A 112,905-nucleotide genomic window follows, 5' to 3' on the forward strand; every position below is an offset into this window, starting at 1 on the left:
TTTTTTTTTTTTTTTTTTTTTTTCATAGTAAGAGTTTTGAGTTGATAGTATTTAGTATTATTATTTTCTCAATAATCACGAAGTCAAATTTATTTGACGGCACGTCTATGACCTCATTAAACAATTTTTTAAAAAAATGGCACGTTGGTGCATATAGGTTCGCCACCCCTGGTATAGGGTAAACAGGGCCTGGCTTGCGCCTATGTAGACACACAGGAAATGCATATACACAAACGCAACGAATTTTCCTAAATTTTAGTGAATAGCTCAGAAAATCTAAATTGACCTATATATATATATATATATATATTTAAAAAAAGCATCCTTTCAGATTCAAAAAGAACTCAAAAAAACCTGTCATCCACATTCTATTCGAAAATGAAAAGTACAGTAAAGAAACTTCAGAAAAAGTGCCTGCATCAGTTACCTACAGCAACAATACCAATAGCCATGACCTAACATCACCGCAAGAAATAGTAATGGAAAATGTTGAGGATGTAAACAAAACTTTAAGTGACAACCTTGATAGTTCCACCGATATTACATCAGGAGAACCGGACATAGATTGGAATGAGATAAGGGAGAGATTTTTCAAGTTGATTCCCAGCAAGAGAGCTTTGTATGAGGAAGATGAAGGTTAAAAAGAAGAAAAATCCAACAATAGCACAGTAAATAAACCTGAGCGAACAATCCTTCAAGAAATAGAATCAGTTGCCTACAGTCACAATACCAATAGCCATGAACTAACATCATCACAAGAAATAGTAATGGAAAGTGTTAAGGATGTAGACAAAACTTCAAGTGACAACCTTAATAGTTCCCCCAATATTCCATCAGAAGAGTTAAACTTTGACAGGAAAGAGATCAGAGAGAAATTGTTTAAGTTAATTCTCCACAAGAACTTTATATGAGGAAGATGAAGATTAAGAAGAAAAAATTCCAACAATAGCACTGTAAATAAGCCTGAGCTAACAATTCTTCAAGAAATAGAATCAGTTGCCTACAGTCACAATACCAATAGCCATGAACTAGCATCATCACAAGAAATAGTAATGGAAAGTGTTAAGGATGTAGACAAAACTTCAAGTGACAACCTTAATAGTTCCCCCAATATTCCATCAGAAGAGTTAAACATTGATAGAAAAAAGATCAGAGAGAGATTTCTTAAATTAATTCTCAACAAGAGAGGTTATACCAGTTAGCATACCAGCATACCAGTTAAGCCTGCCTTAGTTGAAGACCACAACAACGAAACAAAAATAAATGAAACCAAACATAAGAACAAAAAGTCTTTGAGAAAAATATTCATTTCCTCAAAAAAGCATTTTGAATTCAAGAAGAAGCAAAATTAGTGATTGAGAGCCGAACTACAATTCCATTTTTTTTTCATCCTTAACTTTGTGTGATTGAAATTAAAAAAAAACTGTGTGTACACAACAAATGTTTGAGCCTATCACTGAGATGAATCCAGTTTTGAAAAAAATGTATTGTTATTAGAACGACAAGAAAGAATATAGATATTTGTAGAGAAAGCAGGTGTTTGAGAAAAAAGAAGAAAATACAGAAGGATTAGGAAGAAGAGAAAAGTCGGGAAGAAGAGAAAGAAAGTAAAGTAAAGAGAGAAAATAATGAAAAGAGAGAAAAGAATAGATGAAAATATTGGAGAGAACGGAACTGAAAGGAGAAAGATCGAGGTTCAAGAAAATAGGAGAAGAAAGCAAAGAAGATAAGTAAGAAATAGATGATCAAAAGTAAATTGAATTAAAAAGAGCCTAGGGTTATTAGAAAAATGGAAAAGAATTAGAGGAAAAATGAGGAAGGAAAAAGGAAGGAAAGAGGAGAAACTAAGGGAAGAAGATTTTAAATGAGAAGCTGTTAAGTCAAGACCTAAGAATTGAAGTATAAAATATAGAGAAGATCAGAATTGTAATGTAACAGCCAATCAGCAATTGCCAGGTTTTTTCCAATTGATAATTTATGCGGAAATTTAAGTCACCATAAAAAATCTCAGAGCCAATAAAAACTACTTTTTATAGGTAATTATTACCTAGCTTAATGCATCAGGTAGACCAGTACCTAACTTTCGGAGTGTTTTCATATAGCAGAATTTCTATAGCTTTAGGTATATTTTTACCTAGGCTGGAAAGGTATATTAATACCTTGTAATAAGAAATTTTGTAAGTTAGAAACATTTGGTGAACAAAGTATCAGGTTTGATAAAAGCAACATCTGGATTAGTTAAAAAATTGTCTGGTTTGGTGAAAGTAACATCTGTTTGGAGTAAATAACGTCAGGTTTAGAGGAACATAACATCAATTTTTGAGAAAGAACCATCAAGTTTTGTGAAATTACCATCAAGTTTTGAGAAAGAAACCATCAAGTTTTGAGAAGTAAACCATCAAGTTGTGAGAAAGTACCATCAATTTTTGTGAAAGAACCATTAAGTTGTGAGAAAGTACCATCAATTTTGTGAAAGAACCATCAAGTTTTGAGAAATAACCCTTAAGTTTAGAGAATGTACCATCAAGTATTGAGATAGAAACGTCAAGTTTTGAGAAAGAGCCATCACGATTTGCGAAATAACCATCAAGTTTTGTGAAAGAAACCATCAAGCTTTGAGAAAGAACCGTCAAGTATTGAGAAAGTACCATCACGTTTTGAGAAAGAACCATGAAGTTTTGAGAAAGAACCATCAAGTTTAGAGAAGTGACATGAGTTTTAGAGAAAGTAACAACAGTTTCGGTTTGACAAACATCAGGTTTGGAGGGTGAAACACCAGAGTTGGAGGAAGAAACACCAGGTTTGGAGGGAGAAACACCAGAGTAGGAGGAAGAAACACCTGGTTTGGAGGGAGAAACACCAGAGTTGGAGAAAGAAACACCAGGTTTGGAGGGAGAAACACCAGAGTTGGAGGAAGAAACACCAGGTTTGGAGGGAGAAACACCAGAATTGGAGGAAGAAACTACAGTTTAGGAGAACGAAACATCCAGAGAAGTATTGATTGATGCCATTATGAAAGATATCGAAAGTTTAGAAGTTGGTCGCTAAAGCGAAGTGAAAGACAACGAAAGATATATGATGAAGAAAATTTGTTCAGTGCACTCAGTGAAAAAAAAAATCCATAAGATGAAAAAGCTGCAAAAAAAAAGTTACAAAAAATAATTGTCCCTTGTGTTGAAAATTATCTTGCGTCTCTAGAAAAAAAAGCAAATAAGAGTTAAAATTAAAAAAAAAATTGAAAAAATACGGAATTCTACAAAAAAAGAAAAACTTATTGATTTTCGGCTCAGATCAGATATTACCTTATACTTATTTATGTAAGATTAGATTTCACTTAAATTCTGTATCTTAACATTTCGGCATAAATAAAATATTCAAAATTCTCTTGTGTATAATTTTCATTAAATATTGTTTTAGTCATGGAATTACGCACTGCATTATTATTTTCTAATTGGGATAAAATAAGTTATTAATGTTTGATTGAAGTTAGCTTCCTGTTGAGTTTAAATGCAGAGATGGTCAAAGTGCATCGCATCTGTGGCACAGCAGTCAGTTTTGATAGCGAAAGAAGCTGCTGTTTTTCTTCATGTTTTATTAATTTTATTTTATTTCTTTTTCTATATTATAGCGTAACATTAATTTTACCGATCAAGGACATTGTGTAAAAATGTAGTTAGGGACATTTATTAAGAAAGTAGTTGGTAAGTATTTACATTAGACAATGAAAAATTAAATGGTAGCAAAATATATATAACACAATCTTATATTCTTTTGAAGAAATTTTATATCATATTTATGATTGTTAAAATGAGATACTGTGCTCGAAATTTCGTTAAGAAATAGTAAGCAATTTTTTTTTAATCTTCCGTTTTGTGAGCTTCTACCATCATACAATAATCCCTTCTCATCTTAAATCTGTTGATTTTATCCTTTATATCTTAATTTTGCTTCGTAATCAATTCTTAGAAAACAAAAACAAATTAATAAAATAACAGCTTATAGAAATTGTAATAGCCGTAACTAACAAATAACTAAATAATATGTTGCTACACTATATAAAACTGTAAATTATAATGGCCATGAATTCTCTTCCGAAAATTCTATCGACATTAAAAATAGTCTTTCGTACTCAGAAGTTTAATATACACAAAAAAAATCTGCCTCAAAAGACTTCATGCACAAAAAAATTCATCTTAGGCCCTAAGTTTGCTCGGACCAGTTCTACATGCGACAAAAAAAAAATGAAACAGAAAAAAAGGTTTAAAAATTAATATGCTTCATGGTTGCTTCATTCGCTGTAAGGATCGAACTTAGAATTCCTAGATTTTTATCAAAGTAAGAAATCTCTATTTGTAATGATCTGCAGCCTTTCTCAAAATTGAATTGGGCCAGAGAAGAAAATTCTACCCTTGAAAACAAACTGTAGTAGAATCGATAAGATAAATAGTTAAGAAATTATAAGGATTTTGTGTACAAAAGTGCAATCTTGGACTTATATATGCATCTCACGTTGCTGTACGGAAGAGAGTGGTATTATTTACTATGCGTTTTTTTCCCCGTTTACTCTAATGAAAACAAAAACAAATCAAAAGGACTAATATTTATAAAATTGCAAGGATTTTTTTAATAAAAAGTATCATTTCTCGAATGGTACTTATAAAAAATAAATTCTCGATAATTCCAAAGCTATTCCTCCTATGGAGCTAAATTTTATCGCATTTTATTTAACAGGAAAAATTATATCGAAAAACGTAGCTTACATGTTCAGATAGACCACTAAATAGCAATGTAAAAGTTTTTATATAAGTACATGTCAATAGAAGTGCTAATAATAATAATTAATATAATAATAAGCATTTTTAACTTAATAAGCATTTTTTAACTTAAAAACAGCTCAGTCTATTTACTTTTGTATAATCTCATTCCTCCAACTTCTCCAATATCTTCATTGGAAACAATGTTTCATTTGTTTAGATAGCTAAGTCCGATGCGTAAATAGGTACAAATAAAATTTTTCTTGTCTTTTTGTAACTAAAACCCATATAACTTCTAAACTATTAATCCAACTATCTCGAGATTGGTTTCATTCAATTCTGTTTTTAAAAAACACAGTTCCTGACTTGCCTGATTGGAAGGAATTCAAACCTCCCCATCAAATCCCCACAATTTACCCTCAAAAAAGGGTAGAAGCGTACAGAGGAGGGGGGGTATTTTTGAGGTATCATTTATAATGAAAAAAAGAGCTTTCTGGCAAAAAGAATACTTTTGCTATCAATTTTTCCAAGGAAATACCCTTTTTATTGCTAAAACTACTGGACTAAGATGTATCTCATCGAAATCTCAAGAATTTGTTCTCACCTATCTCTGCGAAGAATTACAATTGAGTTCACGAAATTACAATTGCAACGAAATGTGTCCACTACGAAGTGTCTCCGCAACGAATTGTGCTCGTGACAAATTTTCTTTACGAAGAGAGGGGTTCACGAGGACTAATCGCTGCAATGAATTGTGATCGCGACAGATTGTGTTAGAACCATATTATAGTTGTTGTTGTAATTCATTTACGTCGCACTATGGGCTATTGGTGATGGTCTGGTAAACATCTCTGAGGATGATCGGAGGACATGCCATCACAATTTTGATCCTCTGCAGAGGGTATGGCACCCCTGCCTCGGTAGCCTAACGACCTGCACGCGAAGTCGAGCACTTTACGGTAGAACAGTTTAACGAGGGCCAATATCGCACACCCTCGGCCCCTATGCAGACTGATCGAAGTGGTCACCCACCCGCACACTGACCGCAGTCAGCGATGCTTGACTTCGGTGATCTGCTGGGAACCGTGTCTTAACGATCAGTCCACTGCGGGACCCCATATTATAGTAATTGGTGCAGTTTTAATAATGAATTCTAAAAAATAGAATTTCCGTTATTTCAGAAAATATTTTGTCCAAGATGCATTAAAATTCATTAATACATCATAGAACTAATTTGCCTCAGTTGAACCATGCCTTCTCCATCCAATGTCTGTGTAGTATGGAACTAGTATCAGCATTCAAAACAAATATGAGTTGCGAAGTATCGTGCTGATTGAATTTGGAGAAGCAATCTTCCTTAAGAAATATTATACTTTTTGAAGGAGAAATACGTTCACGATAAACTTAATCCCAAATGATCCCTAATAGGATAAAATAGTTTAACTCCGATAATTTCTTCTGGTCAATTTGTATTATTCCAAATAAAGGTCATTTGAACTTTAAAATGGTGTTTAAACGTTGCCAGGTGGATCAACCACTTGCACCTGAAACATAAATTTCACCTGGCTGTTACGAAAAGAGGCTCCTGACAACCTTGAAAGAAAGGAACAGTACGTGCTGTCCTACTGGAATCTTCAACTCTATCTCCAGCTATCTCTATCTCCATATACACTACTATGTCTGAAATCCTTAAAACTATTTAAGGTGCCTTGTAAAGGTTGCACGTAATATATATGCATCTTAAAATATCTTAAAAAATGAAATTAAAAGCGCATACTTATTTAGGCCGTCATAAATTAATATTTATTGAGCAAGAAAAAAAATTGTGCTATTGTGCTAACGTCATTAAGAGCTCTGTGTCTGACAACATGAAAACACAAATTGCAGTCGTTTTCAGACAACTTCAAAAAGAGTTTATAGCCACATTATCGCCAAATAGATTCTGACATCAAACAAATTTTACCCTAGTTCTGATTAGCTAGGGTTGTTACAATTGCGACTTGACATCCATGCCAGATGTCAATACAAATTTTATTTATTTTCTAAATATTACAAACTCAATTTAAATCCATATTATTTTCGAGAGAAATTTCAACTCTTTTCTGACATAAACTAAAACACAATTAAGAAAGAAGTAAATAATAAAATAATTAAACATTTCAAAAGCCATGATTTTTTAGTAGACTTATTCCTTTAGCGCAGGTGGGACACCGGTGTCAATTTTATGCATTTCTTTTTGACCCTTTAATTACGAGTAAAAATAAAATTTTTAACTTTTTATTTGTAAAGCAATCAGTCAAATAAGTACTTAAAAAATCTGCTAGATTATCGGAATATATTTGTACTAAAATAAAAAAATCTGAAAAAGGTAGTTTGAGAAATATTTTTTATTCATATTTAAACATTTATCGATAATTAATTTTGTAAATTAGAGAAATTTCAATTATAAATTACTGTTTCTCTTAGAACTAAGAACTTAGAAATAATTGAAAATTTTAAAAATTATTGTTTAGGAAGCTGTGTATGAAAGATTTAATCTTAAATGTAAGAGGTTGCACCGGTGTCCATATTTGGATTTCATAACCAAAAATTATTAACAATATGAATAATATTTTTCATCTAATTTGACCTAAATTAATGCAAATAAGGAAAAAAGTCTGAAGAATATGTTTAATAAAATTTATGCGTCATTGGATTAAAAGAAAAGAACATTTAATTTTTTTCCCATGCCATAATCGTAGAGATGGTGCTTCACTTTCGCTAGCACCATCGAAAGTTCTATCCTCTTCTTTCAAAAGCAACGTTTTAAGTCTGACAAAAAAAAAGGAGTTAGATAGATTTTGCTTTGTTTTTTTTATGGTAACTATAACAACATGTTTTCTGCCTCCCCCTTAGCGAAATCCTTTAGCGAATTTTAGCTTATGCGTTGTCAAGCTCTAACAGTGAAAACTTTTGGGTTAAGGTAAACCGCAACGCTTAGCGAAATCTCTCTACTGGTTTTCTCCTTTTTACTCAAATTTATAAATAAACTACAATTTATAAATAAACTACAATTTATAAATAAACAATACTACTTTTGTAGTTTATTTAAAAATTTATAAATAAACTACAAAAATTTATTTATACATTTTTTTTTCTGTTTTTTTTTTTTTTTTTGCCTCATTTAGAACTGGCCCGAACAAAAGTAGGGCCAAGGATGAATATTTTTGCGTATGAAATTTTTTTTGAGGGAGATTTTTTTGTGTAACTTCTGCTTATAAAACACAATTTTTTAATGTCGGTGGAATTTACAGAAGAAAATTCAAAGCCATTGTAGTTTACAGTTTTATATAGTGTAACAACATATTTTTTTAGTTATTTGCTAGTTACGGCTATTACAATTTTTGAAAGCTGTTATTTTAAAATTTTCCTTTTTATTTTGGATTTTAAGAATTGATTACAAAACAAAATTAAGATATAAAGGATGAAATCAACAGATTTAAGATGAGCAGGAATTGCTGTGTGTTGGTAGTAGTCCACAAAATAAAAGATTGAAAAAAAAATTGGTTACGATTTCTTAATGAAATTTCGAGCACAGTATCTCATTTTAACAATCATAAATTTGATCTAAAATCCCTTCAAAAGAATATAAGATTATGTTATATTTATTTTGCTACCATTTAATTTTTCATTGTCTAATGTCTAATTTACCAACTACTTTCTTAATAAATTTCCCTAACTACATTTTTATGCTATTTTCTTGATCGGTAAAATTACTGTTACGCAATAATGTAGAAAAAGAAATAAAATAAAATTAATAAAACATGAAGAAAAACAGCAGCTTCTTTTGCTATCAAAACTGACTGTTGTGCCACAGATGCGATGTACTTTGACCATCTCTGCATTTAAACTCAACAGGGAGCTAACTTCAATCAAACATTAATAACTTATTTTATCCCAATTAGAAAATATTAATGCAGTGCGTAATTCTATGACTGAAACAATATTTAATGAAAATTATACACAAGAGAATTTTGAATTTTTTATTTATGCCGAAATGTTAAGTTACAGAATTTAAGTGAAATCTAATCTTACATAAATAAGCATAAGGTAATATCTGATCTGAGCCGAAAATCAAGATGTTTTTCTTTTTTTGTAGAATTCCTTATTTTTTAATTTTTTTTTTTAAATTTTAACTCTTATTTGCTTTTTTTTCTAGAGACGCAAGATAATTTTCAACACAAGGGACAATTATTTTTTGTAACTTTTTTTTTGCAGCTTTTTCATCTTATGGATTTTTTTTTTCACTGAGTGCACTGAACAAATTTTCTTCATCATATATCCCTCGTTGTCTTTCACTTCGCTTTAGCGACCAAAACTTTAAACGTTCGATATCTTTCATGTTTCTGGATGTTTCGTTCTCCTAAACTGCAGTTTCTTCCTCAAAATCTGGTGTTTCTTCCTCCAAACCTGGTGTTTGTCAAACCGAACCTGTTGTTACCTTCTCTGAAACTCATATCACTTCTCTAAACTTGATGGTTCTTTCTGAAAACGTCATGGGGTTCTTTCTCAAATCGTGATGGTACTTTCTCGAAATTCGATGATTCTATCTCAAAACTTGATGGTTCATTCTCTAAACTTGATGGTTATATCTCAAAACGTGATGGTTCTTTCTCAAATCGTGATGGTATTTTCTCAAAACTTGATGACTCTATCTCAAAACTTGATGGTTCATTCTCTAAACTTGATGGTTATTTCTCAAAACGTGATGATACTTTCTCAGAACTTGATGATTCTATTTCAAAACTTGATGTTTCATTCTCAAAACTTGATGGTACATTCTCGAAACTTGATGGTTATATCTCAAAACGTGATGGTTCTTTCTCAAATCGTGATGGTACTTTCTCAAAACTTGTTGATTCTATCTCAAAACTTGATGTTTCATTCTCAAAACTTGATGGTGCATTCTCGAAACTTGATGGTTCTTTCTCAAAACGTGATGGTACTTCCTCAAAACCTGATGATTCTATCTCAAAACTTTATGGTTCATTCTCGAAACTTGATGGTTCTCTTTTAAAACTTGATGTTATGTTCCAACAAACAAGCCATTTTTTACTCCAAGCGAGATGTTACTTTCAACAAACCAGGCAATTCTTTAACCTAACCAGATGTTACTTTTATCAATCCTGATGTTTCGTTCTCCAAATGCTTATCATTTAAAAAATCTCTTATTACAAGGTATTAATATACCTTTTTAGCATAGGTAAAAATATACCTAAATCTATAAAAGTTCTGCTGTATGAATACACTCCAAAAGTCAGGTACTGGACTACCTGATGCATTAAGCTAGGTAATAATTACCTATAAAAAAGTATTTTATTTTGGCTCTGAGATTTTTTGTGGTGACTTAAATTTCCGTATAAATTTCAATCGAAAAAAAACCTGGCTGTTATAGGATGGCTGTTACATCAGAATTTTGATCTTCTCTTAATTTAATACTTTAATTTACAGATCTTGACTTGTCTCTCATTAAAAATCTTCTTCCTTTTGCTTCTCCTCTTTCCTTCCTCATTTCTCCTCTAATTCTCTTCCATTTTTATATTAACCCTAGACTCTTTTTAATTCAATTTCTTTCGAATCATCCGTTTCTTACTTCTTCTGTTCTTACTTCTTCTAACTTCTTCTTCTTTCTTCTCTGTTACCTTTCCCTATTTTCTTAAACTCCCATCGTTCTTCTTTCAGTTTCTTTCTCTCCAAGATTTTTATCCATTCTATCTCTCTTTTCCTTATTTTCTCCCTTACCTTTATTCTCTTTCTCTTCTTCACGACTTTTTTCTTCTTCATAATATTTTTGTATTCTTTCCTTTTCTCTTTTTCTCAAACACCTGCTTTCTCTACAAATATCTTTATTCCTTCTTGTCGCTCTGATAACAATACATTTTTATCAAAACTGGATTCATCTCAGTGATAGGCTCAAATATTTGTTGTGTACACACAGTTTTTTTTAATTTCAATCACACAAAGTTAAGGATGAAAAAAAAATATTGAACATTATTTTTTCTTACAATCATTAATTTTGCTTTTTCTTAAATTGAAAACGTTTTTTTAAGTGAACGAACTTTTGTCTCAAAGACTTTCTGTTCTTACACTTGGTCTCATTTATTTTTTCTATGGTGTTGGTGTCTTCAACTAGGACAGGCTTAACGGATATGCTTGATGGATTTTCTCTTTTCTTTTTTTCTAATTCCGCATCAACCTGTCTAGCTTTGGCAACAATTTCGAAATAGAAGGTAAGATTTTCGGTTGATCCAAAGTCTCTATAAATGGCATTGTTATAATAAGAACTATTGGGTATTTTGTGCAATGTTTCCGTGTAAATTGTGGGACAATTAAGAATGTCAGTTGCTGATTGGTTTGGTGATTTGATTTCTATCTCTTGAGGGGATGTTAGCTCAGGTTCTTTTATAGTGTGACTGTCGAAACTGTCTTCTTTTGAATCTTCCTCATATAATATTCGCTTGCTGGGAATTAGCTTGAAAAATCTCTCTCTGATCTCTTTCCAATCAATGTTTAACTCTTCTGGTGGAATATCGGGGGAACTATTAAGGTTGTCACTTGAGGTTTTGTCTACATCCTTAACATTTTCCATTTCTATTTCCTGTGATGTTATTTCGTGGCTATTGGTATTGTGACTATTGGCAAGTGATTTTATTTCTGGAGGGGATGTTAACTCAAGTTTATTAACAGTGCTATTGTTGGAATTTTCTCCTTTTAAATCTTCATCTTCCTCATAGAAAGTCCTCTTGCTGGGAATTAATCTGAAAAATCTCTCTCTTATCTCCTTCCAATCTATGTCCGGCTCTTCTGATGGAATATCGGTGGAACTATTGAGGTTGTCACTTGAAGTTTGGTTTACATCCTCAACATTTTCCATTACTATTTCTTGCGATGATGATAGGTCAAGGCTATTGGTATTGTGGTTGTAGGTAACTGATTCAGGCACTTTTTCTGAAGATTCTTTATTGTACTTTTCATTTTCGAATAGAATGTGGATGACAGGCTTTTTTGAGTTCTTTTTGAATCTGAAAGGTTTTTTTTTAAATAAATAAATATATATATATATATATATATATATAAGTGNTATATATATATATATATATATATTAATGTCTATTATATATAACACTTATTGTTGTACATAACTCTTCATTTAAGCATTTAAGCGTAATTCGGAATGTGCTGCCTTTTTTTAAATTTATGAATATAATTATTCTTTTTAATGTATGTATTTTTCATCATTCTTTTTTACACTTACATTTTGATCATATTTAAAAAACAAAATTATTTTTAGATGTGTGTTAGTGGTAAAAAATACAGTTTTTAAGAATTTTCTCAATTGCGAAATGAACAAAACTGAAGGCAACGCTTATCAGGTGTAAACTTCCTGGACCCGTCGTATTCTGCTACATGTCGCTTGTTTAGCTTATATTTCAATGTTTCAATGATCTCCGGTAGAGCAAAGGTGTATTTAAGTGAAAACAACCAGTTAGTACTAACTGTATATTTGCATTTTGTTACTTTGTGACTTTTCGAATATATATGCTATTGCATTGACTTTTCATCAAGCATTCTTAAGCCATAAAGTTAAAGAAGTAAGAACAAGATGATTTTTTACCAAAAGAAGATATCCTTTTTAGCTCGAAGTCTCATAACTTCAAGGAATTAAGTTAAGTTTTGTGGGTGTTTTTCAAAAGTTAAATTTTATTTGCCTGACATTTTTAATCTGTGAGAATGTACCATATTAGTGCAACGATACGAGGAAACAAGGACGTGACACATGAAATTACTATGGATGCGGGAGCCGTTGTCAAAGTTGTAGAACTTAAATTAATACTACTGTAAAATCTAGGATATAAAATTTTCTGGTAGAAATGAATTTTATATTGAAATGTATTCTGCGGATGTTACACTCAAGAAGTCAATATATTTTATCGTGATTTTATGCGTGAAAAGCAACAATCAATGGATTTTGGAAGTGGATTTTGCTGTCATGACTTTGAAAGTCAGCGAACAGAGGGCTTAATACCCTAATATTTAAAAGAAAAACAATTTGAACTTTAAAGTTGTTATTTTAAATTAAAACAAAAGCAAGAATCTGCATTTCATGGAAGATTTTGCTTTTTAAACTATAGCAGTCTCTCCGACGACAGATTTATTATCACAACACGTATAAAAATTAATTAAGAGTTGAAATTTTAATAAAATTAAACATAGTTAATAAAACTCACCAAATTTTATTGACAATTATTAAAAATAACAGGATACTGTGGCTATTGTGAAGAATTTATCACATTTGCCAAAACCTTGTTAATTAATATTCATCACCGGTCATTATTAATAATAGCCAGATATTTTACTTTTACTTTAACATATGCATCCTCAACTGTGCCACCGAGCAAAAAGTTAGATAAGTTAAAAATGTAAAATAATGACGGTTAAAATAAATGAAATGTTTCTTACACTTTTGTCCAGATGTATTTTAGAATGTTTATCATATTTGAGATTATTTTACGTTAGTTTTTAAAGTAATAAATCAAAAAACTGGAAGTTGAAGATTCGACGAAAAGGCAATCAAATTGAAAAAAGGGTCTTTTGTAATAAAAAAAAATACATTGTTGTATTTGATAACAATGGATTCTTCTTGTGCTAAACTTTACTTAAAACACATTACATTTAGATTGTTGCTAAATACTTAATTCAAACAATGCCTTTTTAATCTCTGTTCAATTCTTTTTTGATTTTCAATACCGTAAGGTGTTTACCATGAACCTTAAAAGCAGTAACAGATACAGGGATGCTAACAACTAAGCTTTTTGCAAAATATTAAAGCATTCAGAATTTTTTGTGGTTTCGCTAACATTTTAAAAGCCACGGGAAAGTTAGTACAAATTGACCTTTGATATTTACCTTTTAATCCCTTACGTGTGGAAAATGGCTTCAAATAAAGTTCACAAAACATAGAGTAATACATTAAAACATTAAACTTTTCTACAACTCGAAGAAATTTTCCCAAAAAATGCAGAAACTTGGAAGCTCTGCAAATATGAAATAAATATAGAAGCTTCAGCTTCATATTTGTAACCGCGGCTACTTGTCATTTTTGCTTGGTTAATTAACCCTTTTCTTTAATAAACGATAATGAACTTAAATGAAAAAATGACTTCATGGACTAATGTGGTCAACACATGAATAGACCGTGGACTTTCAACTTACAAGATTCCCATTTGTTTTAGAAAAAATTAATAACAGCTGTAAATTCATGTTGTGGCTTGCTGAGACTTGCAACTATGTTTTTGAGATACTACTGTAACTTCTTATAAAAGTCTGAATGGGTTCAAGTCTGATATATATATATATCTTCTGTTCTTACTTCTTCTAACTTCTTCTTCTTTCTTCTCTGTTACCTTTCCCTATTTNTAGATAGATAGATAGATAGATAGATAGATAGATAGATAGATAGATAGATAGATATTGATATATATCGCGGTTTGCCTCATTTATTCGCTAAAACGTTTCCATTTTTCTGCTACAACATCCTGAAAAATCTTACAGTATTAATAAACTAGATTGTTGTCTTATTAAAAAATCCGCTATCGGAAATTTACTTTAAATTGTAAAAGTTATTTCGCTCTTTATTCACTATAATGTATATAAGAGGTATGCTGAATAAAAAATATTGTAAGAACGGAATTTAAATTTGAGAGTAATTTTCTGTATTTAGCTCAGAGCTGACCGGAGAAGTCATTTGGTCTCCTTCGATAATCGAACGTAATTGAGGAGCTATTATGAATTCAAACTGTGATTATTATAATTAATTTCCTTCTCTGATTTGTGTTCTGTTCTCCTCAATTTGACAATCATGTATTATTTGTATTTATAAGTTTTAAAGTACTTACGTGAAAGCAAGGAACAGTTTGGTGAAAAATATGTGCCACTTGGAAAACATGCGATTAAAAGCATCCCTATAAACTATCATAGTGGAAATTTATCGATATTACTACTTTCATTAACATAATTCTCAAAGTTTAGGTCAGTTTTGAATAACCTATGGTGAAATAATGTTTCGAGCCAGTTTAAAATGGAAAATATTCTACAAGTAATAAGTGTGATATAAAGTTAAAAAAATGTTTCAACTTATTAAACTGTAATTAACATAATAGAAAATTCTCGATTTAACCACTTACATTAATATTATACTTACATTATAGGTTTATATCAGTTATTAGGTACATATGGGAAAGTAAAATTTAATATGGAAAATATCAGTTTAATATGGTATCAGTATGGATTAATAACAATTTAACGTGGAAAAGTACATTAAAATATGCCGATCACTAGTCCAGCGGATCACTGCCTTCGGTGATACCTGGATTTCATAAATAAAGTTTATTAAGGTAATTGTTAAAGTTATAACCTGTAGATAGCTATTTTTAAAATATTTAATTAGAGGGAGAAAGATTTTTCCTTGTTTTATCATTAACAATCTTAAATTAAGTTTTATGACCGAAAGTTAAATTAGATGCCCTTGTGCTGCATCTTGTCTAGTTATGGATTTGCTTTTGTTGCATATACTTAAGCTGAGTATAACTAAAATAAGCCGAATTATGGTGTACTAAGAGATGAAAACTTAATTACCATTTTCACATTTATAGCAGTTCTTTTAAGGAAACATACTTCTTTATTGAGGAATTTAGTTATTTTAATTTGATTTTAAAAGCGCGATTGGAAATACTAATGCAATATTATATAAACGATTGTTCTTTCAATAATTTATTCAATGTACAGTAAAGTCCCGCTTATCCGAGCCCCCATTATCCGAGTTTCCGCTTAAACCGAGCTATCAAATATTTCAAGGATTTCTTTTTACACTAGTTTACTTTTTATTTTTAAAACTACCGCCAAAAGAAAATCTGAATTTTATCTTCAAAACATTGAGGAAAGCAAGCTGATGGACAACACAAGACTACTGGTGAAATGATTGTTAATATCGTCAATTATGAAAATGAATCTAGTGAAGATAATGAAGGCAGTGACGATGAAAATCAACATATAAAGATCTCTCATTAAAATGGACTAAAAGCTATCGAAAGTTCTATTGAATATATAGAATAACAAGAAGAGGCGACACCAGCCTTCCTGTTATCCCAAAAAAAAATGACGAAACATTGCTGCAGAAAAGCGCCAAAATAATGTAGGAAAAAAAAGAAGAAGAAAAAAAAATTAAGGACCTTTTTAAGTAAAAGCTCTATAATTCTCGTAAAGTATGCTTTTTAATTATATTATGAATTGTACGTCTTGTACTCGTATATATTTTGTATTTTTTAAATATAATGCATTTGTGCCTACTATTTTCTTTCCTTTTTCAAACTCTTCGCTTTAACCGAGTTTTTCAGTTATCCGAGTTGGTAGTGGTCCACATTAACTCAGATAATCGAGACTCTACTGTATTTTTAATAGAAATATCATATTTCCTTATAAAAAATTCCAGTTCAATTTTATTGGCATTTTATTTAAAATAATTTCATAAAGATATTTTATTGTTTAGTTGAATATATTTTATAGCACAAAAGGAGCAAAATTCGAATTTTGTGATCTTCTTTACACTATTAGAATTTAAATTCTAAAATTACGGTAAAATAACCGGCAGCAGTTCTTCCATTCAATTAACCATAAAGTTTACCGTAAAGAATTTTTTTACCTTTAAGGTTTTGAAATCGTAACTAGTATAAACAAAAAACAATGAATACAAGGCTATCCAGTTTTTTAGCCACTTACTAGCAATGTTTCAAAACAGTAAAAAGGAAATTTAATTAGACATAAAAGCTAGGCTTTTCGTTAGGTAATATGGGCACTGGAGCTAGGCTGTGGTTGAGTTGTGCTTATGAAAAAAACCATGGAATGTGGATTAATTAACTTTTCTGGTTGTTTCAACTGTTTTGTAAGACTTATATTGGACTTTGCTGTGTAAAGAAGATTTATGAGGCTGTCATCTATACGTGAATAAAAATTTCGCATTCTACTAGTTAAAAAATGTCATTAAAAAACTGCAGCTTTTGGAGCAAAACTAATTTCAAATTTGAAATCCTCACATCCGAATTAGATAAGCAGAAGTATTTGTATGAATGCAACAAAACCTTTGTTTCCCAATGTTATTTATTGGCTAAAAAATTCATTGTGAAATCGAATTAATTTCAATGTACTTTTGAGCAACTTTGATTTATTGACCTTCCATATTAAGGTTGTTAATTTTATTACAAGCTTTATTTGTTTGAAATCATAACTTATAAATGCTTTTTTTTAGTTAGGTAGTTTCACCAAGTTTGATAAATTGGCGATAATAGCCTACTGCAAGTTTAATCATAGTTCTTACTACTCTACCTACCACTCCAGATGATAATTATGATGCCGCTGATGATGCATACCTCCTCTTCCATAATAAGTTACTTTTTATTCTTTTTAAATTTTTTCAATCAGTAGAACTGTATAGGAAGCGTTTGTAGATTTGAATGACATACAGTTTGTTATTTTGAGTTATTTTAACATTAATTTCTACAATATATCGGCAAATTGTTGACCAAAGCGTCTATCTTCCTAATAATCATGTTGCAATGCACGGTATTTGATTTTTTGTTAAAGATAGAAGAGAAGAGCTAATTTTTTAACTTATATTGTTTAATGTTACCTACAATTTATTCTAAATGCCAATTTTTAAAAATACGCTTTTGAAAGTCACATTTTGAGAACAGAATCGTGTTAAATTTTAACTTTCGATTTTTTAATGTTTCTAAATACTTACTGGTTTAATATATGCACATTTTCTAATGAAATTGAATTATTAAGTCTCGGGGTTCCGTCTGAAGAAGAACGATCATTTGGGGAACCCAAATGATCGTTGTCTAAAAAAATTGAGAACCCGTGAGGTTGACGATTTATCTAGAACTGAGTTTCGCCGAAAGTACTCTACTCAATGTAGGGACGTCTACCCGTGTCAGTAAACAAGTGTAAATCGAAAATTTCATAACTGCTGGTGAGTGTGAGAAATAAAATGAAAGTATTTCTTGTCGTGTTTCACACTCTTTTACCCCTTCTCGATTCACTCTTGAAAAGTTTTGCATTGGAACTGCATCCTAGTAGTTTGCAGAAAAATTACTTTAATCTTTGTTTATGAAATTTTTTGATTAGACTATACGATAATTCCCTTCCTCATTTAAGTTTAATGATCAACATTACTGTGATGGCTGGCTACATCACCAAACTAGTATTCCTTAAGTTATCTGAAACGAAGTGTTTATTTTGTTTATAATATTTTCTAAACGTGTTTCTTTGAAATTAAATCATTTAAAATCAACGGTAATTGAAATGGAAAAAAAAAATGAGTTACGTATTGAAAGGCAAAATCCATTTGAAAGTGGCATATCCTAACACTAATTCGCTTAGGAGAAACAAAAAGAAATCTATATACAATTACTGGCACCAATGACGCTTAATTAATTTAGGTATTGGGTGCATATTGAAAGAAAAGAAAAAATCTGTGTACTAAAAAGCCAAATTAATTAAAACACTCACAAGTTTGAGATAGACTTTAAAATCAACGTTAGAGGAAAATTGCTTCCGATGTCGTTCCGAAAGATTAAAAATATTCCAATTTTAAATATATTCAGCTGTTTTCATGACACTTAAGCAGTACCTACTATAAAGATTTTTCTAACATTATATTTTATAAAATTTTATCAACGCAAATATCATACCTGGCAAATCAAATTTTTTAAAATGTTGAAGATTTATTAGAAAGTTGTAGAAGAAATTACACACTACAGTAACTAAAAGAAAAAGATCCATAATTATTTCACAACATAATAATTTTATTTAAGAACAAAACACACTGTGAAATAAACTTCATCCAATTGTAAATGCAATACATTACCTTCATTGTTTGAAATTAACGTCGATAACCTTTTGGTAAAACACAATTTAAAAATACATAATTGTTATTAAAAAAAATTTCATGTCTTTATAACTATTTGATACAATTTGAGTTTATTCTACCAATTGTAAGTCTTTATTTACTTGAAATTATATTTCCAAGTAGTCATTAAATGCTTTTATGAAACGTTCAGCAACAGGTAATCGGTAGCGCTTCGCGCTGTCGTGCCACAGGTCCCTGGTTCGATCCTCGGGCCGGGCAAGGTTGACTCAGCCTTTCATCCCAGTGGGTCGATAAATGAGTACCAAGCATGCTTGGGAACTAAACACTGGGGGTTCCGCTTTCGGCTGACCACCTAACCGGAACATCTACTCCTGCACCCCAGAGCCCAAAGGTCAAGAAAACTGAGATGGTCACAGCAGGCCTTGGCCCTCTATGGGCTGTCGCACCGCTGAGTTTAGTTTAGTTTTAGCAACAGGTAATAATGTGTGTACCACACAAAACAGGGATGAATCTCATAGGTTTCTCTCTTTTTTAAAACTTTAATACCACAATCAACTTGAGGACTTTCCGCCATGGCATATTTAAATGGTCCTTGCTGAATATTCACACTGGTAGCTTCATTCGGTGTAAGAATCGAACTTAGAACTCCCAGCTTTACATCAGAGTGTGCAATTGCCATTTTGTAATATCCAACAGTCCTTCTCAAAATGGAAACGGCCCAGAGAAGTTTCATTTGAAGAGACATTTAAAAACAAACAGTTTCTTCACAGTAGATTTGCTTGAAGATGAAGAGCTATAGCTGAAATTATACGAGAAAGAAATTAAACTTTACATTGAAAAAATTAAGTTTCAAACTATTAAACGTAAAATACTTATTAGAAAATTAAATTATTTTATTGGAAAATGCTTTTTTCAAAATTCTTATATCCCTTGCAATAAAATTCAGTGAGTAAATTCCCATAGTAATACCTGCGTCAAAAAAACCCTGGCAATTAAATACCAATTTACTAGTATATAAGACATGTTAACTTGTTTCTATCAGGAGGTACCTTTTGATAGATGAAGGTTGACATAGTCGAGTTATAATTCCCCTCAAATCTACCAATAAGTTTTTTTTTTCATTTTCTTACCTTTTCTTTTGGTTTTTATTCAGTTTGAAGCTTATATTAGAATAAAAAAACAATGAGTTTATGTAAAAAATAAGAGCAACATGTAAGCAAATATGTAAGTAATCGGAAAATCATATTGCATATTAATTGAGCTTGTTCTTAAATCAAAGCTCTTACAATAAGCACATGTTATGTATTTGTAGAACTTCATTTTGAAAAGAGTATCAGCATATATACAGAGCTAGACTAATATATAAGTTTCCAATGAATGAACAAAACAAGTTCAAATTGCAAAGCAATCCGAAGTGGATAAGCGTTCTCGTGGGTTGATGAGTACAGCAAGCAACGGATTGCAACCAGTTTTTTCATTTTTACTCAAAAGTTACTGCCCTGATAAACCTACGATGATTTTTATAAATGTTAACTAACAGAAAAAAAATTCTATCTAATTTAAGCATTAATGTAATAGGAATTTTTTCCTTGAGTTAAAGTTCTATGGAGAGCATAATAATCTAATAATAGTATTAAGTAAATCAATACCTCTGCGGTACTGGATTGGAGATCGATCATTCTCTGATTCAGGTCAAAATTACGATCTGTGGATGAATGAATGGATATATGAATGAGTTCGCCTTATAAACGGGTGTGAGTATGGGCGAGGCAGAGGTCGAATTCTTGGCCATAGATGGCGCCATTGGAAAACAAGAACAATCGCACCCCCTCTGCCTTAATGGCATACGTCAACAACAATAGTATAATAAGTAACATAATAATAATAAGTAACATGAGAATAATAATAAGTTACATAATAATAATAATAAGTAATATAACATAATAAGTAAAACAGAAGAAAACAAAAAAATCTAGTATAAACAATAGTATTAGATATGTAGATAAAAGAAACGCAGATATGTGATGCGTAGAACTTAAAATAAGGTTATTTTCATTATTGGATCACCCCCGCATTGTTGGTGCACTAAATAGATCTTTGGAATTTTACTATAGAATAGAATAACTTAAATAATATCAACAAAAAAAATTAGAATACCTTCGTGCTTATCAAAACGCTCCAGAAAAGTTTAAGATTAAGAATCATTTCGCTGTTACGCAGTATCGTGCGATAAGCTATTCACTCTTAATCTTAACCAGGTTATCTACTTATGATTTGGTTATTACTTTATAATAACAAAAAGAAAACTTAAAATTATTTTCTTGATATGAATAATCAGATACACCTTTGAACAATTAAAAAAGTGTTATCATTTCAAAGGAAATGCTGCAGATGCCGTCTTTTATCATAATAAGTTGAACAAGGTATTAACAAGTTAGCAATTGTAATTTGAAAGACAAATATAAATATCTACAACAATGTTATCAATATATATTCTCTGAAATACAACTCGTTGAGTTGTTATCATAGTTGTTGAAAAATTTAAAAATAATCCGATACAGCTGGGGCTAGAAAAAAAACTGTTGGCAAAAAAAAAGAGGAGGACCTAATTAGATAAACACACTTTCTTATGCACTTAAAAACTGGTTCGACTTGTTTTTCAAGATTAAGAATATCTAAGCATGTCACAATCACGATAAAATAAATGTCATATTTAAAATACTAAAAATGTTCTTTTTCATTTGCAAATGTTCTTCATTTGCAAATGTTCTTCGTTTGCATGCTCTTTTCGTTTGCATGCTCTTTTTATTTGAAAAATTCGTTTTCATTTGCAAGCTTTTTTCATTTTCTAATGCACTTTTTAAAAAATTCAATTTTCACCAGCAAATGCTCTTTCTTAAAAATGCTCTTTTCCTTTGCAAATGCTCTTTCTAAAAATTCCTCTTCATTTACATGCACTTTTTGTAAACGCTCTGTTAAAAATGTTACTTTTCAGTTGCAATTATTCTGTTTCAAAATGCTCTTTTTAATTTGCCTGCTCTTTTCTTTTGCAAATGCTCTTTTAAATAAATCGCTTTTATTTGCAAATGCTTTTTTTCATTTGCAACTCTATCGTTTCTCATACTAGAGGTATGTATTTTACTTACTAGAAGTTGAAAATAAGAAAAAAAATAATATTTTCAGACGCATTTTCTTTGCAGATCTCTTAAAAAATTCATTGTTTAATAGTTTTCACTTATTTTTCTTAAACGATTCTAAATGGTTTTCAACCTCATTATGCTGTATTTTTAAAAACAATGTTAGGTCTTTTTTTGAGCTATGTTCATAGATGATTTTTTCTGATTTATGACTAGTGATTCCCCGCTAAAAAAGATTAAACAGCAGAAAGCAAATAGTATTATCGTTTCAACCATGAAATGTTTAAAGGGGCAATGAAAGTGAAATTCACACTTATTCGATTTAAATTATTTTCAAAAACTAATGAAAATGGCTTTTCGAAACATAAAATAAGAAACAATATGCTTTTTTTATAAAATTGAACAAACTAATGATAATACTATGATAATCACAGCGAAGCATACAATTGCCTAGATTTGAAAAATAAGTAGTTGTTTTTGATAAAACTTAAACTAAAGGAATACCGATCGTGTGACTTAACAAAAAGAAATACATGAGAAGTAATTTAACTCGCTGACAAGAATTATGAAAATTCGAATAGGGAACTATTTTTATAACTCTTTATTAAGTTTTCATTTATTTTTGAAAACTCCACTATACATATTAAGATTTGTTTTTTTATACAAAGGCATTTAATTTTGTAATAATTTTCGAATAAATTGGAATTTCAAAGCAAAATTTGCTTTAAGTTTGCAAATAAAAATAGCTTTTTCAGCAAATCAAATTTTCACTCCGTGTATTTCATCGGGCTGTAGATAAACCAAGCATTGCATTTCTTCTTTACAATTTTAGCAGTTAATAATTCTAGAACTTATATTCAAATCTTCTTTTTTTTTAATTTGGCCTCACTTTCTATTTATTTTTTTAAATACCTTCACAGTTTTTAAATGTTACAGATTTTGAGCAGCGATTTGCTTTGCTGATCAAAATAACGCAATTAAATAATACTAATTAGCGTAACGCAAAATAAGTGAACAAATTTTCAATAAAAAACCCAACTTATAATTGTAATAACTTTCAAACAAACTAGAATTTCGAAAAAATTCTGTTTGGTTTATAAACAAATATGGCTCTTTCAACATAAATAATTTAAACTCAGTTGTTGATTCCTGCAGCCTGTTCAGCGGTCCGTATGGCATTTTTTTCTACAAGTTTAACAGTTAATAATTTTTTAATATTAATTTTTTTTCGTTGTACTCCCTGTACAGTTATAAAACACACACAATTATGAAATTCGCTTACCCAAATGTAATTCGATACAAAAAGTAACTTTTAATAAATATTTATTATTTTTTATTATTCTATTTGATAATGATCAAAAAAAGAATTCCAGATTTGGTTCCTAGGTGGCACACAAGGCGTATTTAATAAATCTACATGTAGACCCCTGCTGGCAACCATTTTTATGTACTTTTCAAAGAGTTACATCACAAAAGATATTTTCACGCTACGTAAGTACTTTTTTTGGTATTAGAATATTACATTGCAACAAAGTAATTTTGTTTAAACAAATAGGAATTATTAACCGAATATGTAAGTGGACACCTTAATGAACATTTCAAAAAAAAAGATTAGTTTTGTTAATTAACTAGCATTGTTTTTAACAAATGACGCTGAAATGGCGTCTTGGGGACGATTGTAGCAATAAGTAAAGGGACAATTGTAACAGCTGAAAATAAATAATCTTATGTTTACAAACCATTACTTAACTCCTTAAGAACCACCAATAGTTTCCTTTTTCATTTATATTATGCTGCATGTGCATTACTTTATTTGTCACCTTTCACTGCATAAATTAAAATTTCTAACCCCTTAAAGTCAAAAGTTTAACCCTTTAGGTCTCTGCTCATTATTATTTTTACACCTAAAATATCACTACTACTTTGATCAATAAAAAAATATATCACAACTATGATAATATGTATAATTAACTATGTTTTAGTTGAATTTATGAACTGTTACAATTGACCCCGTAAGTGGGGACAATTGTAACAAGTACATGACTGTCAAAAATTGTTAATAACTAATATAATAACATTTAAAATAAGGTATTTATTTTTTTTTCTAGTAGAGGATAGTCTACTTTACTCGTCTGTCAATTAATGCTAATAATATATTGGATTTTTTGTTAGTTAAAAATAGTTAAGTAAAAAATTTTACAATTGACCCCACTCTCCCCTATACTTATACATGCACTCAAATTATAATTTCAGTGTAATACTTCTTTTGATATGAATAAACTGTGCTCGTATTTTGATAACAGCAATTCTATATGGAAAATATTATTTATATTTTTCATACTCAAACAAATTCATAGCTATTAGAAGTTAAAGTAAATATCAAATTGATTATAATAATAATAATAATTAAAACGCTACAAGTATTTTGTACCAGAGTATGGCTTCTTGTTTTAAGCAATATAAAAGGGAAAACATGGAGAACGTCTTAACTTTTAAAATAATATCGGACAAATTCTGTACTTATAACCGAATAAAAAATATTATTGAAATTAAACTAAGTAAATTGTATAATTAAAATAAATATAATTTATAATTTTAAAATAATGAAAATATATCTGGTTTTTTATGGAACTAGTGCAATTAGATAAATATAATGTTAAAAAAAAACAATAAAATTATTCTTTCATTGAATCAAACATTTGTTGTAATATCTCGCGATTCATTTCTAATTGTCATCAATACATTACTTAAAATTCGCTTTCCGTGTCCATGTTTTTAGTTCAGAGATAGGCTTAAACAGCTATAAACAGCGTGCTTGTAGCTTCGTCTCTGTAGCATTAATCACGCTAGGAGGAACGTAAATATACGTAGCATCTAAAATGAACGCGAGCATGCGCAGTTGCTTCAAATCTTACGAAAGGGAGAGTACGGAAACTAAAGTAAAAGTGCGAAATCTCCCTATTGCCAAAATGCACTCCGACACTTTATGGGTTAAAAACAAATTTTGTTCAGTTAATGCTTGAATTTTGATGATTAAATTTTAAGTGGTCTTTTAAGGTAGAACTTATGACAGAACTTTATATAAGATCACACTTTTTCTTTAAAATTTTTATTTTATTTCCAATGCCCATCTGTGTTATCATTTCGTCAATTCTGGAATTTGCATGACAGATTTGTTGGCCACTCTTTAACGGGCACCATATTAGGTTGGCCAACGTTGCTCCCCCAGTAAGGACAGATAGTACAGGGAATGGAAGAACGTCCATGCCTTGCCCGGGATTCGAACCTGGAACCTTTCTGATGCAAGGCTAGTTCCCTGACGGTCGGTAGATCACACTTTTTAAAATCTTTGAAAATTAGAAGTGGCAAATGTATGATATAAATAATAATTGGTAGGTTTTCCGTCTAAAAGTAAAAATAAACTAATTCCTAACAATTATTCTACGTCACAAAAATGCAATTCAATTGTGTTTTTTTTCTTTTTGTTTTTGGTTATTATTATTATTTTTTTACAATTCTAGAAAAAGGGGAAAATAAAATAAGCTTTACAATGTTATCTTCCATGTACCCATTTTCTCATAAGGTCATGAAATATCACAATTTACACTAAGTAAAAGGAAGAAATGAACTTTGAACTTAAAAGATTTTTTTTCTTGATTATAATAGAAAATCGCACCGTAACAATGGTGATCGTTATACATTTTTCGTATCCTTATCATAAATGCAGTCAAAATGTATGAACATTAGGGTTTGCAAACTTACATTTAAGCGATGAGAAAACGAAAATTGCGAACAGTAACTGAAACATGACTATTGATGAAAGTGGCTATACGAAACATTTAAACCCGTTTGATTGTCGAAAAAAAATTGAGTGGAGACGAAAGTTCTTTTTTTTTCCAAACGCATGCAAATTTCATTTAACAATCACAAATACATTTGCGTGTAATATTTGTCGGTAACTGTTTTTTAAATAACAAATAAAATGGCTGGTTTTATAATGACATATGAGTAATAGTAAATAAATAAGATTTCTAAATATGACTACAGAAATATTTTTTCCAAATATAATAAATTTTAACAATTTTAAGAAATGGGCATTTCATAGATTGTCAAAAGTTTCAGAACTTTTTAGAAAAGCATTTGAAAATATTTCAACAGTTAGCTTAGTTGAACATTTTAAGTTATGAAACTGCTTTCTAATATATTATATTTTATTTTATAAACAGCTGACCAATATTTGATTTAAGACTACTAATGTTCAACTCCGTATCCTTGTACTTTTGAACCCAATTCAGAAGACAAGGGAACTCCTGGATCAAGTATTGGGAGAAATTTGCCTTCGTGGAAGTCTTTTTGATTGAACTAACCTGCATTTGCGTTACATGGGGAAGAAAACCACGTAAACCTTGCACGGTTAGCCTGACGGCAAGGGGACTCATGGGTTACCATGATCCGTTTATTACTGAGAATATTTTACGTCAGCATTGCGGTCGGTGCGTGCCAGGTGCGGAATTTGTATCGACCAGTCATGGCTGGAATTCGAAACCAATTCACCTCATTGGTAGGCGAGAGCTCTACCCCCTGATATACCGCGGCTTTTTCTAATACATTGAAAGAATTAATTGAATTTATGTGAATGTTAATTTTATAAATTCATTGATTGCTTACCAATGTACGTTTTGTGTATTACCAATTAGTGATCTTGATATTGACTTTCTTTTTCTTTCCAAAAATCTATTTTTAATTTTTTAATGGTTTACCCTAAGAGTTCTCACCATTGAGTATATGTATAAGCCAGCAGAGGAAAGTGAATATTGTAATGTAAGAAAAAAATTTTGTTTCAAAAATTATAAAGTATTCAAACTTATTATTCGTGATTAAATTATCTACAAAAACTTATTTTATTTCTAACTAGTAATCACTTAAAAGCTTTTTTCCTAGAAAAATTTACATCCTTACATTTTATTAATATGTTATTTCATCATGAGATGAAATAACATTAATGACTAATATGTAATAGATGAACGCATATTTTGGCGAAATGATTTTTCCCATTAATATATCATCCGTTAATTTTAAAAGTGGAATAAGTCCTTTTTTCATGCATGGAGATTTTTAACGGTTAGTGTTTGAAGGAATTTAAAACTATTGGCAAAAGTTAATCAATTTGGATGATATGTTTAGTACTATTATATGATTAAACTTAAAAATCAATAATGATTCTTAAATTAGTAGAAAAATGAATGATTTAGTTCCAAATGGACTTATAAATGGAATTTCTAAAAAGAGAATTTCCGTTCCGATGAATGGGTTAAACATTAAGAAAACATTTATATTATAAAGTGACCAAAAACGAAACAAAAAAACTGGCTAAATTGCCAGAATGGAAGTAAAAAAACAGAAATATTAAATTAAAATTTCCGTTTTAATAAAAAATATAAATTATTAAAAAAAAACATTCACATATTCACATGATACTGAAAGCTCTGCTGATATTTGGATTCAAATATCTTATCCGGAATGTGGTTTTAATTAGTAAAACAGCTAAAACTTCAGAAAACTCAATTAGCTATAAATTTTTCAATTTAGCGTTTCATAAAATAAATATTTAAGTTTATTTGTTCAATATTTTTCATATGCAGCAATCACTAAAAAATTTGAAACTTCTTCCGAAAATCACTAGCCTGACGAAATTTTAAAAAAAAAGTTTATATCAAAAACTTTTTAAAAAAAAACATCTAAACTTACCTCTGTTTGAGTGCGAAATATAGTTTTATTTCCAATCCCGATTAATTATTGATTCCTAATTAAAAGATTCAATTCTTAATCGCTTTTAAATATTTAGTGTAAAACGTAAATTCTTGAGTTCGTACTATAAAAGCATGTTCTTTAAATTTCAGATAAGCAAAAATTTAAAAAACAAAGCAAAACATTAGACAAGAAGGGAAAATTTAACAACACATGTGCATTTTATCACTTATCGCAGAAAGTTATTAATACTGTTGAAATATGATTAATCATAATCGCAAAGCAATATTCTGTTTGTGTACAATTTTATTTCCCCCCAATTGCTCACTTTTCATTTGCAGAACCATCTTACCAAAGTTCCAACACTCCATACATGGTGACAAACGTAAATTTCTGTTATCAGAAGATGTGAAAGTAGTCTTGATCATTGATCATTACAATCTAATCATTTTCCCGCCCTTTTTTGTCAATCATTGTTAAACACAAAAATTATTTTCTTCTGATATATATATATATATATATATATATTATCGAATAGAAGATACTTACTCAGTTTACTAAATACATAAACTGCTTAATTAATATTTTATTTTGCAATAGTTAGAACTCAATAAGGATCACATTTAGTAAAGTACCGTTTATCATATCTTTCACTTCAATTAATAATCGTACGTTTTAATATATTAGTTTTAAATAAATCAAAACTGTAATTGAATTACAGCTTTTATGAAAATCCCTAACAAAAATAAAAGTAAAAAATTAAACATGAAAATCGAAAGTTCTTTGATTAAATTTAAGAAACAAANTTCTTGGTTAGTCTTGCTAATGGTCTGTCAGTTTTATCTTTTCAAAGAACCAACTTTTTGGCTCATTTATCATATATATATATATATATATATATATATATATATACACATTTCGAGATATTTCTCTCAATTTACAGAATTAAAAAAAATCCAGCCAAATATTCAAAAATTATAAGGGAATCTTTTTGTGCCGATTTTCATGTACTAAAATGATGTTTTTAAAATCTTCACACGTCTAATATATTGCTAATGCTATAGTAAATATGCACCTACCTGTTTAAATTAGTCTTATAATCTTTGCATGCTTTTTATTATTAATGCAATAAACGTAGACCCACTTACATGCGTATTGTAAGGTTGAGATTGAAACTTGCACTATTCAATAATGCTAATTAAAAAAAGAAATATCATAGATAAATCTCATTAAAAAAAGGAAGAAAAAACACTCATTTTACTTACAATTAGTTAGATAAATTGTTTCCAAATTTCGCTTTGTCTAGGGAAATAATTTTAGCTTTAAAATGTAATAAGAAAATTATTTTTTACAATTGTTTGCATTTTCCTCGTTGTCACCAAGGAGTAAAATTTTAATCACCGCAAAAAAAACTAGCTGTTATTTCGTTTGAAATGTAATTAGATTCATTTTTATAAACTCGTGACTTTAAAATTGTATACTTCAAAATTAGAAATTTTAAAGCATTTAAAATCTGTAAGAAAATTAAAAACTCTTAACCTTGAAGTAATTACATTTTTAACAATCTTTTCAAACAGAATGACACATCTTCAAATTAGAGACAATCATAAATCTCAAGAAAATATAACTTTGAATCAGAAGTCTTAGTATCTGAGTAAATAAACGGTTGCATTAGGCATTAAAACCAAAAGGCTTTTGACAGCTGCATAAAACATTTCCTTTCCTTCCAACATCCTGCAAGAAATGTCAACATTGCCACGTTATTTCTTGTATATGGAAGTTTTTTCCATTCATAAAAATAATTTTTTTTACTCGCTTTCACTTTCGGATTTTACATTTTCAAAATTTATATTCTAGCATGTGAGTTTTTCTGGAATTACCGTTTCTGGAAATACTCTCATAAAAAAGGAAAAACGTCAAATTGTTTACTATTTATCTAAGATCATATGCATAGATAAATAAAAAGGAGAGAATTTCTCATCCGTTTGTATTTTAAAGATGATGACGAATATCGAATTGATAATAACTTTTTAGGGATTTATCAAATTACCAAATTTTTAGCATTTGTATTTATTTTTGCCACTTTCTTAGTCATTTTTACAACTGTACAACTGTGAGCCACGGTGGTTCAGGGGATAGAACGTTCGCCTACCAATGAGGGGAACCGGAGTTCGATCCCGGCGGTGGCTGGTTGATACGAATTCCGCATCCGGCTTGTACCGACCACAGTGCTAACGTGAAATATCCTCAATGGTAAAGGGATCATGGGTTAGAGTCCCCCTGCCGTCAGGCTAACCGTGGGAGGTTCTCGTTGTCTTCCTCTCCATGTAACGCAAATGCTGGTTAGTTCCATCAAAAACTCCTCCACCAGGAGTTCCCTTGTCTTCTGGATTGGGTTCAAAATTAAAAGGCTACGTACTTGAACATTAGTAGTCGTAAACCCAAAGATTGGGTCGGCTGTTCAACGACGGTTATAAAATAAAATAAAATAAAACTGTACAACTGTATTCAAATCGAAGATCACTAAATATTAGTTCAACTTCAATGAATTTCGAAAAACGATTTTCAATAACAAACGGCTTTCTTTAATTAAAATTTAAATTAAATATTAACGAAAAGATGTTATTTTATATTTCAAGAAAGCAAATAGTTGATTTTTATCATAAATTATTTTTTTGTACACAGCGTAAAAATAAATTATAAGTATTGATAGGGGAAATATTCTAATTTAATATATTTATTTGAGAACCAAAAATTAGTTAATAAATTCAGCATTTGAATTCTTTTTCGTCAGCCATAGTTATAATATTTAATGAAATGTAAATGTAAAATGTAAAACACACATCAGTAGATAACTTTTTTTAGCTTTAATACCAGTAATTTTGATATTATTCTATAGGATTTCAATATTTATATTAAATGCAAAATTCCTTCATGCAAAATTCCATTCCAAAAAGTGGAAAGGAAGTTGATAACTTTTTTTTTGGCTTTATAGCCAGTAACTTTGATATCGCTTTATAGGATTGTAGTATTTATATTAGAATGCTTTTTTTCATTGACATTTGTATTTAAAATGAAAAAAGCTTTGGACTTCCTGCTCTCAGTTTGGTCAATGACAATTTCGGATTGGTAAAAACAACATCAATTTTAAAAGCTTGCAGAGAATTAGTATAAAAGTGTTTTTATAATTTTGTCCAACTCATATATATGCAATATAAAAAAATTAATTGTAATAAAATATTTAAAAGTGGGTCAAGGCTTTTAGCTTTATTTTATTTGCATTGTAGCAATCTTTATTTTATTTATATTTTAATTAGTTTATTGTGGAGCCGCTATCAGCTTTCAAAGTTTACTTCTTATATAAGAGACTACATAAATTAAAAATAATGGAAAAGAAATATAAATAAATAAATATAGCATTTTAGGAAAAATTGCACATAAAAAAATGAATATAGCTGTTTAATGTGTACAGAATAATTTGACAATTATTTCTCACGACTATTTTGTCGTGGACAATTTTTAAGCAAACTAGTTTTGATGGGTATTTTAAATCATATTACCTGTTTAAAAGCTTTTCTCATATAGAAAACAACTGTGGGAAATTTTGTAATTTCACTAAAATAAGGCTCAGAATTATAATTTAATGTTTTCATTAAGAAAAAGGAAATGCTAGAGCACTTTGGAATAACAAAATTATAATCTTCACTATAATACCAAATACTTTCATAAAAATCCCAAAGAAATAATTTCAAGGAACTTCTCCAATAGTTTAAACTTTTTTGTTAAATATGGAAAACATTCTCTCATATTCATTTAAACTAAAGAGAGCAATCAGATAACTTCACAGTTATAACCTCAAACCTGTTTTCTATAGTTGTGTTATAGACATTATGTCAACTGATTATGTCCCTGAACATTATGACTTGTACAAAACGTGACACACCCGATTGCCATCTTTAAAATTTATCTTTGCATTTCGTAAATGTTTGTTTAAGTAATTTTCGTTCTAATGCATGTAATTTTCGTTCTATACCTGTCTTTTTTTTTTTTAAATAATTAAATGTGATTAATTTTGCAATCACTAGCATGAACCTAGAAATCCAAAAGTGGCTCATTTATCTAAGCTCTGTGTCTGTTTCGCTCAGTTGTATTTAAATATTTTTTAAATAATTTTGTACAATTATTAGTAAGCTCTTCCTCCTGCTTGCTTCGTACATCAACCACTATGATTGCCTCGCATTAAATCTCTTTTTTCTTTAAAAGTCAATATTTTTTTCAATATCATTCTAATTTTATGCATTACGTCAAATTTCATCTCTTTTAGTAGCATTTCAGAGGGCACTAGATTACCCTACATGGTATTTTTCATAACAAATTTAACATTTGATAATTCTGGAATAATATTTTTTTTTATTCTGACCTACATCCTGTATGTTTTCTTCCACTTTCGTGATTTCAAGTTTCTAAGTTTTCTCAAGTTTGGTGCAGCAAAACAAAATGTAACATAAAACAAAAAGAGTGAGAAAAATTTCGCAAGAAATAAAAAATCATTTAAACGCAATAATTTTCAAGCAAATTACAATCGAGCTCGCGTTAAGTTTATAAACAAATTTGTTCTTTTTAGTACGACAAATTTCAAGCCTGTAATTGTATTCCTGCTGCCTTCAAAACAATCTATTTTTCGTTAACATTTTAAATGTTAATAATTCTCGAACTATTTATCGAATGTTGTTCTTATTGCTTCATCGTGCTCATTGTATATTTTTCAACACACAGTAATTTCACGTATATTAAGTCATATTTTAAGTTCACATATAAAGTCACTTTAAGGTCACGTATGCTAAGGCATAGTCACAATAATATTTTAAGTCATTGTTAAGACGCAACATGTAAAGTTAAATTGAACACCCAAAAGAGAGGCAGCTCTTGCCATTTTTAATCATTGATAGATTATGTTATCTATTGAAATGCAAAACAAAACGAAATTTTAGTTTTTCCAATGACATTCTTAAGCTTGACTTGCGCATCCTTGAGCTTTAACAATGAAATCATGTAAATAAAAACCGTGATTAACTATTACAACATAGCGTTATCAAGAAATTTACGTCCTTGAAAACAAAGGTGTCCTTCTGTAAAAATTACTCAAGTCAAAATCGAAAAAAATTAAATTGGTAATTATTTGTAGTAAAATTTTAAAAAAAACTGCACCAATGGTATTTTTAGCTCTAATTTGAATTTAAATTGCAGTTTGTGCACATTATAAAATAACACAAACTTTTAATAAATCTGCTTATTCTTTGAAAGCAGATGTTTAATCGTAAAATGTAAACATAATATCTTGTAATCACTTCTGTTAATATATGCTTTTTTACTGTCAAAAATGTATGATTTTTAATATTTAATATTTTTTTAAGTGTAATAAAAAAAAATTCAAAATCTGACGAATCCTTCTTGGGAAAAACAGGATTAAAAAAATAAAGAAACTAGTTAAATTTCTGAATTCACCATAAAGATTGTGTTGATAAATTATTTTATTTCCTCTGTTTTTCACTCAACGCAACAATCAAACAGGACTTGAAGTTGTTTGTATCACCTTTTTTGATAACATAATACTTTTTTTTTCTCTTAATTGTTAATTTGAAACACCCAGTGTGAATATTTGTATAGTTCAGTTTCTAACAGAAGTTGTAAAAATATATATCAAGAGGATTTGTTCTGGAACAATTAGGAAACATTTTTTTAAAAAAAATCAAATTATTTGACGTTTTGCTTTTACTGAATATCAATAATCTTCTCTTGTAAAACTTTAAACAAATCTAACGCTTCGACCGATGTTGATACTTTAACAAAAGTTATAATTCTAAGCTTGTATAAAAAAAAATTTCCTTCAGTTTTAAAATTCCTTTTATATAAAAAGCAAAAAATCATGCAATGTATAATCAAAATCATGTAATGTATAATCTTATATGCGTAAAATTAAAAACATTTATTTCATGTATCTGATATCACTAAATTTAAAAATATTTGAAACATTAAAACAGTCAAAAAAAAGTTTAGAAACCCATTCAAATATCACTTAATGTTGTACATAAGTTCCCTAAAAATAAGAACAGCTTTTTGACTTCTAGAACATTCATTTTATACACATGCCAAGTATAAATACATTAAAAAGATTTGTCTAAATGTGAATGGCAACAATCACAACATGCAAAATGTTCTGCCCCCCCCCCCCCCNCCCCCCCCCCCGGCGAAAATGTTTTCTATAATTTGGACACTGATATTTCTCTAAATCATTTTTTAGTCCTTATTTTTGAATCTTCGCTTTTTATGTCCACGCGGTAAGAAATCATTCTTCTTACAGATTTTCTCTGTATATTTGACGGTTTAAAGCTATTTTGTTGACTAAATGGCTGTTCTCTGTTTTACATCCTAATCATTTTTTTCCAATGCCCACCTGTGTTAACATCCGTCAATTCAGGCATATACAGGGCGATTTTGTTGGCCTCTCTTTCAGGGGCACCATATTAGGTGGACCAACATCGCTCCCACAGTGAGGACAAATAGTACAGAGAAGGAAAGGACATCCATGCCTTGCCCGGGATTCGAACCCAGAACCTTTCTGATGCAATGACAGTTCCTTACACATCCTAATCATAAGCGGATTAAAACAGTTAGTTCAAATCTTCTTCCCAAGCAGTTTTGCTTACTGCCCGATAACTATACTTTTTTTCAAATCATTTTGCGACTATTTTCTAAACTTTATTTTATTTTTCAGCAATTTTATAGTTTTGAACATGGTATAAAGAAAAGCGCGTGTCGGCTTTATTGTTAAATTGATACTTTACCTGATTATTATATTTCTTTAGATATAATTCTTTGGTAAATTAAGTTGCCATACATTTTTATACCACACTACAGATTTAAACTTTTTTGAACTTAAATATTATTTAAATAAGTAAGACTTTTACAATTTAAGATTTTTCTTCATACTGTATCTCCGGGGAAAGAGTCCTAACCTGCTAGGTGATTAAGGTTCGAGTCCCGCGTCGCCATTTCGATCGAGTGCTGCTCTCGACTCGCACCGACCTCGTAGCTATTTAATCGAGTTTTTTGTTCAAATAACAGGTTTTGTTTCCTGAAGTAAGGCAATTTGTTTATTAAAATATCCGTATTTATTTGCTTAAAAAATAGGCGTTTTTAAATAATAGTATTTTTCTGTGAAATAAGCGGTTTTGAACTGGTACACCAGATGCGAGTTCTTTTCCAGTAAATTAAACAGTTACTTTTTACAGTACATAATTCTACATTTTTTTTAATTCAGAGTTTTTTCGCAAAATAAGCTATTAAAATTGTGTAGTTATCTAATCTATTACATGATTCCTTACATCAAGGTGATAATCAAAACAAACTTTATTATTAGCTAAATTTTGTTGTCAAGTTGACAAAGTCAGCACTATCAAACATAGCGCTTATTTATTAAACCCCCGTGACTACTACACATGGCGTCTGCTAAACTTTGATCAAAAGTAAAATTCTTAGATGAATGAATGTTTAATAAAAATAAATGAATATCTAAAGGTTAAGAGCATCCTGTCTTTCTTAATCTAATCGTGCTGTATTGTTTGTTGTTTATTAAGTAACTCAAATCATAATAATATCTCTCTCTACAGGATTCAACCGCCTCGAACACGTTTTTCAATCTCATTGAGAAGATTTTTTTCCTTATCAAAATATTTTTAAAAAATTTTCCAACATTTTAATTTTACTTCTTTCATCTTATTTGGGAAGTGATTTTTTTTTAACATTGATTAGAAGGTGGGGACACCTACTTGATACTGACGCCAACCCCACAAATCTGCTTTTACTGCTTCTTATACTCATGGGAGACTAACAAATTTTAGTCTAGATTTGTATTAATAGCAATACTCTTTTTAAAATAAAGCTAAAAAAATACGATATCTATGCATCCTGTAAAACATACAATTTATTCAATTTTTTTACATTGAAATTTGATTTACGGACATCCTGCTTAGGACGAATAATTCATTCACACAGAAAAAAAAATTTCTTTCTTTTTTCGTCTTAGAACAGTCGATCCATCCTTATGTTTACGCTTACCAATGTTCAACTCTACAGTCTTGTAATTTTAAGCCTAATTCAGAAGACAAGGGTACTCCTAGATCAAGCATAGGGAGAAATTTGCCTCCATGGAGGAGTTTTTTATGGAACTAACACGCATTTGCGTCACGTGGAAAGGAAAACCACGTAAACCTACCACACTTAGCCTGACGGCAAGGGGACTGTAACCAATTATTCGTCTACCACTAAGGATATTTTAGGTCAGCACTGAGGCCAGTGCTATCCAGGTGCGGAATTCGTATCGACCAACCATCGCTGAGATTCGAACCCGTTTCACCTCATTGGGAGGCGAATGCTCTATCCCCTGATATAACCGCAACTCAGAAAAAAGTATTATCAAAACTATTGATAATTAGCAAAATCTTCTGCCTTTCTTACTCCTTGGGAATAGTAAAAAACGCGGTAATTTTTACTGAAATGTTTCAGCAGTGATTTTTGTAAAATTAACTCTAAAATATAGTTTTAATAACTGTTAAAATTTCGTAAATGTGATAAAATTTTATAATTTATAGCATGGCAGAAAAAGCATTTATTCGCTTAAATTTACTTTTCATTTTTGCATTTTTATTATTTTTATTAAAAATGTGGTAATAAGAACTATTATTTTGAAACTCAAAGTTTTTGTTAAAAACATTACCATATGAACAAAAAATCTACCAAATAAATTATTTAAATAACATATGTTTTGGTTTCATCATAAGAACTAACCTACCAGAAATCTCTTTACCATACAGAACGGTAATTCAGTCCTTTTATTCATCGTTCTAAAGTACGGTATTTGGTGACTTTAAAGTCCTTTGTTCTAACCTGATTTTTTATATTATATGAAACAAAAGAATAAGGTGGAGATTGAAAAGAAAAACGTTATAACACAGTAAGTGAAAAAATGAAAATAGTATTCCTAAGTTAAAACAAACATTTAGGTTTGATCGATGTGCAACGTCTTTCAACGTAAGTTGAACGCAACACTTAATAAGTTTTATCCAGTAATCCTGTAATGCGAATAGTCCAAATATTTACTTTTTACTTAATACCTTTTCAAGTTTGATAACATAGAAATTGCCCTAAAGATATAATGAAGTCTGACAAAGACTCTGAAATCACTTAAGCAAATCACTGTAAAGCAAATATGAGCCCGTTTCATTATGAAGTAAGTCACGAGAAATTTTTTGGCCGAGTGCATTTTGCTTAATATAATCCTTTCCTAGAATAATTTTTAATTAAAAAATTATAAATTTTCGTATTTAAGATTCTTCGGTTCTTAGCTAATCAAAAATAAGACATAAAAATTTTAACATTAGTTACCTATAATGAAATATAATTATCTCTCCGAATTCGATATTAAACAACCCTAAAAGTTGTGTGAAGGGACACTTTTTTTGAAGTTATCACTAAATCGAGCGTTCATACACAGTTTAAAGGGTCTATGAACGCTCAAAACACAAAACATACAAGAAGTTTACATCGAGATCACTCGCATCCGCACCATACGTTAAACAGTTTTGCTTTCGAAAACTCCAATCTTGGCGAATTTTGATTTCATCTGGAACAATCGATAATGAGTTGGCGAGTATTTTCGACTGTTGCCAATATTGCTTTTCATCTGTAGAAACTTAAGTACTCCGCTAAAAAAATTGCATATATGTTTTTAGTTGTGTTATAAAAATATGAATATTTTAATTTTCAAGTCTGTAAATTATATTAAATAATTTTATAATGTATAATTTCTATACGCTCCTACTCTGTCAAGCCTATGTCAAATTCATTTTAATATCACTTTAATGTTCTCTCTTCTACGCGTATGTTTGATTTACAATCTCATTTTATTTTAAGATAGGTAGGTATTTTATTTACGTCTCACTAGAGCTGCCCAATGGGCTATTGGCGACGATCTGAGAAATATCTCTGAGGATGCTCCGAAGACATGCCATCACAATTTTGATACTCTGCAGTAGGAATGGCACCTCCGCTTTGGTAGTCCAACAATGTGCGTGCGCAGTCGAGCACTTTACGGTTCAACAGTTTAACGAGGACCGATACCGAGCAGCCTCGGTTCTTACGTTGGCTGATCAAAGTGGTCACTCCCCCTTGCTTAGTGATGTTTAAATTCGGTGTTCTACTGGGAACCGCGTCTTAACGATCAATCCACTGAGGGACCATTTTATTTTACTAATTAGTGTATGTATGCAACCTAAATTTCTTATTTTTATTTTATATTGTCTCATATAAAAAAATTTACTGATTCTTATGTGCATCATATCTTACTGTAATTATAAATTTTGGTGTTACTAAATAACAAACATGGCGGATGGAGGCGGATACTTCATACCAAGTTGTGTAAAAGAACATTCTAGGTATTTCACAGCACCAGAAATATTCTTGGATTTTGGTGCAGTTAAATACTTAGTTGAATTCCACTTTGGTGTGAAGTAATTGCCATCATTTTTGGTAATTTTGTGATCACTTAAAAGGCAATTATAAATTATTTACAAGAGTAATTTATATTAAAAACTAATAAAAATTACTTAAAAACTAATAAAAATTATTTAAAAAATAATTCGAAATAATATCGATATCAATAAGAAACAGAGTAATTAACACAGTTTTTTGTAGCTTGTTTCTGGTATAGTTAAATATTCTTGGGTTCTGGTGCAGTTAAGCACTTAGTTGAACACCACTTTGGTGTGAAGTAAGTGTCACCATTTTTGGTGATTTTGTAATCACTTAAAGGGCAATAGAAATTATTTACAAACTACTAAATTATGACTATTTTATTTAGAGAAAAATTTATTTTAAAAACTAATGAAAAATTGTTTAAAAAATAACTCTAAATAGTATCGATATCAATACGAAACATAGTAATTAATATAGTTTTATGTAGCTATAAAAAGCTATCTTTTTGAATCAATGTCGATTTTAAAGATCGTGCTTTATTGTTCATGGGGTTTAAAATCCCGGATTCAGAGGTAAAAACATTCAAAAGTCATGCATCCTCTATGTGGATCTGTTGCTATAGCTGAAAAAATAAATAAATAAACTTGCTTTAATTACTTTTACTAGGAAGATTAGTTTAAATAGAAAACACTTGAAGTTTTGATGCAAATAGATAAAAAGCATTAAATTGAGAATATTACATTTGGATTTAAAACCAATGAAAACCGTTTAAAAATAATTCAAAATGCAGAGATATGAAATATCCTGTTATGCATAATAATTATGCAATATTTTATAAGTATAAAATAACCTATCTGAAATATAAAGCTCTTATGTAGAACGCACTGATAATTTCGAATGCTTCAAACATCGTTAAGTAATCATGTAAGTGTTTTAAAACATAAATACTGGGAAATGAAACAAAGTTTAGTTACACTAGTAATAAAGAAAAGACAACTTTTATCTTAGTCGAAAAAGCAACCAATAGAAGAAACAAATGATAGTCTCATTTGAAGCCCCGCCCATTTTACACAGTAGGGAAATATTATAGGGATAAAAATTCCCCTCATAAAAGCGGGATTTTACGCTTTTGGTAATATTGAAGTTTGATTCTTTATCATTAAATGACATTGATAACTATAAAGAGAAAAAAAAAATTAGATAACAATTTTTTTTTTCATTTATTTGTTACTAAAATATCGTTATTAATGGGGAAATTTCCCCCTAACTATCTATAAATTTCATTTACAAAAAATACACATATATAAAAGCTAGACTACCGGTAAAAATTTAATCTTTTAAGTTCTAACCAGAATTCCTTAAAGATTTTAATATTTGGCAATGAAGGAAAAGTTGGGAGTAATGTTGGATAAACTAAAATCAGATCTTAACTTGAATGGGTCGATTAATAAGCCACTTCCCGATAAAGTTGAATCAAGATGCCCTTTTATTCAAAGTGAATCGGAGGTTAAATTGACCAATTTTGTAACTGGTAAAAAAATTTCTGATTCCCTTCATACTCGCTCGAAGGTAAGTTAAAATTTTATTTGTTTGTTGATGCATTTTTTTTAAAGACAAAGTTCATTTTCTTTAATGTAAACAAGGAATATTCTTTCAAAAGACTAATTTCCTATTATTTTAAAGAACATTTAAGTAAAAAATTTGTATAAAAAAATTATGAAAGTAATATAATTTTATAAAAGAAAATTTTATAATCTGAACGATTTATTGTAAAATCATACGCTGATGAACAAATTCTGGTAAAATTACCTTAATCGTTTGACGCAAAATTTTTATTAAACGTGGTTTTCAAAAACTTTTCATTATTTTTCATTAATTTAGGTCAAAATAAGTAAAAAATATTTAAGATTTTAATAATTTATGATTACGAAACATAGCGTGAAACACTATGTTTCGTATGCCTTTTTCTGCGTTAAATCTAAAATCTTTCAAACACGGTTCATTTCCAAATTATACATTTTCAACTTTGCACTTGCTATTATTTAGATTGAAGAGAAACAGATGTTCATCATTTAAAATTTTTAATTTATGAAATTAATTACTGGTAAATGTTTGAATATGAATGAAACAAAAATCAAAATTGTTTTTAATATTATATTATAGTACAAATATAATTCCGATAAATAATCTAACAGATATTTCTAGTAAATAAAAGCTGTTTTTTATAATTAAAAAATACCAAAATATATTTTTGCTTGTAGTTAGAATATCAGAAAATAATGATATCAGAATATAATATAATATAATATAATATAATATATATATATATATTGTCTGATGTGTATTTTATGTATTTTATGTTTGTACTGTTTTCTGGATTTTTTTATTTTAATAAACATTTACCCGNTGGACACCGGTGTCACTTCTGCGTCAAAGGATCTTTTTGTAGTTTTTTCGTTCAAGGGTACGGTTTCACCGGAAATTCTAGTTTTCAAAATTCTAGTTTTTATTACCACACATTTAGAAAAAAATACAAAATTGCAAAGTTAATTTAAACGAATAAAAGGTTCGTATGCCCAAATACATCATAATAAAATTACCAAATCTACCAAATTTTAGCAATTATTCTGAAATTTATATATTTTATTGTACATTACAATCGAGTAATAATTTATATATTAATTTTATATTTTACTGTTAATTTTAACAAAATTATTACCAAAGTCGTTTTGGTAAAACTTACCGTGCGTTTTGGTGTTCTTTATAGAGACAGAAACACGGTAAATTTTACAGCGTTTTAATTTTACCGAGTATTTACCGGTAAATTTTACCGTATGTCTGGAAGTTTTAACGATACTTTTTTCTCAACAGGTATTTACTGAAAAGGAGTCGCGACTTTTATTTTATTATAAAATTCATTTTTGAATCAGAAAAATAACACAATACATGATTGTTCGCAAGAAAGTAGGAATTTCTTTCTCTCCAGTATAATGAATTGCGAAATAATGTATTATTGTTAGATTTCTGAAAAGATTTGCATTAAAATTTACCTTGTTGCTGAATAACTGCAATTTGTTAAAATACAGTAACATTATCACGTTTTTATTATCGAAATACACAACTGTCAAGACTATAGGACCTTGAATGACTGCATCTATTAGACTAAAATGACTCAGGAAAGACATATATATTAGAACCATTTTATGTTAATGAAAAATACAAAATATGGTTATATATGTTGGATTAGGCAATATTTTAGCTCATTTGCATAATTACATCACTAAACAATATTAATTATTATAATATATGCCTCCCGAAACAAAATTTACGGTTTGCCAAATTTACACAACTGTTGTTCTATGTGATTAAGGATTTTTACAAAAAGTCACAAATATTTAACCCTTTGTCCCAACAAATGTTTAAGAATTACTAATGGACATATGTATCCCAAAATTAAGTACGGTCGGGACTTATATGTCCCAGCCTCAAAATTGATCACTGCTTGTCAGAAAAATCCCTAATATGTACTAAATTTGCCTTATTTGTGACCTATTTTGTCCTTTTGAATAATAAACTGGACAAAAAAAATCATTTTTTAAAATTCGTAGTCAAAGGGTTAAGATCAATAATTTATGCTCAAAGTGTATCGATACATTCGTTACCAAAAAACCATAACATTCCCTCCTATTTGAATGAAAACTGTGAAAATCAGTGAACAAAAAATTAAAATATTGAATTTTTATGACCCTTTTTAATAATTTTCTATTTTTGTTGTTCAGAACAAATACGTTAATATATTTGTAGGAAAATCATAACCTGACAAATTTTGAAATTATTTCTTAATCATTTATATTACCAACAAAAGAAACAATTAATCTCTGCTTCAAGATTCAGTTATGTATTATTTGCAATTAGTTTTGCATTAATTATGCATTTATTTAACATTATCTACGTAATAAGTTTTGCATTAATTATGCATATATTTAACATTATCAACGTAATAAGTTTTGCATCAATTATGCATTTATTTAACATTATCCACATAATAAGTTTTGTATTTTTATTGAACATGTTGTGATAACTTGTTGATAACTTTCCTTGAAGTGATCAGTGCAAAACATATCGATTTAAAGCAAAAATTAAAATTTAAAATTTTCATCAATAACTCTTTTAATTTTTAGTTCTCCTTGTGGCAATATTTAAAATACAGATAATGCATTTTATTTAAATTGTTTGCATTTTAAATTTTTTATAACTTTATTTTAACTTGCGTTAAAGTATTCCTTACCAATTGGAAAAAGTTGTGCGCTTTAGTACATTGTACACTTTTCAAAAAAATTCAGTGAGCTCTTAAAAACACATGTTTCAGTTTTCTTAAGGCAAGATTAGCATATCTCTAATCGTGTTATTTATCATTTAAATATCGAACAATATGTGTTACATGAAACGTAAGTCTTTATTATGTGCATTGTTACAAATTGTTCATTTAAGTTATCAGTTACTTTTTCCGTTTTTGATTATAGTAAGTGGTTTTTATCAAGCTATCTTGTAAAAAACATGTAATTTGAAATCGAATGTGATTTTTATCTTTTACGAGAGTAGTTCTACAGAACTGACTAATGTTTTTGTTTCTTTGTTAAAGATATTCAATACTAAAGTTCATAAAACAGGGAAACTTTGCATTGATATTTGTCAGAAATATGTTAAAATTAGCTATCAAATATATCTGTAGAGCTATTTAAAAAGCATTTTAATGTGTAGTATTGAATTCAAAAACGGAAAATAGTATGACTGATTAAAAAAAACGATTTGGAAACTGTTAATTGTCAAATTGTTTGCGAAAATTAATTTCTTTCCTCATTTCAAAGATTTTTTTTATCAAAAATGACATACCATGTCATTTTAATGTTACAAATTATTTTACTTCAAAAATTAATAAGTTGTACAAAATTTGAGGACTTAATTTATCACGTAATAGGAAATATACTAAAAACTGGATTAATTTCTTTTCTCATCCTAAAGATTTTTTTATCAAAAATAACATATCATGTCAATTCTATGATACAGATTATTCGACATCAGAAATTTATAAGTAGTGCAAAATTTGAAAACTTAATTTATCATGTAATAGGAAATGTACTAAAAAATGAATTGGTTAATTAATTTCTTTTCTCATGTCAGAGATTTTTTTTATAAAAAATAACATACCATGTCTTTTTTAAGTTACAAATTATTCTACATCAAAAATTAATAAGTTGTACCAAATTTGAGGACTTAAGAACTTAATTTATCACATAATAGGAAATATACTAAAAACTAAATTAATTTCTTCTCTCATTTCAGAGATTTTTTTTAATCAAAAATAACATACAATGTCTTTTTTAAGTTACAAATTATTCTACATCAAAAATTATTAAGTTGTACAAAATTTGAGGACTTAATTTATTACGTAATAGGAAATATGCTAAAAACTAAGTTATTTTATATTTTAACTGTAGCCGAAAGTTTTCATTTGAAAACTATAAATGCATATTAGTTTAAAATGGATCTAATGTGTGTGTGTTTTTTTAGGAATTTAATTGTAATACAAATAAATGCGTTTAAATCATTATTCTTTTTTTTGTTTAAAACTGTTAAGTTGTTTTCGCATCAAACTGGTAAAAAAACTGATAGTTAATAAATATTAGGTGTAAATTCAAGGTATATGTTTCACGGGAAAATTACATTAAAACACAACGAATAAAATATAGATAATTCACTTGGCACAACTCTTGATGTTATAATCAATCTTTCCTTTGCGAATATTACCGTTCTATCACTACAAATTGCTATATACTACTAACAAGTTAAAATTTCTTTGCATTCAGAAAATTAAAACTTATTGACTTAAGAACAATAGTTATACTGAATAAACAGAGTTCCGTTATTTTTTTCCACTGAGTAAACTTTATCATAATTTATCTGAATTTAATAAAATCATAACCATGAAATAAATGAAATCAAAAACTGCGATATCTGAGCTGAAATAAAATCCTAATTTCAACAGTTATGAATGATTGCTTATTCTATAATAAACAAAATTAATTATAAGAATGCAAAATAACTAATTTTGTGAAAATTAAAAATATTAAACACTGTAAAATAATGCGTATTAGTACAAGAAAATCTCTAGAAAAATTGGATTCCATAATTTTTTCTTGTAGCATTACAACATCAAACTTAGTAAACTTGCTATGTTTAATGTTTACTACACTGTAAAAAAAATTCCGCAAACTTACGGTTGGTTGATGAGTTAATTGTGCAAAACTTTAAAATTTAAAAAGTAAATCAGTAGTCTCAATGGTTTTTTAGTACGCAAGAACAAGTTTTTTATTTCCGTAAAAATTACGAAAGAAATCCGTTATCAGACTAATTTTTACCATTATAAAACAAGTTTTTACAACAAAAATAAATATGTTGTTCAAGCAAACTCTTACCAGAAGGGACCAAGTTTTTTCAGTGAAAGCTACGATGTAATCTGTACTCGCTCCAGATGAGAATGTTTAATGTCGGCAGAATTTGTATCACCCAGTCATCGCTGGGATTCGAGCCTGAATCACTTAATCATAAGAAGCGTGCTCTGTCCCTTGAGCCAATGCAGCTCAAGTTTCTTCTGAAGAAGAAATTGTGATAATGAGAATTTCGCTTCGATATTATATTAATTTTACAATAAAATTTTTATTTATACGATGTTCAAAACCATAAATCTATAGCTAAAAAGTAAGAAAATAAGTATAGGAAATAAGTATAGAAAGTATAGAAAATAAAGAAAAGTAAGAAAATAAGTATAGAAAATAATCGTAAAATTATTGGAGTAAACGTAAAGTTATATAATGGAACCCAAAACTGCATGGCAATAACTCGAATTTCAAATGGCTGTCTTACTCCATTTGGGATTAACACTAGAAAGACTGAAATTTAGTACATACCTACATTGCTAAAAATGACTGGATTGTAAAAGAATAAATAATGTGTAAAAAAATTTGCTTAAAATTATTTTTTAATATTTTTTATATTATTTACAGTTATATAGCAAGTTATTAGTAAATATTAACAATAAAAAATTATATGTTGTACAAAATTCTAAGAATTTGTGTCATTATTTACATCATTGTTTTGAAATTAAAAGCAGTCAAAATGACTTCCTCACCCAATCTAGTGTTAAGATGATAAACGGAGAAGAAACGTTTTTTCAACAAAACTATTAAATATACGGAGAAATTCTGAAAAAACAGCGGATCAATGTAAATAATGCTACTAGAAGCGCTAATCGAATCCGAGTTTCTCGGAAATTTTCTGTCACTGCTACAGATGTTTTTTTATGGTATAGTAAATTATGATGAATTATATTATAATAATGAAATATTTTATAATATAGCCAATTACGTGCTCTTCATCATCATGCAAAGGAGCTTTGATGAGTGGGCAGTCTTCCGTAACAGTATGCGATTCCAAGAAAGACATCTTAAAAGAAGCTCTGCAGTTCCAAGAAGAATACTTCGCGTCTTTGAAAAAGTAAGAACTTAACTTCAGTCAAACTGTTTTGTCTGTTTTTATTGACATACACTATCTGGCCAAAAAAGTATCCGGACACCGAGTGGTATGGTAATGGACTTAAAGCTCCATGAGTCACATATTAATGTGATGTCAGTCACCCTTTTGCATCGATGATAGCCTGCACACGTCTTTGAAGACTTTCCGCCAGATTTTGATAGGTGGCCATAGGAATTGACTTCCAAACTTCCATCACAGCTGAAGTGAGTGCTTGCAGTGAGGATGGTCGATTTGGCTGGCTACGTAATCTGCTCTCTAATTCGTTCCAAAGATGTTCTATGGGATTTAGATCGGGTTTCTGAGAAAGCCAGTCCAGTTTTTGAACACCCATTTCGTCAAACCACGTCTGTGAGCCGCGATGGCTCAGGGGATAGAGCGTTCGCCTTCCAATGAGACGAACCGGGTTCGAATCCCAGTCGAAACAAATTCCGCATCCGGCTTACACCCACCACAGTGCTGACGTGAAATATCCTCAGTGGTAGACGGATTATGGGTAAAAGTCCCCTCGCCCTCAGGCTAACCGTGGGAGGTTCTCGTGGTCTTCCTCGCCATGTAACGCAAATGTGGGTTAGCTCCATCAAAAAGACCTCAACGAAGGCAAATTTCTCCCAATACTCGATTCAGGAGTTCCCTTGTCTTCTGGATTGGGTTCAAAATTACAAGGCTACGGAGTTGAACATTAGTAGTCGTAAACCCATAAAATTGGGTCTGTTGCTCAACGACGGTTATAAAATAAACCACGTCTGTGGAATCTTCGATGTGTGAATGGAGCAGTTATCCTTCTGGCATAGGAATAGGCCTTCTCCGAAATATTGCCGTAGAGTTGGGAGTGCAGCATTGTCCAGATTATCCACATACATATCAGAGTTCATGTCTCCACCCACAGGAACTAGTGGACACAGGTCAAACCACGAGAAACACCCCCACACCATTATACTTCCGACCCCATAACAACTGTGTGTCCGGATACTTTTGGCCGGATAGTGTAGCGTAGAAGTATTTAAAGAATTTCCATTCTAGCTTAGAAATAAACTGTAATCTCTCATCTACGGTAATCAAATATTCCTTCAAGATTTTCCTCTTTGACACATTAAAATTTTACATGTTCGAAATAATAAGACAGCAATAATTAGATCAAAAGTTAATAAAGTGTTCCGTTTTATTATTTTGGAATCGTACATAATACACGGAGGAAAAAATTCTATTAAAATTATCGTACTGTATAATAATAATATTTCTAATTAAAAAAACATCTTTCTGTTAATAAAAACGAAAATATACGGTATTTGAACCATTCATTAGGAAATTATTCCGCGTATAGAATTATTCCGTTCATATGGTTTACCGAAAATTCTGGTTCTCAAAATTACAGATCATCTAACCACACAATTAGAGAAAAATTCAAAACTGAGAAAGCAAATCTAACCGAAAGAATTGTTTGATGCCATGCTCTTAGGTTTCATGATAAAATTATTAAATTTTACCACACTTTATTATTAATTTAACCAAAATCATTATTAAAGCGCTTTGATGAAAATAACTGAGCTTTTTGACATACCATTTTTTGTTGCCATACAGCCAGAAACAAACTAAGTTTGACCATATTTTGGGAGACCTGACCATGTTTTTATCTGTGATAATTTTTTTTAAAAACTGTTTGAAATTCGCAAGTATGTCAAAATATAATGAATATAAAGGAATAACAATCCTTTACTAAGACATTATTACTATTTCATGCAATATTCATTATTCGGTTAAAAAATTGCATCATGTCATATTTTGAGTTAACGTAAATTAAGTATATATATATGTAATTTTCGTTAACTCAAAAAGTTGACATGATGCAAGTTTTTAACCGAATAATGAATAATGCATTAAATAGTAATAATGTCGATTTCCTAGGAAATCTAGCATTTAAATAAAAACACTATTTATATTCCTAGCCCCTTAAAAATGCTAAGATTATTTCCAAGGGTACAAGTTTATCTTATTTTCATCTTATTATATTTGCAAGTTTTATTTCATTAAATTCTGATTTATTACGTGTGATTATGTGTATTGTCGTTATCTAATATATTTTTTGTTTTATTGATGTTGTCGTTTTTATGACAATAACGTTTGTTATCATTGAATATAGAAAAGCGTGATTAATCCAGAATGATCTTGATTCAATGACAAAAATCAATTGATTGTATTGTTGTGATATATTTATCTTAAAAACAACTTTGACCTTTGACGAAAGCGTGAATGAAGGGTGAAGGGTTTCGAAATAATAAAACTAATGAAGATTATTGATGCTATTTTAAGGAAAAATGTATTTTAAATATTAAGTTGATCAAAAATTCCAATTATCTCTTTTGCCACTTCAATAGGTTTTTTTTATTCTTCATTTTTATTTTATAACCGTCTTTGAACAACCGACCCAATTTTTGTGTTTAAAACTACCAATGTTCAACTCCTTAGCCTTGTAAATTTTGAACATAATCCAGAAGATAAGAGAATTCAGGTTTTAGGGAACAATAGGTTTGAAAAAATTTCTAAATTATACAGAGCTTAATCAACCTCCAAAATACACTAAATAAATATTCCAGTGCAATTTAAAATAAATTGGACGCATTAAAATAAATTTTCTTAAATTATAATTTGAATACTTTTTAAAACTGCATGCTATATAAAGCTTTTAATCAATGGAGGCATTTTTTATTGTGCCTGAAAGAAAATTAAATAAGCAATTTTTGTTGTGTATCGAAACGAAACATTATTTACAAATAATCATTTAAGTCGAATCATGTATGTTTTAATAGAAAATTCGCATCATAAATTAGAAATTAGATGCTTCACTTAACACAAATATAATCTCTCACAATTTTTTATCGTAATTTCAAAACGGAAATTCTTTTAACCAACGTTATACAAGTATATTTGAATTCTTGTAATAAAAAGAAATTCTTAAATATTACATTTTATCAAACGAAAAAGGTTTTGTATCGGAGAAATAATTGGAAAAAAAATTAGTAATATGCATACTTATTAATAGCAAGAAGTGAATTAGTAATAAAACTCTATTCTTACGTTTTAAATGTATAATATATCACAATATGAAAACCAAATATTGTGTATTGACCAATTTTAGAATCAGTCAATAACATTAAACATACAGTATGCTTTTTTTTATAGCTATCAATCTCATGCCATCGCATTTTTTTTATAACTACATTTTAATCCATAAATTTTCGATGCACATGGACAAAATATTTGAATATATATACTCTCCAAATATAGGGTATCCGAAATGAGACTGGTAGTATTCAAAAATCTATAACAGCAAAACCAACAAAATTAAAAAACAATTGTTGCAGAAAAATCGTGTGATAGGATAATGTTTTCCTCTCAAAATTCCTGGTTTAGGTTTTAACTTTTTTTTCAACAGACGAGGATACAGATAGTTAGAAGTCGAAATCAAATTCAAATAATTGAAAAATCACAATTTTGAAAATTTTGATAGTTTTCAATGAATGAAAATCCCTTTATAAAATTTTTGAACTGTCCAACAAACATTCCGCAAACAAAATATCCGAAGTAAAAGTATAATGACAAACAAATACTCGAACTCATTATCATAAGCACTGCATTCATGAAAACGACGAAAGGGAGTTGCAGTGCCATCTGTCGGAAACTTTTAGACTCAAAATAAATAGTTTTTAAAGGAACGGTATGGTCTGACACATGAATTTGTTATAACAAAACTTTTCTTATTTATCATTCCTCAAATGTAAATTATTGAGAAAACGTCAGTCAAATTTAAGACAATCTGCACATTCGTCATATCTTAACACAACATTAGAAAAACTTTTGTTAACTTTTAATTCATTTCCTGTCTAATATTTTTATGAAAAGACATTTCATCATTTTTTTATTTATATTTGTAAACAATTTCAAATGCAGGGTAATGATTACAATTGAAGTTTTTATTCAATTCTACGTGTTTGAACATCAAGACGAAACGTGAGCTTGCTCGTGAGTTTACTCAAATGTCTGGATAACTTCCATGGTTATAATGCACAAGGGGTAACAAAAGCATGCCAATAACCAGAATTAATTTCGATTCTTTTCAGCACTTCCCCTGAAGACTTCCGGTTACGTGTGAAAGAGATAGAAGAAGAAATATATGAAAAAGGAACTTACACATTGACATCCGATGAACTATCGTTTGGTGCCAAATTAGCATGGAGGAATGCATCCAGATGTATTGGAAGAATTCAATGGAGCAAATTGGAACTTTTTGACAGGAGAGATGTGACGTCAACCAGAGAAATGTACTCTGCATTGTGTACTCATCTTGAATATGCAACAAATGGCGGAAACATAAGGTAATTTTTACACGGAACTAAAAAAAATTTAACAAACACTGCATAGTTCTACTTGTGGAGTTTTACTATGACAATGTAGGAATCCACTTCGTTGATGAGATTAAATAAATAGCGTTTCGATTCTAATTATAGTGAAATACACAAATTCGAACCTGTGCCGCTTGCGGTTGTTGTTCCCATTTCTAAAATGTTCCAAGTATCTTCGACAGAATAAGCTGCAAACCTATTTTAATACCATGTTCAAAAAAAAATTTTCCGAAATTTTTTTGTATCAACTAGTTTTTGTCAAAAATTAGAAAAACGCAAGCTTTCAAATTGATAAATGATATATATAAGTATAATAAAAACACCATTAGATATAACTAGAAATAACTATAAAATCACCATTAGATATAACACATTTAATAATACTACATAAAGATAATGTTAATCAAAACTCTCAGCTTAGTGACCTCGCTTTAACTATAAAGATTATAACTCTCGAAATCTATTAAAGTCTCTAATGGCTCCCAAAAGTAGTTGTAATTCATCCTAACAGATTAGTTGGTTACGGCGCAGTTTTTGTTGTTGTTGCTGTGGTTCATTTACGTCGCACTAGAACTGCACAATGGACTATTGGCGACGGTCTGGGAAACATCCCTGAGGATGATCCGAAGACATACCATCACAATTTTGATCCTCTGCAGAGGGGATGGCACCCCCGCTTCGGTAGCCCGACGACCTGCACGTGAAGTCGAGCACTTTACGGTAGAACAGTTTAACGAGGACCAATACCGCACACCCTCAGTCCCATCGTAGGCTGATCAAATTGGTCACCCATCCACACACTGACCATTAACGCCTGACTTTGATGATATACAGGAAACCATGCCTTGCAATCTGTCCACTGGTAGGATTCAGTCTCATTTTTCAAATCTGTGACTTCAGTCCATTGTAGATTATGGATTAGAAAAATTATATTACAAATTAGAAAGATTTGGGAAGTAACATTTATTTAAACATTTTTTTAGCTAAATGATAAGGAGGAACGACAAAGCGTGATATTTTAAGGCCCACTATTATTGTTAAATAAAGTATAAAAATTTTAACAATAGTATGAAACTGGAAAGAAAAAATAGAAAAAAAAAACTGTCTTCATATTTATTCCAAATATGTAGGTAAAAATCAGGGATTTTAAGCGTCGAAAGATAATATTTAAAGGGATCCACGAAATTTATGATTCATAAATGGTTATAAATTATTCTAGATTACTCAGAAAGGAAAAAACCTAAATTTGCAAGACATTATATTTTGATTCGACATTAAGTCTTCACGCGAATGTACTATCACTCCCGCATACATGCATATATTAGTGCAAATTATAAAAAAGAAAAATATTAAATAAATTCTATCACCAAGTAGCAAGGATTTCTATTTTGTTTAGGTTTTTGTTTTGTTTAACAAGAATTGCTATTTTGTCAAGGATTAAGTTTTGTTCTTTTTTTTATTATTCATTTTTCAATTTATTCTATCACCATTAATTTCTGCATTCTAAGTGAACATCAATATTTTTTCAGTGATTTTATTTACCTTATAATAAAAAATACAAAATGCGTTTAAAGAATAGTTATTCAAGTGGCCGTTTTCAAAAAGTTATTAATAAGCTAAAGTCCTTAGACTCATTTGCTGAAATTAAACGTTGATTATGCTGAATATTGAGCAATTATAATTCAAATCTCAAGTTACAGGTTCTGCGTTTGTTATATTTAAAAAAAATGCTACTGAATTTGTCATATTAAAACACCTACTAATCAAGTGTTTAAACTTTGCAGTAATAATATGATTGTGCTGTTATTTTTTCAAAGGTCAGCGATCACACTCTTTCCACCGAGAGTAGAAGGAAGAGAAGACTTTCGAGTGTGGAATCCCCAACTCATCAACTACGCTGGATATCTCCAACCCGATGGGAGTGTCATAGGAGATCCTGGAAGAGTTCAGCTAACAAGGGTAAGAAAAAACGGAAAAAATATTTTTAGAAATGCCACTTGGCAAAAATTGGTGAACTTTTTTGTTGTTGTTGCTCAAATTGCGTTTTATTTACTTGTTGCCAAATTAAAAGGCGCTTATCATGTCTTCATATTCGTGTATTACCCGAAATTGTAAAATTCTCTTGCTTGTTTGCTTGCTTTCGTATGCCTGTTAAGGCAGAGGGGTGCGATTGTTCGTATTTTCCAGTGGCGCCATCTATGGCCAAGAATTCGACTTATGCCACACCCATTACATCATGCTCGTTTATAGGGTATATTATTATTCATACATCCATTCATTCATCCACAAATCGTAATTTTGACCTAAATCAGAGAACGATCAATCTCCAATTCAGTACCCCCAGAGGTTTGGATTTGTTATGGGAACATGGAGGACTTTGCTACTTGACAGATTTAACTTGCATCAGTCACCATTTTACTACACGGGGAGTCTTCGGCCGGCGGGGTTCGAACTCACGAACCCTTGGACATGGGCCCAGCACCCTACCGACCAGGCTTAAAGTTGGATAAACAGCTGCCTCGATCATGTGTATTCTCATGCCCATTTCAAGTTTGTATAAGCCAACATTATGTGAGGACACTGTTTCTGTCCTTTTTACAACTATGATTGGTGAAAGCTCGTTCAATAACTGCTCAGCAGTATTGGCCGCTGCTAATAAACGAAATAGCTAGCGATAAACGAGATGAGGATGTTTATCAGTAGAACTCGAATGCGTCTGATACAATCAATAGGTGAGGTAACAAAATTGATGCCATGTGCTAAATCTACGCAATTAATGCAATATGCTAAATCTACACAAATTCTAAATCTATTGAAGTGATGCAATGTACTAAATCTACCTGAATTCTAAATTGATGCAATGTGCTAAAATATCCAAAAAAGCTACTGATCTATAATTTTACCCACGATTGTAAATAATAGAACATCTTTTTTTTTATAATCTTTATCCGTTTGAAATAATGTATCATAAAATTTCCTCAAAATAAAATTACTTGATCGAAGTGCTTGGCAAAGCTGAAAATACTAGCTTTATTTCTTACTTTTACCGACCGGCCTGTGTAGGGGGCAGGGAACTGTCTTTGCATCAGAAAGGTTCTGGGTTCGAATCCCGGGCAAGGCATGGATGATTTTTCCTTCTCTGTACTATCTGTCTGCACTGTGGGAGTGATGTTGACCCACCTAATATGGTGCCCCTGAAAGAGAGGTCAACAAAATCGCCCTGAAAATGCCTGAATTGACGGATGATAACACAGGTGGGCATTGGGAAAAAAAAATTTTTTACTTCCTTTCAGGGAAGAATTTTAATTCTGTTATTCGAATTGTTTTTCTTCTTGCAGATTTGCCAAAGATTAGGATGGAGAGGTAAAGGAGGAAGATTCGATATCTTGCCGTGGGTTGTGTCAGCACCAAATGAAGGTGTAAAGTATTATGAAGTACCAGAGGAATTGATTTTAATGGTGAAACTGGAGCATCCTAAATATAAGTGGTTTGAAGAACTTGACATAAAATGGTACGCTGTTCCAGCAGTGGCAGATATGATGCTGGACATTGGAGGTATACAGTTTACGGCAGCTCCTTTTAATGGCTGGTACATGGCAACAGAAATTGGAGCCAGAAACTTGTGTGATCCGTACAGATTTAACATGATGGAGGTAAAATTATTCTTTTTTATAAATTTTGGCCTTTTTGTCATACTGTAATTGGCAAATTGTACAAATGAGGATTCTAAAGACATTTTGGTAAATTCGAGTTAGTTTTAAAATGATAAGGTTAATTTTTTTTGTTTTGAATCTCTGAATTCTTCATTTCATTATGGAGGTATTAGATATGCAAATTTGGAGACATATTGATTTTCTAATTTTTTTAGAGAGAAGTTTTTTTTCTTTAAATCTTTCTATATAGCAATCTGCATTCACTTTGATTTACGTTTAACTTTAAACGTAATCATTTTTTGAATGGGCGAAAGTTAGCAATTCAGCGTTTGGTATTCAAATTTCTACAATTAGCGAAATAAAAAATGAAACAGTTCGAATTACTTTCGTTATGATAATACGATTTTCATGTATTGTATACGTATGCACAATACATGATACGTGATGGAGGCAATTCGATGTTTCAACAACGAAATTCAGCCACATTTATGCAAATTGTTACTGAAAAATTTTAAGAAAAAAAGTGCGTATCTGCCAGCAAAGCCATGAAAGGCATTTCCTTGATCTGTTATTCTATATCTTACCCTATCATACGTATTTTATGTTTCAATAAAAAAATAGATATCATTGAAAATACAGGGTTATTCCTAATTCCCTCCACCTGTAAACGCCATTTTTCTTTACTACAACTGTCTTCAGTGGTGCATGTTACTGCCATCTACCGGCAACTGCTTAAATTAAAACTTGAATACTTTCGGAATAATTTCATATGTTCTTTTTTGCCATATTCTTCTTCGTTTTTTTACTATAACGCTTCGAAACCCCGGAGGGTATTATGAATAACACTGTAGTTATAATCTCATCAACTCATGAAATCGATATAATCTTGTGTAAAATATGGGACACACTTTAGTTGCATTGAACATTTTTGATGTCATCCCGTTGCGTGACTAAGAATACAATATGACCGTAATCTGATGAGGTATTACATGCTATCGAACGTATTTCCAGCAAGTATGTAGATAAAGGAGAGACTTTTTAAGATTTTTGTCAACACTTTATTCCCTAATGTCCTTGAAACCTCTTCCGCTTCGAAAAACAGTAAAACAAATGTTGCTTTAAACTTTTATCTACTGTGATCTGCTTTAAGAATTTATAAAAATAATTGAATATCGTAAATTTAAATATAATTAAAATGAGATCATTCCCCCAAGAAATCTTATCAAAAACGTCTTTTTAAACCCTTACACCATTAAGCTCCTAAATTTTACTATTCTTTTGATAATTATTTGAAATTAAGCGTACCATGAAATATAATGATAAGTGGAATCTTGTTAACTTCAAATATTTTGACAGAATTATTTTTGTGTGTTATATCTATAGCAAAACATTTTCAACAAATTGGAATGTTTATTTACATATGAAGCGAATAGCTTTAAAGCCATCTCGGTTTGTATTTTTTGTTTTTTAAATTTCTTTAAGTATAAATCGAAATTACTTTCTTTTTATTTTTTTTTAATTCTGCTATGTCTATCTTAAACATTCCAGAGAGATTCCGTTTTGGAAATTGCTAATCATGACCTATTTCGTAATATTTTCTTAACATTTAGCTTTTTTTCTTTGTTTTTTTTACACTATTAAAAAAGGTTCTTATGTTCTATTAATTTGGCGGAATTGATTGACCTAGTTTACTCCATAACTCAAAGGCAATTAATTGACTTTTGATAACGGCTCTTTATAAAGCATCTGAATCTTTCGAGCGAAAGTAATCCTTTTAATCTTTAATTGGCGTCTCCGTATCTCTGCACAAAATTACGAATCGCTCAACATAATAAGCATTTGTTTTTTGTGATATATATATCAACAATACATAAGTTTCTTTACATCTAATTGATTAACAGCAAAATTTACACTGAAAGAAATTTACACTTGTTAACTATATAAATAATTTTCAGGAAGTGGCAGAGAAATTAGGTTTGGACACAAGAACACCGACAACTCTGTGGAAAGATATGGCTTTGCTTGAAACGACGCTGGCAGTATTATATTCTTTTCAAGTAAGCAAAACTTTTTTGAATTATTCGTTTTACTTTCAACATTTCGTCTTAAACATAATTTTACAAGTGCAAATAGCAATTATTAGTCGATATAGATTATGCATTATAAAAATACTAGAGTTTGAATTACTTGAAATAATAATTTACTTTTCAGTACAAATAGCAATTTTTAGTAGATATAGATCACTATGAAAGAACCAAAGTTTGAATTATTTTAATATTTTACTATTCAGTACAAATAGCAATTATTAGTAGATATCGGTAGGGCGCTGGGTCCATGTCCGGGAGTTCGTGGGTTCGAAACCCGCCGGCCGAAGACGTGACTGATGCACGTTAAATCTGTCGAGTCGCAAAAGTCCTCCATGTTCCCATAACAAATCAATACCTCTGGGGGTACTGGATTGGAGATCGATCGTTCTCTGATTCAGGTCAAAATTACAATCTGTGGATGAATGAATGGATGCATGAATGGGTCCGCCCTATGAACGGGTGCGACGTATGGAAGTCGAATTCTTGGACATAGATGGCGCCACTGAAAAACAAGAATCGCACACTCTGCCTTAAATTTGCTCGGTTTCACCAAGTAGACTTGCCCGTGTGGCAAGTGGCATTAGAAACAACAACAAAAACATTAGTGGGTATGGGTTATGCATTACAAAGATGCAAAAGTTTGAATTAAATAATATTTTACTATTCAGTACAAATAGTAATTATTAGTAGATACAAGATTATGCATTATAAAAAGACCAAAGTTTGAATTATTCGAAACAATATTTTACTATTCAGTACAAATAGCAATTATAAGTAGATATAGATTATACTTTGCAAAAAATGCAATATATTGGATTGCTTAAAATATTTCATATTATAGTTTTAATAACTTTTCAATTCAAGCTAAATTTTCAAGTGTTTTTTATTTTTTATTTCAGAAAAATAAAGTAACTATTGTTGATCACCATACTGCTGCAGAAACATTTATGAAACATATGGAAACGGAACAAAAACTTCGAGGAGGCTGTCCAGCAGATTGGGTGTGGATAGTACCACCAATTAGTGGTTCGGCAACTCCTGTATTCCATCAAGAAATGATCACCTACAATTTGAAGCCGAGCTATGAGTACCAAGAGAAGGCCTGGGTCACTTACAAATGGCCTGTGAATGATAAAGTCAAATTAAAATTTAGGTTCCGAAGTGTGGCCAAGTAAGTGCATTAAATAATAAATAGATATTTTAATTATCTATCATAATTTCTCAGAATTTGTATAAACTTCGCAGAATTATTTTTAAAAAAAATTTTATGAACGTTTTATCTGCAAAATGGCGCTATGATATACATCCGGAAATGTGATGTTCTTACCTCGTAAGAATTGTGCAAAATGCTTCTAAAGTAATTGGACCATGGAATAAAGTAGTTCACAATCTGTGTATTTGTTGTAAAAATATGTCCCATAATCTCGTTTGATTTTTGTTAATACCGATTTTTTATGTGCAGTTTCGTTTTGCTAAATGAAAGTAAAGTTATTATCATTTACTTTTGAATCCTCCATTTCTTCATGCCTGAAGATTTTAAGATTTTTTTCGTATTCTTACTCTAAGATCCATCTTGCGCCAAAATAAACCATTCATGTTAGCATTACAAATTGATGAAAGACTCAGTAAACATAACATATCAACACTTATCAACATTAACATATAACATAACCACTTATCAACATAACATAAACTAAACTCAGTGGCGCGACATCCCATGACAGGCCAAGATCTACCGTACTCTTTCCAGTTTCCTTGGCGTTGGGCCAACACCTCCACAAGAGAGAAGGCTTCAGCACAGATCAATTTAGTAGAGCAACTTAACGATCGTAAACTGCGCAGTGGAGGTAATTTAGAAATATGTCACTATGTTCAGGCTACTAAAATGCGCCGTGGGGGATTTGGAAAGATGTCATTACGTTTGGACTAGTAAAGGATCAAATTTTACCTTAACCCGTGCTGAGGCCTATTCCCTTGGATAAAATATCATCATATGATAATATGATTATTATGTGATACTATTAAAAGAGATTCTGAGTGATTCTCTTGGATAAAATATCATATGATAATATGATTATTACGTGATAATATTAAAAAAGATTCTGAACAATTCTCTTGGATAAAATATCATCATATGACAGTATGATTATTATGTGATATTATGTATTTCATAGCGCAGAATTGCGGGTAAACTATCAGGGCAGTCAGTAAGATTTTTTGATAGCATTCAATGAATATAATAAGCTAACCAAATGTGTGAAATTAAGATAAATCAGTGCATATTTGCTAAGATTTATTTAGTGCTAGTTTCAAGACATTAGACAGATTATATTAAAATTAATAAAATCAGTATAAACATATATTCTTTCAATTATATAATATTTAGCAATTAATTTGAAAGCATAAAAACAACCGTTCTGAAAGTGTTCGTTAATATACATGAGCAAACTTTTTGTGTTTGAAGATCTTAGTAAAAATCTTTCTAAGTAGAGCGATTTTTAGAAAACGAAATTTTTTTGGAAAAGGTCTGATTTCGGTCTATGATCTAAGACAAATCTTTATGCTACATGGTACTACATGGTGTTAACAGTATATGCTACACGGTATTGACAACATTTGGGAATAATTCATTATACTCTACAGTTATTGATTGTTGAAAAATATATGTGAAAAGAATGATACCAAATAAATATTTCTTGTAATTTATTTACAGAGCCGTACAGATTTGCATAAGAATGATCAACAAAGTGAAATCGAGTCGGACACAGGCAACAATTCTATACGCTACCGAAACTGGCAAATCGGAGACGTTCGCAAAGAAACTCGGACAAATGTTGCAGGCCTCTTTTAACACTCAAGTAATTATTTCACCACCAACTTTGAGCATTTCTGATTAAGATTCATCAAGAATTGTTGCTTATCACCTTTGCTTTATTTTTCAGGTTATATGCATGGAAGATTACGATTTCGAAAAAATCTCATCTGAACAATTCGTTGCATTTGTGTCAAGTACATTCGGAAGTGGTGAACCTCCAGACAATGGAAAGGTAAGAAATACAGATTTTTCTCAATTTCTTAATAAATTTTTAACTTGTTTTAAATAAATTATGTCTCAAATATAAGCTCTCCAAACAAAATATAGTTCACCTTTGAGAAAACATGAAAATCCTGATTGGCGGCTCTATCATGTAATAAAGCCGCCATGAGTCAGTGGTTAAGGCACTAGGCTGAGGAAGTGAAGAACTGTGGTTCAATTCCCAGTTATGGCTTGAAGCCCACCGAACTTCAGATCGATAGATACCAGTTTGTCTGGGAAGTAAAGGCAGTCTGTGCGCAGTGCAGACCACATTGAAACAATCATTCCATTGATCACGAAATTATGGAACCGTAAACTCCATGACCCCCCTGCCCCACATCAGGCTGCTGTGAGACTGTTTGACTTATATTAGTAATACATTCATATATTAGCATTTATTTACTAATATATACATATATTAGTAAATAAATAAACAAGCTTTTGCTGGTGTGTCACTTCCAAATTTAGCCAATCGTTAAGGATCATGTAAATCCACCTAATTGCAAGGATAATTTGCAAGGATTTTCCTGACCAATATAAATGTAATGAGGTGTGTGATTGTTTCATTAAACCATTCATATATTATTCCTGCAAGTATGACTTTTTTTCCCTTTTTAAAAATCAGCGTAGCAACAGCATACTCATATTGAAAATTTTTACTGCGAAGCAACACATAAATGGTCATTTAGAAAGTTAAGATGTAGAAGCTGGATCATATTAGTGGTTACTTCATTTAAAACATAATGGGAAAAATACCCCCAAAACATTAAAGACCCACTTCCAGATTAATTGCGCTTTTTATGATTTCTCAAGAAGTGACTATTTTTATTATTATTATCATAATTGCTAATTATATTATTATATTTGCGAATTTTAATTATATTTCATTTACAGACCTTTTGGAAAGCTTTATATGGTTTGAAAGCAAAAGGCCACAAGCTACAAAATTTAAGGTAAGTAAATAACTTAGACAATTATTAAAGAGAAATTATATTTAGATACGGGATACTGTAAATATTAATTTTTGTACACATTTACGATATACTTATAGGATTAGACGAGAATGGTATTTTCATCATAATATGATCGTTGACTTTTTATCTTCCTTTTCCAAGTAAATATTGTAAAAATTTACCCGTATTCTCTTTACGTCTTGAAATTTAGTACACGTGTAAGGAAAAATGCTCAACTAATCTCTGTAAAGTTTTGAACTAAATGACCCAAAAATAGCAAGTTGCTTTTTTTTTAATATTTGAAATTATTTTTATAAAAATTAATTTTTTAAAACTAAAATAAAATCTGATGTTTTATAAAAAAAATTTATGTAACTATCGTAAGCCATTTGTTCTGAACAAATGGGCTACTAAGGCCATGTTTTTGCAACTACATTTACGCCAAGAAAAAAGGAAAGTTTGCCCTATTTTAGGTATACTCTGTATGTGTAGTATCGACGGGAATCTCAAGTAAAAATATATTTTAGTTTACCACAAAGAAAGATTTTAGTTTGAGATTGTTTTGTTTGAGATGTCAATTACCACTTCCTTTTACAAAGCCAATTCCTATTCCATAACTTCGGATTCATTAGAGAAATTGCGTCCTAAAATTTAGGAAAAAAATCCTGAAAAACCATCGAATGAAGGTTCGAGTGATAGGGAATGAACCGCGGAACAATAATAAACCGTGAGAACTGTAGAATAAAGGTCACGAAACTTTTTGTGACCTGTTGACATCCTGGGTATGCCTCACGAAAACAAGTTTGTTCTAATGTCAAATCCAAGAGTGTTCCTCTGTCTTCTTGGTTGACTTCAAAGTTATGAGTGTGGGCTGCAGACTCAAAATGAAGCGGCTACTATGCTCGCTACCAGTTGTTGCTATATATATATATATATATATATATATATGCCGATTTATTTATTCTGATTAGGTATGCAGTATTTGCTTTGGGATCGAGTCAATATCCACATTTTTGCCAATTTGGTAAAGATTTGGACAAATGCCTATCGGAAATTGGAGCTAAAAGATTGATGCCTGTAGAGATGGGAGATGAGTTAGGAGGACAAGAACATGTCTTCAAGGAATGGTTGCCAAAAGCTTACAAAGTGAGATCTGGTTTATTTTTTGAAAACAATTAAAGCTTTCTACCGTAATAAGTTAATATTACAGTTAATATTCAATATAAAAAATACGTCTTTTCATAATATTCTCTCACTTAATTTCTGCTTTCAAGCATTTTTACAAAAATGCTAAATGCAAAAAGCATAAAATATTGAAAGTGTTTAACGTGAGAAAAAAAAAAGAAACTGCATTCAACTTTTTACGAGGCCAATTGAACATATATGAATAAGACAGCAATAAAAAATCCTGAGTTATAAATTTAAAAAAAGAAAAAGAAATTTCAGGCAATGATTAGCCTGACAAAAATATCTCCCCTTATACTTTCACTCATTTGATTTATACAGGTCGATTTGATCATTAATCTATTTGAGATTCACAGATGTCTTGTTCATCTCTATAAGCTTAATTTTAGTTGAAAATTGCGATGCACCGATTATGAAATAACACAATGAACCTTAATTAAATAATTACCTTAGAAATAAATATTATTGAAATACATAATACCTTATTTAGACCAGTATTTCTCAACTTTTTTGGTTCTGCAACCTTTTAAAAAATGAAAGAGAACTCTACGCCCTCCCCTTTCCCGGAATTATTCAAAACATAAAAAATTGAGAGAAATTTTTGGATGAAGCAGTAAGGACTATCATTTCTTATTTATCATCTTTTAGACAAGTTCTTGCTCGCCCGTGGAAGTGACTTTAGAGGTTTAGTCACTGAAGCCCCTGTAAGACATTCTTATAACACACAAATAATTTTGCCACATCTTACTTTTGAAAAAAGAAGTTTTTCATCTGTGGAAGAGATAAAATAGTAATCGTCTGTTATTGCTTGAAAACAATTTGCTTTTATTTATTTCAAGAATGGAGCAAACGTCCATACGCTTCATGGAGCATTGACGGTATGGACAAATTTTTATTGGGCCACTTACACAACCAATTAGATAGATTAATTAGATAGATAGCAAGACCGAAATCAGTGATGGAACAATAACTTATGCGGTAATTTCTTTAAGATATATTTTTTTCTCTTGAGTTTAAGAAAACGGGTATGTTACTTTTAATTTCATGAACCTCTGATTGGCCAATGCTATCCCCAAAGCCCACGGTGGCTCAGGAGATAGAGCATTCGCCTCCGAATGAGGTGAACCACGTTCGAATCCCAGCGTTGGCTGGTTGATAAGAATTCTGCTCCCGGCTCATACCAACCGCAGTGCTGACAAAAAAATATCCTCAGGATTAACCGGATCATGGGTTAGAATCTCTTTGTAGTTGTATTAACCATGGAACGTTTTCGTGGTTTTCCTTTCCGTTTGCACAAATTATCCGTTAGTTCCATCAAAAAGTCCTTCACGAAGGCTAGTTTGTCCCAATGCTTGATTCAGAGGTTTGTCAACAAATAATGAAAGTTATAAAAGAAATAACTATAAACCTGGACTTGTCTTTAGATAGACAGGTTTTACAATTGCGTGCGTGAATTTTTTTAATTCACTTCATTAGTATCGGAGATAGGGCGTAATACGCAAAGATTGAAATTGTCATTAAATGGATCAAAACGCTTAATCACTTTCCTGTCTAAACCATTGGAACCATATTTTTCTAACTACGGCTAAAAATCGTGATGGCTCAGGGGATAGAGCGTTCTCGAACCGGGTTCGAACAACAGCGATGACTGGTCGATACGAATTCCGCATTCGGCTTGCACCAATCACAGTGCTGACGTAAAATATCTTCAGTGGTAGAAGAATCATGGGTTAGATTCCCCTTACCGTCGGGATAAAAACGGGAGTTTTCCTCTCGATGTAACGCAAATGCGGGTTAGTTCCACCAAAAAGTAAAGACAAATTTCTCCCAATACTCGATCTAGGAGTTCAATTGTCTTCTAGATTGGGTCCAAAATTACAAGGCTACTTAATTGAACATTGACTGCCGTGAACTCAGAACTGGGTAGGCTGTTCAACGCCAGTTATAAAATTTTTTTAAAAAATCTGATCCCCAGATTGAGAAACGTTACTACTGACACTTTCACACATCAAAACTACAAAAAAATCTATATTTCCAAAAACTATTTCACTTACCAATTATAATTGAAAAAAAGATGCTTGAAAATATCAATGGTTCAACTTGCGACAGTTGGGCAGAAGTACTTGATGCATATCAATATGTAATAATTGATGAATATATAATAATTGATGTAAATTTACTAAGTAAAACTTTTAATTCCCACTCACCTCTAAACTTTTCTTCTTACTTTGTTTCTTAAAAATTTTAAAGCTTCTAATTTTAAAAGTTTATTTCCAATTTTTTGATGTATAAAAAAATATTATTAATTTAGGCATCATGTGAAGATTTTGGCATACCAATTGATGAAGAAATGATGCTTGAAAGCATTAATAGTTCCACCTGGAAACCAGGACAGTTTAGAATGATACCTATTAAAAATAAAGTGAATGTTTTGTCAGGTAAAAAAAATATATTATCATTCAAATCCTATCATTATTTTTTTGTATGAAATTATTGAAAAAAAGCTTATAATTAAGAATATTTAAAAGAGTTTTAAAGTTAAACGAGGTAACTTTTCAATTCAATGGAATCGAATTCTTAAATTCAAAGTAGATGGTTTGAAACTCTAAAAAAATTAATAATTCTTTTATTATTATTATTCAAATAATGTTTAAGAAAAGTAAATGACTCTTAAAATAATGTGGTACTAATTATAATTAGAGTCTAATTATTTAGATTTAGAACCATCTGTAAATAGGTAACTTACCTTACCTATTTAGAGATGGTTCTAAAAATACATCATATACTTGTCGTAAGTTTACCATAATTATTTTGTTTTGCGGTTTCAGCTTTTAGTTAGTAATAAGGTCATTTTTAAGCATGTATTTTTTAATTTTTTTATTTTATATCTGAAGCTAAAACAAGTTTCATAGTTTCACAATGAAAAGCTTAAACCATTTATTTATTTATCAATTTATTTATTTTCATTTCGCAATTGCTTTAGTAAAAACAAGTGTAATACAAATAGTTTGGTTGACAATTTTTCTCAAAAAGTTACGAGCTTTTTGGCTGTTTTGAAAAAATAAAAAAATCCAAAATTGAATTTTTTACTAATTTTCGTGTTTTTACTATATTCTCTTCAGAATTCTGGTTTTCTCATTGTATTGTTAGCCTGAAACGCGTCGACAAAAAATAAAATGATAAATTTTTAATTTTTATATTTAATTTTAAAAAGGACAGATCAACAAAATATGAAATGATAAATAAATCACACATTCCCTATGCATTCTGTAGAATGTCTAATGACAAACTTACAAAGCATGACGTGGTAAAATATTTCACATATCGCCCAGACATTTGATAAAATGACTAATGACAAATTCAAAAATTATGAAATGATAAATATGTCCATATTGCCTGGGCATTCTATAGAATGACCATTAAAAAAAACAAGCATTCTAAGCAATAACTAGACATTCTATAGAAATCCGACATTTCATAAAATAAGAGTAGCTTGCATTAAGTGTTCTTTTGCCAATAAATATGATATTTTTATCACCTTTTGTCGGGAAATTCTTTTGATAGATATGTCACTCATCATCGAGGTATTCTATAGAACAACAAGTTAAAAATCATGCATTCTATGTAATGATTAGAAATTTAGAAAGCTGGCTTTTGACAAAATGGCGGTAACACATTAAGTGTTCTCTTAACAATAAATAGGTTAAATATGTCACCCATTGTCGATTCATTTTCTAGAATGACCGATTAAAAATCGGGTATTTTATGCAATGACTAGGCATTCTATAGAAAGCCGATATTTCATAAGATGACGGTAACTTACATTAATTGTTCTTTTGATAGGACTTTCACAAATTCACACCAAGCAAGTTTTTACTGCAAAAATGTTAACAAAGATGAACTTACAATCTGAATCTTCCGAGTAAGTCCACTTTTTAAGCCATGTTTAATTTCAATTGATCGTAAGAAGTTAACTTAACTCATAACAATTTTTTTTCCAGCCGTAAAACGCTACTCATAAAGCTTGATGTTCAAAATAACTCGATTCTAGCATATGAACCTGGTGATCACATTGCAATATTCCCTACTAATCCAGCATCTGTAGTGGATCCAATACTAGAACAGCTAGATTGTGACGTAGACAGCATTTTCAAAACTGAGCATTTGAAAGGTAAAGCAACGAATTCTTTGAAAAATTTCTCTAGCTTGTTTTTTACTTTTGGTTCCAGGCTATAAGATGCTGAAAGCCGAAAGATGCTCCAGACTGCTGAAAGGCTATTCTGTTACTGAAAGGCTGTCATCTCATAATATAACATTTTTTCACGAAGAATATGGTATTTACATAACTGCTGTTAGTTTGCATCGTGAATGTTAGGCCCAGTTTAGTCTAACTTGATAAAGCAGATTGTTTGGATTTTAAAAAATAAAAGAATACTTTCAATATTTTAAAAAATTATTTAACTTCTTTTTAAATCAAATTGCCAATTTGCTGAAATTTTTCCGATTAAATTTGAGCCTTGAAAATCAATGAATAATTGTTGATTTAATACGTCAAGCCTACGCAAAGTGATGTAACTTCGCAAACGATACAAATTATGCTAAATTATCTAGATGTCAGTTGCAAAACTACATCTAGATATTAATTACAAAATTATATATTTTAAAAACAAAAGATATTAATTATTGTGTTAAATTACAAAAAAAATAATTTCGGTTGAACAAAACATTCTCTTCTCAATAATCTAGACGGGTGAATTGTTGAAATTTAAAATATTAAAAAAAAAATCGGAAACTTAGTTGTCAATCCAATGGTCTTGTAGTGTGACAACTAACTGTGCATAAATCTAGGCGAATCACGAACAGCAGTTCGAAACTTTCCTCAATCTTCTCTTGCATGAATTTTTTATTTGAGTTAAAAAAAATAAATAGATATGCTACAAACCCATTTAGCATCACAGGATTGTGGTGCAATATTTTTTGAAATTTTTGTCATACAGAGTCAAAAACTAAAGGTGATTTAAGGTGAAGAAAATTGAAAACTCGTATCCAAGTGAGAACTAATATGCTTTCCTGGTATATTTTATCTATATAATTATAATGGACAAACCGAATATTCATACTTCATTTATGAGGAATAAGAAGATGTAAAATAATACCAACCTTTCCAGCAATTTAGAATACCCACCAAAATAAATAAAGAAAGGAAAATTATCAGGATTTTCACTTCGTTATTGAATGCTCTATCGATTTCCAAAGAGATTATTTTTTTTAAATTATTTTGAACGGACTGCCACCTAATGTGGTTTCAATGGAGACTCCAAATGAGGACTAAATGCAAATTACATACCAAATGCGAATCTGAATTACATTATAAAGCAAGAATTCCTCGTATGAAGCTCATTTGCAGGAGATAATTAATAAAGCATGCTCTCAGCTCCAAATGAGGACTACATGCAAATTACAGACCAAATGCGAATCTGAATTACATTATAAAGCAAGAACATATATTCCTCGTATGAAGCTCATTTGCAGGAGATGATTAATAAAACATGCTCTCAGCTCCAAATGAGGACTACGTGCAAATTACAGACCAAATGCTAATCTGAATTACATTATAAAGCAAAAACATATATTCCTCATATGAAACTCATTTGCAGGAGATGATTAATAAAGCATGCTCTAAGCTTTGCTTTGAAAAATTACAAGCTGTCAGTTAGTAGTTAGTAGTAGTTAGTTAGAATATTACTTAATTAGCTTTTATTCTGAAGAAATTTAGTTCATCAATGAAATGCGTGTGAATTTTTGTTTTGTTCTATTGTTTTTTTGCAGAAATTTCTATGATCTATTTCAGGTGGAGAATGGAAAAGGTTTACTCGCCTCCCGGCAGCTAGCTTAAAAATTCTTCTTAGGCACTATTTGGATGTGACAACGCCACCCACCTGCAGCTTTTTGCGACTTCTGTCTGAACTGGCCAGCAACAAATGGGATAAATTTAGGCTTAAAAGATTATCTGAGGTGAGAACAACTTAACAAAAATTCCATTCCATAAATATTTCAAATGAAACATCCACTGTTTGAATCAATACTTAAATAATGTTGCAAATTTTTAAAAAAAAAATGTTGCAATTCTTTGTTGCAAACGTAAAAAAAATGAATTCCATTGATTTCTTTAACAATATACAAACGCAGTGTTTTAACATGTAATACAAATTGCCACTATTCGTATCAATGGTTTGTTTGTTGACTCTTCTTTTAACAAGATAATAAACATTATTAATGTAAACTATACCATAGTGGCAGAATACTGAACACACATAGAATTACACATAGAATACTGAAAACAATGCTTAAAGATTAGGGTTTATTGAGAGCCTTATCTCATGCATAATCAAACGCTCTAAAATTTTGCTTCTTTTTTAATCCTTTTTAAGGCCGTGAGAAGTATACTTCCCGTCTACAGATCCCGTCAGATGTTTCTCCTTAGTTTTAAAATATGGGTGGAAAGATATTTTGGTTAGAACGGACATCTGCTGATAACTGCCAAAAAAATACCAAAAAAAATATAAATAAAGGGCTTTATTTACATAATGTGGATGACAGTAAAGGTTAGTGAGGGTTCAAGAGGAGACACCAACAGTGGGGGGTGGCTATTTTTTCTTCTTTTGTGCGTTATGCTTTAGTTTATGGGACCGTTTATCATCGCGTTTTCTTATTCTGATCACAAAATGCGTAAATTCTGTAATGAATAAGATCAGAAGTTCGAGGCTATTCTTTACAGTGGGTAAAATTTTGAAAATTCCACCCACCTACGCACAAAAAATAAAATTTATTTTAGGTAATAAGTTAGATTAATTTATTTTTGTTTATCAATATTAATCCCAAAAATAATTAAGCATAACAGTACTAGAAAAAAAATGTCTTTATAAAGGGTTAAACTTGTAAATTATTTCTCCAACCCTTTAACGCAGAATTTTTATTAAAAATACTTTTTAACACCTTTTTTAATTATTTTGTATTAATTTGGGTCAAAATAAGTGAAGAATTTAGTATTTTAGTAATTGGTGGTTATGAAATACAGCATGAAACACTGGTGTCTTTCGTATGTGCGTGTGTTAAAGGTTAAATTTTCCAAACACGGCTCACTTCCAAACAATACTTTTTCAAATTGGTACTTATTTATATCTGAGAGAAGCAAGGCTCACAAATCCAAAATATTGAAAGACATTTCGCAGACATTTTGGTACGTCCTTGAAATCGCTTTAATTTACAAAATCAATTACTGATAAATTCTCGAATATAAATGGAAAAAAAATCAAACTTTTCTTTATATTTTATATTTTAGTAGGAATTTAATTCTGATAATCTAACAGATTTTTTAGTAACTATTAGACTGCTTTTTGAAACTAAAAAAATAACAAAATAAATGTTTACTTGCAATTGGAATGTCAGAAAAAATAAAAGGTAAAACGGTGCGTCGAAGGGTTAGAGTGTACTCAATCAACTCAAATGGTTCTTGCAATCACTAAATCATATGTTTGTTTTTTCATAGGTTCATGATGATTATGAAGCATGGAAATCTCATCGTCATCCCAATCTTGCCGAAGTTCTGGAGGAATTCCCCTCCATCAAGCTGGATCCAACAATCTTAGTATCTGAATTGCCACTCTTACAACCACGATATTACAGCATCAGTTCGTCCAGGCTAGCCACACCTCATGAAGTACACGTCACGTGCGCACTCGTCAGCTTCAGAACTCAAGGTCAGCACTTAATTTAATTCGCATAAGCATTTTTATTACTCCTTCCGTCTCAAGTTAGTTGCTACATTTTAGGTCGAAAATTTCGTTCGAAATTATTTGCTGCATGTGAAAGTAATAAATAACTGCCGATGCAGTTTAGTAGATCGACAACAGTAGAATTATAATACCGCAATGAATATAACGCTATAAAATTGAACATAGTTTCTTGCGATTACTATTTGAAGAGTCTTCAAATTAAAGCATGGCTTATAAGAGCGAGCATGCGAACTTAGAATTTTTTAAATTTTTTTTTTAAATTTTTTGCTATTTTGGAGATGACACAGGGATTACAGTCAAATCTAGATCTGTTACAAATGCCATTAAAGTTTTATTTTATTTTCCAATGCCCACCTGGGAATGACCTATGTCACACAGGCATCTGAAGGGCAAATTTGTTGGCCACTTTTCCAGAGGCACCATATTAGGTAGGCCAACGTTTCTCACACAGTAAGGGCAGATAGCACAGAGAATAAAAGAACATCCATAACTTACCCGAGCCGAACAGGTAGTCGAGCGGTTAGCGTGCCTGACTGCGAAACCAATGGCTGCGGGTTCGAATCCCGCTCTGGGCATGGATGTTTCTCTCTAAGTTGTCTTCTGTTGTGCGTGATGTGTGAATGTGGCCCACCCTATGAACGGGTATTTGTGGCAGTGTGGCTTCTTCCAAGGTGAAGAACGAAAGTTCAGTTCCTGTCATTAAAGGGGAAAAAAATAACTTACCCGCGATTCGAACCCAGAACCTTTCTGATGCAAGGCCAGTTCCCTAACCCCTACATAGGCCGGTCGGCATTTTTGAAACTAATTTGGTCTTGTTTTCAGAAGGGAAAGAGGGAGCTCTTGGTAAGCAAATGTTGTTGGTACACAGTATAACACCCTGAAATCTCCGAAAAATGTTCAAGCAAAATCGTAAAATCATCGGTGTCAATAATCAGTCCAAAAGTATTCGAATGTATCTACTAATTTGAGACAGAGGGTGTATGTTTTATCCGCGCAAAACCATTAGTAGAATAACTACTTATATGTAATTAGTAGAAAATTTCAAAGAAAAAGTAATAACCAATTATATTTGTTTCAGATGATAAAGGACCTCTTAAACATGGAGTGTGCACATCATTTTTGGATAAAGCTCATGACGTTGAGATTCCTTTCTATATAAGACAGTAAGTGTTACTTCATTTTCACATTCGTATATGCAAACAGTGTTTTTTTATATTCTTATATGTTAACTTGTATATTAACAATGATCTTACTTTTTAGAGTTCAGATATGCTACAAAATGCTTTTTGCTTCTTTTTAGTATTCTTATTTGCTGGAAGTTAAACTACCTTTTAATATGTATTTTTGGAATTCTGATCTAAAAGAATAGTAAAAAAGCATACACATTGGGCTTCAAATTAATATTTAAGCGAGGAATAACAAAAAGCTGTCGATATCTGACAAATTACAGTAAAGGAAGGTGGATGTAGTAAACACCAAAACAGATTTAATAGGCGGCTCAAACTTGAATCTACTTGTTTCGAACAATCCTCCTTCATCTCCACTCTGTTTCCTCTGCAATCAAACATATTTTGTTGTTTATTTCATCTCCTCTCCTGTGCTCTAATTTGTCGGATTTCCATTATACCTATGTTTTTCCTCGCTTTCCTTGCTATCTCTAATGTATATATTTTGCTTTATTTTTGACAAAGATTATTAAAATGCATATTAAGGGCTATCTTAGCGAAACACTCTGTAAATTAGCTATATTTTTACTTTTCGAAATGTTTACATGGTTAGTACATTAGTTTAAGTTTAGTAATTATGTTGGTAACCTATTTAATGGAATATTAACAGAAATTGGTTACCAAATATTGTTTATTTGTTGTATCTGTATGCCCATAGAATGTTGATGAACCAAAGAAATATTTATCAATTGGTTATATCAAATAGATTTTTCAAACAAATCGATTGCCGATTGCATTAACTTGTTGTATTTGTACATCGATCGAGTGTTGATGAACCAACAAAGTTTTTATAAATTTTTTATATCCAATAGATTTATTAGTATCAAACAAATTGATTACCGAATTTTATGAACTTGTTGTTATCAACATTATAATGCGAGATATTTTTTTAGAAAATAGAAAGAGTGTTGATGAACCAAAGAAAGATTATGTCTAATATTATTTGTTATGTACCTCAAATTAATTTAAGGATTCCAAGATATACTTCCCATCAAAGATTTATTCATATGTGCCATTTTTTCCAGTGCTCCAAGATTCCGATTGCCAGACATTCCTAGTGAACCATTTATCATGGTTGGAGCTGGAAGTGGAATTGCACCTTTCCGAAGTTTCTGGTTAGAAAGGGATGCCATGAAGCACAAATCAATGGACAATCATTCAAATACAACTTTTGGCAAAATGTACTTGTTCTTCGGGTGCCGACAATCTACAGTGGACAATTTGTGCTCAGAAGAAATCGCTACCCTTGTTGAAAAGGGAGTCATTACGAAAGTTTTTTACGCTTTCTCAAGAGAACCAGGACAAGATAAAGTAAGTTGAAATGTTTGAAGATTTCAAAATCAGTTTTTAATGAACATTCATTACATACCACAGTGGGCCTGAAGACCATGATCTTTGGCCAAAAGTCAAAATTATATTTTCAGCTAAAATATGTGTAGGCAGTTTTAATATCGCCCAAATTAAGTATTCATAATCATTCCAAACATTATAATTTACTTTTCGGACCGACCAGAGTTCAATGTAGTGAAAAATATGTTTAAAAAAAAACATTTTTAATTTAACTTTTAAATTTATATTTCAGAAATACATATAGGAATTTCACTTTACTGTTGCATTTTTATCAGAGTAATTAGTCTGAAATTATAGTGCAATTTTTCAATTTGTTGGATTAGTTGATACTCTTGACAAACTTATTGTTTATATCTTATCATTTGACATTTTACAATGTTTGAATCACTTTCGAAACTTATCTCCAAAGAGTTTCACGAGGTAATTAGCTAAACTTTTTTTGTTGTCTTCTTTGATGTTTCTTCTCTCGAAAAAACTTGCCCCATTTTGCCCATATTGCAAAGGTGGACTAAATATACCGAAAAACAAAATTTATGTTTTTTTTTCATGTTTTCGCGTTATTTAGTAATTAATTCGCGTTATTTTGTAATATTACTTCGGAAATATAATTTGCTTTTCATTTTTAATATGAAATTACGAAAATTTTCATTGCTATATTTAATTATTTAAACGTACTATATTATTTTATTTATTTTTTTTGCTCTCCATATTTCAGCCGCCATTTTGGGTTTTTTTGGGGGGGATATTTTTAACGCATTTCAAAATTTCAACTATGAATTCAATTTACCTGCTCATAAAAAACCCCAAATTTTGAGACAAATTTTATCGAAAGACTAATTTTGGCCGCGAAACCTTGGATGCTTGCCCACTGTGCGTACTTATGAATCAACATCGTCAATTTATTTTAGTTATAGTTTATTAAAATACCATACCCGGGGCCTCCCTGGCCGAGCTGTATCGCCCGATAAACTCAGTGTGAAGGGTGGAGGTGGCGGGTTCGAATTCCGTAGTAACTCTGGATGTATTCTTTGTGATGTCCTTCTCTAAATTGTTTTATCTGTCCAATTACTTGACAAAGGTTTATAAGCCTAAACTATGCAAATGCAAGTAATTTCAATAAAGCAATAAATTAAAATACCAAGAAAGACACTATTTTTGACAACGTAGAAACAGTTAGCTTAATTAATAACTGTTAGCAGTTAGTTATTAAAACAGATATAAGTACAACCAATTAGTATTAATTACTGGTGGTACTTTATAAAACCTTGTTTCGTTTAAAAATGCACGTGTCGGTTATTATTATACATAACTGGCAATTATATGAGAGTAAATCGATATATATGAGACATTTCGATATCAACATATATGAGAGTAAATCGATTGAGATCCCCTTAATTTGTTCATAGATGCTGGTCAGTTCAATTTTAAGAGATGCATATTAACTAGTAAGAATAATAATTAAATAAATTAAATGCAACATAATTTTAAGGCAAAAAGTAATCTTTCCAAATTCGTCCACAACTTCGGAGTTATTTTATACGAAAATAACTACGGAATCAGTATCAGATAAAATTTGTCAACTATAATATCTAAGTTCTCAACGAACTATAATAAAAGTGGATATCCATATCGATTTTCTGCTTATTATTATGTTGGCTATTGTCTTAGTTTTTGTCGAAATTTTTAATGAAGTTACTTTAAAAAAATTTTACATCTTTTTTTTTAAAAAAAGGTATACCCATGGCTCCCGAGGTCCTTGAAAAGTTTTAATAGTGGTAGTGAACATAGGTTAATGCTAAAAGATGTTTTTTTATTTAAATGTACCACTTTATAGTTAAGTGGTTTAAATTTTCATGCATATATACCTTCTTTGGAAAACAATTTTTAGTGGTGGTTACCCTAAAATTAAAATATCGATATTTGTTTTATTTTTGTTACCACTTTTTAAATTTTCAAGACCAGGGGGAACCCTGTTTACCTTATTGTTATTTATTTTATGATGTTCCTAGCTTTATTATCCCTTTTTGAAAGAAAAAAAAACAGAAATTTTTGGCTAATAGTAAGTGTGACTCTCTCAAATGAACCAAACAAGTCAATTGATTATTTGCAATTCGAGTAGAAGTAAAGTAATTATGCCTTATCATGTGATCTAATCAGATTTAATTGAATACCTGTACTCCACGCCATACCTGTACGTACTTGATTTGAATTTTAATCAATAAATGACACGATTTGCCTAAGATGACGTCATTTGTATACATCCAATTACTGTATTTCTTTTTTCAAATTAAATTTTAATTCTATCTTTGAAAGAATTTAATACATTTCCCCCCATATTTCATAAACTACTTTGCAATATCCTTGAAACGCTGAAGGCATGGTTTCTTAGGAGAGATCTGAGTTACAAAACGTCAACTTGAAGCTAACCCCTGATTGGTCAATTTGTGAGTTAGACAGCATACGTCATCGAAAGCTCAGATTGAACGACGACTGACGTCCGAATCAACTGCAGTTGGATTGCAACGTAACGTTAACAACAGAAGCAATGGCGGACAACATCCAACAGAGTATTGAAATCAGCCAAGATTTTGATTTAAACATTAAACATAGCTTCTTCTTCCTCTTCATTTAGCTCAGCTATAATGCGTTTTTTCTTGGACAAAGTCATTATTTGTTCTCTGAAGCCCTGGTCGACAATAATAAAATCAATACAAATTCAAAATAAATATTTGTTTACCTTATTAACGCATGCGCAATGCGAGATAATGTCTGCGTTGAACCGACTACTCACGCTGAGCTAACAAACCACTATTTTGTTGGCGTCAGGGTAACGTCAACTTGAGGCTGACGCCCAGATAAGGCACTTGTCCTAAGAAACCACGCCTTAAGGCCTGCAATATTCTATTGACGAATTCTATTTTCTTTAAAAGGAAATCTATTTACCATACATCAGTGAAAATAACTTCCTCCTAACTATTTTAATGTGATTATATTTTTTATGTTATCAGGAGTATGTGCAGCACAAACTGGAAGCTGAACCCCAGATAGTGCTGGATGTCTTAGAGAATGATGGTCACATCTATGTTTGCGGAGATGCAGTGATGGCTGCCGATGTGAGAGCCACTATTAATAAGATACTTGAACACAGTGATAAAATACACAGTCTTGATGATCTTTTGGTGAGTTCACTTATATATTTTCTACAAAAGAATCATAAAAACTATTCAATATTTCTCACTTTTGGTATGCTCGAAAAAAATTTCTAGTTAAATTTAAGACTATTGCTACAATCACAACCGATCTTCCTTATGCAGAAATAATTATTAACCCACTTACTCTTGTAGTGTTTAGCTCTATCGCTAGTTCGTTCCATCGGAAAAGTGACCTTATTAAAATCATATTAGTTGGGACGAGACGTCTTTAAAAAATGCAGTAATCAATATTTACAAATAAGAATAAGTAGATATCAATATTCGTAAGTATTATTGCAAAATTCAGTTCGTAACAATAATATTCTTTCAGTTTGTATAGATTCAATCGTTCTGTCTTTTCTTATTCTGCCTAACGTAAACGATAAATTTGTACAATTTGCCGGTTTGAGAGCTCTTGCTTTAGTCTCTATGGCTACATGCAAGCAACTTACCATCAGACGACAGTTCCGATCCAATTGCGACAGCTATATTAACACCATGGATACAAAGTTTCCTTTATGTAATAATTTAATATCGGTGGATTTTCAAGAACCTTTTTCATATTTTATAAATTTTACAAGAATTATTGTAAAATGTAAATGCAATAGTGCTATGAATATATATTTTAAAATATTGAAAAAATATTGACAAATCCATTTGTACACGTGTATTTTAATACGTTATATATTTTATATCTTCGCGCGATATATTTTTGTTTTGTGAACCTGGAAACTACGATGCATAATTAGTTTGTTTCTATTCTACATGGTTTCATGCCTGTCTTTGTGTTCAGTAAGAAATATATAGTGAAGGAATTGAAACATTTATGAAAGAATATAGAATCAGCCTTGACGGGCTTGACATACTCGAAATAGAATGGAAGGAATAGTTGCTAACGTAAACAAATACCACGTGTCAAACAGCCAATCGGGATCGAAGTACCCACACTACGCCATTTGCAGTTATCCCATTGAAATTTTTGTTAAGCACATTTTATTATTGTTGGCTTAAACTGGGAAGGAGACACCTTTTACTGAGTAAAATAAATGGAATGGTAATTAAAGGACATTGAAACACTGATCTAGTTCAGCCTCTGACTTCTACATCTCTTTATCAAAAGAAATTTTAAAAAAAACTTCTGACGTTGCAGCAGATAGCTTCGTCATCTAGCTACCCATCCTGAAACACCAGAAAGGGTAAACAAACGATGAGCCCAATGTCAATAAGGCTAATTAAGGACGATGAGGAGAATTAATTATCGACTATATCAACCTTCATCTATCAAAAGGTACCTCCAGATGGATTCAAGTTAACATATATACTAGTGATTTGTTATATAATATTTGCAGTGGTAGTTATGGCCACAACGATTTCTAAATTCCCGCTTCTCAGACTAGCTTAGGTTATTAATACTATAATAACAAAAGTTTTCTTTTAATTTCCTTAGGAAACTGGAAAATATCACGAAGATGTATTTGGAGTTTTGAAAAAGAAGCCCAGCATTGCCTGAAGAAAAAAAAGGCAAAATAATGAAGTCAATTTTGATTGAATATGATTCAACAACCATTCATATTCAAACATGAAGCTTAAAAAGACTGTATCAAAAACGTGTGTTGTATAAAATAATTATATATATTTTACTCTGTGATATAAGTTTCCACATAAATAAATGTACGTATGTAGATAGCCTGTTATATACTCCAATGTAAAATAAAATAAAAATATTTAAATGAGTTTGTTCATCTTTTTTTTGTTATTGCAAGTTTAGCGATATTTTTTAAAGTTTAATGTCATTTCATATTTTCCATTACTATGGCTGTAGTTCATTTTGATTTTCAATGCATATAATTCGAAGTAATAAGGTTAGGATTTTTCAATAGCATAACCGTTTAGTTTAATTTTTAAGAATATTTACTTTTTATTTTTATTATTTATTTTATTTTGTCTGTGTATTAATATGACAAAGATCTGTTGAAAAGAAATTTGGGTCCGTTAACGGACCCTTCACTAAATATCTTTTCATAAAAACGGACCCTTCACAGATTTGTTTATCTTCATTATTGTTTTACTAATCGAATAAACAATTCCGGGGGGGGAGAGAAAGACGGTTCAAGACAAACTAATTTTCCCTAAGTTTAAATTCCAAATGTAGTATTCTAAGAAAATATTTCTACTTTCACAAACATCGTGTGAACATTCTTATTAATATTAAATCATAATTTTTTTGTGAATAAATAATTGATCAATTTATATTTATTCATGAAATTAATTAATAGACCATTATGTAAATAAAAATTAATTTCTGTCAATTTTTAAAATAAATTATTATAAATTTAAGAATTGGTTAAGTTTACTTAATGCTTAGCATATTAAAAGTAATACAATGCTAAGTTGTGTTATTTTAAATACGTCAATTGAAATTATTAAAAATGTGAGTGATTTTGCTTCTATTATTCGCCCGAAATAAATATTCTGTGCTGAGCAGTATAGGCTAAATACCAAATCTTTGTATGTTGCATTTCTAATTTAGTAGCAGCAATTGTTGAGCAGAATCTTGTATCTAGTTACAATTTAAAAACTTGAAAAGGTTTTAACAATTTCTGCAATAACAGGACCCTATTTGCACAAATTCACAAAAGCAGGACCCTGGTTGCAAGAATGTGACTTAACGCTAATGCTATATTCACAAATTATGAATAGTTTTTTCACAATTTTACAAAAGCAGGACCTTTCACAAAATGTCTGGACAGACCCCTGTATGATATTGGCTTGCATTAAAAGATCTGACGTGTGCTCACTTATTTAGATAAAAACAAGTACGTTCTGTTCCCTTCTTTTCAGAAGATTCAAGACAGAGACCAAAGCTCACCCCGGCAGGATATATATATTCATATTCATATTGGGTATATTCATATTTTTCAGGTATTCATATTGAGCATAAATCACAATTTTACAATAATATCTAGAGCTTTTCGATAAATATTTCGATATTCAATTACTCGCGTATGGGCCTCCAAATTTAAGACCATATTATTTAAAAGTTAAATCTATAACCTGAGATCAGAGAATTGATTTTCTTTCTGATAAACTAGACAAGTATAAAATTTGCTGGAAAAGTGCTTAGCCTACTTTTCCAGCAAATTTCATACTTGTCAAGTTTTGGCGACAATAGTTAATTACTTTTAAGGTTTTGCAAAATTTCAATTTCTTGTTACTTTAAGTTCAATTTTAAGGCCATGCCAAATTTACACCACACATATGTTATTTAAGCCTTATTTATTAGCATGTATTCACAGACATATATACCTTTATGGTTCACTGTTAGCTCAAGTAGATTTATGGTCAAAGTCAATAGCATTATTTCGAACATTTTTAAATGACCTCTTACCCTTGATACAAAAGTCCACTGGAAGTATTTATGTTCTAATAGTTAGGGTTAAAATAATGGAACAAATTAATGATCAGAGCCGAAGTTCACTCATTTCACAAAATGTACCACTTCTTGTAAATAGATTAGTTTTAAAAAAAAACATTTCGAAGGATCTTTAGTTTTGACAGATCAAAATCGTGAGAAAAAAATTTTCACAAAATTTTAAAAGCAAATGAAGAACATGCATTAAGAACGCATGCTAAAAATTTCAACAAAATCAAAAGCGTCATGTGTCCAAACTTGTCTGATCCTTAAAAAAACTTAACTCTTAAATAGCAATGTCAGATGTATCAATAGCTACAAGTACGAAATTGTACTTTCCGTCATTCATTCAACTCATTCAATATCATTGAATTCAGAGTAAAAAATGTATGAGAAACAATCCAAGAAGTATAACTAGGATGCTAATTTCTTTTTTAAGAAAAACTTAGTTTACTATATTCTACAATCAAGTCTTTCATTTATTTGTTCTGTTTACTTAGTTAGCTCATTTATTTAAGTTTTATATTTATTTATTTAATTACTTTATTTATTTGTTTATATTTATTTAATTAATTTTATTTATTTACTTAGTTATTTCTGAACTTGACATTTGAATTTGAAAGCAAAATTTTCCTTTTAAATCTTAACTTCTTTTAATCTAATAAACTAAATAACGTAGATTATTATTAAAAGAGTGGATAAATCAAGCATAGATAACAGCAATAATAAAAAGCGTTTAAATTTGTCTCCACATTTTTACGTCTCTCAAAATTATTCAGTCACATTCTTTATTATGCTTGCTTTGATTCTCTTTTTGCTCCTCTTCAACTTCGGCACTTGGTGAATTCTTCAAAACCTCTCCTTTCTCTTCTGCGTCTTCAATTGAGCTTCGATCAGATGACCTTGATGAAGCATGTTCAATTGTAGGTAATTCGTCACTCGTGTTGCTATCAACAGCCCTCATTTTTTCATTTCGTTCCTCGTCATACTCCTCCTCAGCTTCAGCAATCGAGGTTTTAATTGAAACCTCTCCTTTCCTTGATGAAGATTCAATTGTTCTTTTGTCATAATGACCTGACGATGCAAACTCATCTAGTTCTTTACTCGAGTTTCTGTCTGCAACTTGCAATTTTTCGTTTCGATCCTCTCCACTCTTAACCTCAGCTTCAGAGCTTTTTGATCTCTTTAAAACCTCACCTTCCTTTTCTGAGGTTTCAACTGTGCTTCTATCAGATAAACTTGGCGAAGCGCATTCAGTATCGGATAGTTCTTTACTCGCATTGCTATCTGCATCCAGCGTTTCTTCGCATCTATCCTCTTCATTCTCCTCTTCAACTCCAGCACCTGAGACTTCGCTTGATACCTCTCTTTTTTCTAATAAAGTTTCTATTCTGCTTCTGTCAGACAGACTTGATGAAGCAGATTCTGTCTCGGGCAGTTCTTTATTCAATCTCTTATCTGCAGTCAGTAAACTAAGCGGTATATGATGGAGCTTTCCAGAAGGAGAGAGAGTCATTCTAGCAGATCGTCCCCTCTCAGTCTGGCTTTTCAATTCCCGAGCAAAGACGCTTTCGGATCGGGCTTCATCATCATCTTCCTCGAAAAGACTTTTTACTTCAGAAAGATGGAACTGAAGTAACTTGTCACCAGAAATAGCCTTTAACTCTTGTGATGTCTGGTGCAACTCCTGCATAAGCTCTGCAGTTATTTGCTCTGGGTTATCAACGTAGATGTCTAAAAATTTTTGATATACTCTGTGTTTCGTGAACTCCTAAAAAATAATTAACTCAATGATTATATCATATTAGTTTCTTCCGAAGAATAATGGGTATAACTATAAATCATCTCACAAATCGTTTCTATAGATTAAATCTATGTGATATATATGTATATTAAATGATAATTCAAAAATTTTTGATTTGTGAGTAAATTAAAATAAACTTTTGAAACTCAAATAAACTCAATTCTCAGATTTATTATATTTATTTCAGCATATACCTATATTGACCAAAAGCAGTCAAAATGACTGCATTGTGAAAGAATAATTAATGAGTAAAGAAATTTGTTTAAAATTAATTTTTATATTATATACAGTTGTATAACGAGTTATCAGTAAATATTAACAATAAAAAAAATTATATGTTGTGCAAAAAGTCACAAAGTTCCAAGAAATTGTGTCATTATACACATCATTTTTTTTCTAATTGAAATTGAAAAGCAGTCAAAATGACTTCCTTGGTCAATCTAGTGTTAAAGATCTTTACTGGAACTTTAATGACACTTAACACACAATTTTATAAAAAAAAGTACAAAAATGCTCAGCCGCAAACTGCAACAATATTTTTAAATCAGAAATGCTAATTAAAGATTCCGAAATCAGACCTCTAGCCCACTTTTTCACTGGCGATGCTATTTTATCAGATAAATTCAATTAATTCTTCATAAATTTCAATCTTTTATTAGTAGGGGAGAGTGGGGTCAATTGTAACATTTTTTACTTAACTATTTTTAACTAACAAAAAATCCAATATATTATTAGTATTAATTGACAGACGAGTAAAGTAAACTATTCTCTACTAGAAAAAATAATAATTTCCTTATTTTAAATGTTATTATATTAGTTATTAACAATTTTTGACAGTCGTGCACTTGTTACAATTGTCCCCACTTACGGGGTCAATTGTAACAGTTCATAAATTCAACTAAAACATAGTTAATTATACATATTATCATAGTTGTGATATATTTTTTTATTGATCAAAATAGTAGTGATATTTTAGGAGTAAAAATAATAATGAGCAGAGACCTAAAGGGTTAAACTTTTAACTTTAAGGGGTTAAAAATTTTAATTTATGCTGTGAAAGGTGACAAATAAAATAATGCACATGCAACATAATATAAATGATATAGGAAACTATTGGTGGTTCTTAAAGAGTTAAGTAATGGTTTGTAAACATAAGATTATTTATTTTCAGCTGTTACAATCGTCCCTTTACTTATTGTTACAATCGTCCCCAAGACGCCATTTCAGCTTCATTTGTTAAAAACATTGCTAGTTAATTAACAAAACTAATTCTTTTTTTATTGAAATGTAATTAAGGTGTCCACTTACATATTCGGTTAATAATTTTTATTTGTTTAAACAAAATTACTTTGTTACAATACAATAATCTAATACAAAAAAAGTACTTACGTAGCTTGAAAATATCTTTTGTGATGTAACTCTTTCAAAAGTACATAAAAATGGTTGCCAGCAGGGGTGTACATGTAGATTTATTAAATACACCTTGTGCGCCATCTAGGAACCAAATCTAGAACGCTACACTCGAAATTTTTGCTCTGTTACAATCGTACCCTGTTACAATTGACCCCACTCTCCCCTACTTATAATTTAATTTATAATTTTAAATTATAACACTGCAAGCAATTGGCGCTTAGTCTTTTCTCTCTCTATGACTGTTCAGAACTCTGATTTCTTTTTGCTGCTGCAATTCAGTCAAAGGCGTTGCAATTGCAGCAAATAGTTATTTTTACTTTTTTTCTATAACATGATTGTATTAACGTTATTTTTCCTTTTTCTTTCCTTCTGTTCCAAAACTCATGATGAAAATTACTTCCCGACTTCAGAAATCAAGATGAAAAGGTAAAAGGACCATTCGGGACCTAAAAGCCTTGAGCAATAATATAACTAGGTCCATGAAGACGCTAAGAACAAAAGAATTAAATAAAGAGGCATTACTATCTCAGGACTCCCAAAGGTCAGCCAAAATAATTAAAGAGACCGTAAAATTTATATCATAAAATTTTATTCTTATTTTTCTTTTTTTTTCGAATATATCATGGAATATTTCTGGTCGCAGCCCTAATTTGAAAACTCAAATACATAAATAGATATCTGATATTCAATGCGTAAACATTATGTAAATCGAATTGGTGGCTGAATCATAAAAATTCCCACTTGATTTGCTTATTAATTTACTACCTCTATTGGAAGCCCCACTATCTGGTACGAAAAGTGATTTTTTCCCGCCTATTTTGTTCTTTGATCTACGTTTTGGGATTTCACAATTTTAATCATAAATTAGGGCTGTAGGTTTGTTGCGGCGCGAATTTCCGCGATGTTTTCCACGAAATTGTTATCTTTTTTCCAAAAATCCGCGAATTTCTCAATATGTCTTAACTTGCGCGAAAATTGCTTAAAATTTGATTCTTTTTTTTTTCATTTTTTATTTATTATTTTTATTAAACAGAATTTTTTATTTTCCTGAACCTTAAATTGAACATGTAAAATTGATTAGATATTTAGGGGAGTGAATCAATAGCAAAATGATGTGAAAATAGTTCAGAGATAAGAGATAATCACAATCTTGTCAACTAAGGTGGTCTTTCTACACTTAGGGAGGGTAATTACCTTCCTGAAGTCAGTAAGAGTACAAAAGAAATTGGAATCACAAAAGAAGGAAAACGGTCTAAATCAAATCTTTGACAGAAAAATTGTTGCGCATACTATACTGGGCAATGAAATTTCTACTGCCTTTCTACACATCCAGTTAATTTTTTCTAGGCGGCTTCTTGTGATTTCTTAAATATGGGTCAGTTTCTTAGATAAAGGGGGGGGGGACTAGTAGTTAGTAGGGACTTGTAACAAGTAGTTTGAATGTAGAATGTTTGAGTTTTCACGGCAATTACTTCTTACAAAGCAGCGGTCAAGGAATTGAGCGTTGGTAAAGGAAAATTGATCGAGTTTTGGAAATCAAAGACCGGAACGTTCCAAAATAGGCAAAAGTGAGAATTCGAAGTTTGTCGGTGTCTAAAAACAGCGTTGACGCTAAAAGATCGTTTTCTAAGTATAAAAATGTATTAAGTGATGAAAGACGAAGGATAAATGACAATAATATGACCAAGCCAAAATTCTGTTCATTTAAATAAAAATATTAATATTGCTTGAAATTCAAAGAAATACTTTTGTTGTGTATTTTTAAGCTTTTTTTATTATTTGCGCAATTTCTGTCTTTTGCATCATTTATATAATAAATTTTTTTATGTTTAGAATTTGTGTAATTTTCAAAATTTCCTGCGAATTTGAGGTCTTTTTTCCCGCGACAAACTTGCAGCCCTAATCATAATGTAGACGTGCCTTTCTGCCAGAGTTGGCCAAAAATGTAATCGATTACATTTTTTGATTACAGTAATCAATTACTTGTAATCATGATTACAATTTTCAAAAATTTTGATTACAGCTGTAATCATGATTACAATATTGATTACAGTAATCAATTACTTGTAATCGTGATTACAAAGTTTGATTACAGCTGTAATCATGATTACATAGTCGATTACAGTAATCAATTACTTGTAATCATGATTACAATTTTCAAAAAATTTTGATTACAGCTGTAATCATGATTACAATTTTGATTACAGTAATCAATTACTTGTAATCATGATTACAAGTAATTGCGATTACAAGTAATCACAACAAAAACGATTACAAGTAATTATGATTACAAGTAATCAAAATATATGATTACATGTAATTTGATTACATGTAATTTGATTACATGTAATTATGATTACATGTAATCTAATTACACGATTACAAGACTATTGTATTCTTATAAATGATTATATTTTACAGTAGATAGTAGAATGTATTTTATAATGATACATTTTGCACGTATTAACATGTACTGCATTTTGTACGTATTTGTATACGTACAAATGAATGTAACTGAAATGTATGTACATATGATTTTATCTAGTGCATATGTTCAGACATTTTAGTATCACACACATGTACATACACTTATATTGTAGGTATAAAATATATGTACGTATGTATATAGATAATAATTACGTATGTATGTGCAAACAATGTAGGCATGTACATTTATACACAATGAATATATGCATTTTATGCAAATATTTGTGTATGTAAAATGTATATCTATGTTCATGTACGCATGTATATACAAGTACTTGTGTTTGTACGAACATACATACATTGTCTGTACAATGCATGTCCCATGCATGTATGTGCAATTTATTTATGAACAGTACAATATATGTATGCATGTACAATATAGGTATATCTGTAGGATGTACAATATATGTATGTATACATGTACATGATATGCATGTCCAGTGTATTTATGTACATGTACATAATATGTTCATGCTCAATGTAAGTATCCAAATATGCATAATACATTTGTGAACTATTGTACGTACATTGGGCGTATTTATATTTCACATATATTCATACATGCATTCGACATGCATAACGTACGTACATACACACATTTGAGATGCATATATTGTACAGATGTATATACATATAGCGTACAGATGTATATACATATAGCGTACAGATGTATATTCATATAATGTACATATGATGAAATGAACATATAATGTTCATATAATGTACATATGTGTGTACATATACAGTACGTATGTGCATAAATATATTGGGCATAATTCTTTCGTACAAATTTTACATGTGTACATGCATGCTATCCCTATCTATGCATATGGTGCAATGTATATATGTACAATGAATGTATCCACACATGTACAATACACGTATGTTCCATGTATGCATATCCATATGTACTATATATGCACGTACAATACATGAATGTATGTACATACATTGTACATGCGTACATACATTACACGTATACATATGTACATTACATTTATGTCTAAATATGTGTACAATGCAATAAATAAAATGCATGTAAGTTAACTTTTAATGACTCAAGCAAGTTAAATGACAAAATCAAACGATATTTAAATTTAGTTTTCAGCTTTAATTGTTCTATATCATTTTGAAATTCTCTGAATAAAAAATTATTTTCAGGTATTTTCATGAAATGTTTGACAATACAGATTTATTTTTTTTATAACATAATGCATGATTCATAGAAATTTTTTAAATGGTAAGAAAAACGGTAAATTTTATGTGTGGAATTAATATTTAGAAATTCCAAATAAAATTATCGTTTGCTTTCTAAAAAATATGAGGTCGAGTTTCATATACCTTAGAATAATTTTAAAACAAATTTTAATAACTTTACTCATATAAATTTTTTTAATGTATGCACAATGTATGTGTATATTGTAATTACATATATTTAAATGTACGCACGTATTTGTACATTACTTGTAATTATGTACATGTATACGTTGTATGCACATGCATACATTGTGCATATAACTATTTTTTTGTACATCCATGCATTACATGCGCATAAGTATTAACAAAGTATGTAGTTATACAAGTACATACGTAAGTTGTACATAAGTACATACTTTGCGTGCACATATATCGATGTACATATAAATATGCATGTATACATGTACGCATTTTATTTACGCAACTATGTGCATATATTGTACCTTTAAATAACATTTTTACATATTGTACGCAAATACGTACAATTTTATATACAAACGTACATTGTATATACGTGCTATTATCGTAAATTTATACAATATATGCACTTAAGTACATAAAAGCATGCAAACGCATAAACATTATTTTCATATACGTTCATACATACATTGTCTATGTATACAAAGATACAAAACATTGCCTTTTTGTACAAACTAACATACATGCGTACATGTATCATAAATGCATAATTATATGTACTAAGCATATGCGCATTGCATTAAGTATATTACAATATAATTATGAATATTGTACGTACAAACAACGTTTGTGCATACATTGTATGTATAGGAATCGCAAATTGTACGTTCATGCGTGCGTACATTCTATGTACATAAAAATATGTAAACACATGAATACTTACATAAAAAATTTGACTATAGTATACAATCGTAATAACTTGTAATCGTATAGTTTGATTACAAGTAATCACAATTACATGTAATCAAATTACATGTAATCATGATTACATGTAATCATATATTTTGATTACTTGTAATCATAATTACTTGTAATCGTTTTTGTTGTGATTACTTGTAATCGCAATTACTTGTAATCATGATTACAAGTAATTGATTACTGTAATCAAAATTGTAATCATGATTACAGCTGTAATCAAAATTTTTTGAAAGTTGTAATCACGATTACAAGTAATTGATTACTTGTAATCGTGATTACAAGTAATTGATTACATAGCTGTAATTATCTGTAATCAATTACAGTTGTAATCGATTACTGTAATCAACGGCCAACTCTGCTTTCTGCAATGTTAAATGCACCCTGTTATGTTAAATGTACCAAAATTTACCCTGCAAAATCAATATATTGTTTATCTTTGAAAATATATATAGATGCGTACCCTTGGGCAATATTTTGCTAGTTTCCAATTGAGATCAGCAACCAAATTATAAAGATTGCTCGCATCGTCCCTGGCAGCTTTTCTCTTGCCACGCTTTCCATCAAGTTTGTCCAGAATGAAGACTCCGGCAGTGTAAGATCCTAGTTCAAGATACGTATCAAAATAGGCTATACCTAACACTATCCAGAAAAAAATGGCCACCGAGTAAATGGAATATAAGTAGGCATCTGTAGCCCTTGAAGATACCCCTATACATAAAAAATTTAAAAAATGTGTATACGGTTCATTCTCAAAATCAATTGTCATTTGGAAATTGAAAAATGAAAATATATGTTGTAAGAGAAATTGGAATTTTTAAAAATAAGCACATATACTTCGTCTACACTAATTTTCCTCCTGCAATTATTTTTGCCATTTTTATTCATTGTATTTTTAATTTTCTTAGTTGATACGTTTTGGTCAAATACTATGAAGATTGTCAAGTGACTTACCATAATTCCTATTACTTTTTGGTATTCTAGATAAAAGTACTTCATTATAACCTAAAGATTAATGATAATAAACTACTTCGAATTTTTTAAGAAAAGAATCTTATAAATTATGTTTGTAACCAAGTTTGTCATAAGTGTCACCATATAGGGTGACACATAAGAAAAGTAATAAACAGACATTTTAAACAACATAAATCCACGAAATTGATTAATTCTATTAAATATAAGAAATTCTTTTTGACATTTAGATTAAAAATCTAACAAGTTAAATTAGCCTATTGAATAAATTAATACATTTTAAAAAAATTTCAACCATTGGAGGTATCCAAGCCAATGGCTGGACTGTATCACTGAGTGGAATAAATCAATAAATTTTCATAACTTTGTGGTTGTGAATGGCAACTAGTTGCTTGTTTTTATTCCTCTAATAGTAACGTATTTCTATTGATCCATCTGTAAATGATTGATCATAGATGGATTACCTGTAGAGAGGTAAGTGAAGTAACACCAGCTTGGACATATTTTATGATAACAGACACGACATTGTGAAAAGACAACCACTAAAAACTTCTGCTTCATTGGCTCTACATAGAACATTCAAAATAGCAGCCTATCTTTATCTTCAATGCTAAACAACTATTGCAAGTGTTGCCATACTCAAACTCTAATTTCGTAGTTTAAGAATTGTGAGTAAGTGTAGGATAACGACATCATATCAATTTGCAGACAGTGGGCAAATCACTGGTTATTCTTTAAATAAGTTGGTAACACCCGAGTCATAATTATTAATACATTGGATTCATAATTGTGTCTTAAAGCATGTAAATTCAGCGTATACTAAAAACATCACTACATTTTTAATTAAAAACTTATATGCATCTGGAAAATTAGTTTTTGATATTTCTACGCTACCTTTCTTAATGTCGCAATTTAATACGCTACGTAGCGCAAACGATTGTTCTTTTTTGTAGCTCTTTGAATTATTAGATTTAAACCATCAGGTTGAAATTTAGGTAATGAGCAAGCCTTACAGACAGTTATTATCAGGTTCATCCTTGGAAAAAAGAAACAAGAAGAAATGCCCTACCTGCTGCATAATCACCAAATCCAATGGCGCAAAGCGTGATGACGGAAAAGTAAAGTCCTTCTGTGTATGACCAGTCTTCGAATCTCTCGAAAATTGCTGCTGGACCGAAGACGAAAATGACACCCATGGCAAGAAAGAAGAGAAAAATGGTCAAATACAAATCGATGTTCAGATGATGGCATGGCTCGGGCAAGTATCTAAACTTAAAGTCTTTCACTCTGTTCAACACTCTTCTGAAAAAAGATCTAATTTGAAGACCCAGTAGGCGAATCATTATGAACTGAATCGGATATCCGATAATAAGGTAAATTAGGAGCAAAAGAACGCCCCAGCCCTGTGTTGGCTCGGCATTTCCATAACCTTCAGAAAGAAAAGCCATAAAATATCAAAACCTAATATGATAGAAGTTGAGATTACATGAAACCATAACAAATAAAAGTATGAAAGATATAATAAAATGAATTTAGCACCACGTTTTTGAAGTAGAGCAAAACTGAGAAATTAATTTTATCTAAGACCAAAGCTGAACTTGATTGTAACCGTCTGTATACAAGCTAGTTTATTACCTTAATTTAAGAAGGTGGAACGTCTTCACTCCAATAATCCAGAGGGCGCTAACAGTTCAAAGAAACTAATCGTTTTTATTACATAACATATTGAATTTCGAAATTAAGAAACGTGATCTAGTTGTTGTAGCAACAAAAAAAGTAAGACAAATCATACTAGGAATTGAGTTAGTTGATATTTCAATGCTTTGGAGAGCGTTGTTTTTACTATATATTTGGAATGTTTTCTACAGGGATATAAAGATTTTTATTTATTTTGCACGTACGATGTTCTAGGCTTTATTAGGATTAGAAACTATGCAAGATTAGAAGTCTTGGAATAGCAACGAAACGATAATGTGCCTTGGTAATTATTTAGTACAGAACAATATTTTTGAATCTAACAATGTCTGCTTCAAATTCTCGTCATTACTTTAAATGCCTTAAGATGTAAAGACGCATGAATGATTAATAGGAACGTCTCTAACTTATGAAAATTTTAGTTATTTAAGTTCCTGGGAATTCTCCTAGGAATTTTAAAAGCTAAATAGAAAGGTATTATTAGCTTTTAAACATAGTAAATTTTTTTTTATATTTTAAAGCTAATATCTTATTTCACAAATAGACTGTCCAGACCAAATGTAACCAGAAGTATTGACAAGTAGCACACATTTTCAACCATTTTTTGCATAAGCATTATCAACCTAGCCGAAGCAATATTGTTTTTGTGATAGTCTATTTGAGTATAACAAGATACGTAACAGTTAAGTTGCTGATCTAGTTCAGCCTTGGTCAGATCTAAAACAACAACACGGTGATAATTGAAGTTTATTTGAAAATTGGGGAAATTTTTTTTTGTTTTCCTCTCACAAATGTAAATTTATTGTCTATTTTTTAGTCTTCTTGAAAAACGTATTTTTTTCATTATTTTTTTTATTTTTTTTAGTTTTATATCTGTTAGTTCATTTATATCAGAATGTGTACCAAATTTCGAATAGCAAAAGATGAAGACAGAATTTGCTTGTAACATATACTATGGAAACCTTTAGGGAAAAATGCCTGCAATTAGAAACAAAAATTCTCAAACAGATAAATATAAAATCATTTTCTAAACTTTTAATCTGATAAAAAAAAATGAATTTTTAATTTTTACTATATTTTATTCTGCTATTATTTTTTCCATTATGTACCTGGTACTCCTTTTATGTCAGAATGTATTTCAAATTTCGAATGGCAAAAAAATGGAGAATTTTTTCTTTCAACATTTAGGAAACAATTGTAATTTGTATTATCATCTAACACATAGCTTCATTGAAACTTGAGCATTTTAGCTTGTCGAAAAATGTACCATTTCCAAGATAAGTTCTGATAAATAGTGATTAGGGAACGATTGAAACTCGTATTGCCATCAATGACAGAACTCCATTCAAAATTTTCATGCCATGTAGCATTGTAATGGAATAAACTAGTGGACTATGGGTGGCAGTTTTAGATTAATTCTTAAATGATGATCCTCAGACTATACTGGCTATTCTCTAAGCAGTCATTACCATAAATTTAGATCAGAGGGCAGATATTGGTATCAATCATCTGAGCTATAAACCATACTACCCAATCACCCCTGGACCCTCTGAAACACTATCGGAAAGAGTTTAATCCGAACAAATACCCAGCCTTTATCACGTGTAGGATCGAACCTCGGTTCAAATTACGATAGGGAAAATCTACTCACCACTCCTACAGGACGAATCGAAAAAATTGGCAAAGAAGGAAAATAAATGCAGAAACGTACTTTTTGATACAAATTAATTAATAATTTCAGACTTTTTAAAGCTTAATAAAACTTCTTAATGTTTCTACTCCAAAAACTGAACTTATTGTTAGAAGTTATACAAAAAAAAAATACTTATATCTAATTTATATGAGGCATCGAAGTTAGAGAAAATAGTTCGAGTCATCCTGCAGAAATAGTTCTAGTCATCGAGTCATCTTTAGACGCATTCTGATGTAGATTTTTTTTAATGAAAAAAGGAACTTCATTACCTATGGATCCAATTAAGAGCATCGCAAGCAAAATGCATTTTTCATAAGCTTCATACCACTTGGTTTCAATCTCCTTTTCATCGTGGAATGTATCAAAATGTTCTTTAGAGAAGCTATCTTCAATTTCTTGAAAACTGAACTTTTCTCTTAGGACCTCTACCATACCTAGAAAGGAGAAAATGCTTAATAATTCGCAAGAAGTACAGGTATGATAAAATATTTGCATGTAAAACTATGCTCTAAAATAATCTCCAAAGTTTAGGAAAAAGAGGCACAAACACGTGACACTGGAAAGAAATCACTCTCAATTTTTAGTCACACTGCCAAACATTTTGGAGCTTTTTGAACTATCACATCATTCGAACTTGCTGCCTTTAATGATTAAGCGTTTAACCCTTTTTAAAAAAATGAATTAACTCTTCCAACGAAACGCTTTCGGTCAAGTTTACCTGTGGTGATAATATCCCGCTATTGCGCTTTTGCAATAAATCTCGACATACTATGTTCGAAACGCTACATTGGTTAATACTGTGCTAGGTTAAACCCCTCTGATGTACAAATCAAAATTTAACTACTCCAAGCTATTCAACTTAGACGTAAACAAAATTCATTTTAACCCTTTATTACTAAATTTAGTTGAAGGTAGAGAGATTATTTTTGAACACTTTGTTGAACCTATTTTTTTGAAAATGTAATAGAGCCAATATTGATATTTTTTAATTTATCTTGATTTCAAGATGCGGTCAGATGATACCCTGGCTATTGTATTTAACACAATCAAGATGCGATATAGAAATGTCTCAACAATACATATGAATAAATTGGTGTTTTGATGAGCATGATTTGTTGGCTGGACTGATTGGTTTGCACGATAAGTACCATTGTAGTCTCCCAAGATGTGTACATTCGATCAATACACGCAATAGTCTACAAGAAGAAAGTAATTCAGTAACTGCACCAACGCTTAAGAAGATCGTTTGTCATGTAGTATAAAGGTACTGGGCATAGAAAGAATGTTTTGAGTAACTGAAAACATTTTTCAATGAATGAGAGAGCCCTCTCTGTGTAGAACTCGGTCACAAACTGAGAAGCATCCATAGGACTTTAAAAATAAATTCCGACCATAGAATGAATGGCGTTTTGCGTTTATCCAGTTTTCCTCTATCACTACCTTGCGCATATACCATCAATTCAGATTAACTCGGTACATGGTGAAAATCTCACGTTTCTAAGACTTATACAGATTCATCGCACAGACTTATACAGATTCATGTATCAAAAATTTAACATCCCAAAACAGAGGGCATAATTTTTAACATACAAAACAAAATATTTCAAATGAATTAGTTAAAGAAATTTGATAACTGTTAAACATTCAGAGGAGTTGTGTAAGCATTTACTCACTTTTAATTAATGCATGTGTTGTCATTCGACTTTTCAAATGTTTTTTTGATAAATATTTCCCATCCAAGAGTCCGAGAACAATAGATCCAAACAACAAATAGGATATCAATATAAAAAGCATTGCTAGAACTCGCCATCTGGCACCTTTTAAATATACAAAGAATTAAAACGGTTCAGTTATTCAAAATATATTCTATCTATTCCGCTCTAAAATTTCATTTTCTATAAGATACAATATTATGTAACGTAGAACATGAATATCTGATTCAGATGATCATAGTCTTCTGGCACTTTTAAAGACGCAAAAAATTTGATTAATTTTACTACGTATTTAAAATTTTAGCTTCACTAAGATAGAAGATTATGTAACGTAGCACATACGTTTCCATAGTCAATAAATTTTACATTTTTTCCCTAATATTTTTCCTGTGATAAAACTCTTATGTTTAACTACTTGATTTTTGGTTAAGCAAATTTAGCTTAAATTTTTTTAACAGCGTTTTGATAAATGATATAAACACATATGCGAATGTCATATATGTAAGTCATGATATAAACACATGTGATGATCACTCAGCAAAGTGAGGCCAACAATTATGCATAACTATACGGTTTTTGGTTTAACAAATTCGATTAAAAATGTCTTTAAAATGCATTTGATAAATGACATAAACGCCTGTATATAAGACCTGGTGCAATATTTAAAAATCAAGAAAGTATTTAAATTCTGTAAAATAATAATTAAATGTTTTGGCTGAAGGGCTTTGTTCAATAACAAGGTAAATCCATATTGTTACTGAAAGGTAAAATAAAATATAAATAGTCAATGAGTCTACATTAGTTTCTTCCACACTATTGGAATTGGATTTAACACAAATTACCTCTAAAAATATAGATTCTGGTAGAAGAAAATATTTTCTTTCGAGGGATCTAAACCATCATGCCAAAAGCACTCAATAAATTTTAAAAAAAGCGGTGGGAACTTATTTTGCAACATGTCGCTACATTTTTTTAAACCACACAGAAGGAAAATTCGACCCAATAGGTTTATAAGTGTTACGGATTTTTTTTTCTTTTCGGGACTGTGCAAAGCATTTTAATATCAGCCAATTAAAAACTGGGTCTGTAGTACTGCTAGGAGAGTCGTATACAATACATAAAATGGCTTAGCTTTTGGGGATATTTTTGAATACTGCTGTAAGTGCTATAAGTAGTATATAACAACTTAAAATTGTGGCTAAATGAGGCTTTATTCTTGCTCCTGTATTCTAACTCAATCAGAAAAATAATCTTTTTATCTACTGCAGTTGTATAAAATGTTATAAAACTCATTAATAACTAAATAAAAAATTGAGTGATAAGTTTAAATTTTGATGGGAAAAAAACATAATGCTTAACAGAAAAATTTGCGTTATTTTGATAAAAGTTTTCTAAAAATATAATTTTAGTTTGAGTGAAAAATAGGTTGCCCGTGAATTTGGTACTGTAGTTGGAGTACTGTACTGTACATGAAATATTTCCTTTTCGTTTAGCTTTTATATCGATTTTTTATTATAAAAGCTTAAGTCATTTTCCTTATTTTCTGAAAGAACATAAAAATTTTCCAAATAAGAAAGGCACCCGGTGGTCTATCTATCTTGATGTCATACTCATAATACCTTGATGTCATTTATTCACAGCTTAGAGCTGTTGTGGCTAAATCAGGCTTTATTCCAGCTCTTGTATTCAAACTCAATCAGAAAATTAATATTTTTTACCTACTGCAATTGAATAAAATGTTCTTAAACTCATAATTAATCACATTAAAAATTGAGTGATAAATTTAAATATTTGAAAAAATGCATATGCTTTATGGACAAATTTGTAGTCTTTTGATTGTATAACTGTCGCAGTTTTAGAAATAATTTATTTACCTGAGATAGCCAAGCATTTAGATCTATAAAATAAGCTTTCAATAACCTCCTATTTAATTCATAATTAAAAATAGCATTATATTTTTAAAAGATATGGGTATAATAAAAATAACACAGTTTTTTATTTCGCATAATTTTTATATTATTAAAAATTATAGTCACGTTAAAACTAACTTACTGACTAAAAATATCCGATGAAATGATTTAAGCCATTCTATATCCATTATTTTCTTTCAAAGAAATTTATTTATCAATAAATAATAGTGTAGTTAAACGCAAACACTGTTTACAAAACACTTTCCTGCCTTTAACACTAAGTTTTTATTTGATTTTTTAAGTTCCTGCTTATGATAACTTTCTATTCACGTTTTATTTTGAAAATTAGCTCTGTTTTTTTTTTCTTCCTAATTGTGAACAGAGATGTCTAGGCTGACGTCACTTCATTTACGGGTCTACTGGAAATCAATGATCAATTAGTTATAGATTCAACCAATAGTAATATGTTTTTATTAGAACAGGAACTTTTAACTGAAAATCTGAATTGAATTTATTTTTGGTTAATTATTAAACATGTCTCGTTGTTTCTGTTCGGAATATTTTTCAGTAATTATAGATTTTACAAAAATAAATAAACAAATTCAAAAAATGAAAGAATTTCAAGATTTGGTAAAGTGCAGAATTTAAAAACATATTAAACAATAATTACGACTGAATATTTTAAGGTTATTTGTATTATAGACAGAAATTTGTTGTACAAATATATTCCACGTTGCATATCAAAGAAGTATTATACTTTGTTAACAGCAAAACAACATAGATTCTCTCCATTTTTCAAAATTTCATTTTCGGAATAAAATTCTTCATAGAGTTCTCTATTAAAATTGCTTAATAAGCAGGGCTGAAAGCCCATATATATCAAGACGGAACAGAGTAAAAACTGGTGACAAATAAATTTCATTTTTTAGTTTTTTTCGGGAATAATAAAATACTCGTAATTATCAATTTTTTTTTAACGGATACAATTTATATATTGAATTGCTTCTTCCCCGAGAATCAATTAATTTCAGTGAATTGTTTATTGTTAAGAATAGATTTACTCCTCTCGTAAATTATCTATTATTGAAATAGTTCTACTACCAGTATTTTCTCTTTTCCGTCTCGCTTCCAGGCCTGTTTATAAACGCCAACTGTAATTACCGCCAAAGTTATAAGCAAGTTCTAATAATGTTAAATTATCTGCTCAATCTGTATTCATTACTTGGTACCCGATAAATCGTAAAGAAATTCCAAGTTAAGAAATTTCAGTTCTTTCGATTTTGAAAGGTACTTTAAGTTTCAAAAAGAAATGAAATTTTTTCGTTTACAAATTGACGAAACAGAGCATTATTCTAATTTCTCTCGCTAACACTACAGTTAAATAAAAAATTACGTTGTCAAAATACAAATTTAAAGTTGTCGATCATGGGGTGGCGAATGAAATTATCGCTAAGCCGGCTGAAAAATGATGTAACCCTAAAGTAAAACGACTAAAACCGCGGAACGTTTCTTGCAGTGTGGCTGCGAGTACGGAAAAAAAGTTAACTTAGTTTTGTTTTCTACCAAGAGTGTGTTGTTTCTTTTAAGAACAAAGTGCTCATTTAATGAAATCTTTGGACGATCTAATATGGATATATATATATATATATAACATGGAATAACATAGAATTTGAAACATAAGATAGAATAAACGCAAATGTTCTCTTCAGGATGCATTCCTTTCTTTTGGAAATTTTAATTTCAGTTTTTTAAGTTTTCCAAGGACGCTGATCAGCTTTCAGAAAGTATTCCCTAATTTAGCACGAAAACTTCGATATAAAAGAAAATAAACAAATTGATTCATTCTCTTGTGTAAATAACATTGAAAAAAATTAAAAATAATCACATTTTCAAAAATTAAGGATTTTTTGTCATTAGTCACAAAGATTAAAAAAGATATCACTATATAAATGAAAAATATGTTATAATGAACTTAAAAAAGTTAACATTAGCATGATAATATAAAAAAACTTAAAAAAGCTATTTATCACGGAGAATGCTATGGTTAAATGAGTGTCTGCCATTCATTTTATAAACGCATAGAAAAATTATTTTAACTTCAAAATGTGGAATGCAATTTTGCATACATTAATTGTGTATATTTTATATTTGCAAATCGGTGGCATTGTATTCTTATCTCTCGAACGTTGGCCAGAAATAAAAATTGGGGAAGGAAACCTAACAAATAATACTTGCTACAATTTTTCTAGTAAGTAAAACATTTATAAACTTTTGTCATAGCAGCATGTGAAAAAAATTAAAAAAATAAAAACTGCATCCTATTTTTGCTTAAAGAGCAGACAACTTCAAATCATAGGTGAAAGAAAATCGGAAATTGTTTTACTTCCCACAATTTTGTGGGAAAGCACAATATTTTGAGTTACAAGGCATGTTAACAATTTATGTAATCAGATTCTGTTCTAAAACTAAAAATTTTTAGTTTTTAAAGTAAAGTAAATGATATGACTTGGCTAAATCCTTGTATCAGTTACATGGTGGATTTATCGACGTCGGCGACATTTGGGAGGCCAATAATGTATGCAATCCGTAGCTGTAGATTTGGTGGGTTTTCTACGTAAATGTGTACCCAGGGAAGACAACAGCGCAAAATATTTTTAAAAGTGATTGAGAAATCAAAACTAAAATTAATTAATTAAGAAATTTTTTAAAAATTAATTAAGAAATTTTTTAAAAATTAATTAAGAAATTTTAGCTAATTTTGTTAACACTGATCAATCCGTGAAAGTGGGACAAAGTGGTAATATGTATGAGGGTCTGAACTATCTATATGCAGGGGTAGCCAAAATAACATCAAATCGAATTTGCATAAATAAGAATCATGCATCAAGACACAAACTTTGCTACCACTGGGGAAAAAAACTTTCCAGAAATCAGAGCAAGTTGGCAATTCTGAATACCACTTAAAAAGTCAAAAAGGCACAATGGTCCAGTGTTTAAAGGCATTGAGCTGTCATGTTGAAAGAATGGGGTTCGATCTCCAGAGGTGGCTTGTAACATACCCAATTTGAGATCGATAAGTACCAGCTTGTATGGGGAGTGAAAGTAACTTGTTCGCAATACTAATCACATTGTCAAGATCACGAAATTGTGGAATCCTAATTCCAAGACCCCAGGTACCCAATGAGCAGTTTCAGGAATGCTTTACTTCACATACCCTTAATACGCCGAGCCAAAATAAATCTTTTCGAGTCTTGGCGTCCTTCTTGCAATTAAAGTTGTTCCATGGCTCTCGACCCTTATTATATCATTATTAAGAGACAACATAACTAATTTATTTATACATAACTCTACTAGACAACATGACTAAAAAACTAATCCAAATTTTTGAAAAAGAAAAAAAATACTTCTTCATTATGTCAAAACACAATTATGTGCCGAGTTTCGTGCCTGGGCGAGGCTTCTGGGGCGATATATTGTGATTACAGACAGACAGACAGACAAACAGACACACACACAGCCGCATTTATTATTATGCATAGATATTTACAAATAACTTGTTATATAACTGTAAATAATGTAAAAAATATGAAAAATTAATTTTAAACAAATTTCATTACACATTAGTTATTCTTTCACAATCCAGTTACTTTGACTGCTTTTGGACAATATAGATATATATTAAGTTTCACTCTTTTTAGTGTTAATAACTTCGCAAATTTATTTTTATGGTATTTTAAGTTGTAGAAGTGTTAAGATGAAGTATGCGTGCATTAACAATTTCAAAAACGAGTTTCGACAATGCTACGCCGAGATAAAAACAAAATGTTTCAAATTTGCTTTTTGAGCATTTGACACAAAGCCTAAATATTGATATTCTAAATTATTGAAATGAAAATGTTACTGCAAAATAAAAACTTAAGACATTTTCTATTATATTTCAGGCCTGGAAAACATTCTGTTGCTGAAAAATTTTACGATCGAGGAAATTAGCACTGCAGTTGCGGCATGGGATTCTGGAATGAAACTTGTTATTTCCTCGCAAAATGAAACTTTAGAAAATCCTACTTGGACTTTCTTTAATGCTGCTGTATTTTCTTTCGACATTACAAGCAAAATAGGTAGTGTGTTGCTATATTATATATGTTTCTGTAAATGTCTTTTACAATGTTATATTTTGAGCTTTCCTGACATTTGTGTGTTTATGTTATGACAATACAGCAAAACTAGGTTGATATATGACGTAGGCTAATTAGAAAATCCTCCCTTTGTGAACTGCCGACGTTATCTGTTAGGCTTATTACATTGAATTTTGTTGGCGTATTACGAAGTAACCTCAGCTGCCTGCAAAGAGCCTAATTTTCAGATTAGCAGAAGACAGTTAAAAGTCATGGATATTTAACTCATCTCTAAAACAAGGCAAATATAAACTGATTTTACTACTGATCTGTTCCTCTGTCTGGTCCAGTACTCACAGGGGTTGATCAAAATAATAGAAATGCTTCTCAGTAGAGAAGCGTCTCCCTTATTTCAGTTAGTAAACTCAATGTAAACAATTTTTCCTTTAGTAGCAAATGTTTTGGAAAATTTTATATCGAAAAACTGTTGGCACAGTTTGAGAAATTGTGCTTGAAGCTTTTAAAAATGGTGTCTTTTTTAACCATACAAAACTTGCATCGAACAAAATGAACTCAGAAATATAAAATATGAGTTCCTTTTTCAATACAAATTTAATAGAAAAATTATTTTTTATAAATATTGGAATCAGGTAGAATGATTTCAAAATGGCTGGTATTAAAGCTAGATGGAAGTTAAGAACTTCTAACTCTCATTTTGGTCAATCCGAACTTTGAATGGGTGTAAAAATGACACCATTTCAAAAGCTTCAGGTATAATCTTTCAAATTGTGTCAACAGTTTTACCACGTAAAATCTTCCAAATCATTTGGTGCGAAAGGGGGAAAATTACATGGAGTTATTATAGAACCGCGATGGCTCAGGGGATAGAGAGTTCGCCTTCCAATACAGCGAACCGGGCTCAAATCCCAGTCAATATGAATTCCGCATCTGGCTTGCACCGACCACAGTGCTGACGAGAAATATCCTCAGTGGGAGACGGATGATGGGTTTGAGTCTCCTTGCCTTCAGGCTAACCGTGGGAGGTTCTCGTGGTCTTCCTCTCCATGTAACGTAAGTGCGAATTAACTTCATCAAAAAGTCCTCCACGAAGGAAAATTTCTCCCAATACTCGGTCTAGGAGTTCCCTTGTCTTCTGGATTGGGCTCAAAATTACAAGGATACGAAGTTGAACATTGGCATTCGGAACTCATAAAATTGGGTCGGCTGTTCAACGACGGTTATAAAATAAAATAAAATAGAGTTATTATAGAAGTGTTTCTATTATTTTGATCAACCCTTGAATAGTTCGTTACCTGAAGTGTCTGGTATCTAAGCTGAACGTTTCAAAATTTCTTAAGGAGAGTAGGATCAGAACTCGAAATCATGCAGCATCGCTGGTTCAGAAATGCTTTTTCTGGAGAGCTGATGGACAAAGAAATGTCCTACAGAAAAAGACAGCAGGTAATATTCATTTTAATGATAAAAGCAGAAAAAAAGGAATAAGGGTCAAAGAAAGTGTTCGAAGTTTCTTCCATCGACTGTAGTGCTGAATTTGCTTTTACGCATGGAATTCTGAATATTCTTGAACAATCCAGGCTCATCTCGAATTTCTCTGGCAAGTACTGCGATTCTTGCGACCAGCTTCTCAGCTTCAGGAAAGCACTTATCCTTCATTGCTCTGTCATATCGAGTCGTCAGTTTTTCTCCCTCTTAAGAATTATGAAACGTTATGGTAGAAATTTCTTGTAAGCCGCTTATAATTTGACTATAACGCTAGCATTCTTTCTTTCGACATTATCGAGATAAGTAGATTGAGTATGTATAAATTACAATCAAAATAGATATTTCAATTAGTATACATTTCTAAAGAACTTTACCTACTTATTTGTTTCAGAAAATATATATTTCTTAGAAAAGATATACTTGTCTATTTCTGCAAATATGACACAAATTACACTATATGTTTCTGTGCACATATGTATCTAAAGAAAAATATAGCTCCTCAGACATGAAAAAGAAACTTTAAGCACATCACATTTGAGAAGCGTGTATGTTTCTGATATTATGTGTTTCTGTAAGAAATTTTGGAGTAATTTTCAGTCGAGCTGAAAATTTTCTGCAGAAGAAAAGCAGCTTACGTCTCTTGTTTTAGATCGAACAAAAATACAATTAAAATCTCATTTTTAAGTTAACCTAGCCATTGAAATCAAAACCCATTGATATAAATTATTTATTTCAGTTTTGCTAATGTAAGATTGAAAATGGAAATTAATTATGAATACCGTTTCACATCGTCTACCGTAAACGTACGCATGTACTTAAGCTACTGGAGCATGCCCGAGAGCAGAAGTTTTTCAAAACTGCTCATGTTCATCAGTTACTTCAGAATAAACGTACGTTTATTCTGAGGAGGAGTGAAACGGTTGATAAATCTCTCTTGGAAGAAATTAAGGAGAAAGGAAAATTAAACTCTTGAAGTTTGTCTTTCATCTTGTAGAATTTTTACACACTTGTTGTTGTTGTTATTAAGCCAATCACTTCTGTTTGCAGGTTATGGGAATGTAGTTCCTGCAACGCTTATCGGCCAAATCATTTGCGTCATCTATGCATTTTTGGGCATTCCAATCAGCATTCTCTTCTGTGAGGCACTCGGAGATAGCTTCACCAATGCTTACGTGAAAACTATATGGTTAGTTCCAACAGATGAAACAGGTCTTGCAGGAAGAGCTTTGGCTGGATCAGCATTCTTTGCATTGTGGACTGTTGTCTTAATTGTTCTACCGTCAATAGTCTTTATGTTTACAGAAGAATGGAGTTTTTTGGATGGAATTTACTACACTGTTGTTACAGTAACTACTGTTGGAATTGGAGATTACATTGCAGGTTTGTTGGTCAAATTCATTTGAAAAGGAAATTCCTCATTGGCAAGTTTAATGCATAATATTTCGGTAATAAAGATAATAAGGAATAGCTAATCATAATTATTAATAGGGTAATATTTTAAGGAATAGCTTGTAATAAGCTGTTTCTCAGCTGCCAGCTTGTACGATCCTTGGATAAATTTTTAGAAAGTTATAAAAATATTTATCAAGATTTATACATTGAAAAAAATTTCCACAAACTTTTTCACGTTGTGGCACACTCTAAGAGATTTAAAATCATTTTACATCATTCTCGTCACTTAATATTTTTCTTCGGTACAATATTTATTTTGTGTATATAATGTATGTTATGTATATGCGTATGACTGCAACTCAGAAACAGAACAATGTGGGCAACTGCGCCAACGCGTAGGAACAACGCCAGATACCGGTAACACAGGTCACCAATTACCAAAGATACATTTAATTGCGTCAAATGCGACAGTATCATAACAATTAGTGACAACAATATATGTATATATATATATATATATATAAGTTAATTGAAAGTAACAACATAATTAGTAACTAGTGTGATGTAAACACATATTCTAATATATTGTATTTTTATGTAATAAAAACCATTAAACATTTGGAAGCCCGTAATAACGTTCAATTCGGTCGAATTAATATGATCTCGTTTATTAAAAGACGTTTTGTTCATTTTTTAAAATGCAATCGACTATAAACAATAAAATTATTAGTTAATAACAAATAACAATATAATTGTTATCGAGTATGATACAAAGAAATAATCTAAATCTTTGCGTTATTATATAAAAATATCTTTTTCAGTCGAAGTTTCAGTTCTAGTACTTTAAAGTAATAAGATCTTTTTGAATAAAAGACCTTTTGTTCATTTTTTTTTAAATACTATTGACAGTAAACAAAAAAATTATTAGCTAGTTAATGAAATAATTTCGTAAATTTATTAAACTGAGATTTTTGTAAATATTTCTTTACTTCCTGGAACTATAACTGTTATATTCTACGATTTTCAGTCAAACTATATTTATTCTTTTCTAAACATTTTATCTTTTAAAGAAAGTTCTAATAACACACACGCACACACATAACACTTAACTTATAGTACCATTTTGCAGGGCTATGGTATTTAACAGCCATAGTTGAAATGTCCCGTAGTTTTAGTGCCTGTAAGACGACGTGAACAGTGCCTGAATTGATTCCACTCTCCTCTAATTTCTACACCACAACCATCAAAAAGACTCTCAGCCGTGTCAGACGTGCACCTTGTTGCGTAAGTACGTTGTTTAGTCCCTGGATTAAACATGCGTCCTCCAGCTCTAGCAGTGTGGTAGACGTCTTTACTTATATATGTATACACAGTTCAGTCACATTAACGTGACTTTCGACGTCAACGTGATATAACCAATCACAGATGGCAGGTGGCAGTACATTCCAGTGGAGTGTATATAAAGGATGTCCTAGGGCATCGGAAAGTATTTCAATCGTTGGCGTAATGCAGAAACCGAGCGATTTATCCGACGTCCAAGAAGGCATGATTATTGGCTTTCGGGCCAAGGGTGGAAGCATTTCGGAAACGGCTAATTTTGTGAACTGTTCGCGTGCCGCCGTGGTAAAAGTATACCATGCATGGCAAAATGGCATTACCCAAAATCAGAGGCGTGGCACATGCGGTGCACCACGGACTATAGATGACAGAGGTGAACGAAGGCTACGGAGATGCGTTCGGGTGAATAGACGTGCAACTNCGTTGCGCATAAGCACATAATATTTTACACTCTGGTTATTTCAGTTTCCATTTTTAAAAGCGCTATATGTTGAGCCACCTCACCATGTGACATTCTTAGCCGCAATGATTGGTCGATTTTCTAGCGTTGCCATTCGGGGAGTTGTAATGAGGCTTTTTTTTATCGCCGTGTAAGAGAAATATATATATAGATACTAGAAAGCAAAAGAAATGGAGTAAAGATATTTATTTCTCCAGAAGAACCGTAAGAAATTGTCACACTATCATTGACGAAAATGATGCTTAATTACGCCAATTATGGTTAATTAATAAAATATACATTAACTGAAATTTTAAAAAAAGTAACTTCTGAACTAAAAGGCAAAGATAGGTAGAAAAGATACTTATTCGTGATTTGGGAAACCGTTAAAAAAATCTGCATATTATTATTGACACTAAAATGCTCAATTAATATTAATAATGTGTATTAATTGAAATGAAATAAAATAAGCCATGTGCTAAAAAGCCAAGCTCGTGGAGGAAACATTAAGGGTAAATTCGTTTAAGAAAATCGTAAAAAATTGTCATTCACAGATGACACTTAATTAATATGTATCACTGACGTTAATATGTACTACTGGTATTATCGTCATTGGCGAATTGGTTTTGATAAGAATTCAACAACAAGTTTCCCTTAGTTTCAGAAAATATTTTTTCCAGTGGTACTTGAGATAGTGTATTAATATTTTAAAGAATTAGAATTAAAAGAAAGTTTTTCCACCTGTGTTTATTTTTCTCGAAAAAAAGGCTAGATCAAAATGACTTTCGCACCAGTTTTTGCACCTTTCTGCTTTGATATATATAGGCTTTCAGCACTGTTTGGAAGTAATTTTTTCTCTTGAATAAACAACTCGTGTAAAGAATGCAAGGAAAGTTGTCTTGTTATGAGTATTATTCTACAAAACTAAAGTGTCGCCATAGGTCGTGAGTTTCTTTCGCCGATAGCTTAAAATGAGAGTTGTCCATTTGTCTGGGCTATTCTCAATAGGTTTTTAGAAACCCATTATTAAAGGGATGACTATTCAGTTCTTATTTTTTTATTCAAAAAATGATTATTAACTTACAAAATTTATTCAAATTAGACTGCAAAAATTAATAGTTTTAAATTTGCAAAAATAAAAAAAAATTTCAGGAGGAAACCTCCAGAATAGCAATATTTATATTGCATATAAGCTCATTCTCGTTTGCTGGATGATCTATGGATTGGCTTTCTATTTAGTTGTGGTTAATATGATGGCACGATTTTATAGCAGACACTTTCTTTACACCATACATCTTAACTGGGCTGATCAGAAACTTGAGTTTCGAAAGGAAAACATTGAAAACCTAGATTTTCAGGTAACTTTGTTTTTGCAATCTGTATGGAAATATCTCTTTCATACCGATTTATCAACTATTATTATTTATAAGTTAATGTTCACCATTTTTTTTCTTGAAATTGAATACACCTTTTATGGGTAAGTAATGAAAAAGAATGCATAAATATCATCAAATTTTTTTAGTGGACTGAGACGGATAAAATGATTTTATTTTTGTCTCACCTAATAAGAAAAATAAGAAGAGCGGCATTGTTGAAAAACTTGTGGGTTGGGGTAAAAATTTATAGCAAAAAGAATTTGTCTCACGTTTTTCCTCTTAAATAAGACAAAAAGTAAAATGTCTTAGACATTTCGGTCAACTTAAAGAAGCTTAGTTTTTTTTTTAAATATTCTAAGTATCTCTTTTTTAAATTTCATTTAAGCATCATTTTATTTTATTTTAATGTAGGAATGAAGTTAGCCAGTGTTAATATCCCCTCGTTTTACATACTTTGATAGATAAGATTTAGTAAGGCAATTTTAGTTAATCTTTTGCAGTCCGAAATCCTCTGGAATGACATCTACAGTCACCACTCTGAAAAATAAAATATCTTAATAGTTAGCCCGGTAACAGAACGTTCCGTGGGGTCTTCTTCGTCTGAACAATATTTCCAACCAAACACTGTACGAAGCGTAAAGGTGGCAGGTTCGAATCCTGCCGTAACCCTTGGATGAGCGAGGTCCTTCTTTGAATTATTCTATCTGTCCTTCAAGTTGACAAATATGCTATAAATAAGGAACAATATAATAATATTTGTAAAATAACATTGACATTTATAATATAATCTTGACAAAGATAATATTTATAAGCCTAAATTGAGCATACAAGTCTGCAAATGTATGTAATTTCAATAAAGCAATGAATAGAATGCGCAGTGTAAAACTTCAGCACTGTCTTAAAAAATTTAAATTTGTCTGCGACTTTTAACACTATTAGGTAGAGATTATTATTGTTAAAATTAAACTCAATCTAACATACAGGGTGTTTATAAAGTCCCGGACCCATTTTGATGTTTAATAACTCATAAAATAATAAAGATAGATTAAAATTAATAACAAAAATGGTTAAATAGACTCAAAAAGTTTCATGACCCTTGTCAATGAACTTCCATGTGTGTCCCCTTCGTCGCACGGAGAAAATAAAGTCGATAGTCAATTTCACGCCAAGTAGCGGCAAGCATGTCGACATCCACAGAGTCTGTTGCGGTTGTAATTCTGGCTTTTAGGTCATCAATGTTCGACACGATCCTCCTGTAAACATTGTCCTTTATAAATCCCCATAGAAAAAAGTCCAGCGGCGTTATATCAGGTGATCTGGGTGGCCAAGGAATTGGAGCTCCTTGCGCAATCCATCTTCCTAGAAAATGGTCATTCAAAGAACTACGAACGATGATACCCACATATACCTTCGTATTCGATGATACCTTCGCATTTCCACAACTAGAAGAGCTTCAGCCACATGTCCTTTTGCAACAAGATGGTGCACCACCTCATTGGGGTATCATCGTTCGTAGTTCTTTGAGAGACCATTTTCCAGGAAGATGGATTGGGGGAGGGATGGATGAGGATGGATGAGGAGGTTCAAGTCCTTGGCCACCCAGATCACCTTATGTTCTTAATTTTAATCTATCTTTATTATTTTATGAGTTATTAAACATCAAAATGGGTCCGGGACTTTATAAACACCCTATATGTTAGTCACAATATGCTAATATAATACGTAATAAAATTATACGTAAAAAAGGAACTTTATATTATTCAAATTTATTTGAATTTTTTGCAGTCATTCTTAAGCTTTGATTAAAAAAGTAAAAAAACAGATGCTTATACTAAACCCAATAAAGAAATCAGAAAGAAAGATTTAGCTTGCCGATGATGGCACTAAAATTAAATCCTTTCATTTTAAAAGAAGAAATTAAAACAAAAGTAATTTATGCGTTTCTGATTTGCGCCTATTTAAAATTTCTTCAAATGTAATTCATTACCTTAATAAAACAGGTACTTAGCAGACAACTATAACGATAACCAGAAAAATGAAAGATAAGTATCTGTTTTCGGAATCAAGTTTAAAAGGAATCAAAACTCTTCCTTATTTTTCTTAAATGAAGGGGGGGGGGAATTTTTTTCGTTTTATCTTTAATTTTTACTTGTTTTCCAATTTTTCTTCATCATGACAATGCGAGCTCTCACACATCGACTCAAACAAAGGCATTTCTGACGGAGCGAAAGATCGAACTGATGGGTCATCCGCCGTACAGCCCTAATTTGGCACCCAATGACTTCTTCTTATTCCCACACATCAAAAATAAATTACGTGGATAACGATTTTCGACCCCCGAAGAAGCGGTTGATGCATTCAAAACGCATGTTTTGGAGTTACCTTAATCGGACTGGAAAAAGTGCTTTGAAAATTGGTTCAAACGCATGCAAAAGTGTATTGATCATCATGGAGAATATTTTGAAAAACAATAAAACCAATTTCGATCCTACATATTTGCTTTTTCATTATTAGGCCAGAAATATAAATAGCAACCCTCGTATGTTGTAGTATTGTATGACCTAGATTGAATACATAATAGTTTAAACAACGAGGAAATATGGTACCATTTATAAATACAGTGTATGAGCAACAATTTCTTACTTTTAACACTTTCATTATATTACATACTCAGAAGAAGAAAAAAATTTAAGTAAAGGAATATTTTAAGTCACCATATTGTAAATAAATAATTATTTCATTATATTTTACTTTTAAATGGTAACCATGACCGGGATTCGAACCCCCAACCCTCGGAACTTGCAATTTGTTGCTTTCTATCACTTAACCCTGCAGATTTCACTTGACCGCCCGACTTATAACAAACTTTAAGTAATTTCTCGCTATTTTTCAAAGGAACCATATATACGGCTACTTTACACATAGTGCATATCTTTACATTTTTTCCACCAGTAGAAATCTTCATCAATCAACCTGAAGTTTTTAATATTACACCTTCGGCAGTAATTGCTTCTTTTGTTAAGTTATAAAAGAAAGTTTCGAATACATAGTTCTTCTGTAAATTTAATAGAATAAATTAAATTAACTTGTAAAGACACTTATCCGAATTCCACAGTTTAAAAAAAAAAATTTATGGGAACCCACACTTTTATAAGGCAGATGTGTAAGGTGCTTGAATTTTCAAAGCTATAAAACTGCAAATTTGAATAATTAGTCAAGAGACATTCGAAATATTTTTATTTAGAACTGAAATTTCATTTTTTTTGCCAACAAAATTATTTTAAATATTGATTCTATCTCTCTTTATTCTGTGGAAATTTGGAAGCATTAAAAGTAAGATTCCCAAACCTCATCTTGTATCTAGCGACGACTTATTGTAAATTAGAATGAAAAGGGTAATAATGTCGTGCAGATTATCTTAAAGGATTAATTATTCGCAAATTTTGTTTAATGTATATTAGACTAAGCCGAAATTTTAGAATAATAATCTTTGTCTGACTAGACTTTGTAGTCGCAAATTGAATTTGTTTTGAAGATTGAATTTGCATTGGTGAAGGTAGTGGGGCATATTTGACTTCGTAAATTCTGTTACTGAACGAACACCTGTTGTTAAACTACAAAATTTTTTTTATATTTAATTTCATTTTATAATTATGTTATAGTGAATCACCAAAATCAGGAGAATGTCGACTTTCGCTGAGGAATGTCAACAATCACATTGTCGCTTTGGTGAATGTCCGAAATACTTGTTATATAAGATTTGATATTAATTTATTCAAAGATGTTATTATATTTTTTCGATATTTTAATATCTGCTGAGGTTATATTTAGAGAAACATCAATGTTGGAAGTACCTCTTAAAGGCATATTGAGCAAGGGCACTGGACCGTAAAAAGCATTGATGAAGGGTATACCGGACAAATGTATACTAGGCAATAGCACTTAACTAGATTTAGTATATATCTCGGACATTTACTAAAGCGGCTATGTGATTGTCAACATTCACCGGTGGATGTCAACAACCACCAATTTCGGTCATTCACAGTAACAATTACATATCCTCATCTTCAAAATGTGTGTATTTATGCAACCTATGTATTATTAGGATTGCAAACACGAAAATTAACATAAAACTACAAATATATTTCAAGTCAAAAACTTCATTTCCATATGTTTTGGGATTTGAAAAAGTTATACTATTTGAAAGGGTTCGTACTCATTGGGGAAAAAAATAAATAACTGGTATCAATTTTGTCATAAAAAAGCTGAAAATTTCTTGATGTTAGCTTTTACTGTCGAATCAAAATTGCAGACCTACCACCTTTGGATCTATATATATCTACTTAGAGAAAATAAAATATTCTGGTAGCTGCGAACATAATAATAGTAAAAAAAGTATATGAATATTACTGCCACTTTTTAATTTTTTCCAGGCACATTGTACGAACCCTCTTTGAGGAAGAAATATGAATTACTTTTATTGATAAACCATTAAAAAAGTAGTAAAAATTAAAATCACACCAACTTCTAAGAAAAACAAAATCAATTGGCCGAAAGGGTTTTATTATGTACAAAAAATTTTGGGCGCACAGTGCAACTCAGGATATATATGAATAAATAAGAATAAATAGGAATAAATAAGAATAAATAATAACATAAATCATCAACATATGTACAAACGTCTTCTTAGACTGTATGTCTTCTTAGACTGTAAAAAAATAATGAATTAATTATTAATTTTTATTATTACAGAGTAACTTAACTAATATTTATAGTAATAATTAACTATACTTTTTTCTAGTCTGTATTATTCTATTATGCGCTTTGTAAAAAATAAGTGAAAAAGCAAAGAATGGTTAAAAACTCCATCAATTCTTAACCCCAATGTATCATGGGATCGAACTTTTAAAGCCTTTAATTGCTCATTCAAACTCCTAATATTTGGATTTCGAATAATTCCATCAACCAGTGTGCTATCAGGAATCAGAGAAGTGCTGATATGAGTTAGACAATTATCACTACCTTTTTCTCCACAATAGTTTTTCGTGAAAATGGGTGATGCAGTTTTGGCTGATATGAAAACTAAAATCAAATTTACAGATCCAAGAATAAGAGAAGCCAGCTTTCTTATTCACGAAGAAAAAGGGAAGGATATTCAATACGTAAATCTAAATCCGTCAAATATGTTATGCAAGCATTTAAGATGTGATTTATATAATGAGTTATTGGATAAAAAGAAGTGCACAATCTTTAATTGAAAATTGTTATGATAATACGCATAATATGCTGTTTAAATGATATTGTTGTTATGAAAGAGGTTGTCACATTAACCTATTTTGTATTGAAACTGTTATTAACGGAGACAATTATAGGATATTTTATTTTATAACCGTTGAACAGTCGCCATAATTTTAGGTTTACGACTACTAATATTTAAATGCCGTAGTCTTGTAATTTTGAACCCAACGCAGAAGACAATGGAACTGATGGATCAAGTTTTGGGAGAAATTTTCCGTCGTGGAGGACTTTTTGATGGAACTAACCCGCATTTGTGTTACCTGGAGAGGAAAACCACAAAAAATTCGCACGGATAGCCTGATGGCAAGGAGACTCTAACCCATGATCCGTCTAGCCCTCAGGATATTTTATGTCATCTCAGTGGTCGGTACAAGCCAGATGCGTAATTCTTATCGACCAGCTTTCGCTGGGGTTCCAACCCTGTCCACCTCATTGGAAGGCGAGCGCTCTATCCCCTGAGCCATCACAGTTCAATTTTAGGATGTTAGCGATTCCCGAAACACAAAATTATGTGATATTTTAATTTATTAAAACAAATAACAATATGAAGGGGCATTTTAGTAATTTGTCTGCCTAGTCACTAACATATTTTCCTTCAATAGTTGCTGTAAGAAAAGTTTATTTGATTTAGAAGTTTGTCGTTACGAGTTAAGTTATAATTTCCATTCTGTTTCATTGTTCAATTAAGTTTCTTATGTAGGGTTTTAATTATAGTTTTCTTTTGCTCTTAATAAAATGCAGTTACAGAGGAAGCTAAAAAGAATGATCTATTTTATTGATGAAATTGAGGTAAGACTGATTAAACTTGCATGAAGTTAAATGTATTTCAAGTTTACCATTTTTCGGCATTTCCTCATTTTCAACCTAAAGGTTGAATCGCTTCTGATATCCGTAAAATTTGCCCTTGTTCTCGAAGAAGTTCCAATATTTCTCACCTTTTGGTTTTGGCAAGTGAGAGTAGAAATCGATCTTCTTTTTGATCATTCCTAAGAAAAAAGAAAAAAAACGGTCAAGGGTATTTGGAGCAATTTCTCCTTGTTATTATTTCAATGGTATAAATAAAAATCAAGTGATTAGTAATTGTATATATAAGTGTTATTCAGTGTTCATTAAGTGTAATTTTAGGATTTAAGCAAAAAATTATTCTTAATTTTTTTTAATAAAACTTTATCAGGTAACTATTTTAGGTACGATACAATATGCAATGCTTAGTAACGTTTAATCAACATAAAGAAAACATATCTTTCATGCTGTAAAGTAATTAAACTCCGAAAATCACATCATAGTCGCTAACAAATATGCGAAAAGCATAAACGCATTAGTGAGGGATTTATTTTAATAGAAATCGAGTGAATTAAAATATGTATTTTAAATTCAAAATTCTTTTTATCACTAAGGAAGGTTTGTGCAAAATGAAAGCTGATAAATGCTTTTTCAATCACAATTTCGATTTTACAAATCATTTCTTTAAATGATATGGTATTGCGCAAATTGTTTGTTGCGTGCACTCAATATAATTTTATATTGTATAAACAAATCAAACTATACATGTTTTTCTATGATGTTCTCACTTTTTACTATATAAATTACGCTAATAATTTATGTTCAAAAACGTCATGCTCACTAGTTCCGGTTCATCGCTTTTAGCAATCAATTTTTATTTACCTAATAAAGAATAAATAAAAGGAAAATTTTAAAACTGCGTTTTTCAAGGGATCTGATAAGATGAAAATAATTCTAATTTAGTCACACTGACAACGAAGAACGTAAAGGGCATCACTTTCGAAATACGTGAGGGGAATTTATTGTGGAGATGTATTTATTAAGGTGATGATACATAATAAATTTTTCTTTTTTAGTCGTGAAACCAAAATATATTTTAAAAAAAGCATTTTCTCGAAATTTTATTAGTTTTAATTATATTATCTTTAGATTTGTGTTTGTTGGTGAATTTCGATTGGCGATAAAAGATATATAAATTGTATCGCTGAGCTAACTTGCTTAGTAATCATTTAACTAACTTAATATGCTAACTTGCACAATTTACTTGACATCATCAGCTAACCTGTATTGTTATAAGGCACAGAGTTACAGTTGAAATTTATGCCCTCTTAATAATCTGCAGTTTATCAGAATTTAAATTGAAGATACATTCTTTTTGTCGATAATATCGCGATAAACTCTCCTTGTAGAGATCAGGAAATAATAGCAATTTGTATAGTCCCCCAATGCAGATCTTCAATACAAATTAGGGTGCTCTAGTTCATAAAAAAAACAGTTGGATTCTTGATTGAACATAATATTGTGATAAATTTTGTTAATGGTGGTTAAAAAAAAAGAAAGGAAAGAAAACGATTGCAATTTAAATTGTCTTCCAGCATATAGCTGCATCTCAAATTTTAATTGTTTTAGCTCTGAGGAAAAATTCAAAAATGCAAACTGCAAAAAAAAAAATTGTCGATAATAATACAATACATTTTACTTGCAGTAATCTGAAAACGATTCTGAATTGCGTTATTTTACTTCACCTATAGAAAGCTGAGTGCTATAGCTAATCGGGAAGTGGTCATACTTTTAGGTGCGTGATTCCTTTGCCACGGTTACGAAAGCAAGTTAATAAAAGCCCACTAAAGATATTCCAGAATTACTAAGATATATTATTATAGTTTTATACTAACTTAAACCAGTTTAAAAACTAAGCATATGAATACTATTGTTTTTGTAGGAATTAGCTGCGAAAATAAAAATCCAATGTGTGAAACATTAAACTACGAAATACGTAATAACCATCTGACTAAGGGTTGTTTGCAGCTTCTTTTCAGTTAGAGGAACCACTAGGTCAGAAGACTAACTTGACCTCTGGATTCACCTGCAGTCGTTGGCTGAGCAAAGTGGAACGGTCTTCACACATTGGGTGGATCACCCGTTCCGCCCAGGGAAAAGCTATTATCAATAATCAAATAAAACTTAATTGAAATTTTTTTAAATCCAAAACTTACTGTGGAAGGACAAATTCAACAGTACGCTGTCTTCGTTGTTGTTGTGACACAAAGCGAGATGGTATATTCCACTGTCACTCAATTTATGTTTTTTGAAGGTAATGGTGACAGTATCATTAGCGACAGCAACTTCAAACTTTTTCACTCTCTTTCCTTTACGGTAGAGTTTCACAGTTGAACCAGGAATGACGTCTGAAAAAGAGCAAAAATAATAAATACAATACTTAAATGATATTATTAACAACACAGGGTGTCTACGAATAATGTCTCCAGAATGAAATAAGAAGACCAAGTTTTGTTGCTTGTGACAAAACTGAAGGGATTGTATTTATTTCATACCAGAATGTGGGTGAAAAAAGCAATCTCTTAATGTTATCTTTCGAACATCGTAAAATAAAATCTCGTAAAAACATTTCTCGTGTAAATATTTTAATTACATTTTACAACTTAAGATACTTTTTTAGGGGATAAATAACAACATTTATCTCTCCTTTTTTTTATCGCATTAAAATTCCTAAAAAATCGTATAATACGTTTGTTTTCTTTAACTT

At 30.5% G+C, this 112,905-nt stretch overlaps 3 protein-coding genes and 1 long non-coding RNA gene across 4 annotated transcripts; 2 read left to right on the forward strand and 2 right to left on the reverse strand.

Moving 5' to 3' along the window:
* The first annotated feature begins 39,383 nt into the window (after positions 1-39,383).
* Positions 39,384-76,379, forward strand: LOC107451684 (nitric oxide synthase, inducible-like). The gene is made up of 20 exons (XM_016067851.4): positions 39,384-39,707; positions 45,556-45,692; positions 49,847-50,101; positions 51,946-52,087; positions 53,467-53,781; positions 55,737-55,838; positions 56,768-57,039; positions 58,582-58,726; positions 58,811-58,915; positions 59,839-59,897; positions 60,869-61,043; positions 63,394-63,520; positions 64,926-65,004; positions 65,084-65,253; positions 66,934-67,097; positions 68,632-68,842; positions 69,957-70,041; positions 71,130-71,415; positions 74,463-74,633; positions 76,093-76,379. The coding sequence occupies exons 1-20, from the start codon at positions 39,519-39,521 to the stop codon at positions 76,153-76,155; spliced, it is 3,252 nt and encodes a 1,083-aa protein (XP_015923337.1). The 5' UTR covers positions 39,384-39,518; the 3' UTR covers positions 76,156-76,379.
* Positions 76,380-78,832: 2,453 nt separating this feature from the next.
* Positions 78,833-92,083, reverse strand: LOC122271241 (uncharacterized). Its single transcript, XM_071180543.1, has 4 exons — positions 91,946-92,083; positions 90,542-90,706; positions 86,376-86,623; positions 78,833-79,828 (listed from the first exon to the last, which is right to left on the reverse strand). The coding sequence occupies exons 1-4, from the start codon at positions 92,064-92,066 to the stop codon at positions 78,833-78,835; spliced, it is 1,530 nt and encodes a 509-aa protein (XP_071036644.1). The 5' UTR covers positions 92,067-92,083.
* Positions 92,084-96,983: 4,900 nt separating this feature from the next.
* LOC107451675 (potassium channel subfamily K member 16-like) lies at positions 96,984-101,026 on the forward strand. Its single transcript, XM_043051823.2, has 3 exons — positions 96,984-96,996; positions 97,836-98,012; positions 100,560-101,026. The coding sequence occupies exons 1-3, from the start codon at positions 96,984-96,986 to the stop codon at positions 100,913-100,915; spliced, it is 546 nt and encodes a 181-aa protein (XP_042907757.1). The 3' UTR covers positions 100,916-101,026.
* A 7,583-nt stretch (positions 101,027-108,609) lies between these two features.
* Positions 108,610-112,899, reverse strand: LOC122271240 (uncharacterized). The gene is made up of 3 exons (XR_006226250.2): positions 112,355-112,899; positions 110,192-110,341; positions 108,610-108,765 (listed from the first exon to the last, which is right to left on the reverse strand). It is a non-coding gene; the product is annotated as an uncharacterized lncRNA (long non-coding RNA).
* Positions 112,900-112,905: the final 6 nt, after the last annotated feature.

Source organism: Parasteatoda tepidariorum, chromosome 4 (genome assembly GCF_043381705.1).
Source record: "Parasteatoda tepidariorum isolate YZ-2023 chromosome 4, CAS_Ptep_4.0, whole genome shotgun sequence".
Classification (NCBI taxonomy): Eukaryota; Metazoa; Arthropoda; class Arachnida; order Araneae; family Theridiidae; genus Parasteatoda; species Parasteatoda tepidariorum.

Coding starts and splice junctions, on each gene's coding strand:
- LOC107451684 (XM_016067851.4), top strand. CDS start 39,519: ATGAAGGAAAAGTTGGGAGTAATGTTGGATAAACTAAAATCAGATCTT. Junction 58,916..59,838: donor AACCTCCAGACAATGGAAAG/GTAAGAAATACA, acceptor TTTCATTTACAG/ACCTTTTGGAAAGCTTTATA. Junction 65,254..66,933: donor CAAAACTGAGCATTTGAAAG/GTAAAGCAACGA, acceptor GATCTATTTCAG/GTGGAGAATGGAAAAGGTTT.
- LOC122271241 (XM_071180543.1), bottom strand. CDS start 92,066: ATGCTTTTTATATTGATATCCTATTTGTTGTTTGGATCTATTGTTCTC. Junction 90,707..91,945: donor AACACATGCATTAATTAAAA/GTGAGTAAATGC, acceptor TCTCCTTTCTAG/GTATGGTAGAGGTCCTAAGA. Junction 86,624..90,541: donor GCTCTTAATTGGATCCATAG/GTAATGAAGTTC, acceptor TTTTATGTATAG/GGGTATCTTCAAGGGCTACA.
- LOC107451675 (XM_043051823.2), top strand. Junction 98,013..100,559: donor CGACATTACAAGCAAAATAG/GTAGTGTGTTGC, acceptor TTCTGTTTGCAG/GTTATGGGAATGTAGTTCCT.